General features: G+C 52.6%; 8 protein-coding genes across 8 annotated transcripts; all 8 read right to left on the minus strand.

Annotated features, from left to right (window-relative positions):
- Window positions 1-20,117: 20,117 nt before the first annotated feature.
- LOC142049688 (la-related protein 6-like) lies at window positions 20,118-22,289 on the minus strand. The gene is made up of 3 exons (XM_075077618.1): window positions 22,123-22,289; window positions 21,626-21,836; window positions 20,118-21,101 (listed from the first exon to the last, which is right to left on the minus strand). Exons 1-3 carry the CDS (start codon window positions 22,287-22,289, stop codon window positions 20,118-20,120), a joined length of 1,362 nt encoding a protein of 453 aa, XP_074933719.1.
- Window positions 22,290-24,798: 2,509 nt separating this feature from the next.
- LOC142049689 (DNA-binding protein RFX2-like) lies at window positions 24,799-45,570 on the minus strand. The gene is given in 12 exon segments (XM_075077619.1): window positions 24,799-24,926; window positions 35,240-35,293; window positions 35,448-35,490; window positions 37,615-37,768; window positions 38,095-38,303; window positions 38,689-38,838; window positions 39,496-39,593; window positions 40,072-40,223; window positions 42,295-42,407; window positions 42,731-42,753; window positions 42,756-42,893; window positions 45,552-45,570. Coding segments are annotated over 12 exon segments (1,281 nt in total).
- A 136-nt stretch (window positions 45,571-45,706) lies between these two features.
- On the minus strand, window positions 45,707-47,878 carry LOC142049691 (la-related protein 6-like). The gene is made up of 3 exons (XM_075077620.1): window positions 47,712-47,878; window positions 47,215-47,425; window positions 45,707-46,690 (listed from the first exon to the last, which is right to left on the minus strand). Exons 1-3 carry the CDS (start codon window positions 47,876-47,878, stop codon window positions 45,707-45,709), a joined length of 1,362 nt encoding a protein of 453 aa, XP_074933721.1.
- A 2,509-nt stretch (window positions 47,879-50,387) lies between these two features.
- LOC142049692 (DNA-binding protein RFX2-like) lies at window positions 50,388-69,035 on the minus strand. Its single transcript, XM_075077621.1, is given in 12 exon segments — window positions 50,388-50,515; window positions 60,829-60,882; window positions 61,037-61,079; window positions 63,204-63,357; window positions 63,684-63,892; window positions 64,278-64,427; window positions 65,085-65,182; window positions 65,661-65,812; window positions 67,884-67,996; window positions 68,320-68,342; window positions 68,345-68,482; window positions 68,951-69,035. Coding segments are annotated over 12 exon segments (1,347 nt in total).
- A 2,260-nt stretch (window positions 69,036-71,295) lies between these two features.
- Window positions 71,296-73,467, minus strand: LOC142049693 (la-related protein 6-like). Its single transcript, XM_075077622.1, has 3 exons — window positions 73,301-73,467; window positions 72,804-73,014; window positions 71,296-72,279 (listed from the first exon to the last, which is right to left on the minus strand). Exons 1-3 carry the CDS (start codon window positions 73,465-73,467, stop codon window positions 71,296-71,298), a joined length of 1,362 nt encoding a protein of 453 aa, XP_074933723.1.
- A 2,509-nt stretch (window positions 73,468-75,976) lies between these two features.
- Window positions 75,977-94,596, minus strand: LOC142049694 (DNA-binding protein RFX2-like). The gene is given in 12 exon segments (XM_075077623.1): window positions 75,977-76,104; window positions 86,419-86,472; window positions 86,627-86,669; window positions 88,794-88,947; window positions 89,274-89,482; window positions 89,868-90,017; window positions 90,675-90,772; window positions 91,251-91,402; window positions 93,474-93,586; window positions 93,910-93,932; window positions 93,935-94,072; window positions 94,512-94,596. Coding segments are annotated over 12 exon segments (1,347 nt in total).
- A 2,260-nt stretch (window positions 94,597-96,856) lies between these two features.
- On the minus strand, window positions 96,857-99,028 carry LOC142049695 (la-related protein 6-like). The gene is made up of 3 exons (XM_075077624.1): window positions 98,862-99,028; window positions 98,365-98,575; window positions 96,857-97,840 (listed from the first exon to the last, which is right to left on the minus strand). Exons 1-3 carry the CDS (start codon window positions 99,026-99,028, stop codon window positions 96,857-96,859), a joined length of 1,362 nt encoding a protein of 453 aa, XP_074933725.1.
- An 18,844-nt stretch (window positions 99,029-117,872) lies between these two features.
- LOC142049235 (la-related protein 6-like) lies at window positions 117,873-120,248 on the minus strand. Its single transcript, XM_075076719.1, has 3 exons — window positions 120,082-120,248; window positions 119,585-119,795; window positions 117,873-119,060 (listed from the first exon to the last, which is right to left on the minus strand). The coding sequence occupies exons 1-3, from the start codon at window positions 120,246-120,248 to the stop codon at window positions 118,077-118,079; spliced, it is 1,362 nt and encodes a 453-aa protein (XP_074932820.1). The 3' UTR covers window positions 117,873-118,076.
- Between the last annotated feature and the right edge of the window lie 19,444 nt (window positions 120,249-139,692).

The raw sequence follows: 139,692 nt of genomic DNA on the forward strand, positions 1-139,692 counted from the left end.
GTCATATCCAAGCAGGACCTCACAGTGGGCTTCTGCTATCGACCTCCTAACCATGGTGACGAAGCCGACAAAGTGATACTTGGGGCACTAAAGCAAGCTTCTGGCCAACAGAGCCTGGTCCTGACGGGTGACTTCAACTACCCAGACATCTCCTGGAAGAACAATACGGCAGCTTGCATGCCATCTACCAAGTTCCTGGCGTGTATAGAGGACTCTTTCCTGATACAAATGATAGACGTGCCAACCAGGAAGGAGGCGCTGCCGGACTTGCTATTCACAAACCGGGAAAGCCTGCTTTGTAATATCTTGGTTAGTGACAGCCTTGGCTGCAGCGACCACAATATTGTGGAGTTTGGGATCCTGCTGAGTGTGCTGAAGGTCACCTCTAAGACAAGGGTTCTAGGTTTTAGAAGAGCAAACTTCAGTGCGCTCAGGGCTCAACTCGGAGGGATTCGATGGGAGGCTTCCATGGAATACAAAGGAGGTAGTGAGAGCTGGGAATTCTTCAAGAACTCCCTATTGGAAGCACAAAACCAGTTTATCCTCTACAAAGGAAGAGGAAGTAGGCAGAGCAAGAGGCCCCCATGGCTCAACCATGACCTCCTGGGTCTACTCAAATCCAGAAGGGAAGCACACCAGAAATGGAGAAGCGGAGGATTGTCCACAGAGAACTACAAGGGCATAGCCAGAGAGTGCAGAGACGCAGTCAGAAAAGCAAAAGCCCAGTTTGAATTGAAACTGGCTGTAGACATAAAAAATAACAAGAAAGGGTTCTTCAGATGTGTCAACCGCAAGCAGAAAAAGAAGGAAAACATAGGCCCATTGTTAAACGGAAAAGGAGAATCAATCACCAATGATGCAGAAAAGGCAGAGGTCCTCAACACCTTCTTCACCTCGGTCTTTACCAGCACTGCAGGGTCCCAGGCTTTGGGAACAAAATTGCCAATTGAACCAAACACCGACCCACCGTCGGTGAAGGAAGAGTTAGTATATGAACTACTAGAGGAGCTTGACCCCCACAAACTAATGGGCCCTGACAACATCCACCCGAGGGTGTTGAGAGAGCTTGCTGACATCATCGTAAAGCCGCTCTCCATAAGCTTTGAAGAAGTCAGGGAGAACGGTGGACGTCCCTGAGGACTGGAGGAAGGCAAATGTTACCCCTGTCTACAAGAAGGGCTCGAGGGAGGATCCGGGTAACTGTAGGCCCATCCGCCTTACTTCAGTCCCTGGGAAAGTTATGGAACGAATCCTCCTGGGGGCCATCACAAGTCAATTGAAGCACGTGATTGGGAAAAGCCAACATGGCTTCACTAAAGGCAGATCGTGCTTGACTAACCTGGTGGCCTTCTATGACAAAGTGACTTGCCGGGTGGACATGGGACGGGCGGTGGACATTGTCTACCTGGACTTCTCCAAGGCCTTTGATACGGTCCCCCATAGTCTCCTCCTGGAGAAATGGATGTGTTATGGGCTAGAGAAGCGGCCTGTGCAGTGGGTGGGGAACTGGCTGACAGGCCGCACCCAAAGGGTGGTGGTAAATAGCTCTTTCTCAAACTGGCAACCTGTCACTAGTGGAGTCCCCCAGGGATCGATATTGGGCCCAGTGTTATTCAACATCTTTATAAGTGATCTGGATACTGGCATCAAGAGTAGCCTGATGGAGTTTGCTGATGACACCAAGTTGAGTGGGGAAGCAGACATGCCAGAAGGGAGAGCTGCTCTGCAGGGAGATCTGGATAGGTGGGAGGAGTGGGCCAGCAAGAAGCTTACAAAGTTCAACAAGGAGAAGTGTAAGGTCATGCACCTGGGAAGACATAATCCGGGAGTGCAGCACAGACTGGGATCCACCTGGCTGGAGAGCAGCTCTGTGGAAAGGGACCTGGGGGTCCTGGTGGACAGAAAGCTCAACATGAGCCAACAGTGGCTGCTGTGGCCAAGAAGGCCAACAGGCTGCTGGGTTGCATCAAAAAGGGCATCGCCAGCAGAGATAAAGAAGTCATTATCCCACTCTACTCAGCGCTTGTCAGGCCACACCTGCGTACACACCTGTGTACAGTTCTGGTCCCCTCTATACAAAAAGGATGTGGACAGGCTGGAAGGGGTCCAGGGAAGGGCCACCAAGATGATCAGAGGACTGGGAAGCTGCCGTATGAGGATAGGCTGGGAGAACTGGGTTTGTTCAGCCTTGAGAAAAGGAGGCTCAGAGGGGATCTCATCCCCATGTACCAGTACTTAAGGGGTAGTTACAAAGAAGATGGAGACTCCCTTTTTACACGGAGTCCCATGGAGAGGACAAGGGGCAATGGACACAAATTGCTCTTGGGGAGATTCCGATTGGACACCAGAGGGAAATTTTTCACACTGAGGAGAGTCAACCATTGGAATAATCTCCCCAGGAAAGTGGTTGACTCGGCCACGTTGGACACTTCAAGAGTCGTCTGGACAGGGTGCTGGGCCGTCTTGTTTAGACTCTGCTCTTCCTAGAAAGGTTGGACTAGATGACCTCTGAGGTCCCTCCCAACCCCTGATTCTGTGATTCTGTGATTCTGTGATCATTAGAAATAATAATAAAAATAATAATAATAAAAGCTATTTATGACGCGGCCTTTATTCACAGAAAGATTTGCCCCAGGGCTTTGTTTTTGCAGTTTGGCTTGATGACAGATTCCCCCACCCACCTCTGCCCTGTAGTCCGCATCAGCCCAGACCCCCAGGACACAGAAAGGGAGAATAAAACCCTGCTGGGGCAGAAGCTCCACCAGCTCAGCCCCGCCGGAGCCACCATCACAATGTTTCACAAGCGCACCCCCCGTGCTCCGGGGGGCTGTGTCCACCTCGCTGCCCAGGTCACTCATGTCCTCTGTAAAGGACAGCTCTTGGCATGAGAACGGCGACCGGAGGGGAAGAGGTCCTTTCTCCTAACAGAGCAGGGTGGAGGAGCCAGCACGAGGTTCCCCCTCCCACAGTGATTCAACCTTGACCCAGCAGGATTCCCCTTGAGGGAGAGGAGGCACCTTTGTCCAGCGGTGTTGGAGACAGAGGTGTGAGGTCACCAAACTGAAAGACAAAGGCATTACAAGGTGAGTGAGGCTTATGGAGACCAGACCTGAAGTTGGCATCCGTTTCCAAGCAATTTTAACAAGCAGCCTAAGTGCTCCAGAGGAAGCACGAGCATCAGCAGTGCCGGCGGTGAAAAGCAGAAAGCAAAACCAACCACATATTTTGGGGAAAAGTCTGCCGCTGGCATTGAAGCCTCTGGGCAAACACCACACGCAACAATCCAAGGCAGGATGGAGCTGTGGAACGAAGGGAGAAATGTTTCTGTCTGCCATGTCAGGGCCAAGTGCTGCCACAGACTGAAGGATGGTGCCTTTTCTCCAGCCCTCTGCATCTCTCGGGCAGCTGCTCAGGCATGCCAGCTATTCCCCTCTCCTGGGGCTCTGCCATCACTCCACCCTGTGCAACTCTGTGCAAAGCCTTCGCATTCGCGTCACGGAAGTGCTTTGCCTTGCAAGGCCGCCGTGTCAAGTGTAACCAGAGAGCTGGGGATATATTGGGTTCTGGAGACGTGTTGTCTCCCTCTGTGACGAGGTCTGAAACACTAAATTGCTATAACAGTAGTGTTGAAAAGTCATGCAAAGTTGGGCAGCGGAAGGCACTGAGGAGAGCAGGAGTTTAAAAGTGAGCGATGGAAATGGAAGGACACGATTCATCCTCTTTTGCTGGGAAGAATCAGCCTCCTCCTGGACAACAGAAATATTGCACGGGTTTAAAGAAGGCAAAACCTGATGGATGAAAGCCTGCCACAGCTAGGTCTTGCTGGAAGCCACTCTCTGCCTTGCATGTTCCTTGAATATCAATAAAGACAGAGGTTTTGCAGGGAATAGTGGGAACTTGCAGCACTGCTGACTTGGGGCAACAGCATGGGCCTAAAGGGGGTGGGGGTCAAGCGACAGGCATTTGTTTTGCCTGGCTCCCCTACATGAGCTCCAGGGAAGGAAGAAAACAGGTATGAGCTTCAAGGAGCAAATGAGATCAGTTTTAAACTAAGAGTAGTTGCTATATTGCTATCACAAGTTGATGAGGGCCTTTTAAATCTAGGCATTTTTCAGAGGGAAAGAGTAGAAGTGACCTCAGCTAGGCAGGACAGGACCTGCCTGCAAGCCAGGTGTGGGAAACTATAGGATTGAATCAACATGTGGGTCCCATGGTAAGTTGTTTGAGATAGAAAGCGGGCTGGAGGACTATGGGCATGCGATGGAATTAGCTTGACTACAGACCCGGCATCAGACCCGCTGATGGAAAATTACAGAGAATCTGCAAGTCACCAGGAGGAGGAAGAAAGGCGAGGGATATCTCGGCCTTGAGAGCAAACAATAAACAAGAAAGGCGAGGGACATTTCGACCTTGAGAGCAAACGATAAACAAGAACAAGGAATTTTGGCACGAAGTGCAGAAATAGACTGTTTGTTAAGGAAGTGTCGCAACCCGTGAAGCTTGTTTACAAGAGCATATAAAAGCACTGCGACTTAAAAATAAAGCTGAAGCTTGCTCTATCACTCACATTGAGTTGGCTGCTTGCTTTCCTCGCTCGCTGCAATTGGCGCCCGAACAGGGACCTGAAAAGGACTATTTCTGATACGGCAGCGAGAGACGGAGACGCACTGGCAGACGGCAGCCAGGGGGCAAAAGAGGAGTCGTTTTATGCATCATTCCTGATACGTTCCGACCCTCCGGCCTGGACCCAACCTCGGAATTCAAGAGGGGATCCGCTTTCCGCAGTTGAAGCTAACCCGGGAGCGAGAGCCGTACAAACGACGCTGATTATCCTCACATCGGGCGATGGAGGTCGAGGTAGCTTTTGAATTATTAAAGCGCTTTTTAGAAAAGCAGGGAGTAAGTCAGTTAAAAGACTTGTCAGGGCTAGTTGCAGTGGGCAAAGCGAAAGGGTTTTTTAAAGAACCGGAGTCGATTTTTGAAGTAGAGGAGTGGAGAGCTTATGGTGATTGCTTGTGGGACTTGGTGATAGATGACGATAAGACAGCGAAAAAGCTAATGAAACCTTGGTGGGAAGTGATTAACTCTATGAAAAAATATAAAACTGAAAAAAGATTAGCAACAGCCGCCTCTGATCGGCTAGACAACTGTGACCCCAATGCTGGAAAGATTGGAATTGGCTTAGACAATCCCTCGCCTCCCTTCTCGGGGATCCCAGTTACTGTACCTCGAAGACCCCTTGCTCCTCCTCCTCCCCCTCCTGGTAGATCTACATCATAGAAAGATGAGAAGCAAAAGGAGCACTCATAAGTTTGAGGACAACTGTGACTCTACAGCTGCATTTTGGAATCCGACAAAGATCATAGCTGCTTCCTTCTTGGCTCCTGGAGTTGGTGTTGCTCAAAGCCTCGCGACATTAAACAAGCTAGGGTGTTGGCTAGCTAAGCAAACAAATGCCACATCAGAGGCATTATCTGACTTATTACTAGATGTAGACTCCGTAAGACACGCTACGTTGCAAAACCGCGCAGCCATAGAGTTTTTGCTTTTAGCCCAAGGACATGGGTGTGCTGAATTTGAAGGGATGTGTTGCATGAATCTATCAGATCCCTCGGAATCAATACATGCAAGTCTTGAGAGCTTAAGAAGGAGGGTCTCAGAACTTAGGGAGGATGATCCATGGCGTTGGTTTAACAGCTTGTTTAATGGATGGGGCATTGGCAATTGGATCAAGAGTATTTTGCAGATGGGACTAATGATATTTATAATGTTTATCATTATATTAATGTGTGTCCCTTGTATATCGCAATGTATGCAACGAATGATGGAAAGAAGTATGAATGCCGTGTTCCTTTCTCAAGGAACAAAAGAAAAAGGGGGAAATGTGGGAAACTATAGGACTGAATCAACATGTGGGTCCCATGGTAAGTTGTTTGAGATAGAAAGCGGGCTGGAGGACTATGGGCATGCGATGGAATTAGCTTGACTACAGACCCGGCATCAGACCCGCTGATGGAAAATTACAGAGAATCTGCAAGTCACCAGGAGGAGGAAGAAAGGCGAGGGATATCTCGGCCTTGAGAGCAAACGATAAACAAGAAAGGCGAGGGACATTTCGACCTTGAGAGCAAACGATAAACAAGAACAAGGAATTTTGGCACGAAGTGCAGAAATAGACTGTTCGTTAAGGAAGTGTCGCAACCCGTGAAGCTTGTTTACAAGAGCATATAAAAGCACTGCGACTTAAAAATAAAGCTGAAGCTTGCTCTATCACTCACATTGAGTTGGCTGCTTGCTTTCCTCGCTCGCCGCAATTGGCGCCCGAACAGGGACCTGAAAAGGACTATTTCTGATACGGCAGCGAGAGACGGAGACGCACTGGCAGACGGCAGCCAGGGGGCAAAAGAGGAGTCGTTTTATGCATCATTCCTGATACATTCCGACCCTCCGGCCTGGACCCAACCTCGGAATTCAAGAGGGGATCCGCTTTCCGCAGTTGAAGCTAACCCGGGAGCGAAAGCCGTACAAACGACGCTGATTATCCTCACATCGGGCGATGGAGGTCGAGGTAGCTTTTGAATTATTAAAGCGCTTTTTAGAAAAGCAGGGAGTAAGTCAGTTAAAAGACTTGTCAGGGCTAGTTGCAGTGGGCAAAGCGAAAGGGTTTTTTAAAGAACCGGAGTCGATTTTTGAAGTAGAGGAGTGGAGAGCTTATGGTGATTGCTTGTGGGACTTGGTGATAGATGACGATAAGACAGCGAAAAAGCTAATGAAACCTTGGTGGGAAGTGATTAACTCTATGAAAAAATATAAAACTGAAAAAAGATTAGCAACAGCCGCCTCTGATCGGCTAGACAACTGTGACCCCAATGCTGGAAAGATTGGAATTGGCTTAGACAATCCCTCGCCTCCCTTCTCGGGGATCCCAGTTACTGTACCTCGAAGACCCCTTGCTCCTCCTCCTCCCCCTCCTGGTAGATCTACATCATAGAAAGATGAGAAGCAAAAGGAGCACTCATAAGTTTGAGGACAACTGTGACTCTACAGCTGCATTTTGGAATCCGACAAAGATCATAGCTGCTTCCTTCTTGGCTCCTGGAGTTGGTGTTGCTCAAAGCCTCGCGACATTAAACAAGCTAGGGTGTTGGCTAGCTAAGCAAACAAATGCCACATCAGAGGCATTATCTGACTTATTACTAGATGTAGACTCCGTAAGACACGCTACGTTGCAAAACCGCGCAGCCATAGAGTTTTTGTTTTTAGCCCAAGGACATGGGTGTGCTGAATTTGAAGGGATGCGTTGCATGAATCTATCAGATCACTCGGAATCAATACATGCAAGTCTTGAGAGCTTAAGAAGGAGGGTCTCAGAACTTAGGGAGGATGATCCATGGCGTTGGTTTAACAGCTTGTTTAATGGATGGGGCATTGGCAATTGGATCAAGAGTATTTTGCAGATGGGACTAATGATATTTATAATGTTTATCATTATATTAATGTGTGTCCCTTGTATATCGCAATGTATGCAACGAATGATGGAAAGAAGTATGAATGCCGTGTTCCTTTCTCAAGGAACAAAAGAAAAAGGGGGAAATGTGGGAAACTATAGGATTGAATCAACATGTGGGTCCCATGGTAAGTTGTTTGAGATAGAAAGCGGGCTGGAGGACTATGGACATGCGATGGAATTAGCTTGACTACAGACCCGGCATCAGACCCGCTGATGGAAAATCACAGAGAATCTGCAAGTCACCAGGAGGAGGAAGAAAGGCGAGGGATATCTCGGCCTTGAGAGCAAACGATAAACAAGAAAGGCGAGGGACATTTCGACCTTGAGAGCAAACGATAAACAAGAACAAGGAATTTTGGCACGAAGTGCAGAAATAGACTGTTCGTTAGGGAAGTGTCGCAACCCATGAAGCTTGTTTACAAGAGCACATAAAAGCACTGCGACTTAAAAATAAAGCTGAAGCTTGCTCTATCACTCACATTGAGCTGGCTGCTTGCTTTCCTCGCTCGCCGCAATTGGCGCCCGAACAGGGACCTGAAAAGGACTATTTCTGATACGGCAGCGAGAGACGGAGACGCACTGGCAGACGGCAGCCAGGGGGCAAAAGAGGAGTCGTTTTATGCATCATTCCTGATACGTTCCGACCCTCCGGCCTGGACCCAACCTCGGAATTCAAGAGGGGATCCGCTTTCCGCAGCTGAAGCTAACCCGGGAGCGAAAGCCGTACAAACGACGCTGATTATCCTCACATCGGGCGATGGAGGTCGAGGTAGCTTTTGAATTATTAAAGCGCTTTTTAGAAAAGCAGGGAGTAAGTCAGTTAAAAGACTTGTCAGGGCTAGTTGCAGTGGGCAAAGCGAAAGGGTTTTTTAAAGAACCGGAGTCGATTTTTGAAGTAGAGGAGTGGAGAGCTTATGGTGATTGCTTGTGGGACTTGGTGATAGATGACGATAAGACAGCGAAAAAGCTAATGAAACCTTGGTGGGAAGTGATTAACTGTATGAAAAAATATAAAACTGAAAAAAGATTAGCAACAGCCGCCTCTGATCGGCTAGACAACTGTGACCCCAATGCTGGAAAGATTGGAATTGGCTTAGACAATCCCTCGCCTCCCTTCTCGGGGATCCCAGTTACTGTACCTCGAAGACCCCTTGCTCCTCCTCCTCCCCCTCCTGGTAGATCTACATCATAGAAAGATGAGAAGCAAAAGGAGCACTCATAAGTTTGAGGACAACTGTGACTCTACAGCTGCATTTTGGAATCCGACAAAGATCATAGCTGCTTCCTTCTTGGCTCCTGGAGTTGGTGTTGCTCAAAGCCTCACGACGTTAAACAAGCTAGGGTGTTGGCTAGCTAAGCAAACAAATGCCACATCAGAGGCATTATCTGACTTATTACTAGATGTAGACTCCGTAAGACACGCTACGTTGCAAAACCGCGCAGCCATAGAGTTTTTGCTTTTAGCCCAAGGACATGGGTGTGCTGAATTTGAAGGGATGTGTTGCATGAATCTATCAGATCACTCGGAATCAATACATGCAAGTCTTGAGAGCTTAAGAAGGAGGGTCTCAGAACTTAGGGAGGATGATCCATGGCGTTGGTTTAACAGCTTGTTTAATGGATGGGGCATTGGCAATTGGATCAAGAGCATTTTGCAGATGGGACTAATGATATTTATAATGTTTATCATTATATTAATGTGTGTCCCTTGTATATCGCAATGTATGCAACGAATGATGGAAAGAAGTATGAATGCCGTGTTCCTTTCTCAAGGAACAAAAGAAAAAGGGGGAAATGTGGGAAACTATAGGATTGAATCAACATGTGGGTCCCATGGTAAGTTGTTTGAGATAGAAAGCGGGCTGGAGGACTATGGACATGCGATGGAATTAGCTTGACTACAGACCCGGCATCAGACCCGCTGATGGAAAATCACAGAGAATCTGCAAGTCACCAGGAGGAGGAAGAAAGGCGAGGGATATCTCGGCCTTGAGAGCAAACGATAAACAAGAAAGGCGAGGGACATTTCGACCTTGAGAGCAAACGATAAACAAGAACAAGGAATTTTGGCACGAAGTGCAGAAATAGACTGTTCGTTAGGGAAGTGTCGCAACCCGTGAAGCTTGTTTACAAGAGCATATAAAAGCACTGCGACTTAAAAATAAAGCTGAAGCTTGCTCTATCACTCACATTGAGTTGGCTGCTTGCTTTCCTCGCTCACCGCAATTGGCGCCCGAACAGGGACCTGAAAAGCACTATTTCTGATACGGCAGCGAGAGACGGAGACGCACTGGCAGACGGCAGCCAGGGGGCAAAAGAGGAGTCGTTTTATGCATCATTCCTGATACGTTCCGACCCTCCGGCCTGGACCCAACCTTGGAATTCAAGAGGGGATCCGCTTTCCGCAGCTGAAGCTAACCCGGGAGCGAGAGCCGTACAAACGACGCTGATTATCCTCACATCGGGCGATGGAGGTCGAGGTAGCTTTTGAATTATTAAAGCGCTTTTTAGAAAAGCAGGGAGTAAGTCAGTTAAAAGACTTGTCAGGGCTAGTTGCAGTGGGCAAAGCGAAAGGGTTTTTTAAAGAACCGGAGTCGATTTTTGAAGTAGAGGAGTGGAGAGCTTATGGTGATTGCTTGTGGGACTTGGTGATAGATGACGATAAGACAGCGAAAAAGCTAATGAAACCTTGGTGGGAAGTGATTAACTCTATGAAAAAATATAAAACTGAAAAAAGATTAGCAACAGCCGCCTCTGATCGGCTAGACAACTGTGACCCCAATGCTGGAAAGATTGGAATTGGCTTAGACAATCCCTCGCCTCCCTTCTCGGGGATCCCAGTTACTGTACCTCGAAGACCCCTTGCTCCTCCTCCTCCCCCTCCTGGTAGATCTACATCATAGAAAGATGAGAAGCAAAAGGAGCACTCATAAGTTTGAGGACAACTGTGACTCTACAGCTGCATTTTGGAATCCGACAAAGATCATAGCTGCTTCCTTCTTGGCTCCTGGAGTTGGTGTTGCTCAAAGCCTCACGACATTAAACAAGCTAGGGTGTTGGCTAGCTAAGCAAACAAATGCCACATCAGAGGCATTATCTGACTTATTACTAGATGTAGACTCCGTAAGACACGCTACGTTGCAAAACCGCGCAGCCATAGAGTTTTTGCTTTTAGCCCAAGGACGTGGGTGTGCTGAATTTGAAGGTATGTGTTGCATGAATCTATCAGATCACTCGGAATCAATACATGCAAGTCTTGAGAGCTTAAGAAGGAGGGTCTCAGAACTTAGGGAGGATGATCCATGGCATTGGTTTACCAGCTTGTTTAATGGATGGGGCATTGGCAATTGGATCAAGAGTATTTTGCAGATGGGACTAATGATATTTATAATGTTTATCATTATATTAATGTGTGTCCCTTGTATATCGCAATGTATGCAACGAGTGATGGAAAGAAGTATGAATGCCGTGTTCCTTTCTCAAGGAACAAAAGAAAAAGGGGGAAATGTGGGAAACTATAGGATTGAATCAACATGTGGGTCCCATGGTAAGTTGTTTGAGATAGAAAGCAGGCTGGAGGACTATGGACATGCGATGGAATTAGCTTGACTACAGACCCGGCATCAGACCCGCTGATGGAAAATCACAGAGAATCTGCAAGTCACCAGGAGGAGGAAGAAAGGTGAGGGATATCTCGGCCTTGAGAGCAAACGATAAACAAGAAAGGCGAGGGACATTTCGACCTTGAGAGCAAACGATAAACAAGAACAAGGAATTTTGGCACGAAGTGCAGAAATAGACTGTTCGTTAAGGAAGTGTCGCAACCCGTGAAGCTTGTTTACAAGAGCATATAAAAGCACTGCGACTTAAAAATAAAGCTGAAGCTTGCTCTATCACTCACATTGAGTTGGCTGCTTGCTTTCCTCGCTCGCCGTAAGCCAGGCACTGGATTTAGTGTCTGATTGGTTAAAAGAAATCTCCAGTCCATGCCCCACACACCCCCCAACACAAACAACCCGCTGTTTCTCTTCTTCAAGTCAAAGACAGAGAGAGGGGCTGACTGTGCATGTAACTGGAGCTTGCAGAGGCCTGAGCAAGTTCCGTGAACAGTACCACCGAAAACTGCAGGGAAAGGAACTTTTGGACCTTTCTTTGCTTGGTTTAGTTTTTTTGATGGGTCTTTGCCCTGGCAGGAATCCCGCCATCAGGGTTGGTGCCCACAGGTAATGGAGAGAAGTAGGGAGATCCTTTTCCTCCCTCCTCCAGGCCGCCAAAGGCCAGCTGATGCTCAACTGCCCCCAAACCCACCAGCTCAGCTATTAGCAAGCCAGGATGGAAGGGGCTCAAGGAGCTGGATTCTTGTGCCAGGCACGCAGAAAGCTCAGTACCTGCTTCGGCTATGATGGCTACAAAAACACGTTCAGGGCACAGCGCTGTTTGTGAAACACACGAGTTCCAACCTCTTAAAGAGCTGCTTAGTGTGGGTTTGTTTCTAGGGAATTAACAATTCTCACCTCTCCCATTCCAGCAGTCGGCCTCTCCCCTGTTGCCTGGGCAACACGGTGCTCTACCAGATAAACCACGGATTCATCGCAGAGCAGGAAAATCAGGTGGAAGGAACCAAAGCTGGCAGCACTGCGCAAGGGGAGGTCCCGGATCGCCATGGAGCTGGAACACGGCCGGGAAACAAAATATTTGGGATGCGTTTTATACGTGCGTCACGGCTGATGTGAATTCTTGACCCTGAAGGCACTGTGGGACACAGTGCTCTGTTCCTACCTCGAACCCAAGAGTATCAAAGCACTTTCAGAAATTAGTCCTATCCCCATCCTGAAAGGATACAGGAGACACAACGCTCCCTTCTGTACCAGGGCAGAGCAACAGTTAACCAGAGTTGCACGGGAGTAAAGAACTTGGCCTTGGCTTTCCAAGGAGCTATTGACGTGCCCTGAGCCCGATGCAGAAATATCTCCAAAGTGAGAAAGAAAATGTACCTATAGAAAGACCATTTCAGCAAGACCTGTCTGGCTGCCTTGGGGAAGCTGGGAGTGCCCTCGTGATGCTTCAGGACTTGAGTAACAACATTATCCAGCCAGCTAGCCCACTGGTGCAGAGAACTCTGCTGCTGCAGAGTGAGCTTGAAATCCCGCTCCAGCTTCTGTACCATGCCTTCCTCGCACTGGCACACCCACGAGGCTTGCTCCTGCTCGGGAAGAAGGGCTGACAGTTACTCACGCCAAGCCTGCACGGTTGGTCCATCCCAACCTAGGAATTCAGCTGCATTTCTAGTAGACAAGGACCCCAGACCAGCTCTGAGCCATGTCTCCTCCGAGCTGCCCTGACCACAATATTATTATGAGAACTATATTTTTGTTGGTAGCACTGCTTCTTACAGAAGCTCCTTAGTACCTTCCCCACTACTCACAGTGAGATGGCAGACTTACCCGGGAAAGTAACACCCAAACCGTTTAATTGTCCATTTAATTGCCTTTTAGTTCTGGCAATAAGATGCTGGTTACCAGCAGACAACCTCATTAGAGACTCCCAGTTCTAGACAACACGACCGAGGAGCAGATACCGTAAATTACCTGCACGTTGGTGAAGTCGACCCGATTGAGATCGCCGAGCATCTGGTTTATCTGGGAAGTGTTCTGCAGCACCGCACGGGCGGCCTGAGCCAGGCGGTTCAGCGATGCGTAGCTCCGTAACGTCTGCGCAAAGGCACTCACTACCCCCACCTGCAACACAGCAACGCAGGGCTCCGCGAGCAGGAGGCCACGGGGCTGGACGGCAAACTCTTCTCAATGCTGAGCTCAAGCACACGGTGCGCATCAGCTGGGATCACCTGCACAGTCCCACCCACGCTGCTGCCCAAAGCATAGCCGAGTGCTCCAGAGCACCACTTTTGCACCACCTATCGTGTCTTGCAAACCAGCCTCTGCATTTCTTTTCTTTAAACTAAGAGGTTTCCTCACTCTGCCTCTAGCAGTGACTGGCAAGGTGAGAAGCGCCTGCAAGAATCCATGGCTTCAGGAGAGGGGCAGTAGGAGCCTGAGGTTCAATCTCTGCAACGCCATTCAGTCCAGGGGGTGTCCTGCAATTTTTAGTAGGACAGCTTCATGCCATGCAGAGATTTTCTTCCAGAAAGCTTATCTGCAATCCCGGGACATGGGAACGGCTCAATGGACAGAGCACCATCAGCCTCTGGTACAAAGGGATTGCCCTGCCTGTCCTCCCACTCCTTGCCGATTTGCGTTGATAGATATTCATTATATGGTGCTAGTCTGGAGTACATGTGGCCAAACCCCAGCAGTGATTTCCAGTCCCTGCGGAAAACTGCAACGCGCACACACTCAGTTCCTACCCCTGACCTGCCCCGTGCTCCCTCTGCTTACCTTGGCCTGGACAACCTCGGGGGGAAGTTCACTCATTGCGTTCATCAGCCACCCTTCCAAACTCTTGGCAAAATTACCAATTGCTTGTGTAAGCGTGCCTGCAAAGAAGTCTGCAGAGTTAGAAAAGCTGCTCCATGTCATCTTGGGACACCACTTTCTAGCTGAGAGCTGCTGTGGAAAGCACAGCCGCTGATCTGGGTAGCTGTGAGCTCAACTTAGCGTCAGGGAAACCAGCTGGGTCCTTGACTCCGAGCCAACGTCAGGAGAAGTGATACGCAATCAACCAAACTTTAAAAAGCATGGGGATTTCCAGGGGCCACAAAGTACCATCGACGTAGAGCAACACGGCAGGAGAACTTCTGCTGTTGCCATCGTATTTTAGCCTGCATTCAACCCAAAACCCTCTACTTCAGCTTTTACAATGGAAACCCTTGTGGCAAGCGGTAGCCAGACCGAGTGAGTCACGGATCGCTGCTTCTCACACGCAACATCCCGTGACTCAGCCCAGCGAGGAGCAGGAGCCGAGCTGGAGTTGGGACCACCCGTGTCCTCCCAGCCACGCCGCAGGATACTCACTGGGCTCCGGCCTGAGCACGTCTGGGATGAGAATCTCCACCAGGGCCTGGTACAGGATGTGATCACAGTCCCTCATCCGTTTGAGGATGGGTTCGTATTTGCACAGAGTGATCAGCTGATCTCCTGGGAGGGTCCCTTCGTGTTCTTTGTCGCTGTGGGAGGATGAGGAGGGAGGCAGCCTTAGCAGCAAGTTTGCCTTCAGGGCATTCACCCTTCCTCTTGATTTCTAACCCCGGTTTTCAACAGAAAAAAAAATCTATTCATGTTTCTTTCAAAGGGAAACGTTTGATCGTTTGTACAAGTCTTTGCTGACTCTGCACGCGCCTCTCTGTCCACGGGGTCAGAGCCCTGACCACAGCTTTCCCTCAAATCCCTAGCAACCAGTGCTTGGCCTTCGCTCCTTCCAGCTTTAGCTTGAGTTGCCTTTCACACACTCACGTTCATGTGCACCTGGGCATTGTACTTCACTACAGTCGTTTCGGCAAGCAAAGGCTTAGCTGGTTCTTCCTCACGGACCCAGCTCTTTCCAAAACCTTCACACTCTCTCCTCTGCCCTCAACCTCCACACCTGTAGCAGCGGGGACAAAATGTATGCGGCGAATGGTTTTTGAGCAGTTTAGGTGGTGTTGACAGATCCTACAAATGGTTTTGAGGTGTTTAACACCTTCAAATGCTGAAAGATTTCAGAAGGAAAAGGATTTTCTGTTTTGATGAGAACAGAGCATATTGTCTCTTAACTGAATGCGGTCAAACAAGCTGGTGTTATTTTCACTTTATAGGGGTACGGAAACTTGTTCTGCACGATTAAGGCGTAAGCTATTTGGTTAAACTGCAAGCAGAGAAAATGTAAGCCTTAAGCACTGCCAGAGCATCGAAGCAGAGCTGCTAAGACACTATGGTGGGAACTGGGAATTTGCCCTGGACTTTCCCCTTGCGTTACATCAAAACCATTAAAGCCAAGCCTTGGACACAGTATAAAGCGGCACTTACAGCCTCTGCCCGAGTGGTTTTTGTAAATGAACCCCACAAGCATACTCCTCGGACACTCACACAGAGAAACCAGCCACCAAGTACCTAAACTTTCTCTTAAGTGGAACCATATTCTGCACTTTATCATGCTTTCAGTTTGCCACTTGCATAATACTTTGGGTTTATATTTGTAGATAAATAAATCAGGGGGAGGGAGTGCTTTGTTTACCTGTTGCGATTATTGGCAGTGGTATGGAGAGGAATTAGAGTGCACAGCCTTAGCAAGAGAGGCTAGTTCAGACAGAGCCCTGCAGAAATGCTGCCTCCAGTATCCAGCGAGCCTCTCAGTACCTAGCACGGCTCTCTCTGTGGTGTTCAAATTTGCTTTGGAGATCTGCCCGTAAGTAAAAGAGATTTTGAAACAATTAAACCAAGGTACAGTGATTCGTTGTGGGAAGACATCCATTGGGTAACATCTACTGAGGACAACAGGGCCATATTCTACAGATTATTACGGGGTATTTGCTTATTACTCAAATTGTTCCCATTTTGCTTCTGAAAATGTCAGTATCAGAAGCCCTTATATAATCTGTAGAAGTGGACCGTTCAGACTTTTAATACGCATTTTAACAAGAAACCTTCACCTTTCCAATCTTCTCTGTTTGCACTTGTTTCCATCCCCGTCTCTCGGCAGCAGATTCCCAACGTGCAAACGATGACCAAAAGGCAGGAACAACAAGCCAGGCAGGAGTACCAAGATCAGAGCAGCTTCGCCTGCCATTACCTGCCTCAAAACATGGGGCACTTGAAAGATTTGGATAGCCATCCAAAGAAGTGAGTCGGTCGAGGTGTCACTAAAGCCTCCGAGTCCGAGATGTCACGGAGACCGAGACCTAATGACATGGGACCGTTACTGTCGGCTCCTGCTGGCCATTTACGAAAGCATCATCCCGTTCTCATCCGTCCAAACGCTCTCTGCGTTTCTGATCAGCACTTGTTACAGGAGGTATAAGGCACAGAGAGGTACCTAATCGGAGCAGATGCTTTCCTCAGAGGTCTGAGCTTTGGGCGGTCAGTACAATATTGAACACTTCTGACACTCCTTGTAACGCCTCTGCAGGGAAGTGAATACTTTCGACTCCTACAAAGCACTCAGAATGCCTAACGGGGCAGAAAAGGCTTCAGGCACTTTTAACAGATAAATTACCACCAAAAAAAGGATCATTCAAAAATAATCAAAGCACAGCAGTGTACCTGGATGGCAGGGCGGTGGAGCCATCGCTAGATGGTGTTTTAGGACTCCAGAAGGTTTGCCACAGTTTCTCAAGATAATGAAATTGAAGAGTCATTACAACATCCCAAGTCGCCTAACAACAAAGAACGCAACTCATTAGCTGCCCTCCTAGCACCTTGACACACAGTGTAGGCATAAATTTCATGTGCTGTCGTTTAGATTTTATAATTTACAAGAAGACTAACAGAAAGGGCATTGTTTTAATAATCAACATAACATAAAACAGGTCCCACAATGAAAAAATAAGATAAAGCGCAATATTTCAGCTGTAATACCTAGCAAATCAAGCATTCCCTATTATATTCTAGCTTTTCCCAAGAGCAGGATACGAGATGAGCACATGAATTATCTCCCACATCAATTAATAAGGCAATTAAAATAATTCCATAGAATCACCTCACAGTGTCGACTGTAAAGAGCAGGATTCTCACATCATTCACGGTGACCCCTTCTTGTAAGAGGGTCTTACCTAGATCAGGGGCCGGGAACTCAGGAAAGACATGGGTTACATCCAGGGGAAAAAAAAATGGTGGGGAAAGATGGTGAGAGTTAGGCAGGACTCAGTGACGCCGGACTACTGGTGAGTGCAAGGCGCTGCTGTCTTTCCTGCTTCAGCTGGGGATGAAAAAGGAGAAATGAGGCCAATAATCTAGTGCTTTCCCCATTCACGCTGCTATGCTGGGCAAAAAGCAAACAATCGCAGCCTGCTTTATTTACTGTTGAAAGGAAAATGTTTTCTTTCCCTTTGTAATGAAAGAAACAAGAATACGTTGCCCTCATCTACTGCGCCTCCCATTACGTTTTCTCTGGAGCCTGAAAAATGTCTCTGTGGTAATTGGAGGGTACAATGGAAAATATAATTGGACAGAGACGTATCAGCAGCAGTTGTACTGCAGAGGAGGCCCAGAGCTGGCCAGGGTTTGGTATCTCTGCTGGAGAGGACGGAGACACGTAGATCCACACAGCAAAGCCAGAGAGCCTGTCTCCTAAGAGAAGGTCCGTAGGGATCGTCTGCATCTGATACATACTGCAGCCTTTGCAATGCAGAGACTCGCTCTTCTCCCTCCGGCTGCCTGCCTTAGCAAGGCTCTTCAGGACCTCCACGCCTTCCATCCAACTGGGACAAAACCCCATGGATTAAAACCATACTTAGAGGGAACCAACAGACCTGAGGGTACAAGGAAAAAGCCTTCCTGTGGGTGTGGGAGTCAGCAAATACACTTAGCAAGTGTGATGTTACAAGAGCGTGGCTTGGGATTTACAGAGGCACAGGCAAACACATAGACGTTGTTTGCAACACAGTCATGCAGAGTTTTGTGTTTCTCATGTCATACAGGAGGTTAACATTCTAGGGCAGCATTTGAGGGTTGACTCTTTCTAGCATCTAGTCAAGTGGAGGGGCAAAATGAGAACTTCCTTTTGAAAAGCACTCCTCAAGACAGAATGAAAGGCAAGTCTGCCCAACGTGACACCAATAAAAGAAGAAACTGAGAAGCAGAGCTGGAGCGGGTGCCGGAGCGCAGGCTCTCCGTCTCGGGAGCTGACTTTTGCATTTACTTTCTGTTTGGGAGCTGAAGAAATAAGTTCTTCTGCTCCTTCTTCACTCCAGCAAGAGCCAGAAGTGTCTGTGCTTCCAGGAGACAATTCCAAATTCCTTTGCACGTTGTGTTTTTATATTCAGAATTACTCAGACGTAAGACAAACCACAGCACTATTTAACTTGCACTGTGGCACAAAAGAAAAAAATTCCAATACCCCAAACAAAACCCCAAAGCCACCCAAGCACAACACAAGCCCCCAAGTTCTTCACACTGATTTGGCAGAACAAGTCCATAGCCGAGGTCCTAGGACAGTTTGGTCAGAGGGAGGCAGTGAAAAGCACCACATACGGTGGCATTCTCTCTAGCAGCGGGCTGGATCAAGCCGCTGGCAAACAGAACAGGCAGATAAACGCTGTTTCATAGAATCATGGAATAGTTTGGCTTGGAAAGGAGTTTTAGGGGCCATCTAGTCATAGGGGTTATTGGGAGGTGGCAAGATGGTATTGGGGAGCCAAGGGAGTTTTGGTGGGGTGGCAGGGATATGGAGGAGATGGAGGGAGTGGGTGGTGGTTGAGTAGGGGTGGTGTACTTTGGGGGTAGGTTGGGGCAGGAGGGGATGTCGTAGGTTTGCTGGTATCTGTTGTGTTGGTTTCTGTTTCCATGAAAAGCTGTTTGTGCAAATGGCTGTGTGCCCGCATGGGAGGGGGAGGGAGCACAGGGGCCACCGGGAAAGGGCACCCAAGGGGTACAGAAGCCCTGCTGAGCCCCAAATCACAGCCAGCGAGCCCCAAAGGGCACCAAGACACAGCCAGGGCCGACTCAGTGCCCACAGGGCAGGCAATGGCAGGGGGGACAGCACGGACACAGGCTTCCCCGGGCAAAGAAGCCCTTTGGTGGGGGAGCCACGACAGACAGCTCCTTGCAGGACTCACGGACACAGCCCCACGCAGAAAGCAGCACGGGGCCCCTGGGACAGGGACACAGCTCGGGGCCTGGGGAGGGCACAGACACGCCCCAACAAGGCCTGCAAGGCCTCCGTCTTGAGCACGACCAGCGTCCCCTCCAGCAGGGACAGGGCTCGCTGCAAAGGCCCTCAAAGCCAATCAAGACAATCACACCCTTCCTCAGGCCCACCTCACTCAGCCCCAGAGACCGGCTTTGCCTCCCTCACCCCCCAAAATAACCCAAATCACCCCCAGAATGGCGAGGGAGGGAGCTGCAGGCCAGCCAGGGACCCCCCTCCCCTTCTCTGCCTCCACTGTGGGCAGCCGCAACACTAAATAGGATGGGGAGTGGGGGTGAGAGGGGTTGGAAATAATTAAAAAGAAAAAACTCACTGCAGCAGCCAGAAAGTGCCTGGAAGTTTCACCCCTCTTTATTGCCTATTTCCCATCCGAGAGCCACAACGTGGGCCAGGGCAGCCAACGACGACTTCGGGGAGCCACCTCAGCTTTGCGGGTGGGGCTTGCAGAAGGTGCGGGGTGAGGTCCCGTCAGAGCAGCCCCCAGCACCGGCGGTCGTAGGGGATAAGCCCCTTCCTTTGAGCAGTCTCAGTGACGCCGCTGGGGTGCTGGGAGACCCTCTGGAGCCTGCACAGGCGCGCTCTCGGTGCCACCAGCATGTTATGTCGGAGTTCCTGGGGTCGCTGCTGCTCAGCATCTCGTCTCACATGCTGACCTGCTCCGAGCATCGTCATCAACCGATAACTACCGTCCCCTGCACCAGCTGCACCACCACTGCCCGCAGCTCTCAGGGCCCACACAGAGTTATTGTGCTCGAGTGAAGTGGAAAAGAAAAAAAGAAAAATCCCCAAACGCAAAGGTCAAAGAGCCTCAGTGCTGGAGGGTGAGCTTTCCTCTCCCCATGCTGCTGCTGAAGCCCTTGGTGCCATCAGGGCCATTGGGCAGGCGAAGCACCCCACCCCGCAGGCCAAGGGGCTCAGGCACCCGATTTCCTGCCAGGGAATTTCTGGGAGGAGGTGTGGCATGCAGAGCAGGCCTGCTGCCCCTGGGTGCCCAGGTATCCACCCCGCTCCCCCAGCCGCAGCCGTGGGGCCACTCCGTGCTGGAGCGGAAGCCGTGGCAGCCACCGGTGCCCAAGCCCATCCCGAGTGGGGGGAACACTTTCCTGGTGAGGAGCGATCTTGTAAAGGTGTTGCTAAAGTCCCTGGGCTGGAAGGTGCTGCATGGGCAGGTGGGTGCTGAGGGTTCCGTGTTCAGGAGCAGGGACGGTGACACTGGAGCATTGCCTGACTCCGGAGAGCGGTAGAGCAGGGAGCCCCCAATGCCATCGGGGAAGGTCGTGGCCGCCGCCTGCGCCTTCCAATCCCACTGGTGGCCCAGCTTCTTTGCCACCTCCCTCCTGTTCTGAGGTTCCTTCTTGGAGACCTTCCAGCAGAGCCAGACCACCCTGATGCTCTCACCGCACTGGTGGCTTTGGCAGCCGAGGTGCTCAAAGGCCCTGCGGGCGCTCCCCAGCCTATCGTACTCCACCAGGGCACAGCGCTTTCTCAGCAGCTCGGGGAAGAGCGACGTGTATTTCCACACATCCGAGGGCAGCTTGCGGCCCGGCTGCAGGATGCGGATGGATACAATGGCACCATAGGGGCTGAACATACTCACGATGGTCTCGATGAAGTTATTCTGGATCGGCAGCAGCTCCCAGGCCAGCAGCAGTTTGCTGGGGGAGAAGCTCCGCAGGGACTCGGAAAGGGGGACCCGCCGCCTCACTTTGGTGCCCTCCTTGTTCACTTCCAGCAGCTCCGAGAACTGCAGGGCGTAGAGTGTGAGCCGCCAGTCACGCGTCAGGTATTTCATCTGTGGGAGAAAGGGAGCCACTGCGTCCCCATGAGTGTCCCCAGGCAGGGACCACCCTCAATCCATCATCCAGGCAGGCTGAAGTCACGGCAAGGCACCATCCCCCTTTCACATGAGCAGATGCGGGTCTGCAGCAGGTGGTCTCCAGTGCCCCCTGGATTGCAGCAACAAGCTGCTGCTTCCCAGTACCTCACACCAGCAGCACTTCACTGCGCTTTTTCGGTTAAGGGATGGTCTCTCCCAAAGCAGCGCGGGGGGACAACGGGCAGAAGAGGCAAATCCAGCACTGAGGAGTGTTCACTGCTTCCCCAGCCACCCTCCCTGGTTGCAGAACTGCTGCAGCACATCGAGGGCAGGGAGCAGAGCCCAGCTCTGCACCACCAGCACTTCCCTGGGACACAGACAGCCTGAGGGGAGCCTGGACCTCCCCACACACCCCACCAGAGACACACAGAGCACACCCAGACACCCTCCACCCAAAGGCCCTTTCCCACCCCGGCTGGCAGGTGCCATGGGCTGCCTACCTCCTTGAAGGACGTCAGCAGTTTGATGCTGACGAAGCCCATCTTGTTGTTTTGGACACGTTTCAGAAGGAAAACATCCTTGGACAGGTTCTCATCAGAAAAGTAGAACTCCACCTGGGACACAATTCTCCGGACCAGCTGCGGGTCGGGGGCGGAGGAGCTGCAGTCCAACAGATCAGCCCCACAGACATCGCTTTCATCAGAGAAGCTCCTGGCAGAGCAGCAGAGACAGGGGTGTGAGCTGGTGGCCTTTGGGACGCACAGCACTGCCTGGTCTCAGCTACAACAGTGCAGATGGCAGAGACACCGCAGAGACCCAGGGCCATCAGCTACAGGGGAGCAACGCCAGCCTGCACCCCGTGTGCCTCCCGATGCTGGGAGCACCAATGCCAGACCGTGAACCCCAATCCATCCCCGACAATGGACGCATTCCCCTGGGGACAAACACGAGGCAAGAGCAGGGCTCAGCCCCCGCACGCGTCCCAGCGGACACATACCCATTGAAGCTATTTAAGAAGTCCTCCTCTCTGATCAGGGCGAGCGAGCGGCTCTGCGGTGGAAGGAGATGCCGCGCCGGGAAGGAACTCCTTTGTTCCAGCTGAGGGGTGCTGCAGCTGGGCTGGGAAGCGAGCCCTGAGGCCACCCCGGAACTACCTGATGACATTGTCCTTCACCTGGGACATTACAAAGGAGAAGCACAGTGGTAGGAGGCTTTCCAGCTGCAGCCAGCCCCAGGGCAGAGCCCTGCTCTGGGCTGCAGCCCCCAGCCCAGGGATGGGGGAGCAGAGGCAGCTCATTGCTGTGCCCTTACCTGCTTAGCAGTGCTGAGAAAGGCAGAAAGAGCTGGCTTTACCTCCTAGAGACCTGCAAGCAGCAGGCCCCAAACCTCCCCTCCTCCAAACTAAGGCTCCTAAAAGACAAAGTGAACTGAAGAAAGGTAAAGCCCTTAGAGCACCCAAGCTGCTGGCTTATAAAGGCAGCCACTCAGAATGAGCTGCAGCAGGCAGTTATGGGCCTGCCCCCTCTGAGACCCAGCAGGCTCCAGGTGAAACCTGTCTGCTGGTTAAACAGCCCCAGCTCAGCCCCGGGAGCAGCCATGATTGCTAAGCCAGGCCAGGTGGGCAGGGGAGGGGCAGAGCCACTGGCACTGGTGCCGGTACCCAGTGGTGCCTGGTGGTGCCCAGCAGGGTGGTGAACTGCTGCCATGAGGCATCTTGATCTGTGCCTCAGTTTCTGTGTCTTGTGCAGAGGCAGTAAGAGTGACCTGGAGGTGGAAGGAGGGTTGAGTCCAGGGCACTCTTTGGGCTCCTGGTGCTGCCAGAGTGACAGGCAAAGGTCTTTCTTCCTGCAGCGCTATTCCTCATCCCAAGGAGAGGGAGCAGAAGAGCCCCAAGAATGGGCTGAAGCCCAGGGAAGGGCACAGGCCCCCTGGGAGGGGGTGACACTGTGGGGCAGGACGGCCCATAGCTTCAGTATGAGATGGGGAAGGAGGTGCGGGATGAAGCTCATCCTTGATGCTTGACCTGCCACCATGGGCAGCGTGGAGATGGGGACATGGCTGTCAGAGCAGCGGGGGCTTGGGCAGGCAGGGCAGACGTGCCAGGGTACGGTGGGCTGCCCAGGCGGCCGAGAACGGGAGCTGCCCATCTGTGCAGGCATGGGGTTTAGCCGATGTTACTCTGTGCCCTGTGGCCACAAGGACCAGCCAAGGGCTCGCCACGCGTCCACCCTGAGCTCTCAGAACAACCTGTCACCAGACTGGCAGCACCTCCCATGCGGGCAGCCTGGTCCGCGGCTGCAGCACTGCAGTCTCCCCTGCCCAAACACCCTGCCCCAGCCATGCAGGGCTGCTGCCGATGAATCCCCGGGCTGTGCCGCACTCTCCAGCTCAAAGCTCGTCCTTCTGGGTTGAGTCCCGGGGACCGGCAATGCCAAACCTCTTCTGGGGTGTCACAAGCCCCCCGTTTTCCCTGGGGGCGGTGCACTTGCTGTCACCCCCGTACCACCTCCTGCCACTCTCTGCTGGTTGGGAAGCGTGTGTCGGTGAGATGGTGGGTGGAAGAGAATGTCCTGGGGTGAGAGGTGGCCTGCCTGGCAGGGGAGCTGCCAACAGCCACGGTCCCTGAAGGGTGGTGGCACTTGGTGGCAGGGGACAACGAGGGCACACCTCACCTGAACTTGCAAAGGGTGGCAGGACACTACAGGGCCGAACTCCACCCCCCCCATCTACGTTGCCTCTAGACTGGAAGTACCTGCTGCTGCCAACCAGCCTTTGCCCACGCGCGGGCACGGCCTGTCCCTGGCAGGCAGCAAGGGGCCGCGCAGGCAGCCCCGCTTCCCCCGCCCTTCGCTGGGGTCCCATTGCCGAGCCCGGCAGCTCCCCGGCCTGCCAGCCCAGCCCCGCAGCAACGCTCGCGCCGGAGTCTCTGCAGGGATTTGCCCCCCGGGGAGGGGCGATGGAGCCAGCAGCGAGCCGAACGGGGCCGTGGGCGCCTTCTAACGGCAGCATTCTGAGCTGCGCTTCGCTTTCCACCTGCAGCCGGGTACGCTCGGGGTCAGGAGGGGCTGCTCTGCTCCCCAGGGGGAAATAAGGCCCTCGTTCCCACCCTGAGAGCTGGTATCCGAAGGAAGGTTCAGGCTGGTCCAGCCGTCCCCGCAAGACGGGATAATCCAGAGGGGGAGTGAAGCGAGCAAGGACACAGAGGGAGAGGCTGACGGTAAAGCTTCCCCTTCCCAAGGGGAGAGAGCAGGAATGACCTGTCAGCCGGCACACCCCTGTCTCGCTTCTCCCATCCTCCACACCTAGTCTGGAAGCATAATTAGAAAATGCTTCTTGTGGCCCCGTGCAGAGCAGCAGCCTGACCTTTCAGACGCTTCTCCCCTCCGCGAACTTTGGTGTAACGGGCATATTACCCCTGCAAACCGGCCGCTCTGCTGTGGTGACTCTGCCTCCCTGCAGACACCGGATCCCTGGCCAAAAGTGCTTTAACTGGACTGCAGTGGGCAGATCCTGCACCTCCCCCGGACACTGTAAGGCTGCAGCATCTGCCTGACACCTCCTTTCAGTGACTAAAGAAGAAATGGGACCACAACAATTCTTGTACAGGCCTGAGCATTTGATACGTGTTTATTGCTCTTCCCAGCTAAAGCTGGGAATTTTGTGCATGTCGGGTTTAGGTGGTTATCCAAGCTCCTTGCACGGTGCTGCAGAGCTCCAGAGCATCTCGTTTGCCCGTCCGTGGTAAGCAGAAGGTCACCGGGTTTGGTCGGTAGCGGCTGCAAGGAAGAGCCAATGCGCCAGCTGAAGTTAAGATCACGCTCAGTGGGAGCAGGGGAGTTTAAGACTTGATTGCTCCGTTGTTTTTTTAGACCATCTGATCTCATTGGCAGGATCTGAAGTGCAGACTCTGACCCAGGGCGTATTCCTAGTCGTTATTTACAAATATATCCAGCTTTCTCACTTGTCTCCTGCTGCTTCGATATGAGACATTTACAGACAAACATCACCCCGACAGACAACAGCACGGGACAGTAAGAGGGAAAGATGTGCCACTACACACACCTTCTTTTCCCTTTCCACTAGCAATATTTTTCCAAGTGCCACAGCTACCTTAGTACCATTCCGAACGAGCAAATAATATATTTGGATAGAATATGCTCTGCTATGAAAATGTACATGGGACCCCTGGAAAAGCTCACATCAAACACTTCATCACGCTCACAACGTCACCTCCAACGGGAGAGTAAGTCAGGCCAAGCAGTGTGGTGACAAAGGCTCCTTAGCTGTCTCCCAAGAGGTGAGACAAGAGAGTAAACACCTTGTAGCTGTACGCTTCTACGGGAGAACTTGTCTTGGGCCACATATCTCCGGGACACAGGGCTCTACCCACCCTGGGGACAGTGATGCACAGACATCAATATGATGGATACAAAATGTCTGTTTATTTGGCTGCGTCACACGCTTATATAGCTCTTGCGCTTCCTGTTCCTGCCACTCCTATGGGGAGGAGTCTATCTTTCCGTCACATCCCGTGATCTTCCGGTCGCCGATCCCTGTCTATTCCCCTACATCTCCCCCTACCCATGCTATGAAAAATTCTACAAATCTACTTGCGTAAGCGGATACATATTGTGGTCAGGTCTATCTATATTCATGTAACTCTCGCAGGCGCTCTCTGATTTGTCTTATAACACAGCATAACAATGACAGCCCACAAGTAACCATGGTTACTACACACAACAAGATCCCCCCAATTATTACTATCCAATCCCAGTTCATATCTCTCTTTTGCTGCCCTTTCCCAGTGTCGCTCTCTTTGCAATAGTGCTTGCAGTCTCGTCAAGGAGCTCATTTCTTTTCCCAATGGTACGGCTAGCATGAGGATCCATGTCAGCAGACCCTGCAAAGAGACAACTCAGAGAGGGATTATTCATTGTACATCCTTGCACAGTTCTGCTTTCACACACTTTGCAGGCACCCACTCTATGCACCCTTCATTCTCAACCGCAGCGTAGCCCCTCCCCAGGCATCTCAGTTTCCATCCTCTCTCCCATTGCTCACTGCCCGGGAACCTTACTCGTACCTGCGGATAGCGCTCGCCTGCTTGAGCTTTGCCAAAGTGCTTCTCCACTGCTGTAACTTGCTCCTGCCCGCGTATAAAATGATTAAGCGAATATAATGCACGCATTAAAATAGTTTGCTGAGCTGCTACGGGTATAGCTCCCTTATACCCCTCCCCAAGCTCTATTATTTTTGCTTTCAAGGTGTGATGAGCGCGTTCTACTATTGCCTGCCCTGTGCTATTGTAAGCAATGCCGTGTTTTAATACAATATTCCAAGCTTTACACCATTCTTGGGTACTTCGAGCCCGAAAGCATGGTCCATTATCTGTTTTTATCTCGGTGGGCTTTCCAAGCCACGCCATTACCGTGGTCCAATGCGCAGCCAACTGCGTTGCGGTCTGCTTCCGATGTCGAGTAGCCATGATGACTCCACTATATGTATCAATTGTAATTGCCAGGTGCCGTCCGGGGGCCAACTGTGGACATTCAGTAAAGTCAGTCTGCCAGATAGCATTTGCTTCCAGTCCTCGAGGGTTGACTCCTGCCTCCCACAATGGCGAGTGCTGACAGTAAGGACAGGTGGCTACTACTTCTCTTGCTGCTCTTATTGAGATGCCACACTCCTTTGCCAAGGCTTTAGCACCCAGGTGCAGTTGGTCATGCAGTTTCTTTGCCTCCGTCAATGTCCAGACTCCCGCGGCTGCCTCATCAGCCATGCGATTCCCCTCAATCAGTGGTCCAGGCCCCGTCTGATGACTGCGAATGTGAATTACTGTCACAGTTGCTCCTCGCTGCGATAAAGCAACCTCTAGCATCAAGGCAATTTCCGTGTGTGGTACACCCTCTCGTTTCATGGACATGACTAATTTATACACGTATAAGGAGTCCATGCACACATTTATATGCCGATCTATATCCTTTCGCAGGGCCATCCCTAGCGCTTTCACCTCCAGCCACTGCACACTTTTACCCCGCTCCTCATACGTCTGGCGCATCCACTATTCCCTTCTTTCCACACTACCGCCGCTCTGTTCGTCTTCGAGGAAGCGTCTGTGAAATATGTTGGTCCTGGGTGAGGGGTATCCAAAACTCTACTATCCACACTTAAATCCACCACTTTGGCTGTGTCGGCCCACCTCTGTACCGTGCCTGTGACGATTTTCCCTGGGTATGAGTATACTGCCAATTGTATATCCTCTTCACTCTCTACCACCTTCCGCCATTTGTCCCCATTCCACGGCACTGTGAGCTTATCTGGCTCCTTCCCAAAGATTCCCTTGCTTTCCCGTCACAGACGCCAAATCATTCCCCCAGCTACCTTGACTTTTGTGGAGAATGCATCCTTGGGAACCTTCTGATATATCCATCGCAGTGGTTTTTCTTCCCCTGCCCGTATTTGATATAGCAATCCTAATCCTCCACCGGCGGTCAGAATCCAACCTGTGATTAATTCCTCCTGGGGGTCCCACCGCCATACTCCTTCCTTTTGCATTCGACGTTCTATCATCTGCAACTGCTGGACTGCCTCAGTGTCTAAACTCCTGGGCTCCCATGGGTCGGTCCCTTTCAGCAACGCATAGAAAGGTTGCATCTCCTCACCGGTGACGCGCACGAATGTCCGCAACCACTGCAGTGCTCCTACCAGCTTCTGTACATCGTGTAAATTTTTAACCCTAGGTGTAAGTTTAATAGGCTGAGCTTGTATGCAATCCCCTTGTATTCTAGCACCCAGAAATCCACACACTGGTCCTCGCTGTACCTTTGCCTCAGCTGCCTTGAGGCCCTGTCTCTCAAGGCCCCTTTGGGTGTCTGAAAAGACTTGTTCACACAACGCCTCGGTGGGTGCAGCTATGAGGACGTCATCCATGTAGTGGATCATGTAGATTCTCTCCTGATACTGTTGCCTTACTTGCTGCAATGCAGAAGCCACATACCTCTGGCAGATCGCTGGAGAATTTTTCATCCCCTGCGGAAGTACTGTCCACTGCCATCTACTACCTGGTTCTGCGCGGTTCACCGCAGGCAGAGTAAAGGCAAATCTCTTTCTATCATCTGGATGTAGCGGAATGCTGAAGAAGCAGCCTTTGATATCTAAAACAATGACTCGCCATCCTTTTGGGACAGCACTCAAATCTGGTAGGCCAGGTTGGAGAGGCCCCATGTCCTCCATTTGCTGATTTACTGCTCTAAAGTCATGCAGCATCCTCCATTGGTTTTTATCTTTCTTTTTTACAGCAAATATAGGGGTGTTCCACGGGCTCATCGAGGGCTCTAGGTGCCCTGCTTCGTGCTCTCATTTTACTATAGCTCTTACAGCCTCTATTTTCTCTGTTGTCAGGGGCCACTGCTCCACCCAGACGGGCTGTTCGGTTTTCCACACTAACTTGTGCTGACAAAGCCCCTCTGAGGCAGTGGCCCTTATGCTAAATTTTTCAACCCGATCCCCATCTGGGCAAGGGCGTCTCGCCCTAACAAGGGGCTTGCTACCCCATCTGCTCCTAGTATGGTCACTACGGCCGTGAGGAGCTTCCCTGCCTCCTCGTCCATGACTTCGAGTTTCACAGGGCAAGTACTAGTCCTCGTTTGTTGTTCTCCTCCTACCCCTATTATACGCTTTCCCATGGCAAGGGGCCAAGTTGGTGGCCACCGTTCGAGTGGCATCACTCTGACATCTGCCCCGGTATCCACTAACATTCCCGGGCATATCCGTGCCGGGCAACTCGGCTCTTGCGGGGTAATCATCACTGCTGCCATGGGTCTCTCGTCACAGCCTATGACCAAGGCCACGCGGGGGCTGTAACCTGCAAATCTTGCTGGTTCTGCTCCCCTGCCTGAAGGGTCACTCCCCCTTGGCCCGCTATGGTGGGCCAAGCTCCTGGCACTGGCACCATGATGGGGGCCATTTGACTCACAGGAGGCGTGAATCCCCCTCGCTTCGCCCTCCTTTGGCCGTTTCCCGGCTTTGTGGTTGGACAATCTCTTGCCAGGTGTCCTGGCTTCCCACACGCCCAGCACCTCCCTACTGGGCGCGCTCCTCCTCCATTATGTCCTCCCCTTTCCGCTAGCGGGCACCCAGCTTTAAAGTGCCCTTGCCGTCCACACAAGTGACATCTGGGCCCCACCCCGGCCGCTTGCACCAGCACCCTTTCTTCGCTTCCACAGTCAGGGTTCTGGCAGATGTGCGCTCCCGCACCGCCATGCTGATTCAACGCCTCCTGGCATAAGACATGCCTGATGGTTTGACCCAATGAAGCCCCCACTGCCAGGGTGCGGAGGACATCTTGTGTCTACAGATTCGCTTGACTTGGGAGGCAATCCATAACGACTGCCTCCTTGGCTGCTGGTGGCAATTCTGATTCTATAATAGCCTTCTGCAACCTGTCACAAAACGTTGTAAATGGCTCTGCTAGTCCTTGCTGTATCTTTTGCCAAGGTTCTGCTTTTTTCTCATACCTGCCCACTTCGCTATACGCTCTGCGGGAACTCTCCGTTACCGCTTGCAGCTCCCTGCCCCTTAATTCTGCTGCTTGCAACTGCGGGGTTTCCAGTCCTTGACTTCTGCCAGTGAGCCGGTCAAGGGTGGTCCTTCTCAGCGGGTGGCCCGGAACTGCCGCCACTTGCTGTATGAGGGCATGGCAGGCACTGTGCATTGCCTCCTTCCAAAGTATGTACATTGTGGGAGCCAATATTGCTTTCGCCAACTGCTTAGCATCAGAGGGGGTCAACGGCGCTGCATGCGCAGCGTCCAGCAGCAATCCTACTCCTTCGTCTTTCACCCCTTTTCTCTAATTTCTCGCCATAAACTTCGCACTAGCTTGGCATCTATCGGCGTCCACTCCACCCCTCCTCCTGGAGCTAGTCGGACAGGGAAGATCCCGGGCATCTCTATCCTTACTCCATCGAGGCTACAATCTCTGGCTATCAGCCGCCAGTTAGGTAACTCGACTGACTGTCGCTGGGGTGCCCCCTTCATTAAGAGTCCTGTCTGCCGCCGAGTTACTTCCCCTAGTGCGCGCATAGCCTGCTGCAGCTGCCGCAGCACGTCCTCCGCGGACCCCTCCGGAGCTGCAGCACTCCGGACCTCCCCTTTTGGCGGTCCCTCTCCTCCCTCCTTCTGACTGGTCCTCCGAGTCCCTGCTGCCTTATGCCTCTTTTTTGCGCGCTGCAGGCAAGCTGCCCCCTCTTCCCACATGTGGGCATCGGTTTCTCCCCCAATTTCTGATTCGCTGCTACTCGAGGTTGATCTATACCCCCCACTGTCCTCCCCTCCAGGCACCCCAATCCCCCTCCTCGTCCGACTCCCATCTCAAGGGTTGCCCCGGGAGCCAGTCTCGAGGGTTGGGCAGAGGGCGGTGCCGCTGCCGGCGCTGCTGCCAGTGATGATCATCTTTCTCCTTCCGCTCCGTCACTCCCGCTGCGTCCGCTGCCACGTCACCCTCCCCGCGCCTGTGCCAAATCGTACCAGGGGTATGCGGGGGGGGAGGCATTCCAAGGGTCCTGCTGGCTCAACAGGGAACACCGCCGCTTCCCGATCCACCTCTTTGGGAGCCTCAGACTGAGTCGCTGGCCAGGCTACTCCATCCAAACTCTCCTCTTCTTCCCCATCCCCCGCGATGCTTGCCCCTGTCTGCGTCCCCACTGCCCCTCCTGGGTCTATTTCCGGGCTACTGTCGCCTGTAGCACCGTGCAGGCACCGCCGCGCCTGCCGCCACGTCTCCTGATCATCCCGAGCTTTCAAGAGTAATCGGTGTATCTTTCCCCAGAGCTGTATGTACTGGGGTTTTCCCATCATAGCCCTTTCGGCTAACTCCTCTTTAATTCTCGCACAATTATCTTTATTAAATATGTCTGTGGGACTTCGTATGAGCCCCTGCGTAATCATCCATTGGATGGCCTTTGAGGTAGGCGCCTTCGATATCGAAGTACCATATTCCTTCCCCAATCCCTTCAGTACCTTTACGACTGTACCTATTACGTGCCCGCCATCCTGCGGCTACCTGTCCCACCCCTGCGTGCCTCAAGTTGTCATTTCCCCCCAGCGAACTTGCCATGCCGCCCCGCCGATCGCGTCGGGGTCACCACTTGTAGATGTACGCTTCTGTGGAAGAACTTATCTTGGGCCGCATATCTCCGGGACACAGGGCTCTACCCACCCTGGGGGCAGTGATGCACAGACATCAATATGATGGATACAAAATGTCCGTTTATTTGGCTGCGTCACACGCTTATATAGCTCTTGCGCTTCCTGTTCCTGCCACTCCTATGGGGAGGAGTCTATCTTTCCGTCACATCCCGTGATCTTCCGGTCGCCGATCCCTGTCTATTCCCCTACAACACCTCAAGTGTATGTACACGGATGCACGCAGTCTAGGTAACAACAGGAGGAACTGGAGCTCCGTGCCCACTCAGAAGGGTACGACATCGTAGGAGTAAATGAAACATGGTGGGACACCTCAGACGACTGGGGCATCACAATGGACGGTTACAAGCTCTTTTGTAAAGATAGGCAAGGTAGACTAGGTGGAGGAGTTGCACTCTTGTCATGGTTTTAGGTGGGGTAGAGTTAATTTTCTTCACTCCAGCTGGTATAGTGCTGTGCTTTGGACTTAGCATGGAAAAAAAATGTTGAGACAACACGCAGATGTTTTGGGCTGTTGCTGGGTAGCGCTTGTACTAGTCAAGGACTTTTCTAGCCTCCCATGCTCTGCTGGGTGCACAAGAAGCCGGGAGGGGAGGGGGCACAGCTAAGAGAGCGGATTCAAACTGACCAAAGGGATATTCCATATCCTGTAACGTCATGCCCAGTATGTTAACTGGGAGGGGCTGGCCGGGGGAGGGAGGAAGCAATCGCGGCTCGGGGACGGGCAGCGTCGGTCGGCGGGTGGTGAGCGGTTGTATCGTTCGTGTTTCTGTGTTTTTTTTCCCTTTATTTTCCCTTTCCTTTCCTTTTCCATTTTATTATCTTAACATTATTGTCATTACTATCATAATCATTATAATTATTATTATTTTATTGTAATCCTTAAACTGTGCTTATCTCAACCCACAAGTTCTTTTGCTTGTCCAATTCTCTTCCCCATGCCACAGGGGTGGGGGGCAGTGAGCAAGCGGCTGGGTGGTGCTCAGTTGCCAGCTGAGGCTGAACCACGACAACTCTACATCAAGGAACACCTGGAATGTATCGAAGCCAACTATGGTGATAGTGGCTGCTCTATCGAATGCCTCTGGGTTAAAGCCAAAGGGGTCATATCCAAGCAGGACCTCACAGTGGGCTTCTGCTATCGACCTCCTAACCATGGTGACGAAGCCGACAAAGTGATACTTGGGGCACTAAAGCAAGCTTCTGGCCCACAGAGCCTGGTCCTGATGGGTGACTTCAACCACCCAGACATCTCCTGGAAGAACAATACGGCAGCTTGCATGCCATCTACCAAGTTCCTGGAGTGTATAGAGGACTCTTTCCTGATACAAATGATAGACGTGCCAACCAGGAAGGAGGCGCTGCCGGACTTGCTATTCACAAACCGGGAAAGCCTGCTTTGTAATATCTTGGTTAGTGACAGCCTTGGCTGCAGCGACCACAATATTGTGGAGTTTGGGATCCTGCTGAGTGTGCTGAAGGTCACCTCTAAGACAAGGGTTCTAGATTTTAGAAGAGCAAACTTCAGTGCGCTCAGGGCTCAACTCGGAGGGGTTCGATGGGAGGCTTCCATGGAATACAAAGGAGGTAGTGAGAGCTGGGAATTCTTCAAGAACTCCCTATTGGAAGCACAAAACCAGTTTATCCTCTACAAAGGAAGAGGAAGTAGGCAGAGCAAGAGGCCCCCATGGCTCAACCATGACCTCCTGGGTCTACTCAAATCCAGAAGGGAAGCACACCAGAAATGGAGAAGCGGAGGATTGTCCACAGAGAACTACAAGGGCATAGCCAGAGAGTGCAGAGACGCAGTCAGAAAAGCAAAAGCCCAGTTTGAATTGAAACTGGCTGTAGACATAAAAAATAACAAGAAAGGGTTCTTCAGACGTGTCAACCGCAAGCAGAAAAAGAAGGAAAACATAGGCCCATTGTTAAACGGAAAAGGAGAATCAATCACCAATGATGCAGAAAAGGCAGAGGTCCTCAACACCTTCTTCACCTCGGTCTTTACCAGCACTGCAGGGTCCCAGGCTTTGGGAACAAAATTGCCAATTGAACCAAACACCGACCCACCGTCGGTGAAGGAAGAGTTAGTATATGAACTACCAGAGGAGCTTGACCCCCACAAACCAATGGGCCCTGACAACATCCACCCGAGGGTGTTGAGAGAGCTTGCTGACATCATCGTAAAGCCGCTCTCCATAAGCTTTGAAGAAGTCAGGGAGAACGGTGGACGTCCCTGAGGACTGGAGGAAGGCAAATGTTACCCCTGTCTACAAGAAGGGCTCGAGGGAGGATCCGGGTAACTGTAGGCCCATCCGCCTTACTTCAGTCCCTGGGAAAGTTATGGAACGAATCCTCCTGGGGGTCATCACAAGTCAATTGAAGCACGTGATTGGGAAAAGCCAACATGGCTTCACTAAAGGCAGATCGTGCTTGACTAACCTGGTGGCCTTCTATGACAAAGTGACTTGCCTGGTGGACATGGGGCGGGCGGTGGACATTGTCTACCTGGACTTCTCCAAGGCCTTTGATACGGTCCCCCATAGTCTCCTCCTGGAGAAATGGATGTGTTATGGGCTAGAGAAGCGGTCTGTGCAGTGGGTGGGGAACTGGCTGACAGGCCGCACCCAAAGGGTGGTGGTAAATAGCTCTTTCTCAAACTGGCAACCTGTCACTAGTGGAGTCCCCAGGGATCGATATTGGGCCCAGTGTTATTCAACATCTTTATAAGTGATCTGGATACTGGCATCAAGAGTAGCCTGATGGAGTTTGCTGATGACACCAAGTTGAGTGGGGAAGCAGACATGCCAGAAGGGAGAGCTGCTCTGCAGGGAGATCTGGATAGGTGGGAGGAGTGGGCCAGCAAGAAGCTTACAAAGTTCAACAAGGAGAAGTGTAAGGTCATGCACCTGGGAAGACATAATCCGGGAGTGCAGCACAGACTGGGATCCACCTGGCTGGAGAGCAGCTCTGTGGAAAGGGACCTGGGGGTCCTGGTGGACAGAAAGCTCAACATGAGCCAACAGTGGCTGCTGTGGCCAAGAAGGCCAACAGGCTGCTGGGTTGCATCAAAAAGGGCATCGCCAGCAGAGATAAAGAAGTCATTATCCCACTCTACTCAGCGCTTGTCAGGCCACACCTGCGTACACACCTGTGTACAGTTCTGGTCCCCTCTATACAAAAAGGATGTGGACAGGCTGGAAGGGGTCCAGAGAAGGGCCACCAAGATGATCAGAGGACTGGGAAGCTGCCGTACGAGGATAGGCTGGGAGAACTGGGTTTGTTCAGCCTTGAGAAAAGGAGGCTCAGAGGGGATCTCATCCCCATGTACCAGTACTTAAGGGGTAGTTACAAAGAAGATGGAGACTCCCTTTTTACACGGAGTCCCATGGAGAGGACAAGGGGCAATGGACACAAATTGCTCTTGGGGAGATTCCGATTGGACACCAGAGGGAAATTTTTCACACTGAGGAGAGTCAACCATTGGAATAATCTCCCCAGGAAAGTGGTTGACTCGGCCACGTTGGACACTTCAAGAGTCGTCTGGACAGGGTGCTGGGCCGTCTTGTTTAGACTCTGCTCTTCCTAGAAAGGTTGGACTAGATGACCTCTGAGGTCTCTCCCAACCCCTGATTCTGTGATTCTGTGAATCTGTGATCATTAGAAATAATAATAAAAATAATAATAATAAAAGCTATTTATGACGCGGCCTTTATTCACAGAAAGATTTGCCCCAGGGCTTTGTTTTTGCAGTTTGGCTCGATGACAGATTCCCCCACCCACCTCTGCCCCGTAGTCCGCATCAGCCCAGACCCCCAGGACACAGAAAGGGAGAATAAAACCCTGCTGGGGCAGAAGCTCCACCAGCTCAGCCCCGCCGGAGCCACCATCACAATGTTTCACAAGCGCACCCCCCGTGCTCCGGGGGGCTGTGTCCACCTCGCTGCCCAGGTCACTCATGTCCTCTGTAAAGGACAGCTCTTGGCATGAGAACGGCGACCGGAGGGGAAGAGCTCCTTTCTCCTAACAGAGCAGGGTGGAGGAGCCAGCACGAGGTTCCCCCTCCCACAGTGATTCAACCTTGACCCAGCAGGATTCCCCTTGAGGGAGAGGAGGCACCTTTGTCCAGCGGTGTTGGAGACAGAGGTGTGAGGTCACCAAACTGAAAGACAAAGGCATTACAAGGTGAGTGAGGCTTATGGAGACCAGACCTGAAGTTGGCATCCATTTCCAAGCAATTTTAACAAGCAGCCTAAGTGCTCCAGAGGAAGCACGAGCATCAGCAGTGCCGGCGGTGAAAAGCAGAAAGCAAAACCAACCACATATTTTGGGGAAAAGTCTGCCGCTGGCATTGAAGCCTCTGGGCAAACACCACACGCAACAATCCAAGGCAGGATGGAGCTGTGGAACGAAGGGAGAAATGTTTCTGTCTGCCATGTCAGGGCCAAGTGCTGCCACAGACTGAAGGATGGTGCCTTTTCTCCAGCCCTCTGCATCTCTCGGGCAGCTGCTCAGGCATGCCAGCTATTCCCCTCTCCTGGGGCTCTACCATCACTCCACCCTGTGCAACTCTGTGCAAAGCCTTCGCATTCGCGTCACGGAAGTGCTTTGCCTTGCAAGGCCGCCGTGTCAAGTGTAACCAGAGAGCTGGGCATATATTGGGTTCTGGAGACATGTTGTCTCCCTCTGTGACGAGGTCTGAAACACTAAATTGCTATAACAGTAGTGTTGAAAAGTCATGCAAAGTTGGGCAGCGGAAGGCACTGAGGAGAGCAGGAGTTTAAAAGTGAGCGATGGAAATGGAAGGACACGATTCATCCTCTTTTGCTGGGAAGAATCAGCCTCGTCCTGGACAACAGAAATATTGCACGGGTTTAAAGAAGGCAAAACCTGATGGATGAAAGCCTGCCACAGCTAGGTCTTGCTGGAAGCCACTCTCTGCCTTGCATGTTCCTTGAATATCAATAAAGACAGAGGTTTTGCAGGGAATAGTGGGAACTTGCAGCACTGCTGACTTGGGGCAACAGCATGGGCCTAAAGGGGGTGGGGGTCAAGTGACAGGCAGGCAGTTGATTTGCCTGGCTCCCCTACATGAGCTCCAGGGAAGGAAGAAAACAGGTATGAGCTTCAAGGAGCAAATGAGATCAGTTTTAAACTAAGAGTAGTTGCTATATTGCTATCACAAGTTGATGAGGGCCTTTTAAATCTAGGCATTTTTCAGAGGGAAAGAGTAGAAGTGACCTCAACTAGGCAGGACAGGACCTGCCTGCAAGCCAGGTGTGGGAAACTATAGGATTGAATCAACATGTGGGTCCCATGGTAAGTTGTTTGAGATAGAAAGCGGGCTGGAGGACTATGGGCATGCGATGGAATTAGCTTGACTACAGACCCGGCATCAGACCCGCTGATGGAAAATTACAGAGAATCTGCAAGTCACCAGGAGGAGGAAGAAAGGCGAGGGATATCTCGGCCTTGAGAGCAAACGATAAACAAGAAAGGCGAGGGACATTTCGACCTTGAGAGCAAACGATAAACAAGAACAAGGAATTTTGGCACGAAGTGCAGAAATAGACTGTTCGTTAAGGAAGTGTCGCAACCCGTGAAGCTTGTTTACAAGAGCATATAAAAGCACTGCGACTTAAAAATAAAGCTGAAGCTTGCTCTATCACTCACATTGAGTTGGCTGCTTGCTTTCCTCGCTCGCCGTAAGCCAGGCACTGGTTTTAGTGTCTGATTGGTTAAAAGAAATCTCCAGTCCATGCCCCACACACCCCCCAACACAAACAACCCGCTGTTTCTCTTCTTCAAGTCAAAGACAGAGAGAGGGGCTGACTGTGCATGTAACTGGAGCTTGCAGAGGCCTGAGCAAGTTCCGTGAACAGTACCACCGAAAACTGCAGGGAAAGGAACTTTTGGACCTTTCTTTGCTTGGTTTAGTTTTTTTGATGGGTCTTTGCCCTGGCAGGAATCCCGCCATCAGGGTTGGTGCCCACAGGTAATGGAGAGAAGTAGGGAGATCCTTTTCCTCCCTCCTCCAGGCCGCCAAAGGCCAGCTGATGCTCAACTGCCCCCAAACCCACCAGCTCAGCTATTAGCAAGCCAGGATGGAAGGGGCTCAAGGAGCTGGATTCTTGTGCCAGGCACTCAGAAAGCTCAGTACCTGCTTCGGCTATGATGGCTACAAAAACACGTTCAGGGCACAGCGCTGTTTGTGAAACACACGAGTTCCAACCTCTTAAAGAGCTGCTTAGTGTGGGTTTGTTTCTAGGGAATTAACAATTCTCACCTCTCCCATTCCAGCAGTCGGCCTCTCCCCTGCTGCCTGGGCAACACGGTGCTCTACCAGATAAACCACGGATTCATCGCAGAGCAGGCAAATCAGGTGGAAGGAACCAAAGCTGGCAGCACTGCGCAAGGGCGGGTCCCGGATCGCCATGGAGCTGAAACACGGCCAGGAAACAAAATATTTGGGATGCGTTTTATACGTGCGTCACGGCTGATGTGAATTCTTGACCCTGAAGGCACTGTGGGACACAGTGCTCTGTTCCTACCTCGAACCCAAGAGTATCAAAGCACTTTCAGAAATTAGTCCTATCCCCATCCTGAAAGGATACAGGAGACACAACGCTCCCTTCTGTACCAGGGCAGAGCAACAGTTAACCAGAGTTGCACGGGAGTAAAGAACTTGGCCTTGGCTTTCCAAGGAGCTATTGACGTGCCCTGAGCCCAATGCAGAAATATCTCCAAAGTGAGAAAGAAAATGTACCTATAGAAAGACCATTTCAGCAAGACCTGTCTGGCTGCCTTGGGGAAGCTGGGAGTGCCCTCGTGATGCTTCAGGACTTGAGTAACAACATTATCCAGCCAGCTAGCCCACTGGTGCAGAGAACTCTGCTGCTGCAGAGTGAGCTTGAAATCCCGCTCCAGCTTCTGTACCATGCCTTCCTCGCACTGGCACACCCACGAGGCTTGCTCCTGCTCGGGAAGAAGGGCTGACAGTTACTCACGCCAAGCCTGCACGGTTGGTCCATCCCAACCTAGGAATTCAGCTGCATTTCTAGTAGACAAGGACCCCAGACCAGCTCTGAGCCATGTCTCCTCCGAGCTGCCCTGACCACAATATTATTATGAGAACTATATTTTTGTTGGTAGCACTGCTTCTTACAGAAGCTCCTTAGAACCTTCCCCACTACTCACAGTGAGATGGCAGACTTACCCGGGAAAGTAACACCCAAACCGTTTAATTGTCCATTTAATTGCCTTTTAGTACTGGCAATAAGATGCTGGTTACCAGCAGACAACCTCATTAGAGACTCCCAGTTCTAGACAACACGACCGAGGAGCAGATACCGTAAGTTACCTGCGCGTTGGTGAAGTCGACCCGATTGAGATCGCCGAGCATCTGGTTTATCTGGGAAGTGTTCTGCAGCACCGCACGGGCGGCCTGAGCCAGGCGGTTCAGCGATGCGTAGCTCCGTAACGTCTGCGCAAAGGCACTCACTACCCCCACCTGCGACACAGCAACGCAGGGCTCCGCGAGCAGGAGGCCACGGGGCTGGACGGCAAACTCTTCTCAATGCTGAGCTCAAGCACACGGTGCGCATCAGCTGGGATCACCTGCACAGTCCCACCCACGCTGCTGCCCAAAGCATAGCCGAGTGCTCCAGAGCACCACTTTTGCACCACCTATCGTGTCTTGCAAACCAGCCTCTGCATTTCTTTTCTTTAAACTAAGAGGTTTCCTCACTCTGCCTCTAGCAGTGACTGGCAAGGTGAGAAGCGCCTGCAAGAATCCATGGCTTCAGGAGAGGGGCAGTAGGAGCCTGAGGTTCAATCTCTGCAACGCCATTCAGTCCAGGGGGTGTCCTGCAATTTTTAGTAGGACAGCTTCATGCCATGCAGAGATTTTCTTCCAGAAAGCTTATCTGCAATCCCGGGACATGGGAACAGCTCAATGGACAGAGCACCATCAGCCTCTGGTACAAAGGGATTGCCCTGCCTGTCCTCCCACTCCTTGCCGATTTGCGTTGATAGATATTCATTATATGGTGCTAGTCTGGAGTACATGTGGCCAAACCCCAGCAGTGATTTCCAGTCCCTGCGGAAAACTGCAACGCGCACACACTCAGTTCCTACCCCGGACCTGCCGCGTGCTCCCTCTGCTTACCTTGGCCTGGACAAGCTCGGGGGGAAGTTCACTCATTGCGTTCATCAGCCACCCTTCCAAACTCTTGGCAAAATTACCAATTGCTTGTGTAAGCGTGCCTGCAAAGAAGTCTGCAGAGTTAGAAAAGCTGCTCCATGTCATCTTGGGACACCACTTGCTAGCTGAGAGCTGCTGTGGAAAGCACAGCCGCTGATCTGGGTAGCTGTGAGCTCAACTTAGCGTCAGGGAAACCAGCTGGGTCCTTGACTCCGAGCCAACGTCAGGAGAAGTGATACGCAATCAACCAAACTTTAAAAAGCATGGGGATTTCCAGGGGCCACAAAGTACCATCGACGTAGAGCAACGCGGCAGGAGAACTTCTGCTGTTGCCATCGTATTTTAGCCTGCATTCAACCCAAAACCCTCTACTTCAGCTTTTACAATGGAAACCCTTGTGGCAAGTGGTAGCCAGACCGAGTGAGTCACGGATCGCTGCTTCTCACACGCAACATCCCGTGACTCAGCCCAGCGAGGAGCAGGAGCCGAGCTGGAGTTGGGACCACCCGTGTCCTCCCAGCCACGCCGCAGGATACTCACTGGGCTCCGGCCTGAGCACGTCTGGGATGAGAATCTCCACCAGGGCCTGGTACAGGATGTGATCACAGTCTCTCATCCGTTTGAGGATGGGTTCGTATTTGCACAGAGTGATCAGCTGATCTCCTGGGAGGGTCCCTTCGTGTTCTTTGTCGCTGTGGGAGGATGAGGAGGGAGGCAGCCTTAGCAGCAAGTTTGCCTTCAGGGCATTCACCCTTCCTCTTGATTTCTAACCCCGGTTTTCAACAGAAAAAAAAATCTATTCATGTTTCTTTCAAAGGGAAACATTTGATCGTTTGTACAAGTCTTTGCTGACTCTGCACGCGCCTCTCTGTCCACGGGGTCAGAGCCCTGGCCACAGCTTTCCCTCAAATCCCTAGCAACCAGTGCTTGGCCTTCGCTCCTTCCAGCTTTAGCTTGAGTTGCCTTTCACACACTCACGTTCATGTGCACCTGGGCATTGTACTTCACTACAGTCGTTTCGGCAAGCAAAGGCTTAGCTGGTTCTTCCTCATGGACCCAGCTCTTTCCAAAACCTTCACACTCTCTCCTCTGCCCTCAACCTCCACACCTGTAGCAGCGGGGACAAAATGTATGCGGCGAATGGTTTTTGAGCAGTTTAGGTGGTGTTGACAGATCCTACAAATGGTTTTGAGGTGTTTAACACCTTCAAATGCTGAAAGATTTCAGAAGGAAAAGGATTTTTTGTTTTGATGAGAACAGAGCGTATTGTCTCTTAACTGAATGCGGTCAAACAAGCTGGCGTTATTTTCACTTTATTGGGGTACGGAAACTTGTTCTGCACGATTAAGGCGTAAGCTATTTGGTGAAACTGCAAGCAGAGAAAATGTAAGCCTTAAGCACTGCCAGAGCATCAAAGCAGAGCTGCTAAGACACTATGGCAGGAACTGGGAATTTGCCCTGGACTTTCCCCTTGCGTTACATCAAAACCATTAAAGCCAAGCCTTGGACACAGTATAAAGCAGCACTTACAGCCTCTGCCCGAGTGGTTTTTGTAAATGAACCCCACAAGCATACTCCTCGGACACTCACACAGAGAAACCAGCCACCAAGTACCTAAACTTTCTCTTAAGTGGAACCATATTCTGCACTTTATCATGCTTTCAGTTTGCCACTTGCATAATACTTTGGGTTTATATTTGTAGATAAATAAATCAGGGGGAGGGAGTGCTTTGTTTACCTGTCGCGATTATTGGCAGTGGTATGGAGAGGAATTAGAGTGCACAGCCTTAGCAAGAGAGGCTAGTTCAGACAGAGCCCTGCAGAAATGCTGCCTCCAGTATCCAGCGAGCCTCTCAGTACCTAGCACGGCTCTCTCTGTGGTGTTCAAATTTGCTTTGGAGATCTGCCCATAAGTAAAAGAGATTTTGAAACAATTAAACCAAGGTACAGTGATTCGTTGTGGGAAGACATCCATTGGGTAACATCTACTGAGGACAACAGGGCCATATTCTACAGATTATTACGGGGTATTTGCTTATTACTCAAATTGTTCCCATTTTGCTTCTGAAAATGTCAGTATCAGAAGCCCTTATATAATCTGTAGAAGTGGACCGTTCAGACTTTTAATACGCATTTTAACAAGAAACCTTCACCTTTCCAATCTTCTCTGTTTGCACTTGTTTCCATCCCCGTCTCTCGGCAGCAGATTCCCAACGTGCAAACGATGACCAAAAGGCAGGAACAACAAGCCAGGCAGGAGTACCAAGATCAGAGCAGCTTCGCCTGCCATTACCTGCCTCAAAACATGGGGCACTTGAAAGATTTGGATAGCCATCCAAAGAAGTGAGTCAGTTGAGGTGTCACTAAAGCCTCCGAGTCCGAGATGTCACGGAGACCGAGACCTAATGACATGGGACCGTTACTGTCGGCTCCTGCTGGCCATTTACGAAAGCATCATCCCGTTCTCATCCGTCCAAACGCTCTCTGCGTTTCTGATCAGCACTTGTTACAGGAGGTATAAGGCACAGAGAGGTACCTAATCGGAGCAGATGCTTTCCTCAGAGGTCTGAGCTTTGGGCGGTCAGTACAATATTGAACACTTCTGACACTCCTTGTAACGCCTCTGCAGGGAAGTGAATACTTTCGACTCCTACAAAGCACTCAGAATGCCTAACGGGGCAGAAAAGGCTTCAGGCACTTTTAACAGATAAATTACCACCAAAAAAAGGATCATTCAAAAATAATCAAAGCACAGCAGTGTACCTGGATGGCAGGGCGGTGGAGCCATCGCTAGATGGTGTTTTAGGACTCCAGAAGGTTTGCCACAGTTTCTCAAGATAATGAAATTGAAGAGTCATTACAACATCCCAAGTCGCCTAACAACAAAGAACGCAGCTCATTAGCTGCCCTCCTAGCACCTTGACACACAGTGTAGGCATAAATTTCATGTGCTGTCGTTTAGATTTTATAATTTACAAGAAGACTAACAGAAAGGGCATTGTTTTAATAATCAACATAACATAAAACAGGTCCCACAATGAAAAAATAAGATAAAGCGCAATATTTCAGCTGTAATACCTAGCAAATCAAGCATTCCCTATTATATTCTAGCTTTTCCCAAGAGCAGGATACGAGATGAGCACATGAATTATCTCCCACATCAATTAATAAGGCAATTAAAATAATTCCATAGAATCACCTCACAGTGTCGACTGTAAAGAGCAGGATTCTCACATCATTCACGGTGACCCCTTCTTGTAAGAGGCTGTTACCTAGATCAGGGGCCGGGAACTCAGGAAAGACATGGGTTACATCCAGGGGAAAAAAAAATGGTGGGGAAAGATGGTGAGAGTTAGGCAGGACTCAATGAGCCGGACTACTGGTGAGTGCAAGGCGCTGCTGTCTTTCATGCTTCAGCTGGGGATGAAAAAGGAGAAATGAGGCCAATAATCTAGTGCTTTCCCCATTCACGCTGCTATGCTGGGCAAAAAGCAAACAATCGCAGCCTGCTTTATTTACTGTTGAAAGGAAAATGTTTTCTTTCCCTTTGTAATGAAAGAAACAAGAATACGTTGCCCTCATCTACTGCGCCTCCCATTACGTTTTCTCTGGAGCCTGAAAAATGTCTCTGTGGTAATTGGAGGGTACAATGGAAAATATAATTGGACAGAGACGTATCAGCAGCAGTTGTACTGCAGAGGAGGCTCAGAGCTGGCCAGGGTTTGGTGTCTCTGCTGGAGAGGACGGAGACACGTAGATCCACACAGCAAAGCCAGAGAGCCTGTCTCCTAAGAGAAGGTCCGTAGGGATCGTCTGCATCTGATACATACTGCAGCCTTTGCAATGCAGAGACTTGCTCTTCTCCCTCCGGCTGCCTGCCTTAGCAAGGCTCTTCAGGACCTCCACGCCTTCCATCCAACTGGGACAAAACCCCATGGATTAAAACCATACTTAGAGGGAACCAACAGACCTGAGGGTACAAGGAAAAAGCCTTCCTGTGGGTGTGGGAGTCAGCAAATAAACTTAGCAAGTGTGATGTTACAAGAGCGTGGCTTGGGATTTACAGAGGCACAGGCAAACACATAGACGTTGTTTGCAACACAGTCATGCAGAGTTTTGTGTTTCTCATGTCATACAGGAGGTTAACATTCTAGGGCAGCATTTGAGGGTTGACTCTTTCTAGCATCTAGTCAAGTGGAGGGGCAAAATGAGAACTTCCTTTTGAAAAGCACTCCTCAAGACAGAATGAAAGGCAAGTCTGCCCAACGTGACACCAATAAAAGAAGAAACTGAGAAGCAGAGCTGGAGCGGGTGCCGGAGCGCAGGCTCTCCGTCTCGGGAGCTGACTTTTGCATTTACTTTCTGTTTGGGAGCTGAAGAAATAAGTTCTTCTGCTCCTTCTTCACTCCAGCAAGAACCAGAAGTGTCTGTGCTTCCAGGAGACAATTCCAAATTCCTTTGCAAGTTGTGTTTTTATATTCAGAATTGCTCAGACGTAAGACAAACCACAGCACTATTTAACTTGCACTGTGGCACAAAAGAAAAAAATTCCAATAGCCCAAACAAAACCCCAAAGCCACCCAAGCACAACACAAGCCCCCAAGTTCTTCACACTGATTTGGCAGAACAAGTCCATAGCCGAGGTCCTAGGACAGTTTAGTCAGAGGGAGGCAGTGAAAAGCACCACATACGGTGGCATTCTCTCTAGCAGCGGGCTGGATCAAGCTGCTGGCAAACAGAACAGGCAGATAAAAGCTGTTTCATAGAATCATAGAATAGTTTGGCTTGGAAAGGAGTTTTAGGGGCCATCTAGTCATAGGGGTTATTGGGAGGTGGCAAGATGGTATTGGGGAGCCAAGGGAGTTTTGGTGGGGTGGCAGGGATATGGAGGAGATGGAGGGAGTGGGTGGTGGTTGAGTAGGGGTGGTGTACTTTGGGGGTAGGTTGGGGCAGGAGGGGATGTCGTAGGTTTGCTGGTATCTGTTGTGTTGGTTTCTGTTTCCATGAAAAGCTGTTTGTGCAAATGGCTGTGTGCCCGCATGGGAGGGGGAGGGAGCACAGGGGCCACCGGGAAAGGGCACCCAAGGGGTACAGAAGCCCTGCTGAGCCCCAAATCACAGCCAGCGAGCCCCAAAGGGCACCAAGACACAGCCAGGGCCGACTCAGTGCCCACAGGGCAGGCAATGGCAGGGGGGACAGCACGGACACAGGCTTCCCCGGGCAAAGAAGCCCTTTGGTGGGGGAGCCACGACAGACAGCTCCTTGCAGGACTCACGGACACAGCCCCACGCAGAAAGCAGCACGGGGCCCCTGGGACAGGGACACAGCTCGGGGCCTGGGGAGGGCACAGACACGCCCCAACAAGGCCTGCAAGGCCTCCGTCTTGAGCACGACCAGCGTCCCCTCCAGCAGGGACAGGGCTCGCTGCAAAGGCCCTCAAAGCCAATCAAGACAATCACACCCTTCCTCAGGCCCACCTCACTCAGCCCCAGAGACCGGCTTTGCCTCCCTCACCCCCCAAAATAACCCAAATCACCCCCAGAATGGCGAGGGAGGGAGCTGCAGGCCAGCCAGGGACCCCCCTCCCCTTCTCTGCCTCCACTGTGGGCAGCCGCAACACTAAATAGGATGGGGGGTGGGGGTGAGAGGGGTTGGAAATAATTAAAAAGAAAAAACTCACTGCAGCAGCCAGAAAGTGCCTGGAAGTTTCACCCCTCTTTATTGCCTATTTCCCATCCGAGAGCCACAACGTGGGCCAGGGCAGCCAACGACGACTTCGGGGAGCCACCTCAGCTTTGCGGGTGGGGCTTGCAGAAGGTGCGGGGTGAGGTCCCGTCAGAGCAGCCCCCAGCACCGGCGGTCGTAGGGGATAAGCCCCTTCCTTTGAGCAGTCTCAGTGACGCCGCTGGGGTGCTGGGAGACCCTCTGGAGCCTGCACAGGCGCGCTCTCGGTGCCACCAGCATGTTATGTCGGAGTTCCTGGGGTCGCTGCTGCTCAGCATCTCGTCTCACATGCTGACCTGCTCCGAGCATCGTCATCAACCGATAACTACCGTCCCCTGCACCAGCTGCACCACCACTGCCCGCAGCTCTCAGGGCCCACACAGAGTTATTGTGCTCGAGTGAAGTGGAAAAGAAAAAAAGAAAAATCCCCAAACGCAAAGGTCAAAGAGCCTCAGTGCTGGAGGGTGAGCTTTCCTCTCCCCATGCTGCTGCTGAAGCCCTTGGTGCCATCAGGGCCATTGGGCAGGCGAAGCACCCCACCCCGCAGGCCAAGGGGCTCAGGCACCCGATTTCCTGCCAGGGAATTTCTGGGAGGAGGTGTGGCATGCAGAGCAGGCCTGCTGCCCCTGGGTGCCCAGGTATCCACCCCGCTCCCCCAGCCGCAGCCGTGGGGCCACTCCGTGCTGGAGCGGAAGCCGTGGCAGCCACCGGTGCCCAAGCCCATCCCGAGTGGGGGGAACACTTTCCTGGTGAGGAGCGATCTTGTAAAGGTGTTGCTAAAGTCCCTGGGCTGGAAGGTGCTGCATGGGCAGGTGGGTGCTGAGGGTTCCGTGTTCAGGAGCAGGGACGGTGACACTGGAGCATTGCCTGACTCCGGAGAGCGGTAGAGCAGGGAGCCCCCAATGCCATCGGGGAAGGTCGTGGCCGCCGCCTGCGCCTTCCAATCCCACTGGTGGCCCAGCTTCTTCGCCACCTCCCTCCTGTTCTGAGGTTCCTTCTTGGAGACCTTCCAGCAGAGCCAGACCACCCTGATGCTCTCACCGCACTGGTGGCTTTGGCAGCCGAGGTGCTCAAAGGCCCTGCGGGCGCTCCCCAGCCTATCGTACTCCACCAGGGCACAGCGCTTTCTCAGCAGCTCGGGGAAGAGCGACGTGTATTTCCACACATCCGAGGGCAGCTTGCGGCCCGGCTGCAGGATGCGGATGGATACAATGGCACCATAGGGGCTGAACATACTCACGATGGTCTCGATGAAGTTATTCTGGATCGGCAGCAGCTCCCAGGCCAGCAGCAGTTTGCTGGGGGAGAAGCTCCGCAGGGACTCGGAAAGGGGGACCCGCCGCCTCACTTTGGTGCCCTCCTTGTTCACTTCCAGCAGCTCCGAGAACTGCAGGGCGTAGAGTGTGAGCCGCCAGTCACGCGTCAGGTATTTCATCTGTGGGAGAAAGGGAGCCACTGCGTCCCCATGAGTGTCCCCAGGCAGGGACCACCCTCAATCCATCATCCAGGCAGGCTGAAGTCATGGCAAGGCACCATCCCCCTTTCACATGAGCAGATGCGGGTCTGCAGCAGGTGGTCTCCAGTGCCCCCTGGATTGCAGCAACAAGCTGCTGCTTCCCAGTACCTCACACCAGCAGCACTTCACTGCGCTTTTTCGGTTAAGGGATGGTCTCTCCCAAAGCAGCGCGGGGGGACAACGGGCAGAAGAGGCAAATCCAGCACTGAGGAGTGTTCACTGCTTCCCCAGCCACCCTCCCTGGTTGCAGAACTGCTGCAGCACATCGAGGGCAGGGAGCAGAGCCCAGCTCTGCACCACCAGCACTTCCCTGGGACACAGACAGCCTGAGGGGAGCCTGGACCTCCCCACACACCCCACCAGAGACACACAGAGCACACCCAGACACCCTCCACCCAAAGGCCCTTTCCCACCCCGGCTGGCAGGTGCCATGGGCTGCCTACCTCCTTGAAGGACGTCAGCAGTTTGATGCTGACGAAGCCCATCTTGTTGTTTTGGACACGTTTCAGAAGGAAAGCATCCTTGGACAGGTTCTCATCAGAAAAGTAGAACTCCACCTGGGACACAATTCTCCGGACCAGCTGCGGGTCGGGGGCGGAGGAGCTGCAGTCCAACAGATCAGCCCCACAGACATCGCTTTCATCAGAGAAGCTCCTGGCAGAGCAGCAGAGACAGGGGTGTGAGCTGGTGGCCTTTGGGACGCACAGCACTGCCTGGTCTCAGCTACAACAGTGCAGATGGCAGAGACACCGCAGAGACCCAGGGCCATCAGCTACAGGGGAGCAACGCCAGCCTGCACCCCGTGTGCCTCCCGATGCTGGGAGCACCAATGCCAGACCGTGAACCCCAATCCATCCCCGACAATGGACGCATTCCCCTGGGGACAAACACGAGGCAAGAGCAGGGCTCAGCCCCCGCACGCGTCCCAGCGGACACATACCCATTGAAGCTATTTAAGAAGTCCTCCTCTCTGATCAGGGCGAGCGAGCGGCTCTGCGGTGGAAGGAGATGCCGCGCCGGGAAGGAACTCCTTTGTTCCAGCTGAGGGGTGCTGCAGCTGGGCTGGGAAGCGAGCCCTGAGGCCACCCCGGAACTACCTGATGACATTGTCCTTCACCTGGGACATTACAAAGGAGAAGCACAGTGGTAGGAGGCTTTCCAGCTGCAGCCAGCCCCAGGGCAGAGCCCTGCTCTGGGCTGCAGCCCCCAGCCCAGGGATGGGGGAGCAGAGGCAGCTCATTGCTGTGCCCTTACCTGCTTAGCAGTGCTGAGAAAGGCAGAAAGAGCTGGCTTTACCTCCTAGAGACCTGCAAGCAGCAGGCCCCAAACCTCCCCTCCTCCAAACTAAGGCTCCTAAAAGACAAAGTGAACTGAAGAAAGGTAAAGCCCTTAGAGCACCCAAGCTGCTGGCTTATAAAGGCAGCCACTCAGAATGAGCTGCAGCAGGCAGTTATGGGCCTGCCCCCTCTGAGACCCAGCAGGCTCCAGGTGAAACCTGTCTGCTGGTTAAACAGCCCCAGCTCAGCCCCGGGAGCAGCCATGATTGCTAAGCCAGGCCAGGTGGGCAGGGGAGGGGCAGAGCCACTGGCACTGGTGCCGGTACCCAGTGGTGCCTGGTGGTGCCCAGCAGGGTGGTGAACTGCTGCCATGAGGCATCTTGATCTGTGCCTCAGTTTCTGTGTCTTGTGCAGAGGCAGTAAGAGTGACCTGGAGGTGGAAGGAGGGTTGAGTCCAGGGCACTCTTTGGGCTCCTGGTGCTGCCAGAGTGACAGGCAAAGGTCTTTCTTCCTGCAGCGCTATTCCTCATCCCAAGGAGAGGGAGCAGAAGAGCCCCAAGAATGGGCTGAAGCCCAGGGAAGGGCACAGGCCCCCTGGGAGGGGGTGACACTGTGGGGCAGGACGGCCCATAGCTTCAGTATGAGATGGGGAAGGAGGTGCGGGATGAAGCTCATCCTTGATGCTTGACCTGCCACCATGGGCAGCGTGGAGATGGGGACATGGCTGTCAGAGCAGCGGGGGCTTGGGCAGGCAGGGCAGACGTGCCAGGGTACGGTGGGCTGCCCAGGCGGCCGAGAACGGGAGCTGCCCATCTGTGCAGGCATGGGGTTTAGCCGATGTTACTCTGTGCCCTGTGGCCACAAGGACCAGCCAAGGGCTCGCCATGCGTCCACCCTGAGCTCTCAGAACAACCTGTCACCAGACTGGCAGCACCTCCCATGCGGGCAGCCTGGTCCGCGGCTGCAGCACTGCAGTCTCCCCTGCCCAAACACCCTGCCCCAGCCATGCAGGGCTGCTGCCGATGAATCCCCGGGCTGTGCCGCACTCTCCAGCTCAAAGCTCGTCCTTCTGGGTTGAGTCCCGGGGACCGGCAATGCCAAACCTCTTCTGGGGTGTCACAAGCCCCCCGTTTTCCCTGGGGGCGGTGCACTTGCTGTCACCCCCGTACCACCTCCTGCCACTCTCTGCTGGTTGGGAAGCGTGTGTCGGTGAGATGGTGGGTGGAAGAGAATGTCCTGGGGTGAGAGGTGGCCTGCCTGGCAGGGGAGCTGCCAACAGCCACGGTCCCTGAAGGGTGGTGGCACTTGGTGGCAGGGGACAACGAGGGCACACCTCACCTGAACTTGCAAAGGGTGGCAGGACACTACAGGGCCGAACTCCACCCCCCCCATCTACGTTGCCTCTAGACTGGAAGTACCTGCTGCTGCCAACCAGCCTTTGCCCACGCGCGGGCACGGCCTGTCCCTGGCAGGCAGCAAGGGGCCGCGCAGGCAGCCCCGCTTCCCCCGCCCTTCGCTGGGGTCCCATTGCCGAGCCCGGCAGCTCCCCGGCCTGCCAGCCCAGCCCCGCAGCAACGCTCGCGCCGGAGTCTCTGCAGGGATTTGCCCCCCGGGGAGGGGCGATGGAGCCAGCAGCGAGCCGAACGGGGCCGTGGGCGCCTTCTAACGGCAGCATTCTGAGCTGCGCTTCGCTTTCCACCTGCAGCCGGGTACGCTCGGGGTCAGGAGGGGCTGCTCTGCTCCCCAGGGGGAAATAAGGCCCTCGTTCCCACCCTGAGAGCTGGTATCCGAAGGAAGGTTCAGGCTGGTCCAGCCGTCCCCGCAAGACGGGATAATCCAGAGGGGGAGTGAAGCGAGCAAGGACACAGAGGGAGAGGCTGACGGTAAAGCTTCCCCTTCCCAAGGGGAGAGAGCAGGAATGACCTGTCAGCCGGCACACCCCTGTCTCGCTTCTCCCATCCTCCACACCTAGTCTGGAAGCATAATTAGAAAATGCTTCTTGTGGCCCCGTGCAGAGCAGCAGCCTGACCTTTCAGACGCTTCTCCCCTCCGCGAACTTTGGTGTAACGGGCATATTACCCCTGCAAACCGGCCGCTCTGCTGTGGTGACTCTGCCTCCCTGCAGACACCGGATCCCTGGCCAAAAGTGCTTTAACTGGACTGCAGTGGGCAGATCCTGCACCTCCCCCGGACACTGTAAGGCTGCAGCATCTGCCTGACACCTCCTTTCAGTGACTAAAGAAGAAATGGGACCACAACAATTCTTGTACAGGCCTGAGCATTTGATACGTGTTTATTGCTCTTCCCAGCTAAAGCTGGGAATTTTGTGCATGTCGGGTTTAGGTGGTTATCCAAGCTCCTTGCACGGTGCTGCAGAGCTCCAGAGCATCTCGTTTGCCCGTCCGTGGTAAGCAGAAGGTCACCGGGTTTGGTCGGTAGCGGCTGCAAGGAAGAGCCAATGCGCCAGCTGAAGTTAAGATCACGCTCAGTGGGAGCAGGGGAGTTTAAGACTTGATTGCTCCGTTGTTTTTTTAGACCATCTGATCTCATTGGCAGGATCTGAAGTGCAGACTCTGACCCAGGGCGTATTCCTAGTCGTTATTTACAAATATATCCAGCTTTCTCACTTGTCTCCTGCTGCTTCGATATGAGACATTTACAGACAAACATCACCCCGACAGACAACAGCACGGGACAGTAAGAGGGAAAGATGTGCCACTACACACACCTTCTTTTCCCTTTCCACTAGCAATATTTTTCCAAGTGCCACAGCTACCTTAGTACCATTCCGAACGAGCAAATAATATATTTGGATAGAATATGCTCTGCTATGAAAATGTACATGGGACCCCTGGAAAAGCTCACATCAAACACTTCATCACGCTCACAACGTCACCTCCAACGGGAGAGTAAGTCAGGCCAAGCAGTGTGGTGACAAAGGCTCCTTAGCTGTCTCCCAAGAGGTGAGACAAGAGAGTAAACACCTTGTAGCTGTACGCTTCTACGGGAGAACTTGTCTTGGGCCACATATCTCCGGGACACAGGGCTCTACCCACCCTGGGGACAGTGATGCACAGACATCAATATGATGGATACAAAATGTCTGTTTATTTGGCTGCGTCACACGCTTATATAGCTCTTGCGCTTCCTGTTCCTGCCACTCCTATGGGGAGGAGTCTATCTTTCCGTCACATCCCGTGATCTTCCGGTCGCCGATCCCTGTCTATTCCCCTACATCTCCCCCTACCCATGCTATGAAAAATTCTACAAATCTACTTGCGTAAGCGGATACATATTGTGGTCAGGTCTATCTATATTCATGTAACTCTCGCAGGCGCTCTCTGATTTGTCTTATAACACAGCATAACAATGACAGCCCACAAGTAACCATGGTTACTACACACAACAAGATCCCCCCAATTATTACTATCCAATCCCAGTTCATATCTCTCTTTTGCTGCCCTTTCCCAGTGTCGCTCTCTTTGCAATAGTGCTTGCAGTCTCGTCAAGGAGCTCATTTCTTTTCCCAATGGTACGGCTAGCATGAGGATCCATGTCAGCAGACCCTGCAAAGAGACAACTCAGAGAGGGATTATTCATTGTACATCCTTGCACAGTTCTGCTTTCACACACTTTGCAGGCACCCACTCTATGCACCCTTCATTCTCAACCGCAGCGTAGCCCCTCCCCAGGCATCTCAGTTTCCATCCTCTCTCCCATTGCTCACTGCCCGGGAACCTTACTCGTACCTGCGGATAGCGCTCGCCTGCTTGAGCTTTGCCAAAGTGCTTCTCCACTGCTGTAACTTGCTCCTGCCCGCGTATAAAATGATTAAGCGAATATAATGCACGCATTAAAATAGTTTGCTGAGCTGCTACGGGTATAGCTCCCTTATACCCCTCCCCAAGCTGTATTATTTTTGCTTTCAAGGTGTGATGAGCGCGTTCTACTATTGCCTGCCCTGTGCTATTGTAAGCAATGCCGTGTTTTAATACAATATTCCAAGCTTTACACCATTCTTGGGTACTTCGAGCCCGAAAGCATGGTCCATTATCTGTTTTTATCTCGGTGGGCTTTCCAAGCCACGCCATTACCGTGGTCCAATGCGCAGCCAACTGCGTTGCGGTCTGCTTCCGATGTCGAGTAGCCATGATGACTCCACTATATGTATCAATTGTAATTGCCAGGTGCCGTCCGGGGGCCAACTGTGGACATTCAGTAAAGTCAGTCTGCCAGATAGCATTTGCTTCCAGTCCTCGAGGGTTGACTCCTGCCTCCCACAATGGCGAGTGCTGACAGTAAGGACAGGTGGCTACTACTTCTCTTGCTGCTCTTATTGAGATGCCACACTCCTTTGCCAAGGCTTTAGCACCCAGGTGCAGTTGGTCATGCAGTTTCTTTGCCTCCGTCAATGTCCAGACTCCCGCGGCTGCCTCATCAGCCATGCGATTCCCCTCAATCAGTGGTCCAGGCCCCGTCTGATGACTGCGAATGTGAATTACTGTCACAGTTGCTCCTCGCTGCGATAAAGCAACCTCTAGCATCAAGGCAATTTCCGTGTGTGGTACACCCTCTCGTTTCATGGACATGACTAATTTATACACGTATAAGGAGTCCATGCACACATTTATATGCCGATCTATATCCTTTCGCAGGGCCATCCCTAGCGCTTTCACCTCCAGCCACTGCACACTTTTACCCCGCTCCTCATACGTCTGGCGCATCCACTATTCCCTTCTTTCCACACTACCGCCGCTCTGTTCGTCTTCGAGGAAGCGTCTGTGAAATATGTTGGTCCTGGGTGAGGGGTATCCAAAACTCTACTATCCACACTTAAATCCACCACTTTGGCTGTGTCGGCCCACCTCTGTACCGTGCCTGTGACGATTTTCCCTGGGTATGAGTATACTGCCAATTGTATATCCTCTTCACTCTCTACCACCTTCCGCCATTTGTCCCCATTCCACGGCACTGTGAGCTTATCTGGCTCCTTCCCAAAGATTCCCTTGCTTTCCCGTCACAGACGCCAAATCATTCCCCCAGCTACCTTGACTTTTGTGGAGAATGCATCCTTGGGAACCTTCTGATATATCCATCGCAGTGGTTTTTCTTCCCCTGCCCGTATTTGATATAGCAATCCTAATCCTCCACCGGCGGTCAGAATCCAACCTGTGATTAATTCCTCCTGGGGGTCCCACCGCCATACTCCTTCCTTTTGCATTCGACGTTCTATCATCTGCAACTGCTGGACTGCCTCAGTGTCTAAACTCCTGGGCTCCCATGGGTCGGTCCCTTTCAGCAACGCATAGAAAGGTTGCATCTCCTCACCGGTGACGCGCACGAATGTCCGCAACCACTGCAGTGCTCCTACCAGCTTCTGTACATCGTGTAAATTTTTAACCCTAGGTGTAAGTTTAATAGGCTGAGCTTGTATGCAATCCCCTTGTATTCTAGCACCCAGAAATCCACACACTGGTCCTCGCTGTACCTTTGCCTCAGCTGCCTTGAGGCCCTGTCTCTCAAGGCCCCTTTGGGTGTCTGAAAAGACTTGTTCACACAACGCCTCGGTGGGTGCAGCTATGAGGACGTCATCCATGTAGTGGATCATGTAGATTCTCTCCTGATACTGTTGCCTTACTTGCTGCAATGCAGAAGCCACATACCTCTGGCAGATCGCTGGAGAATTTTTCATCCCCTGCGGAAGTACTGTCCACTGCCATCTACTACCTGGTTCTGCGCGGTTCACCGCAGGCAGAGTAAAGGCAAATCTCTTTCTATCATCTGGATGTAGCGGAATGCTGAAGAAGCAGCCTTTGATATCTAAAACAATGACTCGCCATCCTTTTGGGACAGCACTCAAATCTGGTAGGCCAGGTTGGAGAGGCCCCATGTCCTCCATTTGCTGATTTACTGCTCTAAAGTCATGCAGCATCCTCCATTGGTTTTTATCTTTCTTTTTTACAGCAAATATAGGGGTGTTCCACGGGCTCATCGAGGGCTCTAGGTGCCCTGCTTCGTGCTCTCATTTTACTATAGCTCTTACAGCCTCTATTTTCTCTGTTGTCAGGGGCCACTGCTCCACCCAGACGGGCTGTTCGGTTTTCCACACTAACTTGTGCTGACAAAGCCCCTCTGAGGCAGTGGCCCTTATGCTAAATTTTTCAACCCGATCCCCATCTGGGCAAGGGCGTCTCGCCCTAACAAGGGGCTTGCTACCCCATCTGCTCCTAGTATGGTCACTACGGCCGTGAGGAGCTTCCCTGCCTCCTCGTCCATGACTTCGAGTTTCACAGGGCAAGTACTAGTCCTCGTTTGTTGTTCTCCTCCTACCCCTATTATACGCTTTCCCATGGCAAGGGGCCAAGTTGGTGGCCACCGTTCGAGTGGCATCACTGTGACATCTGCCCCGGTATCCACTAACATTCCCGGGCATATCCGTGCCGGGCAACTCGGCTCTTGCGGGGTAATCATCACTGCTGCCATGGGTCTCTCGTCACAGCCTATGACCAAGGCCACGCGGGGGCTGTAACCTGCAAATCTTGCTGGTTCTGCTCCCCTGCCTGAAGGGTCACTCCCCCTTGGCCCGCTATGGTGGGCCAAGCTCCTGGCACTGGCACCATGATGGGGGCCATTTGACTCACAGGAGGCGTGAATCCCCCTCGCTTCGCCCTCCTTTGGCCGTTTCCCGGCTTTGTGGTTGGACAATCTCTTGCCAGGTGTCCTGGCTTCCCACACGCCCAGCACCTCCCTACTGGGCGCGCTCCTCCTCCATTATGTCCTCCCCTTTCCGCTAGCGGGCACCCAGCTTTAAAGTGCCCTTGCCGTCCACACAAGTGACATCTGGGCCCCACCCCGGCCGCTTGCACCAGCACCCTTTCTTCGCTTCCACAGTCAGGGTTCTGGCAGATGTGCGCTCCCGCACCGCCATGCTGATTCAACGCCTCCTGGCATAAGACATGCCTGATGGTTTGACCCAATGAAGCCCCCACTGCCAGGGTGCGGAGGACATCTTGTGTCTACAGATTCGCTTGACTTGGGAGGCAATCCATAACGACTGCCTCCTTGGCTGCTGGTGGCAATTCTGATTCTATAATAGCCTTCTGCAACCTGTCACAAAACGTTGTAAATGGCTCTGCTAGTCCTTGCTGTATCTTTTGCCAAGGTTCTGCTTTTTTCTCATACCTGCCCACTTCGCTATACGCTCTGCGGGAACTCTCCGTTACCGCTTGCAGCTCCCTGCCCCTTAATTCTGCTGCTTGCAACTGCGGGGTTTCCAGTCCTTGACTTCTGCCAGTGAGCCGGTCAAGGGTGGTCCTTCTCAGCGGGTGGCCCGGAACTGCCGCCACTTGCTGTATGAGGGCATGGCAGGCACTGTGCATTGCCTCCTTCCAAAGTATGTACATTGTGGGAGCCAATATTGCTTTCGCCAACTGCTTAGCATCAGAGGGGGTCAACGGCGCTGCATGCGCAGCGTCCAGCAGCAATCCTACTCCTTCGTCTTTCACCCCTTTTCTCTAATTTCTCGCCATAAACTTCGCACTAGCTTGGCATCTATCGGCGTCCACTCCACCCCTCCTCCTGGAGCTAGTCGGACAGGGAAGATCCCGGGCATCTCTATCCTTACTCCATCGAGGCTACAATCTCTGGCTATCAGCCGCCAGTTAGGTAACTCGACTGACTGTCGCTGGGGTGCCCCCTTCATTAAGAGTCCTGTCTGCCGCCGAGTTACTTCCCCTAGTGCGCGCATAGCCTGCTGCAGCTGCCGCAGCACGTCCTCCGCGGACCCCTCCGGAGCTGCAGCACTCCGGACCTCCCCTTTTGGCGGTCCCTCTCCTCCCTCCTTCTGACTGGTCCTCCGAGTCCCTGCTGCCTTATGCCTCTTTTTTGCGCGCTGCAGGCAAGCTGCCCCCTCTTCCCACATGTGGGCATCGGTTTCTCCCCCAATTTCTGATTCGCTGCTACTCGAGGTTGATCTATACCCCCCACTGTCCTCCCCTCCAGGCACCCCAATCCCCCTCCTCGTCCGACTCCCATCTCAAGGGTTGCCCCGGGAGCCAGTCTCGAGGGTTGGGCAGAGGGCGGTGCCGCTGCCGGCGCTGCTGCCAGTGATGATCATCTTTCTCCTTCCGCTCCGTCACTCCCGCTGCGTCCGCTGCCACGTCACCCTCCCCGCGCCTGTGCCAAATCGTACCAGGGGTATGCGGGGGGGGAGGCATTCCAAGGGTCCTGCTGGCTCAACAGGGAACACCGCCGCTTCCCGATCCACCTCTTTGGGAGCCTCAGACTGAGTCGCTGGCCAGGCTACTCCATCCAAACTCTCCTCTTCTTCCCCATCCCCCGCGATGCTTGCCCCTGTCTGCGTCCCCACTGCCCCTCCTGGGTCTATTTCCGGGCTACTGTCGCCTGTAGCACCGTGCAGGCACCGCCGCGCCTGCCGCCACGTCTCCTGATCATCCCGAGCTTTCAAGAGTAATCGGTGTATCTTTCCCCAGAGCTGTATGTACTGGGGTTTTCCCATCATAGCCCTTTCGGCTAACTCCTCTTTAATTCTCGCACAATTATCTTTATTAAATATGTCTGTGGGACTTCGTATGAGCCCCTGCGTAATCATCCATTGGATGGCCTTTGAGGTAGGCGCCTTCGATATCGAAGTACCATATTCCTTCCCCAATCCCTTCAGTACCTTTACGACTGTACCTATTACGTGCCCGCCATCCTGCGGCTACCTGTCCCACCCCTGCGTGCCTCAAGTTGTCATTTCCCCCCAGCGAACTTGCCATGCCGCCCCGCCGATCGCGTCGGGGTCACCACTTGTAGATGTACGCTTCTGTGGAAGAACTTATCTTGGGCCGCATATCTCCGGGACACAGGGCTCTACCCACCCTGGGGGCAGTGATGCACAGACATCAATATGATGGATACAAAATGTCCGTTTATTTGGCTGCGTCACACGCTTATATAGCTCTTGCGCTTCCTGTTCCTGCCACTCCTATGGGGAGGAGTCTATCTTTCCGTCACATCCCGTGATCTTCCGGTCGCCGATCCCTGTCTATTCCCCTACAACACCTCAAGTGTATGTACACGGATGCACGCAGTCTAGGTAACAACAGGAGGAACTGGAGCTCCGTGCCCACTCAGAAGGGTACGACATCGTAGGAGTAAATGAAACATGGTGGGACACCTCAGACGACTGGGGCATCACAATGGACGGTTACAAGCTCTTTTGTAAAGATAGGCAAGGTAGACTAGGTGGAGGAGTTGCACTCTTGTCATGGTTTTAGGTGGGGTAGAGTTAATTTTCTTCACTCCAGCTGGTATAGTGCTGTGCTTTGGACTTAGCATGGAAAAAAAATGTTGAGACAACACGCAGATGTTTTGGGCTGTTGCTGGGTAGCGCTTGTACTAGTCAAGGACTTTTCTAGCCTCCCATGCTCTGCTGGGTGCACAAGAAGCCGGGAGGGGAGGGGGCACAGCTAAGAGAGCGGATTCAAACTGACCAAAGGGATATTCCATATCCTGTAACGTCATGCCCAGTATGTTAACTGGGAGGGGCTGGCCGGGGGAGGGAGGAAGCAATCGCGGCTCGGGGACGGGCAGCGTCGGTCGGCGGGTGGTGAGCGGTTGTATCGTTCGTGTTTCTGTGTTTTTTTTCCCTTTATTTTCCCTTTCCTTTCCTTTTCCATTTTATTATCTTAACATTATTGTCATTACTATCATAATCATTATAATTATTATTATTTTATTGTAATCCTTAAACTGTGCTTATCTCAACCCACAAGTTCTTTTGCTTGTCCAATTCTCTTCCCCATGCCACAGGGGTGGGGGGCAGTGAGCAAGCGGCTGGGTGGTGCTCAGTTGCCAGCTGAGGCTGAACCACGACAACTCTACATCAAGGAACACCTGGAATGTATCGAAGCCAACTATGGTGATAGTGGCTGCTCTATCGAATGCCTCTGGGTTAAAGCCAAAGGGGTCATATCCAAGCAGGACCTCACAGTGGGCTTCTGCTATCGACCTCCTAACCATGGTGACGAAGCCGACAAAGTGATACTTGGGGCACTAAAGCAAGCTTCTGGCCAACAGAGCCTGGTCCTGATGGGTGACTTCAACCACCCAGACATCTCCTGGAAGAACAATACGGCAGCTTGCATGCCATCTACCAAGTTCCTGGAGTGTATAGAGGACTCTTTCCTGATACAAATGATAGACGTGCCAACCAGGAAGGAGGCGCTGCCGGACTTGCTATTCACAAACCGGGAAAGCCTGCTTTGTAATATCTTGGTTAGTGACAGCCTTGGCTGCAGCGACCACAATATTGTGGAGTTTGGGATCCTGCTGAGTGTGCTGAAGGTCACCTCTAAGACAAGGGTTCTAGATTTTAGAAGAGCAAACTTCAGTGCGCTCAGGGCTCAACTCGGAGGGGTTCGATGGGAGGCTTCCATGGAATACAAAGGAGGTAGTGAGAGCTGGGAATTCTTCAAGAACTCCCTATTGGAAGCACAAAACCAGTTTATCCTCTACAAAGGAAGAGGAAGTAGGCAGAGCAAGAGGCCCCCATGGCTCAACCATGACCTCCTGGGTCTACTCAAATCCAGAAGGGAAGCACACCAGAAATGGAGAAGCGGAGGATTGTCCACAGAGAACTACAAGGGCATAGCCAGAGAGTGCAGAGACGCAGTCAGAAAAGCAAAAGCCCAGTTTGAATTGAAACTGGCTGTAGACATAAAAAATAACAAGAAAGGGTTCTTCAGACGTGTCAACCGCAAGCAGAAAAAGAAGGAAAACATAGGCCCATTGTTAAACGGAAAAGGAGAATCAATCACCAATGATGCAGAAAAGGCAGAGGTCCTCAACACCTTCTTCACCTCGGTCTTTACCAGCACTGCAGGGTCCCAGGCTTTGGGAACAAAATTGCCAATTGAACCAAACACCGACCCACCGTCGGTGAAGGAAGAGTTAGTATATGAACTACCAGAGGAGCTTGACCCCCACAAACCAATGGGCCCTGACAACATCCACCCGAGGGTGTTGAGAGAGCTTGCTGACATCATCGTAAAGCCGCTCTCCATAAGCTTTGAAGAAGTCAGGGAGAACGGTGGACGTCCCTGAGGACTGGAGGAAGGCAAATGTTACCCCTGTCTACAAGAAGGGCTCGAGGGAGGATCCGGGTAACTGTAGGCCCATCCGCCTTACTTCAGTCCCTGGGAAAGTTATGGAACGAATCCTCCTGGGGGTCATCACAAGTCAATTGAAGCACGTGATTGGGAAAAGCCAACATGGCTTCACTAAAGGCAGATCGTGCTTGACTAACCTGGTGGCCTTCTATGACAAAGTGACTTGCCTGGTGGACATGGGGCGGGCGGTGGACATTGTCTACCTGGACTTCTCCAAGGCCTTTGATACGGTCCCCCATAGTCTCCTCCTGGAGAAATGGATGTGTTATGGGCTAGAGAAGCGGTCTGTGCAGTGGGTGGGGAACTGGCTGACAGGCCGCACCCAAAGGGTGGTGGTAAATAGCTCTTTCTCAAACTGGCAACCTGTCACTAGTGGAGTCCCCAGGGATCGATATTGGGCCCAGTGTTATTCAACATCTTTATAAGTGATCTGGATACTGGCATCAAGAGTAGCCTGATGGAGTTTGCTGATGACACCAAGTTGAGTGGGGAAGCAGACATGCCAGAAGGGAGAGCTGCTCTGCAGGGAGATCTGGATAGGTGGGAGGAGTGGGCCAGCAAGAAGCTTACAAAGTTCAACAAGGAGAAGTGTAAGGTCATGCACCTGGGAAGACATAATCCGGGAGTGCAGCACAGACTGGGATCCACCTGGCTGGAGAGCAGCTCTGTGGAAAGGGACCTGGGGGTCCTGGTGGACAGAAAGCTCAACATGAGCCAACAGTGGCTGCTGTGGCCAAGAAGGCCAACAGGCTGCTGGGTTGCATCAAAAAGGGCATCGCCAGCAGAGATAAAGAAGTCATTATCCCACTCTACTCAGCGCTTGTCAGGCCACACCTGCGTACACACCTGTGTACAGTTCTGGTCCCCTCTATACAAAAAGGATGTGGACAGGCTGGAAGGGGTCCAGAGAAGGGCCACCAAGATGATCAGAGGACTGGGAAGCTGCCGTACGAGGATAGGCTGGGAGAACTGGGTTTGTTCAGCCTTGAGAAAAGGAGGCTCAGAGGGGATCTCATCCCCATGTACCAGTACTTAAGGGGTAGTTACAAAGAAGATGGAGACTCCCTTTTTACACGGAGTCCCATGGAGAGGACAAGGGGCAATGGACACAAATTGCTCTTGGGGAGATTCCGATTGGACACCAGAGGGAAATTTTTCACACTGAGGAGAGTCAACCATTGGAATAATCTCCCCAGGAAAGTGGTTGACTCGGTCACGTTGGACACTTCAAGAGTCGTCTGGACAGGGTGCTGGGCCGTCTTGTTTAGACTCTGCTCTTCCTAGAAAGGTTGGACTAGATGACCTCTGAGGTCTCTCCCAACCCCTGATTCTGTGATTCTGTGAATCTGTGATCATTAGAAATAATAATAAAAATAATAATAATAAAAGCTATTTATGACGCGGCCTTTATTCACAGAAAGATTTGCCCCAGGGCTTTGTTTTTGCAGTTTGGCTCGATGACAGATTCCCCCACCCACCTCTGCCCCGTAGTCCGCATCAGCCCAGACCCCCAGGACACAGAAAGGGAGAATAAAACCCTGCTGGGGCAGAAGCTCCACCAGCTCAGCCCCGCCGGAGCCACCATCACAATGTTTCACAAGCGCACCCCCCGTGCTCCGGGGGGCTGTGTCCACCTCGCTGCCCAGGTCACTCATGTCCTCTGTAAAGGACAGCTCTTGGCATGAGAACGGCGACCGGAGGGGAAGAGCTCCTTTCTCCTAACAGAGCAGGGTGGAGGAGCCAGCACGAGGTTCCCCCTCCCACAGTGATTCAACCTTGACCCAGCAGGATTCCCCTTGAGGGAGAGGAGGCACCTTTGTCCAGCGGTGTTGGAGACAGAGGTGTGAGGTCACCAAACTGAAAGACAAAGGCATTACAAGGTGAGTGAGGCTTATGGAGACCAGACCTGAAGTTGGCATCCATTTCCAAGCAATTTTAACAAGCAGCCTAAGTGCTCCAGAGGAAGCACGAGCATCAGCAGTGCCGGCGGTGAAAAGCAGAAAGCAAAACCAACCACATATTTTGGGGAAAAGTCTGCCGCTGGCATTGAAGCCTCTGGGCAAACACCACACGCAACAATCCAAGGCAGGATGGAGCTGTGGAACGAAGGGAGAAATGTTTCTGTCTGCCATGTCAGGGCCAAGTGCTGCCACAGACTGAAGGATGGTGCCTTTTCTCCAGCCCTCTGCATCTCTCGGGCAGCTGCTCAGGCATGCCAGCTATTCCCCTCTCCTGGGGCTCTACCATCACTCCACCCTGTGCAACTCTGTGCAAAGCCTTCGCATTCGCGTCACGGAAGTGCTTTGCCTTGCAAGGCCGCCGTGTCAAGTGTAACCAGAGAGCTGGGCATATATTGGGTTCTGGAGACATGTTGTCTCCCTCTGTGACGAGGTCTGAAACACTAAATTGCTATAACAGTAGTGTTGAAAAGTCATGCAAAGTTGGGCAGCGGAAGGCACTGAGGAGAGCAGGAGTTTAAAAGTGAGCGATGGAAATGGAAGGACACGATTCATCCTCTTTTGCTGGGAAGAATCAGCCTCGTCCTGGACAACAGAAATATTGCACGGGTTTAAAGAAGGCAAAACCTGATGGATGAAAGCCTGCCACAGCTAGGTCTTGCTGGAAGCCACTCTCTGCCTTGCATGTTCCTTGAATATCAATAAAGACAGAGGTTTTGCAGGGAATAGTGGGAACTTGCAGCACTGCTGACTTGGGGCAACAGCATGGGCCTAAAGGGGGTGGGGGTCAAGTGACAGGCAGGCAGTTGATTTGCCTGGCTCCCCTACATGAGCTCCAGGGAAGGAAGAAAACAGGTATGAGCTTCAAGGAGCAAATGAGATCAGTTTTAAACTAAGAGTAGTTGCTATATTGCTATCACAAGTTGATGAGGGCCTTTTAAATCTAGGCATTTTTCAGAGGGAAAGAGTAGAAGTGACCTCAACTAGGCAGGACAGGACCTGCCTGCAAGCCAGGTGTGGGAAACTATAGGATTGAATCAACATGTGGGTCCCATGGTAAGTTGTTTGAGATAGAAAGCGGGCTGGAGGACTATGGGCATGCGATGGAATTAGCTTGACTACAGACCCGGCATCAGACCCGCTGATGGAAAATTACAGAGAATCTGCAAGTCACCAGGAGGAGGAAGAAAGGCGAGGGATATCTCGGCCTTGAGAGCAAACGATAAACAAGAAAGGCGAGGGACATTTCGACCTTGAGAGCAAACGATAAACAAGAACAAGGAATTTTGGCACGAAGTGCAGAAATAGACTGTTCGTTAAGGAAGTGTCGCAACCCGTGAAGCTTGTTTACAAGAGCATATAAAAGCACTGCGACTTAAAAATAAAGCTGAAGCTTGCTCTATCACTCACATTGAGTTGGCTGCTTGCTTTCCTCGCTCGCCGTAAGCCAGGCACTGGTTTTAGTGTCTGATTGGTTAAAAGAAATCTCCAGTCCATGCCCCACACACCCCCCAACACAAACAACCCGCTGTTTCTCTTCTTCAAGTCAAAGACAGGGAGAGGGGCTGACTGTGCATGTAACTGGAGCTTGCAGAGGCCTGAGCAAGTTCCGTGAACAGTACCACCGAAAACTGCAGGGAAAGGAACTTTTGGACCTTTCTTTGCTTGGTTTAGTTTTTTTGATGGGTCTTTGCCCTGGCAGGAATCCCGCCATCAGGGTTGGTGCCCACAGGTAATGGAGAGAAGTAGGGAGATCCTTTTCCTCCCTCCTCCAGGCCGCCAAAGGCCAGCTGATGCTCAACTGCCCCCAAACCCACCAGCTCAGCTATTAGCAAGCCAGGATGGAAGGGGCTCAAGGAGCTGGATTCTTGTGCCAGGCACTCAGAAAGCTCAGTACCTGCTTCGGCTATGATGGCTACAAAAACACGTTCAGGGCACAGCGCTGTTTGTGAAACACACGAGTTCCAACCTCTTAAAGAGCTGCTTAGTGTGGGTTTGTTTCTAGGGAATTAACAATTCTCACCTCTCCCATTCCAGCAGTCGGCCTCTCCCCTGCTGCCTGGGCAACACGGTGCTCTACCAGATAAACCACGGATTCATCGCAGAGCAGGCAAATCAGGTGGAAGGAACCAAAGCTGGCAGCACTGCGCAAGGGCGGGTCCCGGATCGCCATGGAGCTGAAACACGGCCAGGAAACAAAATATTTGGGATGCGTTTTATACGTGCGTCACGGCTGATGTGAATTCTTGACCCTGAAGGCACTGTGGGACACAGTGCTCTGTTCCTACCTCGAACCCAAGAGTATCAAAGCACTTTCAGAAATTAGTCCTATCCCCATCCTGAAAGGATACAGGAGACACAACGCTCCCTTCTGTACCAGGGCAGAGCAACAGTTAACCAGAGTTGCACGGGAGTAAAGAACTTGGCCTTGGCTTTCCAAGGAGCTATTGACGTGCCCTGAGCCCAATGCAGAAATATCTCCAAAGTGAGAAAGAAAATGTACCTATAGAAAGACCATTTCAGCAAGAACTGTCTGGCTGCCTTGGGGAAGCTGGGAGTGCCCTCGTGATGCTTCAGGACTTGAGTAACAACATTATCCAGCCAGCTAGCCCACTGGTGCAGAGAACTCTGCTGCTGCAGAGTGAGCTTGAAATCCCGCTCCAGCTTCTGTACCATGCCTTCCTCGCACTGGCACACCCACGAGGCTTGCTCCTGCTCGGGAAGAAGGGCTGACAGTTACTCACGCCAAGCCTGCACGGTTGGTCCATCCCAACCTAGGAATTCAGCTGCATTTCTAGTAGACAAGGACCCCAGACCAGCTCTGAGCCATGTCTCCTCCGAGCTGCCCTGACCACAATATTATTATGAGAACTATATTTTTGTTGGTAGCACTGCTTCTTACAGAAGCTCCTTAGAACCTTCCCCACTACTCACAGTGAGATGGCAGACTTACCCGGGAAAGTAACACCCAAACCGTTTAATTGTCCATTTAATTGCCTTTTAGTACTGGCAATAAGATGCTGGTTACCAGCAGACAACCTCATTAGAGACTCCCAGTTCTAGACAACACGACCGAGGAGCAGATACCGTAAGTTACCTGCGCGTTGGTGAAGTCGACCCGATTGAGATCGCCGAGCATCTGGTTTATCTGGGAAGTGTTCTGCAGCACCGCACGGGCGGCCTGAGCCAGGCGGTTCAGCGATGCGTAGCTCCGTAACGTCTGCGCAAAGGCACTCACTACCCCCACCTGCGACACAGCAACGCAGGGCTCCGCGAGCAGGAGGCCACGGGGCTGGACGGCAAACTCTTCTCAATGCTGAGCTCAAGCACACGGTGCGCATCAGCTGGGATCACCTGCACAGTCCCACCCACGCTGCTGCCCAAAGCATAGCCGAGTGCTCCAGAGCACCACTTTTGCACCACCTATCGTGTCTTGCAAACCAGCCTCTGCATTTCTTTTCTTTAAACTAAGAGGTTTCCTCACTCTGCCTCTAGCAGTGACTGGCAAGGTGAGAAGCGCCTGCAAGAATCCATGGCTTCAGGAGAGGGGCAGTAGGAGCCTGAGGTTCAATCTCTGCAACGCCATTCAGTCCAGGGGGTGTCCTGCAATTTTTAGTAGGACAGCTTCATGCCATGCAGAGATTTTCTTCCAGAAAGCTTATCTGCAATCCCGGGACATGGGAACAGCTCAATGGACAGAGCACCATCAGCCTCTGGTACAAAGGGATTGCCCTGCCTGTCCTCCCACTCCTTGCCGATTTGCGTTGATAGATATTCATTATATGGTGCTAGTCTGGAGTACATGTGGCCAAACCCCAGCAGTGATTTCCAGTCCCTGCGGAAAACTGCAACGCGCACACACTCAGTTCCTACCCCGGACCTGCCGCGTGCTCCCTCTGCTTACCTTGGCCTGGACAAGCTCGGGGGGAAGTTCACTCATTGCGTTCATCAGCCACCCTTCCAAACTCTTGGCAAAATTACCAATTGCTTGTGTAAGCGTGCCTGCAAAGAAGTCTGCAGAGTTAGAAAAGCTGCTCCATGTCATCTTGGGACACCACTTGCTAGCTGAGAGCTGCTGTGGAAAGCACAGCCGCTGATCTGGGTAGCTGTGAGCTCAACTTAGCGTCAGGGAAACCAGCTGGGTCCTTGACTCCGAGCCAACGTCAGGAGAAGTGATACGCAATCAACCAAACTTTAAAAAGCATGGGGATTTCCAGGGGCCACAAAGTACCATCGACGTAGAGCAACGCGGCAGGAGAACTTCTGCTGTTGCCATCGTATTTTAGCCTGCATTCAAACCAAAACCCTCTACTTCAGCTTTTACAATGGAAACCCTTGTGGCAAGTGGTAGCCAGACCGAGTGAGTCACGGATCGCTGCTTCTCACACGCAACATCCCGTGACTCAGCCCAGCGAGGAGCAGGAGCCGAGCTGGAGTTGGGACCACCCGTGTCCTCCCAGCCACGCCGCAGGATACTCACTGGGCTCCGGCCTGAGCACGTCTGGGATGAGAATCTCCACCAGGGCCTGGTACAGGATGTGATCACAGTCTCTCATCCGTTTGAGGATGGGTTCGTATTTGCACAGAGTGATCAGCTGATCTCCTGGGAGGGTCCCTTCGTGTTCTTTGTCGCTGTGGGAGGATGAGGAGGGAGGCAGCCTTAGCAGCAAGTTTGCCTTCAGGGCATTCACCCTTCCTCTTGATTTCTAACCCCGGTTTTCAACAGAAAAAAAAATCTATTCATGTTTCTTTCAAAGGGAAACATTTGATCGTTTGTACAAGTCTTTGCTGACTCTGCACGCGCCTCTCTGTCCACGGGGTCAGAGCCCTGGCCACAGCTTTCCCTCAAATCCCTAGCAACCAGTGCTTGGCCTTCGCTCCTTCCAGCTTTATCTTGAGTTGCCTTTCACACACTCACGTTCATGTGCACCTGGGCATTGTACTTCACTACAGTCGTTTCGGCAAGCAAAGGCTTAGCTGGTTCTTCCTCATGGACCCAGCTCTTTCCAAAACCTTCACACTCTCTCCTCTGCCCTCAACCTCCACACCTGTAGCAGCGGGGACAAAATGTATGCGGCGAATGGTTTTTGAGCAGTTTAGGTGGTGTTGACAGATCCTACAAATGGTTTTGAGGTGTTTAACACCTTCAAATGCTGAAAGATTTCAGAAGGAAAAGGATTTTTTGTTTTGATGAGAACAGAGCGTATTGTCTCTTAACTGAATGCGGTCAAACAAGCTGGCGTTATTTTCACTTTATTGGGGTACGGAAACTTGTTCTGCACGATTAAGGCGTAAGCTATTTGGTGAAACTGCAAGCAGAGAAAATGTAAGCCTTAAGCACTGCCAGAGCATCAAAGCAGAGCTGCTAAGACACTATGGCAGGAACTGGGAATTTGCCCTGGACTTTCCCCTTGCGTTACATCAAAACCATTAAAGCCAAGCCTTGGACACAGTATAAAGCAGCACTTACAGCCTCTGCCCGAGTGGTTTTTGTAAATGAACCCCACAAGCATACTCCTCGGACACTCACACAGAGAAACCAGCCACCAAGTACCTAAACTTTCTCTTAAGTGGAACCATATTCTGCACTTTATCATGCTTTCAGTTTGCCACTTGCATAATACTTTGGGTTTATATTTGTAGATAAATAAATCAGGGGGAGGGAGTGCTTTGTTTACCTGTCGCGATTATTGGCAGTGGTATGGAGAGGAATTAGAGTGCACAGCCTTAGCAAGAGAGGCTAGTTCAGACAGAGCCCTGCAGAAATGCTGCCTCCAGTATCCAGCGAGCCTCTCAGTACCTAGCACGGCTCTCTCTGTGGTGTTCAAATTTGCTTTGGAGATCTGCCCATAAGTAAAAGAGATTTTGAAACAATTAAACCAAGGTACAGTGATTCGTTGTGGGAAGACATCCATTGGGTAACATCTACTGAGGACAACAGGGCCATATTCTACAGATTATTACGGGGTATTTGCTTATTACTCAAATTGTTCCCATTTTGCTTCTGAAAATGTCAGTATCAGAAGCCCTTATATAATCTGTAGAAGTGGACCGTTCAGACTTTTAATACGCATTTTAACAAGAAACCTTCACCTTTCCAATCTTCTCTGTTTGCACTTGTTTCCATCCCCGTCTCTCGGCAGCAGATTCCCAACGTGCAAACGATGACCAAAAGGCAGGAACAACAAGCCAGGCAGGAGTACCAAGATCAGAGCAGCTTCGCCTGCCATTACCTGCCTCAAAACATGGGGCACTTGAAAGATTTGGATAGCCATCCAAAGAAGTGAGTCAGTTGAGGTGTCACTAAAGCCTCCGAGTCCGAGATGTCACGGAGACCGAGACCTAATGACACAGGACCGTTACTGTCGGCTCCTGCTGGCCATTTACGAAAGCATCATCCCGTTCTCATCCGTCCAAACGCTCTCTGCGTTTCTGATCAGCACTTGTTACAGGAGGTATAAGGCACAGAGAGGTACCTAATCGGAGCAGATGCTTTCCTCAGAGGTCTGAGCTTTGGGCGGTCAGTACAATATTGAACACTTCTGACACTCCTTGTAACGCCTCTGCAGGGAAGTGAATACTTTCGACTCCTACAAAGCACTCAGAATGCCTAACGGGGCAGAAAAGGCTTCAGGCACTTTTAACAGATAAATTACCACCAAAAAAAGGATCATTCAAAAATAATCAAAGCACAGCAGTGTACCTGGATGGCAGGGCGGTGGAGCCATCGCTAGATGGTGTTTTAGGACTCCAGAAGGTTTGCCACAGTTTCTCAAGATAATGAAATTGAAGAGTCATTACAACATCCCAAGTCGCCTAACAACAAAGAACGCAGCTCATTAGCTGCCCTCCTAGCACCTTGACACACAGTGTAGGCATAAATTTCATGTGCTGTCGTTTAGATTTTATAATTTACAAGAAGACTAACAGAAAGGGCATTGTTTTAATAATCAACATAACATAAAACAGGTCCCACAATGAAAAAATAAGATAAAGCGCAATATTTCAGCTGTAATACCTAGCAAATCAAGCATTCCCTATTATATTCTAGCTTTTCCCAAGAGCAGGATACGAGATGAGCACATGAATTATCTCCCACATCAATTAATAAGGCAATTAAAATAATTCCATAGAATCACCTCACAGTGTCGACTGTAAAGAGCAGGATTCTCACATCATTCACGGTGACCCCTTCTTGTAAGAGGCTGTTACCTAGATCAGGGGCCGGGAACTCAGGAAAGACATGGGTTACATCCAGGGGAAAAAAAAATGGTGGGGAAAGATGGTGAGAGTTAGGCAGGACTCAATGAGCCGGACTACTGGTGAGTGCAAGGCGCTGCTGTCTTTCATGCTTCAGCTGGGGATGAAAAAGGAGAAATGAGGCCAATAATCTAGTGCTTTCCCCATTCACGCTGCTATGCTGGGCAAAAAGCAAACAATCGCAGCCTGCTTTATTTACTGTTGAAAGGAAAATGTTTTCTTTCCCTTTGTAATGAAAGAAACAAGAATACGTTGCCCTCATCTACTGCGCCTCCCATTACGTTTTCTCTGGAGCCTGAAAAATGTCTCTGTGGTAATTGGAGGGTACAATGGAAAATATAATTGGACAGAGACGTATCAGCAGCAGTTGTACTGCAGAGGAGGCTCAGAGCTGGCCAGGGTTTGGTGTCTCTGCTGGAGAGGACGGAGACACGTAGATCCACACAGCAAAGCCAGAGAGCCTGTCTCCTAAGAGAAGGTCCGTAGGGATCGTCTGCATCTGATACATACTGCAGCCTTTGCAATGCAGAGACTTGCTCTTCTCCCTCCGGCTGCCTGCCTTAGCAAGGCTCTTCAGGACCTCCACGCCTTCCATCCAACTGGGACAAAACCCCATGGATTAAAACCATACTTAGAGGGAACCAACAGACCTGAGGGTACAAGGAAAAAGCCTTCCTGTGGGTGTGGGAGTCAGCAAATACACTTAGCAAGTGTGATGTTACAAGAGCGTGGCTTGGGATTTACAGAGGCACAGGCAAACACATAGACGTTGTTTGCAACACAGTCATGCAGAGTTTTGTGTTTCTCATGTCATACAGGAGGTTAACATTCTAGGGCAGCATTTGAGGGTTGACTCTTTCTAGCATCTAGTCAAGTGGAGGGGCAAAATGAGAACTTCCTTTTGAAAAGCACTCCTCAAGACAGAATGAAAGGCAAGTCTGCCCAACGTGACACCAATAAAAGAAGAAACTGAGAAGCAGAGCTGGAGCGGGTGCCGGAGCGCAGGCTCTCCGTCTCGGGAGCTGACTTTTGCATTTACTTTCTGTTTGGGAGCTGAAGAAATAAGTTCTTCTGCTCCTTCTTCACTCCAGCAAGAACCAGAAGTGTCTGTGCTTCCAGGAGACAATTCCAAATTCCTTTGCAAGTTGTGTTTTTATATTCAGAATTGCTCAGACGTAAGACAAACCACAGCACTATTTAACTTGCACTGTGGCACAAAAGAAAAAAATTCCAATAGCCCAAACAAAACCCCAAAGCCACCCAAGCACAACACAAGCCCCCAAGTTCTTCACACTGATTTGGCAGAACAAGTCCATAGCCGAGGTCCTAGGACAGTTTAGTCAGAGGGAGGCAGTGAAAAGCACCACATACGGTGGCATTCTCTCTAGCAGCGGGCTGGATCAAGCTGCTGGCAAACAGAACAGGCAGATAAAAGCTGTTTCATAGAATCATAGAATAGTTTGGCTTGGAAAGGAGTTTTAGGGGCCATCTAGTCATAGGGGTTATTGGGAGGTGGCAAGATGGTATTGGGGAGCCAAGGGAGTTTTGGTGGGGTGGCAGGGATGTGGAGAAGATGGAGGGAGTGGGTGGTGGTTGAGTAGGGGTGGTGTACTTTGGGGGTAGGTTGGGGCAGGAGGGGATGTCGTAGGTTTGCTGGTATCTGTTGTGTTGGTTTCTGTTTCCATGAAAAGCTATTTGTGCAAATGGCTGTGTGCCCGCGTGGGAGGGGGAGGGAGCACAGGGGCCACCGTGAAAGGGCACCCAAGGGGTACAGAAGCCCTGCTGAGCCCCAAATCACAGCCAGCCAGCCCCAAAGGGCACCAAGACACAGCCAGGGCCGACTCAGTGCCCACAGGGCAGGCAATGGCAGGGGGGACAGCACGGACACAGGCTTCCCCGGGCAAAGCAGTCCTTTGGTGGCGGAGCCACGACAGACAGCTCCTTGCAGGACTCACGGACACAGCCCCACGCAGAAAGCAGCACGGGGCCCCTGGGACAGGGACACAGCTCGGGGGCTGGGGAGGGCACAGACATGCCCCAACAAGGCCTGCAAGGCCTCTGTCTTGAGCACGACCAGCGTCCCCTCCAGCAGGGACAGGGCTCACTGCAAAGGCCCTCAAAGCCAATCAAGACAATCACACCCTTCCTCAGGCCCACCTCACTCAGCCCCAGAGACCGGCTTTGCCTCCCTCACCCCCCAAAATAACCCAAATCACCCCCAGAATGGCGAGGGAGGGAGCTGCAGGCCAGCCAGGGAACCCCCTCCCCTTCTCTGCCTCCACTGTGGGCAGCCGCAACACTAAATAGGATGGGGGGTGGGGGTGAGAGGGGTTGGAAATAATTAAAAAAAAATAACTCACTGCAGCAGCCAGAAAGTGCCTGGAAGTTTCACCCCTCTTTATTGCCTATTTCCCATCCGAGATCCACAACGTGGGCCAGGGCAGCCAACGACGACTTCGGGGAGCCACCTCAGCTTTGCGGGTGGGGCTTGCAGAAGGTGCGGGGTGAGGTCCCGTCAGAGCAGCCCCCAGCACCGGCGGTCGTAGGGGATAAGCCCCTTCCTTTGAGCAGTCTCAGTGACGCCGCTGGGGTGCTGGGAGACCCTCTGGAGCCTGCACAGGCGCGCTCTCGGTGCCACCAGCATGGTATGGTGCAGCTCCCGGGGTCGCTGCTGCTCAGCATCTCGTCTCACATGCTGACCTGCTCCGAGCATTGTCATCAACCGATAACTACCGTCCCCTGCACCAGCTGCACCACCACTGCCCGCAGCTCTCAGGGCCCACACAGAGTTATTGTGCTCGAGTGAAGTGGAAAAGAAAAAAAGAAAAATCCCCAAACGCAAAGGTCAAAGAGCCTCAGTGCTGGAGGGTGAGCTTTCCTCTCCCCATGCTGCTGCTGAAGCCCTTGGTGCCATCAGGGCCATTGGGCAGGCGAAGCACCCCACCCCGCAGGCCAAGGGGCTCAGGCACCCGATTTCCTGCCAGGGAATTTCTGGGAGGAGGTGTGGCATGCAGAGCAGGCCTGCTGCCCCTGGGTGCCCAGGTATCCACCCCGCTCCCCCAGCCGCAGCCGTGGGGCCACTCCGTGCTGGAGCAGAAGCCGTGGCAGCCACCGGTGCCCAAGCCCATCCCGAGTGGGGGGAACACTTTCCTGGTGAGGAGCGATCTTGTAAAGGTGTTGCTAAAGTCCCTGGGCTGGAAGGTGCTGCATAGGCAGGTGGGTGCTGAGGGTTCCGTGTTCAGGAGCAGGGACGGTGACACTGGAGCATTGCCTGACTCCGGAGAGCGGTAGAGCAGGGAGCCCCCAATGCCATCGGGGAAGGTCGTGGCCGCCGCCTGCGCCTTCCAATCCCACTGGTGGCCCAGCTTCTTCGCCACCTCCCTCTTGTTCTGAGGTTCCTTCTTGGAGACCTTCCAGCAGAGCCAGACCACCCTGATGCTCTCACCGCACTGGTGGCTTCGGCAGCCGAGGTGCTCAAAGGCCCTGCGGGCGCTCCCCAGCCTATCGTACTCCACCAGGGCACAGCGCTTTCTCAGCAGCTCGGGGAAGAGCGACGTGTATTTCCGCACATCCGAGGGCAGCTTGCGGCCCGGCTGCAGGATGCGGATGGATACAATGGCACCATAGGGGCTGAACATACTCACGATGGTCTCGATGAAGTTATTCTGGATCGGCAGCAGCTCCCAGGCCAGCAGCAGTTTGCTGGGGGAGAAGCTCCGCAGGGACTCGGAAAGGGGGACCCGCCGCCTCACTTTGGTGCCCTCCTTGTTCACTTCCAGCAGCTCCGAGAACTGCAGGGCGTAGAGTGTGAGCCGCCAGTCACGCGTCAGGTATTTCACCTGTGGGAGAAAGGGAGCCACTGCGTCCCCATGAGCGTCCCCAGGCAGGGACCACCCTCAATCCATCATCCAGGCACGCTGAAGTCACGGCAAGGCACCATCCCCCTTTCACATGAGCAGATGCGGGTCTGCAGCGGGTGGTCTCCAGTGCCCCCTGGATTGCAGCAACAAGCTGCTGCTTCCCAGTACCTCACACCAGCAGCACTTCACTGCGCTTTTTCGGTTAAGGGATGGTCTCTCCCAAAGCAGCGCGGGGGGACAACGGGCAGAAGAGGCAAATCCAGCACTGAGGAGTGTTCACTGCTTCCCCAGCCACCCTCCCTGGTTGCAGAACTGCTGCAGCACATCGAGGGCAGGGAGCAGAGCCCAGCTCTGCACCACCAGCACTTCCCTGGGACACAGACAGCCTGAGGGGAGCCTGGACCTCCCCACACACCCCACCAGAGACACACAGAGCACACCCAGACACCCTCCACCCAAAGGCCCTTTCCCACCCCGGCTGGCAGGTGCCATGGGCTGCCTACCTCCTTGAAGGACGTCAGCAGTTTGATGCTGACGAAGCCCATCTTGTTGTTTTGGACACGTTTCAGAAGGAAAGCATCCTTGGACAGGTTCTCATCAGAAAAGTAGAACTCCACCTGGGACACAATTCTCCGGACCAGCTGCGGGTCGGGGGCGGAGGAGCTGCAGTCCAACAGATCAGCCCCACAGACATCGCTTTCATCAGAGAAGCTCCTGGCAGAGCAGCAGAGACAGGGGTGTGAGCTGGTGGCCTTTGGGACGCACAGCACTGCCTGGTCTCAGCTACAACAGTGCAGATGGCAGAGACACCGCAGAGACCCAGGGCCATCAGCTACAGGGGAGCGACGCCAGCCTGCACCCCGCGTGCCTCCCGATGCTGGGAGCACCAATGCCAGACCGTGAACCCCAATCCATCCCCGACAATGGACGCATTCCCCTGGGGACAAACACGAGGCAAGAGCAGGGCTCAGCCCCCGCACGCGTCCCAGCGGACACATACCCATTGAAGCTATTTAAGAAGTCCTCCTCTCTGATCAGGGCGAGCGAGCGGCTCTGCGGTGGAAGGAGATGCCGCGCCGGGAAGGAACTCCTTTGTTCCAGCTGAGGGGTGCTGCAGCTGGGCTGGGAAGCGAGCCCTGAGGCCACCCCGGAACTACCTGATGACATTGTCCTTCACCTGGGACATTACAAAGGAGAAGCACAGTGGTAGGAGGCTTCCCAACTGCAGCCAGCCCCAGGGCAGAGCCCTGCTCTGGGCTGCAGCCCCCAGCCCAGGGATGGGGGAGCAGAGGCAGCTCGTTGCTGTGCCCTTACCTGCTTAGCAGTGCTGAGAAAGGCAGAAAGAGCTGGCTTTACCTCCTAGAGACCTGCAAGCAGCAGGCCCCAAACCTCCCCTCCTCCAAACTAAGGCTCCTAAAAGACAAAGTGAACTGAAGAAAGGTAAAGCCCTTAGAGCACCCAAGCTGCTGGCTTATAAAGGCAGCCACTCAGAATGAGCTGCAGCAGGCAGTTATGGGCCTGCCCCCTCTGAGACCCAGCAGGCTCCAGGTGAAACCTGTCTGCTGGTTAAACAGCCCCAGCTCAGCCCCGGGAGCAGCCATGATTGCTAAGCCAGGCCAGGTAGGCAGGGGAGGGGCAGAGCCACTGGCACTGGTACCGGTACCCAGTGGTGCCCGGTGGTGCCCAGCAGGGTGGTGAACTGCTGCCATGAGGCATCTTGATCTGTGCCTCAGTTTCTGTGTCTTGTGCAGAGGCAGTAAGAGTGACCTGGAGGTGGAAGGAGGGTTGAGTCCAGGGCACTCTTTGGGCTCCTGGTGCTGCCAGAGTGACAGGCAAAGGTCTTTCTTCCTGCAGCGCTATTCCTCATCCCAAGGAGAGGGAGCAGAAGAGCCCCAAGAATGGGCTGAAGCCCAGGGAAGGGCACAGGCCCCCTGGGAGGGGGTGACACTGTGGGGCAGGACGGCCCATAGCTTCAGTATGAGATGGGGAAGGAGGTGCGGGATGAAGCTCATCCTTGATGCTTGACCTGCCACCATGGGCAGCGTGGAGATGGGGACATGGCTGTCAGAGCAGCGGGGGCTTGGGCAGGCAGGGCAGACGTGCCAGGGCATGGTGGGCTGCCCAGGCGGCCGAGAACGGGAGCTGCCCATCTGTGCAGGCATGGGGTTTAGCCGATGTTGCTCTGTGCGCTGTGGCCACAAGGACCAGCCAAGGGCTCGCCACGCGTCCACCCTGAGCTCTCAGAACCACCTGTCACCAGACTGTCAGCACCTCCCATGCGGGCAGCCTGGTCCCCGGCTGCAGCACTGCAGTCTCCCCTGCCCAAACACCCTGCCCCAGCCATGCAGGGCTGCTGCCGATGAATCCCTGGGCTGTGCCGCACTCTCCAGCTCAAAGCTCGTCCTTCTGGGATGAGTCCCGGGGACCGGCAATGCCGAACCTCTTCTGGGGTGTCACAAGCCCCCCGTTTTCCCTGGGGGCGGTGCACTTGCTGTCACCCCCGTACCACCTCCTGCCACTCTCTGCTGGTTGGGAAGCGTGTGTCGGTGAGATGGTGGGTGGAAGAGAATGTCCTGGGGTGAGAGGTGGCCTGCCTGGCAGGGGAGCTGCCAACAGCCACGGTCCCTGAAGGGTGGTGGCACTTGGTGGCAGGGGACAACGAGGGCACACCTCACCTGAACTTGCAAAGGGTGGCAGGACACTACAGGGCCGAACTCCACCCCCCCCATCTACGTTGCCTCTAGACTGGAAGTACCTGCTGCTGCCAACCAGCCTTTGCCCACGCGCGGGCACGGCCTGTCCCCGGCAGGCAGCAAGGGGCCGCGCAGGCAGCCCCGCTTCCCCCGCCCTTCGCTGGGGTCCCATTGCCGAGCCCGGCAGCTCCCCGGCCTGCCAGCCCAGCCCCGCAGCAACGCTCGCGCCGGAGTCTCTGCAGGGATTTGCCCCCCGGGGAGGGGCGATGGAGCCAGCAGCGAGCCGAACGGGGCCGTGGGCGCCTTCTAACGGCAGCATTCTGAGCTGCGCTTCGCTTTCCACCTGCAGCCGGGTACGCTCGGGGTCAGGAGGGGCTGCTCTGCTCCCCAGGGGGAAATAAGGCCCTCGTTCCCGCCCTGAGAGCTGGTATCCGAAGGAAGGTTCAGGCTGGTCCAGCCGTCCCCGCAAGACGGGATAATCCAGAGGGGGAGTGAAGCGAGCAAGGACACAGAGGGAGAGGCTGACGGTAAAGCTTCCCCTTCCCAAGGGGAGAGAGCAGGAATGACCTGTCAGCCGGCACACCCCTGTCTCGCTTCTCCCATCCTCCACACCTAGTCTGGAAGCATAATTAGAAAATGCTTCTTGTGGCCCCGTGCAGAGCAGCAGCCTGACCTTTCAGACGCTTCTCCCCTCCGTGAACTTTGGTGTAACGGGCATATTACCCCTGCAAACCGGCCGCTCTGCTGTGGTGACTCTGCCTCCCTGCAGACACCGGATCCCTGGCCAAAAGTGCTTTAACTGGACTGCAGTGGGCAGATCCTGCACCTCCCCCGGACACTGTAAGGCTGCAGCATCTGCCTGACACCTCCTTTCAGTGACTAAAGAAGAAATGGGACCACAACAATTCTTGTACAGGCCTGAGCATTTGATACGTGTTTATTGCTCTTCCCAGCTAAAGCTGGGAATTTTGTGCATGTCGGGTTTAGGTGGTTATCCAAGCTCCTTGCACGGTGCTGCAGAGCTCCAGAGCATCTCGTTTGCCCGTCCGTGGTAAGCAGAAGGTCACCGGGTTTGGTCGGTAGCGGCTGCAAGGAAGAGCCAATGCGCCAGCTGAAGTTAAGATCACGCTCAGTGGGAGCAGGGGAGTTTAAGACTTGATTGCTCCGTTGTTTTTTTAGACCATCTGATCTCATTGGCAGGATCTGAAGTGCAGACTCTGACCCAGGGCGTATTCCTAGTCGTTATTTACAAATATATCCAGCTTTCTCACTTGTCTCCTGCTGCTTCGATATGAGACATTTACAGACAAACATCACCCCGACAGACAACAGCACGGGACAGTAAGAGGGAAAGATGTGCCACTACACACACCTTCTTTTCCCTTTCCACTAGCAATATTTTTCCAAGTGCCACAGCTACCTTAGTACCATTCCGAACGAGCAAATAATATATTTGGATAGAATATGCTCTGCTATGAAAATGTACATGGGACCCCTGGAAAAGCTCACATCAAACACTTCATCACGCTCACAACGTCACCTCCAACGGGAGAGTAAGTCAGGCCAAGCAGTGTGGTGACAAAGGCTCCTTAGCTGTCTCCCAAGAGGTGAGACAAGAGAGTAAACACCTTGTAGCTGTACGCTTCTACGGGAGAACTTGTCTTGGGCCACATATCTCCGGGACACAGGGCTCTACCCACCCTGGGGGCAGTGATGCACAGACATCAATATGATGGATACAAAATGTCCGTTTATTTGGCTGCGTCACACGCTTATATAGCTCTTGCGCTTCCTGTTCCTGCCACTCCTATGGGGAGGAGTCTATCTTTCCGTCACATCCCGTGATCTTCCGGTCGCCGATCCCTGTCTATTCCCCTACATCTCCCCCTACCCATGCTATGAAAAATTCTACAAATCTACTTGCGTAAGCGGATACATATTGTGGTCAGGTCTATCTATATTCATGTAACTCTCGCAGGCGCTCTCTGATTTGTCTTATAACACAGCATAACAATGACAGCCCACAAGTAACCATGGTTACTACACACAACAAGATCCCCCCAATTATTACTATCCAATCCCAGTTCATATCTCTCTTTTGCCGCCCTTTCCCAGTGTCGCTCTCTTTGCAATAGTGCTTGCAGTCTCGTCAAGGAGCTCATTTCTTTTCCCAATGGTACGGCTAGCATGAGGATCCATGTCAGCAGACCCTGCAAAGAGACAACTCAGAGAGGGATTATTCATTGTACATCCTTGCACAGTTCTGCTTTCACACACTTTGCAGGCACCCACTCTATGCACCCTTCATTCTCAACCGCAGCGTAGCCCCTCCCCAGGCATCTCAGTTTCCATCCTCTCTCCCATTGCTCACTGCCCGGGAACCTTACTCGTACCTGCGGATAGCGCTCGCCTGCTTGAGCTTTGCCAAAGTGCTTCTCCACTGCTGTAACTTGCTCCTGCCCGCGTATAAAATGATTAAGCGAATATAATGCACGCATTAAAATAGTTTGCTGAGCTGCTACGGGTATAGCTCCCTTATACCCCTCCCCAAGCTGTATTATTTTTGCTTTCAAGGTGTGATGAGCGCGTTCTACTATTGCCTGCCCTGTGCTATTGTAAGCAATGCCGTGTTTTAATACAATATTCCAAGCTTTACACCATTCTTGGGTACTTCGAGCCCGAAAGCATGGTCCATTATCTGTTTTTATCTCGGTGGGCTTTCCAAGCCACGCCATTACCGTGGTCCAATGCGCAGCCAACTGCGTTGCGGTCTGCTTCCGATGTCGAGTAGCCATGATGACTCCACTATATGTATCAATTGTAATTGCCAGGTGCCGTCCGGGGGCCAACTGTGGACATTCAGTAAAGTCAGTCTGCCAGATAGCATTTGCTTCCAGTCCTCGAGGGTTGACTCCTGCCTCCCACAATGGCGAGTGCTGACAGTAAGGACAGGTGGCTACTACTTCTCTTGCTGCTCTTATTGAGATGCCACACTCCTTTGCCAAGGCTTTAGCACCCAGGTGCAGTTGGTCATGCAGTTTCTTTGCCTCCGTCAATGTCCAGGCTCCCGCGGCTGCCTCATCAGCCATGCGATTCCCCTCAATCAGTGGTCCAGGCCCCGTCTGATGACTGCGAATGTGAATTACTGTCACAGTTGCTCCTCGCTGCGATAAAGCAACCTCTAGCATCAAGGCAATTTCCGTGTGTGGTACACCCTCTCGTTTCATGGACATGACTAATTTATACACGTATAAGGAGTCCATGCACACATTTATATGCCGATCTATATCCTTTCGCAGGGCCATCCCTAGCGCTTTCACCTCCAGCCACTGCACACTTTTACCCCGCTCCTCATATGTCTGGCGCATCCACTATTCCCTTCTTTCCACACTACCGCCGCTCTGTTCGTCTTCGAGGAAGCGTCTGTGAAATATGTTGGTCCTGGGTGAGGGGTATCCAAAACTCTACTATCCACACTTAAATCCACCACTTTGGCTGTGTCGGCTCACCTCTGTACCGTGCCTGTGACGATTTTCCCTGGGTACGAGTATACTGCCAATTGTATATCCTCTTCACTCTCTACCACCTTCCGCCATTTGTCCCCATTCCACGGCACTGTGAGCTTATCTGGCTCCTTCCCAAAGATTCCCTTGCTTTCCCGTCACAGACGCCAAATCATTCCCCCAGCTACCTTGACTTTTGTGGAGAATGCATCCTTGGGAACCTTCTGATATATCCATCGCAGTGGTTTTTCTTCCCCTGCCCGTATTTGATATAGCAATCCTAATCCTCCACCGGCGGTCAGAATCCAACCTGTGATTAATTCCTCCTGGGGGTCCCACCGCCATACTCCTTCCTTTTGCATTCGACGTTCTATCATCTGCAACTGCTGGACTGCCTCAGTGTCTAAACTCCTGGGCTCCCATGGGTCGGTCCCTTTCAGCAACGCATAGAAAGGTTGCATCTCCTCACCGGTGACGCGCACGAATGTCCGCAACCACTGCAGTGCTCCTACCAGCTTCTGTACATCGTGTAAATTTTTAACCCTAGGTGTAAGTTTAATAGGCTGAGCTTGTATGCAATCCCCTTGTATTCTAGCACCCAGAAATCCACACACTGGTCCTCGCTGTACCTTTGCCTCAGCTGCCTTGAGGCCCTGTCTCTCAAGGCCCCTTTGGGTGTCTGAAAAGACTTGTTCACACAACGCCTCGGTGGGTGCAGCTATGAGGACGTCATCCATGTAGTGGATCATGTAGATTCTCTCCTGATACTGTTGCCTTACTTGCTGCAATGCAGAAGCCACATACCTCTGGCAGATCGCTGGAGAATTTTTCATCCCCTGCGGAAGTACTGTCCACTGCCATCTACTACCTGGTTCTGCGCGGTTCACCGCAGGCAGAGTAAAGGCAAATCTCTTTCTATCATCTGGATGTAGCGGAATGCTGAAGAAGCAGCCTTTGATATCTAAAACAATGACTCGCCATCCTTTTGGGACAGCACTCAAATCTGGTAGGCCAGGTTGGAGAGGCCCCATGTCCTCCATTTGCTGATTTACTGCTCTAAAGTCATGCAGCATCCTCCATTGGTTTTTATCTTTCTTTTTTACAGCAAATATAGGGGTGTTCCACGGGCTCATCGAGGGCTCTAGGTGCCCTGCTTCGTGCTCTCGTTTTACTATAGCTCTTACAGCCTCTATTTTCTCTGTTGTCAGGGGCCACTGCTCCACCCAGACGGGCTGTTCGGTTTTCCACACTAACTTGTGCTGACAAAGCCCCTCTGAGGCAGTGGCCCTTATGCTAAATTTTTCAACCCGATCCCCATCTGGGCAAGGGCGTCTCGCCCTAACAAGGGGCTTGCTACCCCATCTGCTCCTAGTATGGTCACTACGGCCGTGAGGAGCTTCCCTGCCTCCTCGTCCATGACTTCGAGTTTCACAGGGCAAGTACTAGTCCTCGTTTGTTGTTCTCCTCCTACCCCTATTATACGCTTTCCCATGGCAAGGGGCCAAGTTGGTGGCCACCGTTCGAGTGGCATCACTGTGACATCTGCCCCGGTATCCACTAACATTCCCGGGCATATCCGTGCCGGGCAACTCGGCTCTTGCGGGGTAATCATCACTGCTGCCATGGGTCTCTCGTCACAGCCTATGACCAAGGCCACGCGGGGGCTGTAACCTGCAAATCTTGCTGGTTCTGCTCCCCTGCCTGAAGGGTCACTCCCCCTTGGCCCGCTATGGTGGGCCAAGCTCCTGGCACTGGCACCATGATGGGGGCCATTTGACTCACAGGAGGCGTGAATCCCCCTCGCTTCGCCCTCCTTTGGCCGTTTCCCGGCTTTGTGGTTGGACAATCTCTTGCCAGGTGTCCTGGCTTCCCACACGCCCAGCACCTCCCTACTGGGCGCGCTCCTCCTCCATTATGTCCTCCCCTTTCCGCTAGCGGGCACCCAGCTTTAAAGTGCCCTTGCCGTCCACACAAGTGACATCTGGGCCCCACCCCGGCCGCTTGCACCAGCACCCTTTCTTCGCTTCCACAGTCAGGGTTCTGGCAGATGTGCGCTCCCACACCGCCATGCTGATTCAACGCCTCCTGGCATAAGACATGCCTGATGGTTTGACCCAATGAAGCCCCCACTGCCAGGGTGCGGAGGACATCTTGTGTCTACAGATTCGCTTGACTTGGGAGGCAATCCATAACGACTGCCTCCTTGGCTGCTGGTGGCAATTCTGATTCTATAATAGCCTTCTGCAACCTGTCACAAAACGTTGTAAATGGCTCTGCTAGTCCTTGCTGTATCTTTTGCCAAGGTTCTGCTTTTTTCTCATACCTGCCCACTTCGCTATACGCTCTGCGGGAACTCTCCGTTACCGCTTGCAGCTCCCTGCCCCTTAATTCTGCTGCTTGCAACTGCGGGGTTTCCAGTCCTTGACTTCTGCCAGTGAGCCGGTCAAGGGTGGTCCTTCTCAGCGGGTGGCCCGGAACTGCCGCCACTTGCTGTACGAGGGCATGGCAGGCACTGTGCATTGCCTCCTTCCAAAGTATGTACATTGTGGGAGCCAATATTGCTTTCGCCAACTGCTTAGCATCAGAGGGGGTCAACGGCGCTGCATGCGCAGCGTCCAGCAGCAATCCTACTCCTTCGTCTTTCACCCCTTTTCTCTAATTTCTCGCCATAAACTTCGCACTAGCTTGGCATCTATCGGCGTCCACTCCACCCCTCCTCCTGGAGCTAGTCGGACAGGGAAGATCCCGGGCATCTCTATCCTTACTCCATCGAGGCTACAATCTCTGGCTATCAGCCGCCAGTTAGGTAACTCGACTGACTGTCGCTGGGGCGCCCCCTTCATTAAGAGTCCTGTCTGCCGCCGAGTTACTTCCCCTAGTGCGCGCATAGCCTGCTGCAGCTGCCGCAGCACGTCCTCCGTGGACCCCTCCGGAGCTGCAGCACTCCGGACCTCCCCTTTTGGCGGTCCCTCTCCTCCCTCCTTCTGACTGGTCCTCCGAGTCCCTGCTGCCTTATGCCTCTTTTTTGCGCGCTGCAGGCAAGCTGCCCCCTCTTCCCACATGTGGGCATCGGTTTCTCCCCCAGTTTCTGATTCGCTGCTACTCGAGGTTGATCTATACCCCCCACTGTCCTCCCCTCCAGGCACCCCAATCCCCCTCCTCGTCCGACTCCCATCTCAAGGGTTGCCCCGGGAGCCAGTCTCGAGGGTTGGGCAGAGGGCGGTGCCGCTGCCGGCGCTGCTGCCGGTGATGATCATCTTTCTCCTTCCGCTCCGTCACTCCCGCTGCGTCCGCTGCCACGTCACCCTCCCCGCGCCTGTGCCAAATCGTACCAGGGGTATGCGGGGGGGGAGGCATTCCAAGGGTCCTGCTGGCTCAACAGGGAACACCGCCGCTTCCCGATCCACCTCTTTGGGAGCCTCAGACTGAGTCGCTGGCCAGGCTACTCCATCCAAACTCTCCCCTTCTTCCCCATCCCCCGCGATGCTTGCCCCTGTCTGCGTCCCCACTGCCCCTCCTGGGTCTATTTCCGGGCTACTGTCGCCTGTAGCACCGTGCAGGCACCGCCGCGCCTGCCGCCACGTCTCCTGATCATCCCGAGCTTTCAAGAGTAATCGGTGTATCTTTCCCCAGAGCTGTATGTACTGGGGTTTTCCCATCATAGCCCTTTCGGCTAACTCCTCTTTAATTCTCGCACAATTATCTTTATTAAATATGTCTGTGGGACTTCGTATGAGCCCCTGCGTAATCATCCATTGGATGGCCTTTGAGGTAGGCGCCTTCGATATCGAAGTACCATATTCCTTCCCCAATCCCTTCAGTACCTTTACGACTGTACCTATTACGTGCCCGCCATCCTGCGGCTACCTGTCCCACCCCTGCGTGCCTCAAGTTGTCATTTCCCCCCAGCGAACTTGCCATGCCGCCCCGCCGATCGCGTCGGGGTCACCACTTGTAGATGTACGCTTCTGTGGAAGAACTTATCTTGGGCCGCATATCTCCGGGACACAGGGCTCTACCCACCCTGGGGACAGTGATGCACAGACATCAATATGATGGATACAAAATGTCCGTTTATTTAGCTGCGTCACACGCTTATATAGCTCTTGCGCTTCCTGTTCCTGCCACTCCTATGGGGAGGAGTCTATCTTTCCGTCACATCCCGTGATCTTCCGGTCGCCGATCCCTGTCTATTCCCCTACAACACCTCAAGTGTATGTACACGGATGCACGCAGTCTAGGTAACAACAGGAGGAACTGGAGCTCCGTGCCCACTCAGAAGGGTACGACATCGTAGGAGTAAATGAAACATGGTGGGACACCTCAGACGACTGGGGCATCACAATGGACGGTTACAAGCTCTTTTGTAAAGATAGGCAAGGTAGACTAGGTGGAGGAGTTGCACTCTTGTCATGGTTTTAGGTGGGGTAGAGTTAATTTTCTTCACTCCAGCTGGTATAGTGCTGTGCTTTGGACTTAGCATGGAAAAAAAATGTTGAGACAACACGCAGATGTTTTGGGCTGTTGCTGGGTAGCGCTTGTACTAGTCAAGGACTTTTCTAGCCTCCCATGCTCTGCTGGGTGCACAAGAAGCCGGGAGGGGAGGGGGCACAGCTAAGAGAGCGGATTCAAACTGACCAAAGGGATATTCCATATCCTGTAACGTCATGCCCAGTATGTTAACTGGGAGGGGCTGGCCGGGGGAGGGAGGAAGCAATCGCGGCTCGGGGACGGGCAGCGTCGGTCGGCGGGTGGTGAGCGGTTGTATCGTTCGTGTTTCTGTGTTTTTTTTCCCTTTATTTTCCCTTTCCTTTCCTTTTCCATTTTATTATCTTAACATTATTGTCATTACTATCATAATCATTATAATTATTATTATTTTATTGTAATCCTTAAACTGTGCTTATCTCAACCCACAAGTGCTTTTGCTTGTCCAATTCTCTTCCCCATGCCACAGGGGTGGGGGGCAGTGAGCAAGCGGCTGGGTGGTGCTCAGTTGCCAGCTGAGGCTGAACCACGACAACTCTACATCAAGGAACACCTGGAATGTATCGAAGCCAACTATGGTGATAGTGGCTGCTCTATCGAATGCCTCTGGGTTAAAGTCAAAGGGGTCATATCCAAGCAGGACCTCACAGTGGGCTTCTGCTATCGACCTCCTAACCATGGTGACGAAGCCGACAAAGTGATACTTGGGGCACTAAAGCAAGCTTCTGGCCAACAGAGCCTGGTCCTGATGGGTGACTTCAACTACCCAGACATCTCCTGGAAGAACAATACGGCAGCTTGCATGCCATCTACCAAGTTCCTGGAGTGTATAGAGGACTCTTTCCTGATACAAATGATAGACGTGCCAACCAGGAAGGAGGCGCTGCCGGACTTGCTATTCACAAACCGGGAAAGCCTGCTTTGTAATATCTTGGTTAGTGACAGCCTTGGCTGCAGTGACCACAATATTGTGGAGTTTGGGATCCTGCTGAGTGTGCTGAAGGTCACCTCTAAGACAAGGGTTCTAGATTTTAGAAGAGCAAACTTCAGTGCGCTCAGGGCTCAACTCGGAGGGGTTCGATGGGAGGCTTCCATGGAATACAAAGGAGGTAGTGAGAGCTGGGAATTCTTCAAGAACTCCCTATTGGAAGCACAAAACCAGTTTATCCTCTACAAAGGAAGAGGAAGTAGGCAGAGCAAGAGGCCCCCATGGCTCAACCATGACCTCCTGGGTCTACTCAAATCCAGAAGGGAAGCACACCAGAAATGGAGAAGCGGAGGATTGTCCACAGAGAACTACAAGGGCATAGCCAGAGAGTGCAGAGACGCAGTCAGAAAAGCAAAAGCCCAGTTTGAATTGAAACTGGCTGTAGACATAAAAAATAACAAGAAAGGGTTCTTCAGACGTGTCAACCGCAAGCAGAAAAAGAAGGAAAACATAGGCCCATTGTTAAACGGAAAAGGAGAATCAATCACCAATGATGCAGAAAAGGCAGAGGTCCTCAACACCTTCTTCACCTCGGTCTTTACCAGCACTGCAGGGTCCCAGGCTTTGGGAACAAAATTGCCAATTGAACCAAACACCGACCCACCGTCGGTGAAGGAAGAGTTAGTATATGAACTACTAGAGGAGCTTGACCCCCACAAACCAATGGGCCCTGACAACATCCACCCGAGGGTGTTGAGAGAGCTTGCTGACATCATCGTAAAGCCGCTCTCCATAAGCTTTGAAGAAGTCAGGGAGAACGGTGGACGTCCCTGAGGACTGGAGGAAGGCAAATGTTACCCCTATCTACAAGAAGGGCTCGAGGGAGGATCCGGGTAACTGTAGGCCCATCCGCCTTACTTCAGTCCCTGGGAAAGTTATGGAACGAATCCTCCTGGGGGCCATCACAAGTCAATTGAAGCACGTGATTGGGAAAAGCCAACATGGCTTCACTAAAGGCAGATCGTGCTTGACTAACCTGGTGGCCTTCTATGACAAAGTGACTTGCCTGGTGGACATGGGGCGGGCGGTGGACATTGTCTACCTGGACTTCTCCAAGGCCTTTGATACGGTCCCCCATAGTCTCCTCCTGGAGAAATGGATGTGTTATGGGCTAGAGAAGCGGTCTGTGCAGTGGGTGGGGAACTGGCTGACAGGCCGCACCCAAAGGGTGGTGGTAAATAGCTCTTTCTCAAACTGGCAACCTGTCACTAGTGGAGTCCCCCAGGGATCGATATTGGGCCCAGTGTTATTCAACATCTTTATAAGTGATCTGGATACTGGCATCAAGAGTAGCCTGATGGAGTTTGCTGATGACACCAAGTTGAGTGGGGAAGCAGACATGCCAGAAGGGAGAGCTGCTCTGCAGGGAGATCTGGATAGGTGGGAGGAGTGGGCCAGCAAGAAGCTTACAAAGTTCAACAAGGAGAAGTGTAAGGTCATGCACCTGGGAAGACATAATCCGGGAGTGCAGCACAGACTGGGATCCACCTGGCTGGAGAGCAGCTCTGTGGAAAGGGACCTGGGGGTCCTGGTGGACAGAAAGCTCAACATGAGCCAACAGTGGCTGCTGTGGCCAAGAAGGCCAACAGGCTGCTGGGTTGCATCAAAAAGGGCATCGCCAGCAGAGATAAAGAAGTCATTATCCCACTCTACTCAGCGCTTGTCAGGCCACACCTGCGTACACACCTGTGTACAGTTCTGGTCCCCTCTATACAAAAAGGATGTGGACAGGCTGGAAGGGGTCCAGAGAAGGGCCACCAAGATGATCAGAGGACTGGGAAGCTGCCGTACGAGGATAGGCTGGGAGAACTGGGTTTGTTCAGCCTTGAGAAAAGGAGGCTCAGAGGGGATCTCATCCCCATGTACCAGTACTTAAGGGGTAGTTACAAAGAAGATGGAGACTCCCTTTTTACACGGAGTCCCATGGAGAGGACAAGGGGCAATGGACACAAATTGCTCTTGGGGAGATTCCGATTGGACACCAGAGGGAAATTTTTCACACTGAGGAGAGTCAACCATTGGAATAATCTCCCCAGGAAAGTGGTTGACTCGGCCACGTTGGACACTTCAAGAGTCGTCTGGACAGGGTGCTGGGCCGTCTTGTTTAGACTCTGCTCTTCCTAGAAAGGTTGGACTAGATGACCTCTGAGGTCTCTCCCAACCCCTGATTCTGTGATTCTGTGAATCTGTGATCATTAGAAATAATAATAAAAATAATAATAATAAAAGCTATTTATGACGCGGCCTTTATTCACAGAAAGATTTGGCCCAGGGCTTTGTTTTTGCAGTTTGGCTCGATGACAGATTCCCCCACCCACCTCTGCCCTGTAGTCCGCACCAGCCCAGACCCCCAGGACACAGAAAGGGAGAATAAAACCCTGCTGGGGCAGAAGCTCCACCAGCTCAGCCCCGCCGGAGCCACCATCACAATGTTTCACAAGCGCACCCCCCGTGCTCCGGGGGGCTGTGTCCACCTCGCTGCCCAGGTCACTCATGTCCTCTGTAAAGGACAGGTCTTGGCATGAGAATGGCGACCGGAGGGGAAGAGGTCCTTTCTCCTAACAGAGCAGGGTGGAGGAGCCAGCACGAGGTTCCCCCTCCCACAGTGATTCAACCTTGACCCAGCAGGATTCCCCTTGAGGGAGAGGAGGCACCTTTGTCCAGCGGTGTTGGAGACAGAGGTGTGAGGTCACCAAACTGAAAGACAAAGGCATTACAAGGTGAGTGAGGCTTATGGAGACCAGACCTGAAGCTGGCATCTGTTTCCAAGCAATTTTAACAAGCAGCCTAAGTGCTCCAGAGGAAGCACGAGCATCAGCAGTGCCGGCGGTGAAAAGCAGAAAGCAAAACCAACCACATATTTTGGGGAAAAGTCTGCCGCTGGCATTGAAGCCTCTGGGCAAACACCACACGCAACAATCCAAGGCAGGATGGAGCTGTGGAATGAAGGGAGAAATGTTTCTGTCTGCCATGTCAGGGCCAAGTGCTGCCACAGACTGAAGGATGGTGCCTTTTCTCCAGCCCTCTGCATCTCTCGGGCAGCTGCTCAGGCATGCCAGCTATTCCCCTCTCCTGGGGCTCTACCATCACTCCACCCTGTGCAACTCTGTGCAAAGCCTTCGCATTCGCGTCACGGAAGTGCTTTGCCTTGCAAGGCCGCCGTGTCAAGTGTAACCAGAGAGCTGGGGATATATTGGGTTCTGGAGACGTGTTGTCTCCCTCTGTGACGAGGTCTGAAACACTAAATTGCTATAACAGTAGTGTTGAAAAGTCATGCAAAGTTGGGCAGCGGAAGGCACTGAGGAGAGCAGGAGTTTAAAAGTGAGCGATGGAAATGGAAGGACACGATTCATCCTCTTTTGCTGGGAAGAATCAGCCTCGTCCTGGACAACAGAAATATTGCACGGGTTTAAAGAAGGCAAAACCTGATGGATGAAAGCCTGCCACAGCTAGGTCTTGCTGGAAGCCACTCTCTGCCTTTCATGTTCCTTGAATATCAATAAAGACAGAGGTTTTGCAGGGAATAGTGGGAACTTGCAGCACTGCTGACTTGGGGCAACAGCATGGGCCTAAAGGGGGTGGGGCTCAAGTGACAGGCAGGCAGTTGATTTGCCTGGCTCCCCTACATGAGCTCCAGGGAAGGAAGAAAACAGGTATGAGCTTCAAGGAGCAAATGAGATCAGTTTTAAACTAAGAGTAGTTGCTATATTGCTATCACAAGTTGATGAGGGCCTTTTAAATCTAGGCATTTTTCAGAGGGAAAGAGTAGAAGTGACCTCAGCTAGGCAGGACAGGACCTGCCTGCAAGCCAGGTGTGGGAAACTATAGGATTGAATCAACATGTGGGTCCCATGGTAAGTTGTTTGAGATAGAAAGCGGGCTGGAGGCTTATGGGCATGCGATGGAATTAGCTTGACTACAGACCCGGCATCAGACCCGCTGATGGAAAATTACAGAGAATCTGCAAGTCACCAGGAGGAGGAAGAAAGGCGAGGGATATCTCGGCCTTGAGAGCAAACGATAAACAAGAAAGGCGAGGGACATTTCGACCTTGAGAGCAAACGATAAACAAGAACAAGGAATTTTGGCACGAAGTGCAGAAATAGACTGTTCGTTAAGGAAGTGTCGCAACCCGTGAAGCTTGTTTACAAGAGCATATAAAAGCACTGCGACTTAAAAATAAAGCTGAAGCTTGCTCTATCACTCACATTGAGTTGGCTGCTTGCTTTCCTCGCTCGCCGTAAGCCAGGCACTGGATTTAGTGTCTGATTGGTTAAAAGAAATCTCCAGTCCATGCCCCACACACCCCCCAACACAAACAACCCACCGTTTCTCTTCTTCAAGTCAAAGACAGGGAGAGGGGCTGACTGTGCATGTAACTGGAGCTTGCAGAGGCCTGAGCAAGTTCCGTGAACGGTACCACCAAAAGCTGCAGGGAAAGGAACTTTTGGACCTTTCTTTGCTTGGTTTAGTTTTTTTGATGGGTCTTTGCCCTGGCAGGAATCCCGCCATCAGGGTTGGTGCCCACAGGTAATGGAGAGAAGTAGGGAGATCCTTTTCCTCCCTCCTCCAGGCCGCCAAAGGCCAGCTGATGCTCAACTGCCCCCAAACCCACCAGCTCAGCTATTAGCAAGCCAGGATGGAAGGGGCTCAAGGAGCTGGATTCTTGTGCCAGGCACGCAGAAAGCTCAGTACCTGCTTCGGCTATGATGGCTACAAAAACACGTTCAGGGCACAGCGCTGTTTGTGAAACACACGAGTTCCAACCTCTTAAAGAGCTGCTTAGTGTGGGTTTGTTTCTAGGGAATTAACAATTCTCACCTCTCCCATTCCAGCAGTCGGCCTCTCCCCTGTTGCCTGGGCAACACGGTGCTCTACCAGATAAACCACGGATTCATCGCAGAGCAGGCAAATCAGGTGGAAGGAACCAAAGCTGGCAGCACTGCGCAAGGGCAGGTCCCGGATCGCCATGGAGCTGGAACACGGCCGGGAAACAAAATATTTGGGATGCGTTTTATACGTGCGTCACGGCTGATGTGAATTCTTGACCCTGAAGGCACTGTGGGACACAGTGCTCTGTTCCTACCTCGAACCCAAGAGTATCAAAGCACTTTCAGAAATTAGTCCTATCCCCATCCTGAAAGGATACAGGAGACACAACGCTCCCTTCTGTACCAGGGCAGAGCAACAGTTAACCAGAGTTGCACGGGAGTAAAGAACTTGGCCTTGGCTTTCCAAGGAGCTATTGACGTGCCCTGAGCCCAATGCAGAAATATCTCCAAAGTGAGAAAGAAAATGTACCTATAGAAAGACCATTTCAGCAAGACCTGTCTGGCTGCCTTGGGGAAGCTGGGAGTACCCTCGTGATGCTTCAGGACTTGAGTAACAACATTATCCAGCCAGCTAGCCCACTGGTGCAGAGAACTCTGCTGCTGCAGAGTGAGCTTGAAATCCTGCTCCAGCTTCTGTACCATGCCTTCCTCGCACTGGCACACCCACGAGGCTTGCTCCTGCTCGGGAAGAAGGGCTGACAGTTACTCACGCCAAGCCTGCACGGTTGGTCCATCCCAACCTAGGAATTCAGCTGCATTTCTAGTAGACAAGGACCCCAGACCAGCTCTGAGCCATGTCTCCTCCGAGCTGCCCTGACCACAATATTATTATGAGAACTATATTTTTGTTGGTAGCACTGCTTCTTACAGAAGCTCCTTAGAACCTTCCCCACTACTCACAGTGAGATGGCAGACTTACCTGGGAAAGTAACACCCAAACCATTTAATTGTCCATTTAATTGCCTTTTAGTACTGGCAATAAGATGCTGGTTACCAGCAGACAACCTCATTAGAGACTCCCAGTTCTAGACAACACGACCGAGGAGCAGATACCGTAAGTTACCTGCACGTTGGTGAAGTCGACCCGATTGAGCTCGCCGAGCATCTGGTTTATCTGGGAAGTGTTCTGCAGCACCGCACGGGCGGCCTGAGCCAGGCGGTTCAGTGATGCGTAGCTCCGTAACGTCTGCGCAAAGGCACTCACTACCCCCACCTGCGACACAGCAACGCAGGGCTCCGCGAGCAGGAGGCCACGGGGCTGGACGGCAAACTCTTCTCAATGCTGAGCTCAAGCACACGGTGCGCATCAGCTGGGATCACCTGCACAGTCCCACCCACGCTGCTGCCCAAAGCATAGCCGAGTGCTCCAGAGCACCACTTTTGCACCACCTATCGTGTCTCGCAAACCAGCCTCTGCATTTCTTTTCTTTAAACTAAGAGGTTTCCTCACTCTGCCTCTAGCAGTGACTGGCAAGGTGAGAAGCGGCTGCAAGAATCCATGGCTTCAGGAGAGGGGCAGTAGGAGCCTGAGGTTCAATCTCTGCAACGCCATTCAGTCCAGGGGGTGTCCTGCAATTTTTAGTAGGACAGCTTCATGCCATGCAGAGATTTTCTTCCAGAAAGCTTATCTGCAATCCCGGGACATGGGAACAGCTCAATGGACAGAGCACCATCAGCCTCTGGTACAAAGGGATTGCCCTGCCTGTCCTCCCACTCCTTGCCGATTTGCGTTGATAGATATTCATTATATGGTGCTAGTCTGGAGTACATGTGGCCAAACCCCAGCAGTGATTTCCAGTCCCTGCGGAAAACTGCAACGCGCACACACTCAGTTCCTACCCCGGACCTGCCGCGTGCTCCCTCTGCTTACCTTGGCCTGGACAAGCTCGGGGGGAAGTTCACTCATTGCGTTCATCAGCCACCCTTCCAAACTCTTGGCAAAATTACCAATTGCTTGTGTAAGCGTGCCTGCAAAGAAGTCTGCAGAGTTAGAAAAGCTGCTCCATGTCATCTTGGGACACCACTTGCTAGCTGAGAGCTGCTGTGGAAAGCACAGCCGCTGATCTGGGTAGCTGTGAGCTCAACTTAGCGTCAGGGAAACCAGCTGGGTCCTTGACTCCGAGCCAACGTCAGGAGAAGTGATACGCAATCAACCAAACTTTAAAAAGCATGGGGATTTCCAGGGGCCACAAAGTACCATCGACGTAGAGCAACGCGGCAGGAGAACTTCTGCTGTTGCCATCGTATTTTAGCCTGCATTCAACCCAAAACCCTCTACTTCAGCTTTTACAATGGAAACCCTTGTGGCAAGCGGTAGCCAGACCGAGTGAGTCACGGATCGCTGCTTCTCACACGCAACATCCCGTGACTCAGCCCAGCGAGGAGCAGGAGCCGAGCTGGAGTTGGGACCACCCGTGTCCTCCCAGCCACGCCGCAGGATACTCACTGGGCTCCGGCCTGAGCACGTCTGGGATGAGAATCTCCACCAGGGCCTGGTACAGGATGTGATCACAGTCTCTCATCCGTTTGAGGATGGGTTCGTATTTGCACAGAGTGATCAGCTGATCTCCTGGGAGGGTCCCTTCGTGTTCTTTGTCGCTGTGGGAGGATGAGGAGGGAGGCAGCCTTAGCAGCAAGTTTGCCTTCAGGGCATTCACCCTTCCTCTTGATTTCTAACCCCGGTTTTCAACAGAAAAAAAAATCTATTCATGTTTCTTTCAAAGGGAAACATTTGATCGTTTGTACAAGTCTTTGCTGACTCTGCACGCGCCTCTCTGTCCACGGGGTCAGAGCCCTGGCCACAGCTTTCCCTCAAATCCCTAGCAACCAGTGCTTGGCCTTCGCTCCTTCCAGCTTTAGCTTGAGTTGCCTTTCACACACTCACGTTCATGTGCACCTGGGCATTGTACTTCACTACAGTCGTTTCGGCAAGCAAAGGCTTAGCTGGTTCTTCCTCATGGACCCAGCTCTTTCCAAAACCTTCACACTCTCTCCTCTGCCCTCAACCTCCACACCTGTAGCAGCGGGGACAAAATGTATGCGGCGAATGGTTTTTGAGCAGTTTAGGTGGTGTTGACAGATCCTACAAATGGTTTTGAGGTGTTTAACACCTTCAAATGCTGAAAGATTTCAGAAGGAAAAGGATTTTCTGTTTTGATGAGAACAGAGCATATTGTCTCTTAACTGAATGCGGTCAAACAAGCTGGCGTTATTTTCACTTTATTGGGGTACGGAAACTTGTTCTGCACGATTAAGGCGTAAGCTATTTGGTGAAACTGCAAGCAGAGAAAATGTAAGCCTTAAGCACTGCCAGAGCATCAAAGCAGAGCTGCTAAGACACTATGGCAGGAACTGGGAATTTGCCCTGGACTTTCCCCTTGCGTTACATCAAAACCATTAAAGCCAAGCCTTGGACACAGTATAAAGCGGCACTTACAGCCTCTGCCCGAGTGGTTTTTGTAAATGAACCCCACAAGCATACTCCTCGGACACTCACACAGAGAAACCAGCCACCAAGTACCTAAACTTTCTCTTAAGTGGAACCATATTCTGCACTTTATCATGCTTTCAGTTTGCCACTTGCATAATACTTTGGGTTTATATTTGTAGATAAATAAATCAGGGGGAGGGAGTGCTTTGTTTACCTGTCGCGATTATTGGCAGTGGTATGGAGAGGAATTAGAGTGCACAGCCTTAGCAAGAGAGGCTAGTTCAGACAGAGCCCTGCAGAAATGCTGCCTCCAGTATCCAGCGAGCCTCTCAGTACCTAGCACGGCTCTCTCTGTGGTGTTCAAATTTGCTTTGGAGATCTGCCCGTAAGTAAAAGAGATTTTGAAACAATTAAACCAAGGTACAGTGATTCGTTGTGGGAAGACATCCATTGGGTAACATCTACTGAGGACAACAGGGCCATATTCTACAGATTATTACGGGGTATTTGCTTATTACTCAAATTGTTCCCATTTTGCTTCTGAAAATGTCAGTATCAGAAGCCCTTATATAATCTGTAGAAGTGGACCGTTCAGACTTTTAATACGCATTTTAACAAGAAACCTTCACCTTTCCAATCTTCTCTGTTTGCACTTGTTTCCATCCCCGTCTCTCGGCAGCAGATTCCCAACGTGCAAACGATGACCAAAAGGCAGGAACAACAAGCCAGGCAGGAGTACCAAGATCAGAGCAGCTTCGCCTGCCATTACCTGCCTCAAAACATGGGGCACTTGAAAGATTTGGATAGCCATCCAAAGAAGTGAGTCGGTTGAGGTGTCACTAAAGCCTCCGAGTCCGAGATGTCACGGAGACCGAGACCTAATGACATGGGACCGTTACTGTCGGCTCCTGCTGGCCATTTACAAAAGCATCATCCCGTTCTCATCCGTCCAAACGCTCTCTGCGTTTCTGATCAGCACTTGTTACAGGAGGTATAAGGCACAGAGAGGTACCTAATCGGAGCAGATGCTTTCCTCAGAGGTCTGAGCTTTGGGCGGTCAGTACAATATTGAACACTTCTGACACTCCTTGTAACGCCTCTGCAGGGAAGTGAATACTTTCGACTCCTACAAAGCACTCAGAATGCCTAACGGGGCAGAAAAGGCTTCAGGCACTTTTAACAGATAAATTACCACCAAAAAAAGGATCATTCAAAAATAATCAAAGCACAGCAGTGTACCTGGATGGCAGGGCGGTGGAGCCATCGCTAGATGGTGTTTTAGGACTCCAGAAGGTTTGCCACAGTTTCTCAAGATAATGAAATTGAAGAGTCATTACAACATCCCAAGTCACCTAACAACAAAGAACGCAGCTCATTAGCTGCCCTCCTAGCACCTTGACACACAGTGTAGGCATAAATTTCATGTGCTGTCATTTAGATTTTATAATTTACAAGAAGACTAACAGAAAGGGCATTGTTTTAATAATCAACATAACATAAAACAGGTCCCACAATGAAAAAATAAGATAAAGCGCAATATTTCAGCTGTAATACCTAGCAAATCAAGCATTCCCTATTATATTCTAGCTTTTCCCAAGAGCAGGATACGAGATGAGCACATGAATTATCTCCCACATCAATTAATAAGGCAATTAAAATAATTCCATAGAATCACCTCACAGTGTCGACTGTAAAGAGCAGGATTCTCACATCATTCACGGTGACCCCTTCTTGTAAGAGGGTGTTACCTAGATCAGGGGCCGGGAACTCAGGAAAGACATGGGTTACATCCAGGGGAAAAAAAAATGGTGGGGAAAGATGGTGAGAGTTAGGCAGGACTCAGTGACGCCAGACTACTGGTGAGTGCAAGGCGCTGCTGTCTTTCCTGCTTCAGCTGGGGATGAAAAAGGAGAAATGAGGCCAATAATCTAGTGCTTTCCCCATTCACGCTGCTATGCTGGGCAAAAAGCAAACAATCGCAGCCTGCTTTATTTACTGTTGAAAGGAAACAAGAATACGTTGCCCTCATCTACTGCGCCTCCCATTACGTTTTCTCTGGAGCCTGAAAAATGTCTCTGTGGTAATTGGAGGGTACAATGGAAAATATAATTGGACAGAGACGTATCAGCAGCAGTTGTACTGCAGAGGAGGCTCAGAGCTGGCCAGGGTTTGGTGTCTCTGCTGGAGAGGACGGAGACACGTAGATCCACACAGCAAAGCCAGAGAGCCTGTCTCCTAAGAGAAGGTCCGTAGGGATCGTCTGCATCTGATACATACTGCAGCCTTTGCAATGCAGAGACTCGCTCTTCTCCCTCCGGCTGCCTGCCTTAGCAAGGCTCTTCAGGACCTCCACACCTTCCATCCAACTGGGACAAAACCCCATGGATTAAAACCATACTTAGAGGGAACCAACAGACCTGAGGGTACAAGGAAAAAGCCTTCCTGTGGGTGTGGGAGTCAGCAAATAAACTTAGCAAGTGTGATGTTACAAGAGCGTGGCTTGGGATTTACAGAGGCACAGGCAAACACATAGACGTTGTTTGCAACACAGTCATGCAGAGTTTTGTGTTTCTCATGTCATACAGGAGGTTAACATTCTAGGGCAGCATTTGAGGGTTGACTCTTTCTAGCATCTAGTCAAGTGGAGGGGCAAAATGAGAACTTCCTTTTGAAAAGCACTCCTCAAGACAGAATGAAAGGCAAGTTTGCCCAACGTGACACCAATAAAAGAAGAAACTGAGAAGCAGAGCTGGAGCGGGTGCCGGAGCGCAGGCTCTCCGTCTCGGGAGCTGACTTTTGCATTTACTTTCTGTTTGGGAGCTGAAGAAATAAGTTCTTCTGCTCCTTCTTCACTCCAGCAAGAACCAGAAGTGTCTGTGCTTCCAGGAGACAATTCCAAATTCCTTTGCACATGGTGTTTTTATATTCAGAATTGCTCAGACGTAAGACAAACCACAGCACTATTTAACTTGCACTGTGGCACAAAAGAAAAAAATTCCAATAGCCCAAACAAAACCCCAAAGCCACCCAAGCACAACACAAGCCCCCAAGTTCTTCACACTGATTTGGCAGAACAAGTCCATAGCCGAGGTCCTAGGACAGTTTAGTCAGAGGGAGGCAGTGAAAAGCACCACATACGGTGGCATTCTCTCTAGCAGCGGGCTGGATCAAGCCGCTGGCAAAAAGAACAGGCAGATAAAAGCTGTTTCATAGAATCATAGAATAGTTTGGCTTGGAAAGGAGTTTTAGGGGCCATCTAGTCATAGGGGTTATTGGGAGGTGGCAAGACGGTATTGGGGAGCCAAGGGAGTTTTGGTGGGGTGGCAGGGATGTGGAGAAGATGGAGGGAGTGGGTGGTGGTTGAGTAGGGGTGGTGTACTTTGGGGGTAGGTTGGGGCAGGAGGGGATGTCGTAGGTTTGCTGGTATCTGTTGTGTTGGTTTCTGTTTCCATGAAAAGCTATTTGTGCAAATGGCTGTGTGCCCGCGTGAGAGGGGGAGGGAGCACAGGGGCCACCGGGAAAGGGCACCCAAGGGGTACAGAAGCCCTGCTGAGCCCCAAATCACAGCCAGCGAGCCCCAAAGGGCACCAAGACACAGCCAGGGCTGACTCAGTGCCCACAGGGCAGGCAATGGCAGGGGGGACAGCACGGACACAGGCTTCCCCGGGCAAAGCAGTCCTTTGGTGGCGGAGCCACGACAGACGGCTCCTTGCAGGACTCACGGACACAGCCCCACGCAGAAAGCAGCACGGGGCCCCTGGGACAGGGACACAGCTCGGGGGCTGGGGAGGGCACAGACATGCCCCAACAAGGCCTGCAAGGCCTCTGTCTTGAGCACGACCAGCGTCCCCTCCAGCAGGGACAGGGCTCGCTGCAAAGGCCCTCAAAGCCAATCAAGACAATCACACCCTTCCTCAGGCCCACCTCACTCAGCCCCAGAGACCGGCTTTGCCTCCCTCACCCCCCAAAATAACCCAAATCACCCCCAGAATGGCGAGGGAGGGAGCTGCAGGCCAGCCAGGGAACCCCCTCCCCTTCTCTGCCTCCACTGTGGGCAGCCGCAACACTAAATAGGATGGGGGGTGGGGGTGAGAGGGGTTGGAAATAATTAAAAAGAAAAAACTCACTGCAGCAGCCAGAAAGTGCCTGGAAGTTTCACCCCTCTTTATTGCCTATTTCCCATCTGAGATCCACAACGTGGGCCAGTGCAGCCAACGACGACTTCGGGGAGCCACCTCAGCTTTGCGGGTGGGGCTTGCAGAAGGTGCGGGGTGAGGTCCTGTCAGAGCAGCCCCCAGCACCGGCGGTCGTAGGGGATAAGCCCCTTCCTTTGAGCAGTCTCAGTGACGCCGCTGGGGTGCTGGGAGCCCCTCTGGAGCCTGCACAGGCGCGCTCTCGGTGCCACCAGCATGGTATGGTGCAGCTCCCGGGGTCGCTGCTGCTCAGCATCTCGTCTCACATGCTGACCTGCTCCGAGCATTGTCATCAACCGATAACTACCGTCCCCTGCACCAGCTGCACCACCACTGCCCGCAGATCTCAGGGCCCACACAGAGTTATTGTGCTCGAGTGAAGTGGAAAAGAAAAAAAGAAAAATCCCCAAACGCAAAGGTCAAAGAGCCTCAGTGCTGGAGGGTGAGCTTTCCTCTCCCCATGCTGCTGCTGAAGCCCTTGGTGCCATCAGGGCCATTGGGCAGGCGAAGCACCCCACCCCGCAGGCCAAGGGGCTCAGGCACCCGATTTCCTGCCAGGGAATTTCTGGGAGGAGGTGTGGCATGCAGAGCAGGCCTGCTGCCCCTGGGTGCCCAGGTATCCACCCCGCTCCCCCAGCCGCAGCCGTGGGGCCACTCCGTGCTGGAGCAGAAGCCGTGGCAGCCACCGGTGCCCAAGCCCATCCCGAGTGGGGGGAAGACTTTCCTGGTGAGGAGCGATCTTGTAAAGGTGTTGCTAAAGTCCCTGGGCTGGAAGGTGCTGCATAGGCAGGTGGGTGCCGAGGGTTCCATGTTCAGGAGCAGGGACGGTGACACTGGAGCATTGCCTGACTCCGGAGAGCGGTAGAGCAGGGAGCCCCCTATGCCATCGGGGAAGGTCGTGGCCGCCGCCTGCGCCTTCCAATCCCACTGGTGGCCCAGCTTCTTCGCCACCTCCCTCCTGTTCTGAGGTTCCTTCTTGGAGACCTTCCAGCAGAGCCAGACCACCCTGATGCTCTCACCGCACTGGTGGCTTCGGCAGCCGAGGTGCTCAAAGGCCCTGCGGGCGCTCCCCAGCCTATCGTACTCCACCAGGGCACAGCGCTTTCTCAGCAGCTCGGGGAAGAGCGACGTGTATTTCCGCACATCCGAGGGCAGCTTGCGGCCCGGCTGCAGGATGCGGATGGATACAATGGCACCATAGGGGCTGAACATACTCACGATGGTCTCGATGAAGTTATTCTGGATCGGCAGCAGCTCCCAGGCCAGCAGCAGTTTGCTGGGGGAGAAGCTCCGCAGGGACTCGGAAAGGGGGACCCGCCGCCTCACTTTGGTGCCCTCCTTGTTCACTTCCAGCAGCTCCGAGAACTGCAGGGCGTAGAGTGTGAGCCGCCAGTCACGCGTCAGGTATTTCATCTGTGGGAGAAAGGGAGCCACTGCGTCCCCATGAGTGTCCCCAGGCAGGGACCACCCTCAATCCATCATCCAGGCAGGCTGAAGTCATGGCAAGGCACCATCCCCCTTTCACATGAGCAGATGCGGGTCTGCAGCAGGTGGTCTCCAGTGCCCCCTGGATTGCAGCAACAAGCTGCTGCTTCCCAGTACCTCACACCAGCAGCACTTCACTGCGCTTTTTCGGTTAAGGGATGGTCTCTCCCAAAGCAGCGCGGGGGGACAACGGGCAGAAGAGGCAAATCCAGCACTGAGGACTGTTCACTGCTTCCCCAGCCACCCTCCCTGGTTGCAGAACTGCTGCAGCACATCGAGGGCAGGGAGCAGAGCCCAGCTCTGCACCACCCGCACTTCCCTGGGACACAGACAGCCTGAGGGGAGCCTGGACCTCCCCACACACCCCACCAGAGACAGACAGAGCACACCCAGACACCCTCCACCCAAAGGCCCTTTCCCACCCCGGCTGGCAGGTGCCATGGGCTGCCTACCTCCTTGAAGGACGTCAGCAGTTTGATGCTGACGAAGCCCATCTTGTTGTTTTGGACATGTTTCAGAAGGAAAGCATCCTTGGACAGGTTCTCATCAGAAAAGTAGAACTCCACCTGGGACACAATTCTCCGGACCAGCTGCGGGTCGGGGCTGGAGGAGCTGCAGTCCAACAGATCAGCCCCACAGACATCGCTTTCATCAGAGAAGCTCCTGGCAGAGCAGCAGAGACAGGGGTGTGAGCTTGTGGCCTTTGGGACGCACAGCACTGCCTGGTCTCAGCTACAACAGTGCAGATGGCAGAGACACCGCAGAGATCCAGGGCCATCAGCTACAGGGGAGCAACGCCAGCCTGCACCCCGTGTGCCTCCCGATGCTGGGAGCACCAATGCCAGACCGTGAACCCCAATCCATCCCCGACAATGGACACATTCCCCTGGGGACAAACACGAGGCAAGAGCAGGGCTCAGCCCCCGCACGCATCCCAGCGGACACATACCCTTTGAAGCTATTTAAGAAGTCCTCCTCTCTGATCAGGGTGAGCGAGCGGCTCTGCGGTGGAAGGAGATGCCGCTCCGGGAAGGAACTCCTTTGTTCCAGCTGAGGGGTGCTGCAGCTGGGCTGGGAAGCGAGCCCTGAGGCCACCCCGGAACTACCTGATGACATTGTCCTTCACCTGGGACATTACAAAGGAGAAGCACAGTGGTAGGAGGCTTCCCAACTGCAGCCAGCCCCAGGGCAGAGCCCTGCTCTGGGCTGCAGCCCCCAGCCCAGGGATGGGGGAGCAGAGGCAGCTCGTTGCTGTGCCCTTACCTGCTTAGCAGTGCTGAGAAAGGCAGAAAGAGCTGGCTTTACCTCCTAGAGACCTGCAAGCAGCAGGCCCCAAACCTCCCCTCCTCCAAACTAAGGCTCCTAAAAGACAAAGTGAACTGAAGAAAGGTAAAGCCCTTAGAGCACCCAAGCTGCTGGCTTATAAAGGCAGCCACTCAGAATGAGCTGCAGCAGGCAGTTATGGGCCTGCCCCCTCTGAGACCCAGCAGGCTCCAGGTGAAACCTGTCTGCTGGTTAAACAGCCCCAGCTCAGCCCCGGGAGCAGCCATGATTGCTAAGCCAGGCCAGGTAGGCAGGGGAGGGGCAGAGCCACTGGCACTGGTACCGGTACCCAGTGGTGCCCGGTGGTGCCCAGCAGGGTGGTGAACTGCTGCCATGAGGCATCTTGATCTGTGCCTCAGTTTCTGTGTCTTGTGCAGAGGCAGTAAGAGTGACCTGGAGGTGGAAGGAGGGTTGAGTCCAGGGCACTCTTTGGGCTCCTGGTGCTGCCAGAGTGACAGGCAAAGGTCTTTCTTCCTGCAGCGCTATTCCTCATCCCAAGGAGAGGGAGCAGAAGAGCCCCAAGAATGGGCTGAAGCCCAGGGAAGGGCACAGGCCCCCTGGGAGGGGGTGACACTGTGGGGCAGGACGGCCCATAGCTTCAGTATGAGATGGGGAAGGAGGTCCGGGATGAAGCTCATCCTTGATGCTTGACCTGCCACCATGGGCAGCGTGGAGATGGGGACATGGCTGTCAGAGCAGCGGGGGCTTGGGCAGGCAGGGCGGCCTTGCCAGGGTACGGTGGGCTGCCCAGGCGGCCGAGAACGGGAGCTGCCCATCTGTGCAGGCATGGGGTTTAGCCGATGTTGCTCTGTGCGCTGTGGCCACAAGGACCAGCCAAGGGCTCGCCACGCGTCCACCCTGAGCTCTCAGAACCACCTGTCACCAGACTGTCAGCACCTCCCATGCGGGCAGCCTGGTCCCCGGCTGCAGCACTGCAGTCTCCCCTGCCCAAACACCCTGCCCCAGCCATGCAGGGCTGCTGCCGATGAATCCCCGGGCTGTGCCGCACTCTCCAGCTCAAAGCTCGTCCTTCTGGGATGAGTCCCGGGGACCGGCAATGCCGAACCTCTTCTGGGGTGTCACAAGCCCCCCGTTTTCCCTGGGAGCGGTGCACTTGCTGTCACTCCCGTACCACCTCCTGCCACTCTCTGCTGGTTGGGAAGCGTGTGTCGGTGAGATGGTGGGTGGAAGAGAATGTCCTGGGGTGAGAGGTGGCCTGCCTGGCAGGGGAGCTGCCAACAGCCACGGTCCCTGAAGGGTGGTGGCACTTGGTGGCAGGGGACAACGAGGGCACACCTCACCTGAACTTGCAAAGGGTGGCAGGACACTACAGGGCCGAACTCCACCCCCCCCCATCTACGTTGCCTCTAGACTGGAAGTACCTGCTGCTGCCAACCAGCCTTTGCCCACGCGCGGGCACGGCCTGTCCCTGGCAGGCAGCAAGGGGCCGCGCAGGCAGCCCCGCTTCCCCCGCCCTTCGCTGGGGTCCCATTGCCGAGCCCGGCAGCTCCCCGGCCTGCCAGCCCAGCCCCGCAGCAACGCTCGCGCCGGAGTCTCTGCAGGGATTTGCCCCCCGGGGAGGGGCGATGGAGCCAGCAGCGAGCCGAACGGGGCCGTGGGCGCCTTCTAACGGCAGCATTCTGAGCTGCGCTTCGCTTTCCACCTGCAGCCGGGTACGCTCGGGGTCAGGAGGGGCTGCTCTGCTCCCCAGGGGGAAATAAGGCCCTCGTTCCCGCCCTGAGAGCTGGTATCCGAAGGAAGGTTCAGGCTGGTCCAGCCGTCCCCGCAAGATGGGATAATCCAGAGGGGGAGTGAAGCGAGCAAGGACACAGAGGGAGAGGCTGATGGTAAAGCTTCCCCTTCCCAAGGGGAGAGAGCAGGAATGACCTGTCAGCCGGCACACCCCTGTCTCGCTGCTCCCATCCTCCACACCTAGTCTGGAAGCATAATTAGAAAATGCTTCTTGTGGCCCCGTGCAGAGCAGCAGCCTGACCTTTCAGACGCTTCTCCCCTCCGTGAACTTTGGTGTAACGGGCATATTACCCCTGCAAACCGGCCGCTCTGCTGTGGTGACTCTGCCTCCCTGCAGACACCGGATCCCTGGCCAAAAGTGCTTTAACTGGACTGCAGTGGGCAGATCCTGCACCTCCCCCGGACACTGTAAGGCTGCAGCATCTGCCTGACACCTCCTTTCAGTGACTAAAGAAGAAATGGGACCACAACAATTCTTGTACAGGCCTGAGCATTTGATACGTGTTTATTGCTCTTCCCAGCTAAAGCTGGGAATTTTGTGCATGTCGGGTTTAGGTGGTTATCCAAGCTCCTTGCACGGTGCTGCAGAGCTCCAGAGCATCTCGTTTGCCCGTCCGTGGTAAGCAGAAGGTGGCCGGGTTTGGTCGGTAGCGGCTGCAAGGAAGAGCCAATGCGCCAGCTGAAGTTAAGATCACGCTCAGTGGGAGCAGGGGAGTTTAAGACTTGATTGCTCCGTTGTTTTTTTAGACCATCTGATCTCATTGGCAGGATCTGAAGTGCAGACTCTGACCCAGGGCGTATTCCTAGTCGCTATTTACAAATATATCCAGCTTTCTCACTTGTCTCCTGCTGCTTCGATATGAGACATTTACAGACAAACATCACCCCGACAGACAACAGCACGGGACAGTAAGAGGGAAAGATGTGCCACTACACACACCTTCTTTTCCCTTTCCACTAGCAATATGTTTCCAAGTGCCACAGCTACCTTAGTACCATTCCGAACGAGCAAATAATATATTTGGATAGAATATGCTCTGCTATGAAAATGTACATGGGACCCCTGGAAAAGCTCACATCAAACACTTCATCACGCTCACAACGTCACATCCAACGGGAGAGTAAGTCAGGCCAAGCAGTGTGGTGACAAAGGCTCCTTAGCTGTCTCCCAAGAGGTGAGACAAGAGAGGAAACACCTCAAGTGTATGTACACGGATGCACGCAGCCTAGGTAACAACAGGAGGAACTGGAGCTCCGTGCCCACTCAGAAGGGTACGACATCGTAGGAGTAAATGAAACATGGTGGGACACCTCAGACGACTGGGGCATCACAATGGACGGTTACAAGCTCTTTTGTAAAGATAGGCAAGGTAGACTAGGTGGAGGAGTTGCACTCTTGTCATGGTTTTAGGTGGGGTAGAGTTAATTTTCTTCACTCCAGCTGGTATAGTGCTGTGCTTTGGACTTAGCATGGAAAAAAAATGTTGAGACAACACGCAGATGTTTTGGGCTGTTGCTGGGTAGCGCTTGTACTAGTCAAGGACTTTTCTAGCCTCCCATGCTCTGCTGGGTGCACAAGAAGCCGGGAGGGGAGGGGGCACAGCTAAGAGAGCGGATTCAAACTGACCAAAGGGATATTCCATATCCTGTAACGTCATGCCCAGTATGTTAACTGGGAGGGGCTGGCCGGGGGAGGGAGGAAGCAATCGCGGCTCGGGGACGGGCAGCGTCGGTCGGCGGGTGGTGAGCGGTTGTATCGTTCGTGTTTCTGTGGTTTTTTTCCCTTTATTTTCCCTTTCCTTTCCTTTTCCATTTTATTATCTTAACATTATTGTCATTACTATCATAATCATTATAATTATTATTATTTTATTGTAATCCTTAAACTGTGCTTATCTCAACCCACAAGTTCTTTTGCTTGTCCAATTCTCTTCCCCATGCCACAGGGGTGGGGGGCAGTGAGCAAGCGGCTGGGTGGTGCTCAGTTGCCAGCTGAGGCTGAACCACGACAACTCTACATCAAGGAACACCTGGAATGTATCGAAGCCAACTATGGTGATAGTGGCTGCTCTATCGAATGCCTCTGGGATAAAGTCAAAGGGGTCATATCCAAGCAGGACCTCACAGTGGGCTTCTGCTATCGACCTCCTAACCATGGTGACGAAGCCGACAAAGTGATACTTGGGGCACTAAAGCAAGCTTCTGGCCAACAGAGCCTGGTCCTGATGGGTGACTTCAACTACCCAGACCTCTCCTGGAAGAACAATACGGCAGCTTGCATGCCATCTACCAAGTTCCTGGAGTGTATAGAGGACTCTTTCCTGATACAAATGATAGACGTGCCAACCAGGAAGGAGGCGCTGCCGCACTTGCTATTCACAAACCGGGAAAGCCCGCTTTGTAATATCTTGGTTAGTGACAGCCTTGGCTGCAGCGACCACAATATTGTGGAGTTTGGGATCCTGCTGAGTGTGCTGAAGGTCACCTCTAAGACAAGGGTTCTAGATTTTAGAAGAGCAAACTTCAGTGCGCTCAGGGCTCAACTCGGAGGGATTCGATGGGAGGCTTCCATGGAATACAAAGGAGGTAGTGAGAGCTGGGAATTCTTCAAGAACTCCCTATTGGAAGCACAAAACCAGTTTATCCTCTACAAAGGAAGAGGAAGTAGGCAGAGCAAGAGGCCCCCATGGCTCAACCATGACCTCCTGGGTCTACTCAAATCCAGAAGGGAAGCACACCAGAAATGGAGAAGCGGAGGATTGTCCACAGAGAACTACAAGGGCATAGCCAGAGAGTGCAGAGACGCAGTCAGAAAAGCAAAAGCCCAATTTGAATTGAAACTGGCTGTAGACATAAAAAATAACAAGAAAGGGTTCTTCAGACGTGTCAACCACAAGCAGAAAAAGAAGGAAAACATAGGCCCATTGTTAAACGGAAAAGGAGAATCAATCACCAATGATGCAGAAAAGGCAGAGGTCCTCAACACCTTCTTCACCTCGGTCTTTACCAGCACTGCAGGGTCCCAGGCTTTGGGAACAAAATTGCCAATTGAATCAAACACCGACCCACCGTCAGCGAAGGAAGAGTTAGTATATGAACTACTAGAGGAGCTTGACCCCCACAAACCAATGGGCCCTGACGACATCCACCCGAGGGTGTTGAGAGAGCTTGCTGACATCATCGTAAAGCCGCTCTCCATAAGCTTTGAAGAAGTCAGGGAGAACGGTGGACGTCCCTGAGGACTGGAGGAAGGCAAATGTTACCCCTATCTACAAGAAGGGCTCGAGGGAGGATCCGGGTAACTGTAGGCCCATCCGCCTTACTTCAGTCCCTGGGAAAGTTATGGAACGAATCCTCCTGGGGGCCATCACAAGTCAATTGAAGCACGTGATTGGGAAAAGCCAACATGGCTTCACTAAAGGCAGATCGTGCTTGACTAACCTGGTGGCCTTCTATGACAAAGTGACTTGCCTGGTGGACATGGGGCGGGCGGTGGACATTGTCTACCTGGACTTCTCCAAGGCCTTTGATACGGTCCCCCATAGTCTCCTCCTGGAGAAATGGATGTGTTATGGGCTAGAGAAGCGGTCTGTGCAGTGGGTGGGGAACTGGCTGACAGGCCGCACCCAAAGGGTGGTGGTAAATAGCTCTTTCTCAAACTGGCAACCTGTCACTAGTGGAGTCCCCCAGGGATCGATATTGGGCCCAGTGTTATTCAACATCTTTATAAGTGATCTGGATACTGGCATCAAGAGTAGCCTGATGGAGTTTGCTGATGACACCAAGTTGAGTGGGGAAGCAGACATGCCAGAAGGGAGAGCTGCTCTGCAGGGAGATCTGGATAGGTGGGAGGAGTGGGCCAGCAAGAAGCTTACAAAGTTCAACAAGGAGAAGTGTAAGGTCATGCACCTGGGAAGACATAATCCGGGAGTGCAGCACAGACTGGGATCCACCTGGCTGGAGAGCAGCTCTGTGGAAAGGGACCTGGGGGTCCTGGTGGACAGAAAGCTCAACATGAGCCAACAGTGGCTGCTGTGGCCAAGAAGGCCAACAGGCTGCTGGGTTGCATCAAAAAGGGCATCGCCAGCAGAGATAAAGAAGTCATTATCCCACTCTACTCAGCGCTTGTCAGGCCACACCTGCGTACACACCTGTGTACAGTTCTGGTCCCCTCTATACAAAAAGGATGTGGACAGGCTGGAAGGGGTCCAGAGAAGGGCCACCAAGATGATCAGAGGACTGGGAAGCTGCCGTACGAGGATAGGCTGGGAGAACTGGGTTTGTTCAGCCTTGAGAAAAGGAGGCTCAGAGGGGATCTCATCCCCATGTACCAGTACTTAAGGGGCAGCTGCAAAGAAGATGGAGACTCCCTTTTTACACGGAGTCCCATGGAGAGGACAAGGGGCAATGGACACAAATTGCTCTTGGGGAGATTCCGATTGGACACCAGAGGGAAATTTTTCACACTGAGGAGAGTCAACCATTGGAATAATCTCCCCAGGAAAGTGGTTGACTCGGCCACGTTGGACACTTCAAGAGTCGTCTGGACAGGGTGCTGGGCCGTCTTGTTTAGACTCTGCTCTTCCTAGAAAGGTTGGACTAGATGACCTCTGAGGTCCCTCCCAACCCCTGATTCTGTGATTCTGTGATTCTGTGATCATTAGAAATAATAATAAAAATAATCATAATAAAAGCTATTTATGACACGGCCTTTATTCACAGAAAGATTTGCCCCAGGGCTTTGTTTTTGCAGTTTGGCTCGATGACAGATTCCCCCACCCACCTCTGCCCTGTAGTCCGCACCAGCCCAGACCCCCAGGACACAGAAAGGGAGAATAAAACCCTGCTGGGGCAGAAGCTCCACCAGCTCAGCCCCGCCGGAGCCACCATCACAATGTTTCACAAGCGCACCCCCCGTGCTCCGGGGGGCTGTGTCCACCTCGCTGCCCAGGTCAGTCACTCATGTCCTCTGTAAAGGATAGCTCTTGGCATGAGAACGGCGACCGGAGGGGAAGAGGTCCTTTCTCCTAACAGAGCAGGGTGGAGGAGCCAGCACGAGGTTCCCCCTCGCACAGTAATTCAACCCTGACCCAGCAGGATTCCCCTTGAGGGAGAGGAGGCACCTTTGTCCAGCGGTGTTGGAGACAGAGGTGTGAGGTCACCAAACTGAAAGACAAAGGCATTACAAGGTGAGTGAGGCTTATGGAGACCAGACCTGAAGCTGGCATCCGTTTCCAAGCAATTTTAACAAGCAGCCTAAGTGCTCCAGAGGAAGCACGAGCATCAGCAGTGCCGGCGGTGAAAAGCAGAAAGCAAAACCAACCACATATTTTGGGGAAAAGTCTGCCGCTGGCATTGAAGCCTCTGGGCAAACACCACACGCAACAATCCAAGGCAGGATGGAGCTGTGGAACGAAGGGAGAAATGTTTCTGTCTGCCATGTCAGGGCCAAGTGCTGCCACAGACTGAAGGATGGTGCCTTTTCTCCAGCCCTCTGCGTCTCTCGGGCATCTACTCAGGCATGCCAGCTATTCCCCTCTCCTGGGGCTCTACCATCACTCCACCCTGTGCAACTCTGTGCAAAGCCTTCGCATTCGTGTCACAGAAGTGCTTTGCCTTGCAAGGCCGCCGTGTCAAGTGTAACCAGAGAGCTGGGGATATATTGGGTTCTGGAGACGTGTTGTCTCCCTCTGTGACGAGGTCTGAAACACTAAATTGCTATAACAGTAGTGTTGAAAAGTCATGCAAAGTTGGGCAGCGGAAGGCACTGAGGAGAGCAGGAGTTTAAAAGTGAGCGATGGAAATGGAAGGACACGATTCATCCTCTTTTGCTGGGAAGAATCAGCCTCGTCCTGGACAACAGAAATATTGCATGGGTTTAAAGAAGGCAAAACCTGATGGATGAAAGCCTGCCACAGCTAGGTCTTGCTGGAAGCCACTCTCTGCCTTTCATGTTCCTTGAATATCAATAAAGACAGAGGTTTTGCAGGGAATAGTGGGAACTTGCGGCACTGCTGACTTGGGGCAACAGCATGGGCCTAAAGGGGGTGGGGGGGAAGCGACAGGCATTTGTTTTGCCTGGCTCCCCTACATGAGCTCGAGGGAAGGAAGAAAACAGGTATGAGCTTCAAGGAGCAAATGAGATCAGTTTTAAACTAAGAGTAGTTGCTATATTGCTATCACAAGTTGATGAGGGCCTTTTAAATCTAGGCATTTTTCAGAGGGAAAGAGTAGAAGTGACCTCAGCTAGGCAGGACAGGACCTGCCTGCAAGCCAGGTGTGGGAAACTATAGGATTGAATCAACATGTGGGTCCCATGGTAAGTTGTTTGAGATAGAAAGCGGGCTGGAGGACTATGGGCATGCGATGGAATTAGCTTGACTACAGACCCGGCATCAGACCCGCTGATGGAAAATTACAGAGAATCTGCAAGTCACCAGGAGGAGGAAGAAAGGCGAGGGATATCTCGGCCTTGAGAGCAAACGATAAACAAGAAAGGCGAGGGACATTTCGACCTTGAGAGCAAACGATAAACAAGAACAAGGAATTTTGGCACGAAGTGTAGAAATAGACTGTTCGTTAAGGAAGTGTCGCAACCCGTGAAGCTTGTTTACAAGAGCATATAAAAGCACTGCGACTTAAAAATAAAGCTGAAGCTTGCTCTATCACTCACATTGAGTTGGCTGCTTGCTTTCCTCACTCGCCGCAATTGGCGCCCGAACAGGGACCTGAAAAGGACTATTTCTGATACGGCAGCGAGAGACGGAGACGCACTGGCAGATGGCAGCCAGGGGGCAAAAGAGGAGTCGTTTTATGCATCATTCCTGATACGTTCCGACCCTCCAGCCTGGACCCAACCTCGGAATTCAAGAGGGGATCCGCTTTCCGCAGTTGAAGCTAAGCCGGGAGCGAGAGCCGTACAAACGACGCTGATTATCCTCACATCGGGCGATGGAGGTCGAGGTAGCTTTTGAATTATTAAAGCGCTTTTTAGAAAAGCAGGGAGTAAGTCAGTTAAAAGACTTGTCAGGGCTAGTTGCAGTGGGCAAAGCGAAAGGGTTTTTTAAAGAACCGGAGTCGATTTTTGAAGTAGAGGAGTGGAGAGCTTATGGTGATTGCTTGTGGGACTTGGTGATAGATGACGATAAGACAGCGAAAAAGCTAATGAAACCTTGGTGGGAAGTGATTAACTCTATGAAAAAATGTAAAACTGAAAAAAGATTAGCAACAGCCGCCTCTGATCGGCTAGACAACTGTGACCCCAATGCTGGAAAGATTGGAATTGGCTTAGACAATCCCTCGCCTCCCTTCTCGGGGATCCCAGTTACTGTACCTCAAAGACCCCTTGCTCCTCCTCCTCCCCCTCCTGGTAGATCTACATCATAGAAAGATGAGAAGCAAAAGGAGCACTCATAAGTTTGAGGACAACTGTGACTCTACAGCTGAATTTTGGAATCCGACAAAGATCATAGCTGCTTCCTTCTTGGCTGCTGGAGTTGGTGTTGCTCAAAGCCTCACGACATTAAACAAGCTAGGGTGTTGGCTAGCTAAGCAAACAAATGCCACATCAGAGGCATTATCTGACTTATTACTAGATGTAGACTCCGTAAGACACGCTACGTTGCAAAACCGCACAGCCATAGAGTTTTTGCTTTTAGCCCAAGGACATGGGTGTGCTGAATTTGAAGGGATGTGTTGCATGAATCTATCAGATCACTCGGAATCAATACATGCAAGTCTTGAGAGCTTAAGAAGGAGGGTCTCAGAACTTAGGGAGGATGATCCATGGCATTGGTTTAACAGCTTGTTTAATGGATGGGGCATTGGCAATTGGATCAAGAGTATTTTGCAGATGGGACTAATGATATTTATAATGTTTATCATTATATTAATGTGTGTCCCTTGTATATCGCAATGTATGCAACGAATGATGGAAAGAAGTATGAATGCCGTGTTCCTTTCTCAAGGAACAAAAGAAAAAGGGGGAAATGTGGGAAACTGTAGGATTGAATCAACATGTGGGTCCCATGATAAGTTGTTTGAGATAGAAAGCGGGCTGGAGGACTATGGGCATGCGATGGAATTAGCTTGACTACAGACCCGGCATCAGACCCGCTGATGGAAAATTACAGAGAATCTGCAAGTCACCAGGAGGAGGAAGAAAGGCGAGGGATATCTCGGCCTTGAGAGCAAACGATAAACAAGAAAGGCGAGGGACATTTCGACCTTGAGAGCAAACGATAAACAAGAACAAGGAATTTTGGCACGAAGTGTAGAAATAGACTGTTCGTTAAGGAAGTGTCGCAACCCGTGAAGCTTGTTTACAAGAGCATATAAAAGCACTGCGACTTAAAAATAAAGCTGAAGCTTGCTCTATCACTCACATTGAGTTGGCTGCTTGCTTTCCTCGCTCGCCGCAAGCCAGGCACTGGATTTAGTGTCTGATTGGTTAAAAGAAATCTCCAGTCCATGCCCCACACACCCCCCAACACAAACAACCCGCCGTTTCTCTTCTTCAAGTCAAAGACAGAGAGAGGGGCTGACTGTGCATGTAACTGGAGCTTGCAGAGGCCTGAGCAAGTTCCGTGAACAGTACCACCAAAAGCTGCAGGGAAAGGAACTTTTGGACCTTTCTTTGCTTGGTTTAGTTTTTTTGATGGGTCTTTGCCCTGGCAGGAATCCCGCCATCAGGGTTGGTGCCCACAGGTAATGGAGAGAAGTAGGGAGATCCTTTTCCTCCCTCCTCCAGGCTGCCAAAGGCCAGCTGATGCTCAGCTGCCCCCAAACCCACCAGCTCAGCTATTAGCAAGCCAGGATGGAAGGGGCTCAAGGAGCTGGATTCTTGTGCCAGGCACTCAGAAAGCTCAGTACCTGCTTCGGCTATGATGGCTACAAAAACACGTTCAGGGCACAGCGCTGTTTGTGAAACACACGAGTTCCAACCTCTTAAAGAGCTGCTTAGTGTGGGTTTGTTTCTAGGGAATTAACAATTCTCACCTCTCCCATTCCAGCAGTCGGCCTCTCCCCTGTTGCCTGGGCAACACGGTGCTCTACCAGATAAACCACGGATTCATCACAGAGCAGGCAAATCAGGTGGAAGGAACCAAAGCTGGCAGCACTGCGCAAGGGGAGGTCCTGGATCGCCATGGAGCTGGAACACGGCCAGGAAACAAAATATTTGGGATGCGTTTTATACGTGCGTCACGGCTGATGTGAATTCTTGACCCTGAAGGCACTGTGGGACACAGTGCTCTGTTCCTACCTCGAACCCAAGAGTATCAAAGCACTTTCAGAAATTAGTCCTATCCCCATCCTGAAAGGATACAGGAGACACAACGCTCCCTTCTGTACCAGGGCAGAGCAACAGTTAACCAGAGTTGCACGGGAGTAAAGAACTTGGCCTTGGCTTTCCAAGGAGCTATTGACGTGCCCTGAGCCCGATGCAGAAATATCTCCAAAGTGAGAAAGAAAATGTACCTATAGAAAGACCGTTTCAGCAAGACCTGTCTGGCTGCCTTGGGGAAGCTGGGAGTGCCCTCGTGATGCTTCAGGACTTGAGTAACAACATTATCCAGCCAGCTAGCCCACTGGTGCAGAGAACTCTGCTGCTGCAGAGTGAGCTTGAAATCCCGCTCCAGCTTCTGTACCATGCCTTCCTCGCACTGGCACACCCACGAGGCTTGCTCCTGCTCGGGAAGAAGGGCTGACAGTTACTCACGCCAAGCCTGCACGGTTGGTCCATCCCAACTTAGGAATTCAGCTGCATTTCTAGTAGACAAGGACCCCAGAGCAGCTCTGAGCCATGTCTCCTCCGAGCTGCCCTGACCACAATATTATTATGAGAACTATATTTTTGTTGGTAGCACTGCTTCTTACAGAAGCTCCTTAGTACCTTCCCCACTACTCACAGTGAGATGGCAGACTTACCCGGGAAAGTAACACCCAAACCGTTTAATTGTCCATTTAATTGCCTTTTAGTACTGGCAATAAGATGCTAGTTACCAGCAGACAACCTCATTAGAGACTCCCAGTTCTAGACAACACGACCGAGGAGCAGATACCGTAAGTTACCTGCACGTTGGTGAAGTCGACCCGATTGAGATCGCCGAGCATCTGGTTTATCTGGGAAGTGTTCTGCAGCACCGCACGGGCGGCCTGAGCCAGGCGGTTCAGCGATGCGTAGCTCCGTAACGTCTGCGCAAAGGCACTCACTACCCCCACCTGCGACACAGCAACGCAGGGCTCCGCGAGCAGGAGGCCACGGGGCTGGAAGGCAAACTCTTCTCAATGCTGAGCTCAAGCACACGGTGCGCATCAGCTGGGATCACCTGCACAGTCCCACCCGCGCTGCTGCCCAAAGCATAGCCGAGTGCTCCAGAGCACCACTTTTGCACCACCTATCGTGTCTCGCAAACCAGCCTCTGCATTTCTTTTCTTTAAACTAAGGGGTTTCCCCACTCTGCCTCTAGCAGTGACCGGCAAGGTGAGAAGCGGCTGCAAGAATCCATGGCTTCAGGAGAGGGGCAGTAGGAGCCTGAGGTTCAATCTCTGCAACGCCATTCAGTCCAGGGGGTGTCCTGCAATTTTTAGTAGGACAGCTTCATGCCATGCAGAGATTTTCTTCCAGAAAGCTTATCTGCAGTCCCGGGACATGGGAACGGCTCAATGGACAGAGCACCATCAGCCTCTGGTACAAAGGGATTGCCCTGCCTGTCCTCCCACTCCTTGCCGATTTGCGTTGATAGATATTCATTATATGGTGCTAGTCTGGAGTACATGTGGCCAAACCCCAGCAGTGATTTCCAGTCCCTGCGGAAAACTGCAACGCGCACACACTCAGTTCCTACCCTGGACCTGCCCCGTGCTCCCTCTGCTTACCTTGGCCTGGACAAGCTCGGGGGGAAGTTCACTCATTGCGTTCATCAGCCACCCTTCCAAACTCTTGGCAAAATTACCAATTGCTTGTGTAAGCGTGCCTGCAAAGAAGTCTGCAGAGTTAGAAAAGCTGCTCCATGTCATCTTGGGACACCACTTGCTAGCTGAGAGCTGCTGTGGAAAGCACAGCCGCTGATCTGGGTAGCTGTGAGCTCAACTTAGCGTCAGGGAAACCAGCTGGGTCCTTGACTCCGAGCCAACGTCAGGAGAAGTGATACGCAATCAACCAAACTTTAAAAAGCATGGGGATTTCCAGGGGCCACAAAGTACCATCGACGTAGAGCAACGCGGCAGGAGAACTTCTGCTGTTGCCATCGTATTTTAGCCTGCATTCAACCCAAAACCCTCTACTTCAGCTTTTACAATGGAAACCCTTGTGGCAAGCGGTAGCCAGACCGAGTGAGTCACGGATCGCTGCTTCTCACACGCAACATCCCGTGACTCAGCCCAGCGAGGAGCAGGAGCCGAGCTGGAGTTGGGACCACCCGTGTCCTCCCAGCCACGCCGCAGGATACTCACTGGGCTCCGGCCTGAGCACGTCTGGGATGAGAATCTCCACCAGGGCCTGGTACAGGATGTGATCACAGTCCCTCATCCGTTTGAGGAGGGGTTCGTATTTGCACAGAGTGATCAGCTGATCTCCTGGGAGGGTCCCTTCGTGTTCTTTGTCGCTGTGGGAGGATGAGGAGGGAGGCAGCCTTAGCAGCAAGTTTGCCTTCAGGGCATTCACCCTTCCTCTTGATTTCTAACCCCGGTTTTCAACAGAAAAAAAAATCTATTCATGTTTCTTTCAAAGGGAAACATTTGATCGTTTGTACAAGTCTTTGCTGACTCTGCACGCGCCTCTCTGTCCACGGGGTCAGAGCCCTGGCCACAGCTTTCCCTCAAATCCCTAGCAACCAGTGCTTGGCCTTCGCTCCTTCCAGCTTTAGCTTGAGTTGCCTTTCACACACTCACGTTCATGTGCACCTGGGCATTGTACTTCACTACAGTCGTTTCGGCAAGCAAAGGCTTAGCTGGTTCTTCCTCACGGACCCAGCTCTTTCCAAAACCTTCACACTCTCTCCTCTGCCCTCAACCTCCACACCTGTAGCAGCGGGGACAAAATGTGTGCGGCGAATGGTTTTTGAGCAGATTAGGCGGTGTTGACAGATCCTACAAATGGTTTTGAGGTGTTTAACACCTTCAAATGCTGAAAGTTTTCAGAAGGAAAAGGATTTTCTGTTTTGATGAGAACAGAGCATATTGTCTCTTAACTGAATGCGGTCAAAGAAGCTGGCGTTATTTTCACTTTATAGGGGTACGGAAACTTGTTCTGCACGATTAAGGCGTAAGCTATTTGGTTAAACTGCAAGCAGAGAAAATGTAAGCCTTAAGCACTGCCAGAGCATCAAAGCAGAGCTGCTAAGACACTATGGCAGGAACTGGGAATTTGCCCTGGACTTTCCCCTTGCGTTACATCAAAACCATTAAAGCCAAGCCTTGGACACAGTATAAAGCGGCACTTACAGCCTCTGCCCGAGTGGTTTTTGTAAATGAACCCCACAAGCATACTCCTCAGACACTCACACAGAGAAACCGGCCACCAAGTACCTAAACTTTCTCTTAAGTGGAACCATATTCTGCACTTTATCATGCTTTCAGTTTGCCACTTGCATAATACTTTGGGTTTATATTTGTAGATAAATAAATCAGGGGGAGGGAGTGCTTTGTTTACCTGTCGCGATTATTGGCAGTGGTATGGAGAGGAATTAGAGTGCACAGCCTTAGCAAGAGAGGCTAGTTCAGACAGAGCCCTGCAGAAATGCTGCCTCCAGTATCCAGCGAGCCTCTCAGTACCTAGCACGGCTCTCTCTGTGGTGTTCAAATTTGCTTTGGAGATCTGCCCATAAGTAAAAGAGATTTTGAAACAATTAAACCAAGGTACAGTGATTCGTTGTGGGAAGACATCCATTGGGTAACATCTACTGAGGACAACAGGGCCATATTCTACAGATTATTACGGGGTATTTGCTTATTACTCAAATTGTTCCCATTTTGCTTCTGAAAATGTCAGTATCAGAAGCCCTTATATAATCTGTAGAAGTGGACCGTTCAGACTTTTAATACGCATTTTAACAAGAAACCTTCACCTTTCCAATCTTCTCTGTTTGCACTTGTTTCCATCCCCGTCTCTCGGCAGCAGATTCCCAACGTGCAAACGATGACCAAAAGGCAGGAACAACAAGCCAGGCAGGAGTACCAAGATCAGAGCAGCTTCGCCTGCCATTACCTGCCTCAAAACATGGGGCACTTGAAAGATTTGGATAGCCATCCAAAGAAGTGAGTCAGTTGAGGTGTCACTAAAGCCTCCGAGTCCGAGATGTCACGGAGACCGATACCTAATGACATGGGACCGTTACTGTCGGCTCCTGCTGGCCATTTACGAAAGCATCATCCCGTTCTCATCCGTCCAAACGCTCTCTGCGTTTCTGATCAGCACTTGTTACAGGAGGTATAAGGCACAGAGAGGTACCTAATCGGAGCAGATGCTTTCCTCAGAGGTCTGAGCTTTGGGCGGTCAGTACAATATTGAACACTTCTGACACTCCTTGTAACGCCTCTGCAGGGAAGTGAATACTTTCGACTCCTACAAAGCACTCAGAATGCCTAACGGGGCAGAAAAGGCTTCAGGCACTTTTAACAGATAAATTACCACCAAAAAAAGGATCATTCAAAAATAATCAAAGCACAGCAGTGTACCTGGATGGCAGGGCGGTGGAGCCATCGCTAGATGGTGTTTTAGGACTCCAGAAGGTTTGCCACAGTTTCTCAAGATAATGAAATTGAAGAGTCATTACAACATCCCAAGTCGCCTAACAACAAAGAACGCAGCTCATTAGCTGCCCTCCTAGCACCTTGACACACAGTGTAGGCATAAATTTCATGTGCTGTCGTTTAGATTTTATAATTTACAAGAAGACTAACAGAAAGGGCATTGTTTTAATAATCAACATAACATAAAACAGGTCCCACAATGAAAAAATAAGATAAAGCGCAATATTTCAGCTGTAATACCTAGCAAATCAAGCATTCCCTATTATATTCTAGCTTTTCCCAAGAGCAGGATACGAGATGAGCACATGAATTATCTCCCACATCAATTAATAAGGCAATTAAAATAATTCCATAGAATCACCTCACAGTGTCGACTGTAAAGAGCAGGATTCTCACATCATTCACGGTGACCCCTTCTTGTAAGAGGCTGTTACCTAGATCAGGGGCCGGGAACTCAGGAAAGACATGGGTTACATCCAGGGGAAAAAAAAATGGTGGGGAAAGATGGTGAGAGTTAGGCAGGACTCAATGAGCCGGACTACTGGTGAGTGCAAGGCGCTGCTGTCTTTCATGCTTCAGCTGGGGATGAAAAAGGAGAAATGAGGCCAATAATCTAGTGCTTTCCCCATTCACGCTGCTATGCTGGGCAAAAAGCAAACAATCGCAGCCTGCTTTATTTACTGTTGAAAGGAAAATGTTTTCTTTCCCTTTGTAATGAAAGAAACAAGAATACGTTGCCCTCATCTACTGCGCCTCCCATTACGTTTTCTCTGGAGCCTGAAAAATGTCTCTGTGGTAATTGGAGGGTACAATGGAAAATATAATTGGACAGAGACGTATCAGCAGCAGTTGTACTGCAGAGGAGGCTCAGAGCTGGCCAGGGTTTGGTGTCTCTGCTGGAGAGGACGGAGACACGTAGATCCACACAGCAAAGCCAGAGAGCCTGTCTCCTAAGAGAAGGTCCGTAGGGATCGTCTGCATCTGATACATACTGCAGCCTTTGCAATGCAGAGACTTGCTCTTCTCCCTCCGGCTGCCTGCCTTAGCAAGGCTCTTCAGGACCTCCACGCCTTCCATCCAACTGGGACAAAACCCCATGGATTAAAACCATACTTAGAGGGAACCAACAGACCTGAGGGTACAAGGAAAAAGCCTTCCTGTGGGTGTGGGAGTCAGCAAATACACTTAGCAAGTGTGATGTTACAAGAGCGTGGCTTGGGATTTACAGAGGCACAGGCAAACACATAGACGTTGTTTGCAACACAGTCATGCAGAGTTTTGTGTTTCTCATGTCATACAGGAGGTTAACATTCTAGGGCAGCATTTGAGGGTTGACTCTTTCTAGCATCTAGTCAAGTGGAGGGGCAAAATGAGAACTTCCTTTTGAAAAGCACTCCTCAAGACAGAATGAAAGGCAAGTCTGCCCAACGTGACACCAATAAAAGAAGAAACTGAGAAGCAGAGCTGGAGCGGGTGCCGGAGCGCAGGCTCTCCGTCTCGGGAGCTGACTTTTGCATTTACTTTCTGTTTGGGAGCTGAAGAAATAAGTTCTTCTGCTCCTTCTTCACTCCAGCAAGAACCAGAAGTGTCTGTGCTTCCAGGAGACAATTCCAAATTCCTTTGCACATGGTGTTTTTATATTCAGAATTGCTCAGACGTAAGACAAACCACAGCACTATTTAACTTGCACTGTGGCACAAAAGAAAAAAATTCCAATACCCCAAACAAAACCCCAAAGCCACCCAAGCACAACACAAGCCCCCAAGTTCTTCACACTGATTTGGCAGAACAAGTCCATAGCCGAGGTCCTAGGACAGTTTAGTCAGAGGGAGGCAGTGAAAAGCACCACATACGGTGGCATTCTCTCTAGCAGCGGGCTGGATCAAGCTGCTGGCAAACAGAACAGGCAGATAAAAGCTGTTTCATAGAATCATAGAATAGTTTGGCTTGGAAAGGAGTTTTAGGGGCCATCTAGTCATAGGGGTTATTGGGAGGTGGCAAGATGGTATTGGGGAGCCAAGGGAGTTTTGGTGGGGTGGCAGGGATGTGGAGAAGATGGAGGGAGTGGGTGGTGGTTGAGTAGGGGTGGTGTACTTTGGGGGTAGGTTGGGGCAGGAGGGGATGTCGTAGGTTTGCTGGTATCTGTTGTGTTGGTTTCTGTTTCCATGAAAAGCTATTTGTGCAAATGGCTGTGTGCCCGCGTGGGAGGGGGAGGGAGCACAGGGGCCACCGTGAAAGGGCACCCAAGGGGTACAGAAGCCCTGCTGAGCCCCAAATCACAGCCAGCCAGCCCCAAAGGGCACCAAGACACAGCCAGGGCCGACTCAGTGCCCACAGGGCAGGCAATGGCAGGGGGGACAGCACGGACACAGGCTTCCCCGGGCAAAGCAGTCCTTTGGTGGCGGAGCCACGACAGACAGCTCCTTGCAGGACTCACGGACACAGCCCCACGCAGAAAGCAGCACGGGGCCCCTGGGACAGGGACACAGCTCGGGGGCTGGGGAGGGCACAGACATGCCCCAACAAGGCCTGCAAGGCCTCTGTCTTGAGCACGACCAGCGTCCCCTCCAGCAGGGACAGGGCTCACTGCAAAGGCCCTCAAAGCCAATCAAGACAATCACACCCTTCCTCAGGCCCACCTCACTCAGCCCCAGAGACCGGCTTTGCCTCCCTCACCCCCCAAAATAACCCAAATCACCCCCAGAATGGCGAGGGAGGGAGCTGCAGGCCAGCCAGGGAACCCCCTCCCCTTCTCTGCCTCCACTGTGGGCAGCCGCAACACTAAATAGGATGGGGGGTGGGGGTGAGAGGGGTTGGAAATAATTAAAAAAAAATAACTCACTGCAGCAGCCAGAAAGTGCCTGGAAGTTTCACCCCTCTTTATTGCCTATTTCCCATCCGAGATCCACAACGTGGGCCAGGGCAGCCAACGACGACTTCGGGGAGCCACCTCAGCTTTGCGGGTGGGGCTTGCAGAAGGTGCGGGGTGAGGTCCCGTCAGAGCAGCCCCCAGCACCGGTGGTCGTAGGGGATAAGCCCCTTCCTTTGAGCAGTCTCAGTGACGCCGCTGGGGTGCTGGGAGACCCTCTGGAGCCTGCACAGGCGCGCTCTCGGTGCCACCAGCATGGTATGGTGCAGCTCCCGGGGTCGCTGCTGCTCAGCATCTCGTCTCACATGCTGACCTGCTCCGAGCATTGTCATCAACCGATAACTACCGTCCCCTGCACCAGCTGCACCACCACTGCCCGCAGATCTCAGGGCCCACACAGAGTTATTGTGCTCGAGTGAAGTGGAAAAGAAAAAAAGAAAAATCCCCAAACGCAAAGGTCAAAGAGCCTCAGTGCTGGAGGGTGAGCTTTCCTCTCCCCATGCTGCTGCTGAAGCCCTTGGTGCCATCAGGGCCATTGGGCAGGCGAAGCACCCCACCCCGCAGGCCAAGGGGCTCAGGCACCCGATTTCCTGCCAGGGAATTTCTGGGAGGAGGTGTGGCATGCAGAGCAGGCCTGCTGCCCCTGGGTGCCCAGGTATCCACCCCGCTCCCCCAGCCGCAGCCGTGGGGCCACTCCGTGCTGGAGCAGAAGCCGTGGCAGCCACCGGTGCCCAAGCCCATCCCGAGTGGGGGGAACACTTTCCTGGTGAGGAGCGATCTTGTAAAGGTGTTGCTAAAGTCCCTGGGCTGGAAGGTGCTGCATAGGCAGGTGGGTGCTGAGGGTTCCGTGTTCAGGAGCAGGGACGGTGACACTGGAGCATTGCCTGACTCCGGAGAGCGGTAGAGCAGGGAGCCCCCAATGCCATCGGGGAAGGTCGTGGCCGCCGCCTGCGCCTTCCAATCCCACTGGTGGCCCAGCTTCTTCGCCACCTCCCTCTTGTTCTGAGGTTCCTTCTTGGAGACCTTCCAGCAGAGCCAGACCACCCTGATGCTCTCACCGCACTGGTGGCTTCGGCAGCCGAGGTGCTCAAAGGCCCTGCGGGCGCTCCCCAGCCTATCGTACTCCACCAGGGCACAGCGCTTTCTCAGCAGCTCGGGGAAGAGCGACGTGTATTTCCGCACATCCGAGGGCAGCTTGCGGCCCGGCTGCAGGATGCGGATGGATACAATGGCACCATAGGGGCTGAACATACTCACGATGGTCTCGATGAAGTTATTCTGGATCGGCAGCAGCTCCCAGGCCAGCAGCAGTTTGCTGGGGGAGAAGCTCCGCAGGGACTCGGAAAGGGGGACCCGCCGCCTCACTTTGGTGCCCTCCTTGTTCACTTCCAGCAGCTCCGAGAACTGCAGGGCGTAGAGTGTGAGCCGCCAGTCACGCGTCAGGTATTTCACCTGTGGGAGAAAGGGAGCCACTGCGTCCCCATGAGCGTCCCCAGGCAGGGACCACCCTCAATCCATCATCCAGGCACGCTGAAGTCACGGCAAGGCACCATCCCCCTTTCACATGAGCAGATGCGGGTCTGCAGCGGGTGGTCTCCAGTGCCCCCTGGATTGCAGCAACAAGCTGCTGCTTCCCAGTACCTCACACCAGCAGCACTTCACTGCGCTTTTTCGGTTAAGGGATGGTCTCTCCCAAAGCAGCGCGGGGGGACAACGGGCAGAAGAGGCAAATCCAGCACTGAGGAGTGTTCACTGCTTCCCCAGCCACCCTCCCTGGTTGCAGAACTGCTGCAGCACATCGAGGGCAGGGAGCAGAGCCCAGCTCTGCACCACCAGCACTTCCCTGGGACACAGACAGCCTGAGGGGAGCCTGGACCTCCCCACACACCCCACCAGAGACACACAGAGCACACCCAGACACCCTCCACCCAAAGGCCCTTTCCCACCCCGGCTGGCAGGTGCCATGGGCTGCCTACCTCCTTGAAGGACGTCAGCAGTTTGATGCTGACGAAGCCCATCTTGTTGTTTTGGACACGTTTCAGAAGGAAAGCATCCTTGGACAGGTTCTCATCAGAAAAGTAGAACTCCACCTGGGACACAATTCTCCGGACCAGCTGCGGGTCGGGGGCGGAGGAGCTGCAGTCCAACAGATCAGCCCCACAGACATCGCTTTCATCAGAGAAGCTCCTGGCAGAGCAGCAGAGACAGGGGTGTGAGCTGGTGGCCTTTGGGACGCACAGCACTGCCTGGTCTCAGCTACAACAGTGCAGATGGCAGAGACACCGCAGAGACCCAGGGCCATCAGCTACAGGGGAGCGACGCCAGCCTGCACCCCGCGTGCCTCCCGATGCTGGGAGCACCAATGCCAGACCGTGAACCCCAATCCATCCCCGACAATGGACGCATTCCCCTGGGGACAAACACGAGGCAAGAGCAGGGCTCAGCCCCCGCACGCGTCCCAGCGGACACATACCCATTGAAGCTATTTAAGAAGTCCTCCTCTCTGATCAGGGCGAGCGAGCGGCTCTGCGGTGGAAGGAGATGCCGCGCCGGGAAGGAACTCCTTTGTTCCAGCTGAGGGGTGCTGCAGCTGGGCTGGGAAGCGAGCCCTGAGGCCACCCCGGAACTACCTGATGACATTGTCCTTCACCTGGGACATTACAAAGGAGAAGCACAGTGGTAGGAGGCTTCCCAACTGCAGCCAGCCCCAGGGCAGAGCCCTGCTCTGGGCTGCAGCCCCCAGCCCAGGGATGGGGGAGCAGAGGCAGCTCGTTGCTGTGCCCTTACCTGCTTAGCAGTGCTGAGAAAGGCAGAAAGAGCTGGCTTTACCTCCTAGAGACCTGCAAGCAGCAGGCCCCAAACCTCCCCTCCTCCAAACTAAGGCTCCTAAAAGACAAAGTGAACTGAAGAAAGGTAAAGCCCTTAGAGCACCCAAGCTGCTGGCTTATAAAGGCAGCCACTCAGAATGAGCTGCAGCAGGCAGTTATGGGCCTGCCCCCTCTGAGACCCAGCAGGCTCCAGGTGAAACCTGTCTGCTGGTTAAACAGCCCCAGCTCAGCCCCGGGAGCAGCCATGATTGCTAAGCCAGGCCAGGTAGGCAGGGGAGGGGCAGAGCCACTGGCACTGGTACCGGTACCCAGTGGTGCCCGGTGGTGCCCAGCAGGGTGGTGAACTGCTGCCATGAGGCATCTTGATCTGTGCCTCAGTTTCTGTGTCTTGTGCAGAGGCAGTAAGAGTGACCTGGAGGTGGAAGGAGGGTTGAGTCCAGGGCACTCTTTGGGCTCCTGGTGCTGCCAGAGTGACAGGCAAAGGTCTTTCTTCCTGCAGCGCTATTCCTCATCCCAAGGAGAGGGAGCAGAAGAGCCCCAAGAATGGGCTGAAGCCCAGGGAAGGGCACAGGCCCCCTGGGAGGGGGTGACACTGTGGGGCAGGACGGCCCATAGCTTCAGTATGAGATGGGGAAGGAGGTGCGGGATGAAGCTCATCCTTGATGCTTGACCTGCCACCATGGGCAGCGTGGAGATGGGGACATGGCTGTCAGAGCAGCGGGGGCTTGGGCAGGCAGGGCAGACGTGCCAGGGTACGGTGGGCTGCCCAGGCGGCCGAGAACGGGAGCTGCCCATCTGTGCAGGCATGGGGTTTAGCCGATGTTGCTCTGTGCGCTGTGGCCACAAGGACCAGCCAAGGGCTCGCCACGCGTCCACCCTGAGCTCTCAGAACCACCTGTCACCAGACTGTCAGCACCTCCCATGCGGGCAGCCTGGTCCCCGGCTGCAGCACTGCAGTCTCCCCTGCCCAAACACCCTGCCCCAGCCATGCAGGGCTGCTGCCGATGAATCCCTGGGCTGTGCCGCACTCTCCAGCTCAAAGCTCGTCCTTCTGGGATGAGTCCCGGGGACCGGCAATGCCGAACCTCTTCTGGGGTGTCACAAGCCCCCCGTTTTCCCTGGGGGCGGTGCACTTGCTGTCACCCCCGTACCACCTCCTGCCACTCTCTGCTGGTTGGGAAGCGTGTGTCGGTGAGATGGTGGGTGGAAGAGAATGTCCTGGGGTGAGAGGTGGCCTGCCTGGCAGGGGAGCTGCCAACAGCCACGGTCCCTGAAGGGTGGTGGCACTTGGTGGCAGGGGACAACGAGGGCACACCTCACCTGAACTTGCAAAGGGTGGCAGGACACTACAGGGCCGAACTCCACCCCCCCCATCTACGTTGCCTCTAGACTGGAAGTACCTGCTGCTGCCAACCAGCCTTTGCCCACGCGCGGGCACGGCCTGTCCCCGGCAGGCAGCAAGGGGCCGCGCAGGCAGCCCCGCTTCCCCCGCCCTTCGCTGGGGTCCCATTGCCGAGCCCGGCAGCTCCCCGGCCTGCCAGCCCAGCCCCGCAGCAACGCTCGCGCCGGAGTCTCTGCAGGGATTTGCCCCCCGGGGAGGGGCGATGGAGCCAGCAGCGAGCCGAACGGGGCCGTGGGCGCCTTCTAACGGCAGCATTCTGAGCTGCGCTTCGCTTTCCACCTGCAGCCGGGTACGCTCGGGGTCAGGAGGGGCTGCTCTGCTCCCCAGGGGGAAATAAGGCCCTCGTTCCCGCCCTGAGAGCTGGTATCCGAAGGAAGGTTCAGGCTGGTCCAGCCGTCCCCGCAAGACGGGATAATCCAGAGGGGGAGTGAAGCGAGCAAGGACACAGAGGGAGAGGCTGACGGTAAAGCTTCCCCTTCCCAAGGGGAGAGAGCAGGAATGACCTGTCAGCCGGCACACCCCTGTCTCGCTTCTCCCATCCTCCACACCTAGTCTGGAAGCATAATTAGAAAATGCTTCTTGTGGCCCCGTGCAGAGCAGCAGCCTGACCTTTCAGACGCTTCTCCCCTCCGTGAACTTTGGTGTAACGGGCATATTACCCCTGCAAACCGGCCGCTCTGCTGTGGTGACTCTGCCTCCCTGCAGACACCGTATCCCTGGCCAAAAGTGCTTTAACTGGACTGCAGTGGGCAGATCCTGCACCTCCCCCGGACACTGTAAGGCTGCAGCATCTGCCTGACACCTCCTTTCAGTGACTAAAGAAGAAATGGGACCACAACAATTCTTGTACAGGCCTGAGCATTTGATACGTGTTTATTGCTCTTCCCAGCTAAAGCTGGGAATTTTGTGCATGTCGGGTTTAGGTGGTTATCCAAGCTCCTTGCACGGTGCTGCAGAGCTCCAGAGCATCTCGTTTGCCCGTCCGTGGTAAGCAGAAGGTCACCGGGTTTGGTCGGTAGCGGCTGCAAGGAAGAGCCAATGCGCCAGCTGAAGTTAAGATCACGCTCAGTGGGAGCAGGGGAGTTTAAGACTTGATTGCTCCGTTGTTTTTTTAGACCATCTGATCTCATTGGCAGGATCTGAAGTGCAGACTCTGACCCAGGGCGTATTCCTAGTCGTTATTTACAAATATATCCAGCTTTCTCACTTGTCTCCTGCTGCTTCGATATGAGACATTTACAGACAAACATCACCCCGACAGACAACAGCACGGGACAGTAAGAGGGAAAGATGTGCCACTACACACACCTTCTTTTCCCTTTCCACTAGCAATATTTTTCCAAGTGCCACAGCTACCTTAGTACCATTCCGAACGAGCAAATAATATATTTGGATAGAATATGCTCTGCTATGAAAATGTACATGGGACCCCTGGAAAAGCTCACATCAAACACTTCATCACGCTCACAACGTCACCTCCAACGGGAGAGTAAGTCAGGCCAAGCAGTGTGGTGACAAAGGCTCCTTAGCTGTCTCCCAAGAGGTGAGACAAGAGAGTAAACACCTTGTAGCTGTACGCTTCTACGGGAGAACTTGTCTTGGGCCACATATCTCCGGGACACAGGGCTCTACCCACCCTGGGGGCAGTGATGCACAGACATCAATATGATGGATACAAAATGTCCGTTTATTTGGCTGCGTCACACGCTTATATAGCTCTTGCGCTTCCTGTTCCTGCCACTCCTATGGGGAGGAGTCTATCTTTCCGTCACATCCCGTGATCTTCCGGTCGCCGATCCCTGTCTATTCCCCTACATCTCCCCCTACCCATGCTATGAAAAATTCTACAAATCTACTTGCGTAAGCGGATACATATTGTGGTCAGGTCTATCTATATTCATGTAACTCTCGCAGGCGCTCTCTGATTTGTCTTATAACACAGCATAACAATGACAGCCCACAAGTAACCATGGTTACTACACACAACAAGATCCCCCCAATTATTACTATCCAATCCCAGTTCATATCTCTCTTTTGCCGCCCTTTCCCAGTGTCGCTCTCTTTGCAATAGTGCTTGCAGTCTCGTCAAGGAGCTCATTTCTTTTCCCAATGGTACGGCTAGCATGAGGATCCATGTCAGCAGACCCTGCAAAGAGACAACTCAGAGAGGGATTATTCATTGTACATCCTTGCACAGTTCTGCTTTCACACACTTTGCAGGCACCCACTCTATGCACCCTTCATTCTCAACCGCAGCGTAGCCCCTCCCCAGGCATCTCAGTTTCCATCCTCTCTCCCATTGCTCACTGCCCGGGAACCTTACTCGTACCTGCGGATAGCGCTCGCCTGCTTGAGCTTTGCCAAAGTGCTTCTCCACTGCTGTAACTTGCTCCTGCCCGCGTATAAAATGATTAAGCGAATATAATGCACGCATTAAAATAGTTTGCTGAGCTGCTACGGGTATAGCTCCCTTATACCCCTCCCCAAGCTGTATTATTTTTGCTTTCAAGGTGTGATGAGCGCGTTCTACTATTGCCTGCCCTGTGCTATTGTAAGCAATGCCGTGTTTTAATACAATATTCCAAGCTTTACACCATTCTTGGGTACTTCGAGCCCGAAAGCATGGTCCATTATCTGTTTTTATCTCGGTGGGCTTTCCAAGCCACGCCATTACCGTGGTCCAATGCGCAGCCAACTGCGTTGCGGTCTGCTTCCGATGTCGAGTAGCCATGATGACTCCACTATATGTATCAATTGTAATTGCCAGGTGCCGTCCGGGGGCCAACTGTGGACATTCAGTAAAGTCAGTCTGCCAGATAGCATTTGCTTCCAGTCCTCGAGGGTTGACTCCTGCCTCCCACAATGGCGAGTGCTGACAGTAAGGACAGGTGGCTACTACTTCTCTTGCTGCTCTTATTGAGATGCCACACTCCTTTGCCAAGGCTTTAGCACCCAGGTGCAGTTGGTCATGCAGTTTCTTTGCCTCCATCAATGTCCAGGCTCCCGCGGCTGCCTCATCAGCCATGCGATTCCCCTCAATCAGTGGTCCAGGCCCCGTCTGATGACTGCGAATGTGAATTACTGTCACAGTTGCTCCTCGCTGCGATAAAGCAACCTCTAGCATCAAGGCAATTTCCGTGTGTGGTACACCCTCTCGTTTCATGGACATGACTAATTTATACACGTATAAGGAGTCCATGCACACATTTATATGCCGATCTATATCCTTTCGCAGGGCCATCCCTAGCGCTTTCACCTCCAGCCACTGCACACTTTTACCCCGCTCCTCATACGTCTGGCGCATCCACTATTCCCTTCTTTCCACACTACCGCCGCTCTGTTCGTCTTCGAGGAAGCGTCTGTGAAATATGTTGGTCCTGGGTGAGGGGTATCCAAAACTCTACTATCCACACTTAAATCCACCACTTTGGCTGTGTCGGCTCACCTCTGTACCGTGCCTGTGACGATTTTCCCTGGGTACGAGTATACTGCCAATTGTATATCCTCTTCACTCTCTACCACCTTCCGCCATTTGTCCCCATTCCACGGCACTGTGAGCTTATCTGGCTCCTTCCCAAAGATTCCCTTGCTTTCCCGTCACAGACGCCAAATCATTCCCCCAGCTACCTTGACTTTTGTGGAGAATGCATCCTTGGGAACCTTCTGATATATCCATCGCAGTGGTTTTTCTTCCCCTGCCCGTATTTGATATAGCAATCCTAATCCTCCACCGGCGGTCAGAATCCAACCTGTGATTAATTCCTCCTGGGGGTCCCACCGCCATACTCCTTCCTTTTGCATTCGACGTTCTATCATCTGCAACTGCTGGACTGCCTCAGTGTCTAAACTCCTGGGCTCCCATGGGTCGGTCCCTTTCAGCAACGCATAGAAAGGTTGCATCTCCTCACCGGTGACGCGCACGAATGTCCGCAACCACTGCAGTGCTCCTACCAGCTTCTGTACATCGTGTAAATTTTTAACCCTAGGTGTAAGTTTAATAGGCTGAGCTTGTATGCAATCCCCTTGTATTCTAGCACCCAGAAATCCACACACTGGTCCTCGCTGTACCTTTGCCTCAGCTGCCTTGAGGCCCTGTCTCTCAAGGCCCCTTTGGGTGTCTGAAAAGACTTGTTCACACAACGCCTCGGTGGGTGCAGCTATGAGGACGTCATCCATGTAGTGGATCATGTAGATTCTCTCCTGATACTGTTGCCTTACTTGCTGCAATGCAGAAGCCACATACCTCTGGCAGATCGCTGGAGAATTTTTCATCCCCTGCGGAAGTACTGTCCACTGCCATCTACTACCTGGTTCTGCGCGGTTCACCGCAGGCAGAGTAAAGGCAAATCTCTTTCTATCATCTGGATGTAGCGGAATGCTGAAGAAGCAGCCTTTGATATCTAAAACAATGACTCGCCATCCTTTTGGGACAGCACTCAAATCTGGTAGGCCAGGTTGGAGAGGCCCCATGTCCTCCATTTGCTGATTTACTGCTCTAAAGTCATGCAGCATCCTCCATTGGTTTTTATCTTTCTTTTTTACAGCAAATATAGGGGTGTTCCACGGGCTCATCGAGGGCTCTAGGTGCCCTGCTTCGTGCTCTCGTTTTACTATAGCTCTTACAGCCTCTATTTTCTCTGTTGTCAGGGGCCACTGCTCCACCCAGACGGGCTGTTCGGTTTTCCACACTAACTTGTGCTGACAAAGCCCCTCTGAGGCAGTGGCCCTTATGCTAAATTTTTCAACCCGATCCCCATCTGGGCAAGGGCGTCTCGCCCTAACAAGGGGCTTGCTACCCCATCTGCTCCTAGTATGGTCACTACGGCCGTGAGGAGCTTCCCTGCCTCCTCGTCCATGACTTCGAGTTTCACAGGGCAAGTACTAGTCCTCGTTTGTTGTTCTCCTCCTACCCCTATTATACGCTTTCCCATGGCAAGGGGCCAAGTTGGTGGCCACCGTTCGAGTGGCATCACTGTGACATCTGCCCCGGTATCCACTAACATTCCCGGGCATATCCGTGCCGGGCAACTCGGCTCTTGCGGGGTAATCATCACTGCTGCCATGGGTCTCTCGTCACAGCCTATGACCAAGGCCACGCGGGGGCTGTAACCTGCAAATCTTGCTGGTTCTGCTCCCCTGCCTGAAGGGTCACTCCCCCTTGGCCCGCTATGGTGGGCCAAGCTCCTGGCACTGGCACCATGATGGGGGCCATTTGACTCACAGGAGGCGTGAATCCCCCTCGCTTCGCCCTCCTTTGGCCGTTTCCCGGCTTTGTGGTTGGACAATCTCTTGCCAGGTGTCCTGGCTTCCCACACGCCCAGCACCTCCCTACTGGGCGCGCTCCTCCTCCATTATGTCCTCCCCTTTCCGCTAGCGGGCACCCAGCTTTAAAGTGCCCTTGCCGTCCACACAAGTGACATCTGGGCCCCACCCCGGCCGCTTGCACCAGCACCCTTTCTTCGCTTCCACAGTCAGGGTTCTGGCAGATGTGCGCTCCCACACCGCCATGCTGATTCAACGCCTCCTGGCATAAGACATGCCTGATGGTTTGACCCAATGAAGCCCCCACTGCCAGGGTGCGGAGGACATCTTGTGTCTACAGATTCGCTTGACTTGGGAGGCAATCCATAACGACTGCCTCCTTGGCTGCTGGTGGCAATTCTGATTCTATAATAGCCTTCTGCAACCTGTCACAAAACGTTGTAAATGGCTCTGCTAGTCCTTGCTGTATCTTTTGCCAAGGTTCTGCTTTTTTCTCATACCTGCCCACTTCGCTATACGCTCTGCGGGAACTCTCCGTTACCGCTTGCAGCTCCCTGCCCCTTAATTCTGCTGCTTGCAACTGCGGGGTTTCCAGTCCTTGACTTCTGCCAGTGAGCCGGTCAAGGGTGGTCCTTCTCAGCGGGTGGCCCGGAACTGCCGCCACTTGCTGTACGAGGGCATGGCAGGCACTGTGCATTGCCTCCTTCCAAAGTATGTACATTGTGGGAGCCAATATTGCTTTCGCCAACTGCTTAGCATCAGAGGGGGTCAACGGCGCTGCATGCGCAGCGTCCAGCAGCAATCCTACTCCTTCGTCTTTCACCCCTTTTCTCTAATTTCTCGCCATAAACTTCGCACTAGCTTGGCATCTATCGGCGTCCACTCCACCCCTCCTCCTGGAGCTAGTCGGACAGGGAAGATCCCGGGCATCTCTATCCTTACTCCATCGAGGCTACAATCTCTGGCTATCAGCCGCCAGTTAGGTAACTCGACTGACTGTCGCTGGGGCGCCCCCTTCATTAAGAGTCCTGTCTGCCGCCGAGTTACTTCCCCTAGTGCGCGCATAGCCTGCTGCAGCTGCCGCAGCACGTCCTTCGTGGACCCCTCCGGAGCTGCAGCACTCCGGACCTCCCCTTTTGGCGGTCCCTCTCCTCCCTCCTTCTGACTGGTCCTCCGAGTCCCTGCTGCCTTATGCCTCTTTTTTGCGCGCTGCAGGCAAGCTGCCCCCTCTTCCCACATGTGGGCATCGGTTTCTCCCCCAATTTCTGATTCGCTGCTACTCGAGGTTGATCTATACCCCCCACTGTCCTCCCCTCCAGGCACCCCAATCCCCCTCCTCGTCCGACTCCCATCTCAAGGGTTGCCCCGGGAGCCAGTCTCGAGGGTTGGGCAGAGGGCGGTGCCGCTGCCGGCGCTGCTGCCGGTGATGATCATCTTTCTCCTTCCGCTCCGTCACTCCCGCTGCGTCCGCTGCCACGTCACCCTCCCCGCGCCTGTGCCAAATCGTACCAGGGGTATGCGGGGGGGGAGGCATTCCAAGGATCCTGCTGGCTCAACAGGGAACACCGCCGCTTCCCGATCCACCTCTTTGGGAGCCTCAGACTGAGTCACTGGCCAGGCTACTCCATCCAAACTCTCCTCTTCTTCCCCATCCCCCGCGATGCTTGCCCCTGTCTGCGTCCCCACTGCCCCTCCTGGGTCTATTTCCGGGCTACTGTCGCCTGTAGCACCGTGCAGGCACCGCCGCGCCTGCCGCCACGTCTCCTGATCATCCCGAGCTTTCAAGAGTAATCGGTGTATCTTTCCCCAGAGCTGTATGTACTGGGGTTTTCCCATCATAGCCCTTTCGGCTAACTCCTCTTTAATTCTCGCACAATTATCTTTATTAAATATGTCTGTGGGACTTCGTATGAGCCCCTGCGTAATCATCCATTGGATGGCCTTTGAGGTAGGCGCCTTCGATATCGAAGTACCATATTCCTTCCCCAATCCCTTCAGTACCTTTACGACTGTACCTATTACGTGCCCGCCATCCTGCGGCTACCTGTCCCACCCCTGCGTGCCTCAAGTTGTCATTTCCCCCCAGCGAACTTGCCATGCCGCCCCGCCGATCGCGTCGGGGTCACCACTTGTAGATGTACGCTTCTGTGGAAGAACTTATCTTGGGCCGCATATCTCCGGGACACAGGGCTCTACCCACCCTGGGGACAGTGATGCACAGACATCAATATGATGGATACAAAATGTCCGTTTATTTAGCTGCGTCACACGCTTATATAGCTCTTGCGCTTCCTGTTCCTGCCACTCCTATGGGGAGGAGTCTATCTTTCCGTCACATCCCGTGATCTTCCGGTCGCCGATCCCTGTCTATTCCCCTACAACACCTCAAGTGTATGTACACGGATGCACGCAGTCTAGGTAACAACAGGAGGAACTGGAGCTCCGTGCCCACTCAGAAGGGTACGACATCGTAGGAGTAAATGAAACATGGTGGGACACCTCAGACGACTGGGGCATCACAATGGACGGTTACAAGCTCTTTTGTAAAGATAGGCAAGGTAGACTAGGTGGAGGAGTTGCACTCTTGTCATGGTTTTAGGTGGGGTAGAGTTAATTTTCTTCACTCCAGCTGGTATAGTGCTGTGCTTTGGACTTAGCATGGAAAAAAAATGTTGAGACAACACGCAGATGTTTTGGGCTGTTGCTGGGTAGCGCTTGTACTAGTCAAGGACTTTTCTAGCCTCCCATGCTCTGCTGGGTGCACAAGAAGCCGGGAGGGGAGGGGGCACAGCTAAGAGAGCGGATTCAAACTGACCAAAGGGATATTCCATATCCTGTAACGTCATGCCCAGTATGTTAACTGGGAGGGGCTGGCCGGGGGAGGGAGGAAGCAATCGCGGCTCGGGGACGGGCAGCGTCGGTCGGCGGGTGGTGAGCGGTTGTATCGTTCGTGTTTCTGTGTTTTTTTTCCCTTTATTTTCCCTTTCCTTTCCTTTTCCATTTTATTATCTTAACATTATTGTCATTACTATCATAATCATTATAATTATTATTATTTTATTGTAATCCTTAAACTGTGCTTATCTCAACCCACAAGTGCTTTTGCTTGTCCAATTCTCTTCCCCATCCCACAGGGGTGGGGGGCAGTGAGCAAGCGGCTGGGTGGTGCTCAGTTGCCAGCTGAGGCTGAACCACGACAACTCTACATCAAGGAACACCTGGAATGTATCGAAGCCAACTATGGTGATAGTGGCTGCTCTATCGAATGCCTCTGGGTTAAAGTCAAAGGGGTCATATCCAAGCAGGACCTCACAGTGGGCTTCTGCTATCGACCTCCTAACCATGGTGACGAAGCCGACAAAGTGATACTTGGGGCACTAAAGCAAGCTTCTGGCCCACAGAGCCTGGTCCTGATGGGTGACTTCAACTACCCAGACATCTCCTGGAAGAACAATACGGCAGCTTGCATGCCATCTACCAAGTTCCTGGAGTGTATAGAGGACTCTTTCCTGATACAAATGATAGACGTGCCAACCAGGAAGGAGGCGCTGCCGCACTTGCTATTCACAAACCGGGAAAGCCTGCTTTGTAATATCTTGGTTAGTGACAGCCTTGGCTGCAGTGACCACAATATTGTGGAGTTTGGGATCCTGCTGAGTGTGCTGAAGGTCACCTCTAAGACAAGGGTTCTAGATTTTAGAAGAGCAAACTTCAGTGCGCTCAGGGCTCAACTCGGAGGGGTTCGATGGGAGGCTTCCATGGAATACAAAGGAGGTAGTGAGAGCTGGGAATTCTTCAAGAACTCCCTATTGGAAGCACAAAACCAGTTTATCCTCTACAAAGGAAGAGGAAGTAGGCAGAGCAAGAGGCCCCCATGGCTCAACCATGACCTCCTGGGTCTACTCAAATCCAGAAGGGAAGCACACCAGAAATGGAGAAGCGGAGGATTGTCCACAGAGAACTACAAGGGCATAGCCAGAGAGTGCAGAGACGCAGTCAGAAAAGCAAAAGCCCAGTTTGAATTGAAACTGGCTGTAGACATAAAAAATAACAAGAAAGGGTTCTTCAGACGTGTCAACCGCAAGCAGAAAAAGAAGGAAAACATAGGCCCATTGTTAAACGGAAAAGGAGAATCAATCACCAATGATGCAGAAAAGGCAGAGGTCCTCAACACCTTCTTCACCTCGGTCTTTACCAGCACTGCAGGGTCCCAGGCTTTGGGAACAAAATTGCCAATTGAACCAAACACCGACCCACCGTCGGTGAAGGAAGAGTTAGTATATGAACTACTAGAGGAGCTTGACCCCCACAAACCAATGGGCCCTGACAACATCCACCCGAGGGTGTTGAGAGAGCTTGCTGACATCATCGTAAAGCCGCTCTCCATAAGCTTTGAAGAAGTCAGGGAGAACGGTGGACGTCCCTGAGGACTGGAGGAAGGCAAATGTTACCCCTATCTACAAGAAGGGCTCGAGGGAGGATCCGGGTAACTGTAGGCCCATCCGCCTTACTTCAGTCCCTGGGAAAGTTATGGAACGAATCCTCCTGGGGGTCATCACAAGTCAATTGAAGCACGTGATTGGGAAAAGCCAACATGGCTTCACTAAAGGCAGATCGTGCTTGACTAACCTGGTGGCCTTCTATGACAAAGTGACTTGCCTGGTGGACATGGGGCGGGCGGTGGACATTGTCTACCTGGACTTCTCCAAGGCCTTTGATACGGTCCCCCATAGTCTCCTCCTGGAGAAATGGATGTGTTATGGGCTAGAGAAGCGGTCTGTGCAGTGGGTGGGGAACTGGCTGACAGGCCGCACCCAAAGGGTGGTGGTAAATAGCTCTTTCTCAAACTGGCAACCTGTCACTAGTGGAGTCCCCCAGGGATCGATATTGGGCCCAGTGTTATTCAACATCTTTATAAGTGATCTGGATACTGGCATCAAGAGTAGCCTGATGGAGTTTGCTGATGACACCAAGTTGAGTGGGGAAGCAGACATGCCAGAAGGGAGAGCTGCTCTGCAGGGAGATCTGGATAGGTGGGAGGAGTGGGCCAGCAAGAAGCTTACAAAGTTCAACAAGGAGAAGTGTAAGGTCATGCACCTGGGAAGACATAATCCGGGAGTGCAGCACAGACTGGGATCCACCTGGCTGGAGAGCAGCTCTGTGGAAAGGGACCTGGGGGTCCTGGTGGACAGAAAGCTCAACATGAGCCAACAGTGGCTGCTGTGGCCAAGAAGGCCAACAGGCTGCTGGGTTGCATCAAAAAGGGCATCGCCAGCAGAGATAAAGAAGTCATTATCCCACTCTACTCAGCGCTTGTCAGGCCACACCTGCGTACACACCTGTGTACAGTTCTGGTCCCCTCTATACAAAAAGGATGTGGACAGGCTGGAAGGGGTCCAGAGAAGGGCCACCAAGATGATCAGAGGACTGGGAAGCTGCCGTACGAGGATAGGCTGGGAGAACTGGGTTTGTTCAGCCTTGAGAAAAGGAGGCTCAGAGGGGATCTCATCCCCATGTACCAGTACTTAAGGGGCAGCTGCAAAGAAGATGGAGACTCCCTTTTTACACGGAGTCCCATGGAGAGGACAAGGGGCAATGGACACAAATTGCTCTTGGGGAGATTCCGATTGGACACCAGAGGGAAATTTTTCACACTGAGGAGAGTCAACCATTGGAATAATCTCCCCAGGAAAGTGGTTGACTCGGCCACGTTGGACACTTCAAGAGTCGTCTGGACAGGGTGCTGGGCCGTCTTGTTTAGACTCTGCTCTTCCTAGAAAGGTTGGACTAGATGACCTCTGAGGTCCCTCCCAACCCCTGATTCTGTGATTCTGTGATTCTGTGATCATTAGAAATAATAATAAAAATAATCATAATAAAAGCTATTTATGACACGGCCTTTATTCACAGAAAGATTTGCCCCAGGGCTTTGTTTTTGCAGTTTGGCTCGATGACAGATTCCCCCACCCACCTCTGCCCTGTAGTCCGCACCAGCCCAGACCCCCAGGACACAGAAAGGGAGAATAAAACCCTGCTGGGGCAGAAGCTCCACCAGCTCAGCCCCGCCGGAGCCACCATCACAATGTTTCACAAGCGCACCCCCCGTGCTCCGGGGGGCTGTGTCCACCTCGCTGCCCAGGTCAGTCACTCATGTCCTCTGTAAAGGATAGCTCTTGGCATGAGAACGGCGACCGGAGGGGAAGAGGTCCTTTCTCCTAACAGAGCAGGGTGGAGGAGCCAGCACGAGGTTCCCCCTCGCACAGTAATTCAACCCTGACCCAGCAGGATTCCCCTTGAGGGAGAGGAGGCACCTTTGTCCAGCGGTGTTGGAGACAGAGGTGTGAGGTCACCAAACTGAAAGACAAAGGCATTACAAGGTGAGTGAGGCTTATGGAGACCAGACCTGAAGCTGGCATCCGTTTCCAAGCAATTTTAACAAGCAGCCTAAGTGCTCCAGAGGAAGCACGAGCATCAGCAGTGCCGGCGGTGAAAAGCAGAAAGCAAAACCAACCACATATTTTGGGGAAAAGTCTGCCGCTGGCATTGAAGCCTCTGGGCAAACACCACACGCAACAATCCAAGGCAGGATGGAGCTGTGGAACGAAGGGAGAAATGTTTCTGTCTGCCATGTCAGGGCCAAGTGCTGCCACAGACTGAAGGATGGTGCCTTTTCTCCAGCCCTCTGCGTCTCTCGGGCATCTACTCAGGCATGCCAGCTATTCCCCTCTCCTGGGGCTCTACCATCACTCCACCCTGTGCAACTCTGTGCAAAGCCTTCGCATTCGTGTCACAGAAGTGCTTTGCCTTGCAAGGCCGCCGTGTCAAGTGTAACCAGAGAGCTGGGGATATATTGGGTTCTGGAGACGTGTTGTCTCCCTCTGTGACGAGGTCTGAAACACTAAATTGCTATAACAGTAGTGTTGAAAAGTCATGCAAAGTTGGGCAGCGGAAGGCACTGAGGAGAGCAGGAGTTTAAAAGTGAGCGATGGAAATGGAAGGACACGATTCATCCTCTTTTGCTGGGAAGAATCAGCCTCGTCCTGGACAACAGAAATATTGCATGGGTTTAAAGAAGGCAAAACCTGATGGATGAAAGCCTGCCACAGCTAGGTCTTGCTGGAAGCCACTCTCTGCCTTTCATGTTCCTTGAATATCAATAAAGACAGAGGTTTTGCAGGGAATAGTGGGAACTTGCGGCACTGCTGACTTGGGGCAACAGCATGGGCCTAAAGGGGGTGGGGGGGAAGCGACAGGCATTTGTTTTGCCTGGCTCCCCTACATGAGCTCGAGGGAAGGAAGAAAACAGGTATGAGCTTCAAGGAGCAAATGAGATCAGTTTTAAACTAAGAGTAGTTGCTATATTGCTATCACAAGTTGATGAGGGCCTTTTAAATCTAGGCATTTTTCAGAGGGAAAGAGTAGAAGTGACCTCAGCTAGGCAGGACAGGACCTGCCTGCAAGCCAGGTGTGGGAAACTATAGGATTGAATCAACATGTGGGTCCCATGGTAAGTTGTTTGAGATAGAAAGCGGGCTGGAGGACTATGGGCATGCGATGGAATTAGCTTGACTACAGACCCGGCATCAGACCCGCTGATGGAAAATTACAGAGAATCTGCAAGTCACCAGGAGGAGGAAGAAAGGCGAGGGATATCTCGGCCTTGAGAGCAAACGATAAACAAGAAAGGCGAGGGACATTTCGACCTTGAGAGCAAACGATAAACAAGAACAAGGAATTTTGGCACGAAGTGTAGAAATAGACTGTTCGTTAAGGAAGTGTCGCAACCCGTGAAGCTTGTTTACAAGAGCATATAAAAGCACTGCGACTTAAAAATAAAGCTGAAGCTTGCTCTATCACTCACATTGAGTTGGCTGCTTGCTTTCCTCACTCGCCGCAATTGGCGCCCGAACAGGGACCTGAAAAGGACTATTTCTGATACGGCAGCGAGAGACGGAGACGCACTGGCAGATGGCAGCCAGGGGGCAAAAGAGGAGTCGTTTTATGCATCATTCCTGATACGTTCCGACCCTCCAGCCTGGACCCAACCTCGGAATTCAAGAGGGGATCCGCTTTCCGCAGTTGAAGCTAAGCCGGGAGCGAGAGCCGTACAAACGACGCTGATTATCCTCACATCGGGCGATGGAGGTCGAGGTAGCTTTTGAATTATTAAAGCGCTTTTTAGAAAAGCAGGGAGTAAGTCAGTTAAAAGACTTGTCAGGGCTAGTTGCAGTGGGCAAAGCGAAAGGGTTTTTTAAAGAACCGGAGTCGATTTTTGAAGTAGAGGAGTGGAGAGCTTATGGTGATTGCTTGTGGGACTTGGTGATAGATGACGATAAGACAGCGAAAAAGCTAATGAAACCTTGGTGGGAAGTGATTAACTCTATGAAAAAATGTAAAACTGAAAAAAGATTAGCAACAGCCGCCTCTGATCGGCTAGACAACTGTGACCCCAATGCTGGAAAGATTGGAATTGGCTTAGACAATCCCTCGCCTCCCTTCTCGGGGATCCCAGTTACTGTACCTCAAAGACCCCTTGCTCCTCCTCCTCCCCCTCCTGGTAGATCTACATCATAGAAAGATGAGAAGCAAAAGGAGCACTCATAAGTTTGAGGACAACTGTGACTCTACAGCTGAATTTTGGAATCCGACAAAGATCATAGCTGCTTCCTTCTTGGCTGCTGGAGTTGGTGTTGCTCAAAGCCTCACGACATTAAACAAGCTAGGGTGTTGGCTAGCTAAGCAAACAAATGCCACATCAGAGGCATTATCTGACTTATTACTAGATGTAGACTCCGTAAGACACGCTACGTTGCAAAACCGCACAGCCATAGAGTTTTTGCTTTTAGCCCAAGGACATGGGTGTGCTGAATTTGAAGGGATGTGTTGCATGAATCTATCAGATCACTCGGAATCAATACATGCAAGTCTTGAGAGCTTAAGAAGGAGGGTCTCAGAACTTAGGGAGGATGATCCATGGCATTGGTTTAACAGCTTGTTTAATGGATGGGGCATTGGCAATTGGACCAAGAGTATTTTGCATATGGGACTAATGATATTTATAATGTTTATCATTATATTAATGTGTGTCCCTTGTATATCGCAATGTATGCAACGAATGATGGAAAGAAGTATGAATGCCGTGTTCCTTTCTCAAGGAACAAAAGAAAAAGGGGGAAATGTGGGAAACTGTAGGATTGAATCAACATGTGGGTCCCATGATAAGTTGTTTGAGATAGAAAGCGGGCTGGAGGACTATGGGCATGCGATGGAATTAGCTTGACTACAGACCCGGCATCAGACCCGCTGATGGAAAATTACAGAGAATCTGCAAGTCACCAGGAGGAGGAAGAAAGGCGAGGGATATCTCGGCCTTGAGAGCAAACGATAAACAAGAAAGGCGAGGGACATTTCGACCTTGAGAGCAAACGATAAACAAGAACAAGGAATTTTGGCACGAAGTGTAGAAATAGACTGTTCGTTAAGGAAGTGTCGCAACCCGTGAAGCTTGTTTACAAGAGCATATAAAAGCACTGCGACTTAAAAATAAAGCTGAAGCTTGCTCTATCACTCACATTGAGTTGGCTGCTTGCTTTCCTCGCTCGCCGCAAGCCAGGCACTGGATTTAGTGTCTGATTGGTTAAAAGAAATCTCCAGTCCATGCCCCACACACCCCCCAACACAAACAACCCGCCGTTTCTCTTCTTCAAGTCAAAGACAGAGAGAGGGGCTGACTGTGCATGTAACTGGAGCTTGCAGAGGCCTGAGCAAGTTCCGTGAACAGTACCACCAAAAGCTGCAGGGAAAGGAACTTTTGGACCTTTCTTTGCTTGGTTTAGTTTTTTTGATGGGTCTTTGCCCTGGCAGGAATCCCGCCATCAGGGTTGGTGCCCACAGGTAATGGAGAGAAGTAGGGAGATCCTTTTCCTCCCTCCTCCAGGCTGCCAAAGGCCAGCTGATGCTCAGCTGCCCCCAAACCCACCAGCTCAGCTATTAGCAAGCCAGGATGGAAGGGGCTCAAGGAGCTGGATTCTTGTGCCAGGCACGCAGAAAGCTCAGTACCTGCTTCGGCTATGATGGCTACAAAAACACGTTCAGGGCACAGCGCTGTTTGTGAAACACACGAGTTCCAACCTCTTAAAGAGCTGCTTAGTGTGGGTTTGTTTCTAGGGAATTAACAATTCTCACCTCTCCCATTCCAGCAGTCGGCCTCTCCCCTGTTGCCTGGGCAACACGGTGCTCTACCAGATAAACCACGGATTCATCGCAGAGCAGGCAAATCAGGTGGAAGGAACCAAAGCTGGCAGCACTGCGCAAGGGGAGGTCCCGGATCGCCATGGAGCTGGAACACGGCCGGGAAACAAAATATTTGGGATGCGTTTTATACGTGCGTCACGGCTGATGTGAATTCTTGACCCTGAAGGCACTGTGGGACACAGTGCTCTGTTCCTACCTCGAACCCAAGAGTATCAAAGCACTTTCAGAAATTAGTCCTATCCCCATCCTGAAAGGATACAGGAGACACAACGCTCCCTTCTGTACCAGGGCAGAGCAACAGTTAACCAGAGTTGCACGGGAGTAAAGAACTTGGCCTTGGCTTTCCAAGGAGCTATTGACGTGCCCTGAGCCCGATGCAGAAATATCTCCAAAGTGAGAAAGAAAATGTACCTATAGAAAGACCGTTTCAGCAAGACCTGTCTGGCTGCCTTGGGGAAGCTGGGAGTGCCCTCGTGATGCTTCAGGACTTGAGTAACAACATTATCCAGCCAGCTAGCCCACTGGTGCAGAGAACTCTGCTGCTGCAGAGTGAGCTTGAAATCCCGCTCCAGCTTCTGTACCATGCCTTCCTCGCACTGGCACACCCACGAGGCTTGCTCCTGCTCGGGAAGAAGGGCTGACAGTTACTCACGCCAAGCCTGCACGGTTGGTCCATCCCAACTTAGGAATTCAGCTGCATTTCTAGTAGACAAGGACCCCAGACCAGCTCTGAGCCATGTCTCCTCCGAGCTGCCCTGACCACAATATTATTATGAGAACTATATTTTTGTTGGTAGCACTGCTTCTTACAGAAGCTCCTTAGTACCTTCCCCACTACTCACAGTGAGATGGCAGACTTACCCGGGAAAGTAACACCCAAACCGTTTAATTGTCCATTTAATTGCCTTTTAGTACTGGCAATAAGATGCTAGTTACCAGCAGACAACCTCATTAGAGACTCCCAGTTCTAGACAACACGACCGAGGAGCAGATACCGTAAGTTACCTGCACGTTGGTGAAGTCGACCCGATTGAGATCGCCGAGCATCTGGTTTATCTGGGAAGTGTTCTGCAGCACCGCACGGGCGGCCTGAGCCAGGCGGTTCAGCGATGCGTAGCTCCGTAACGTCTGCGCAAAGGCACTCACTACCCCCACCTGCAACACAGCAACGCAGGGCTCCGCGAGCAGGAGGCCACGGGGCTGGACGGCAAACTCTTCTCAATGCTGAGCTCAAGCACACGGTGCGCATCAGCTGGGATCACCTGCACAGTCCCACCCGCGCTGCTGCCCAAAGCATAGCCGAGTGCTCCAGAGCACCACTTTTGCACCACCTATCGTGTCTCGCAAACCAGCCTCTGCATTTCTTTTCTTTAAACTAAGGGGTTTCCCCACTCTGCCTCTAGCAGTGACCGGCAAGGTGAGAAGCGGCTGCAAGAATCCATGGCTTCAGGAGAGGGGCAGTAGGAGCCTGAGGTTCAATCTCTGCAACGCCATTCAGTCCAGGGGGTGTCCTGCAATTTTTAGTAGGACAGCTTCATGCCATGCAGAGATTTTCTTCCAGAAAGCTTATCTGCAGTCCCGGGACATGGGAACGGCTCAATGGACAGAGCACCATCAGCCTCTGGTACAAAGGGATTGCCCTGCCTGTCCTCCCACTCCTTGCCGATTTGCGTTGATAGATATTCATTATATGGTGCTAGTCTGGAGTACATGTGGCCAAACCCCAGCAGTGATTTCCAGTCCCTGCGGAAAACTGCAACGCGCACACACTCAGTTCCTACCCTGGACCTGCCGCGTGCTCCCTCTGCTTACCTTGGCCTGGACAAGCTCGGGGGGAAGTTCACTCATTGCGTTCATCAGCCACCCTTCCAAACTCTTGGCAAAATTACCAATTGCTTGTGTAAGCGTGCCTGCAAAGAAGTCTGCAGAGTTAGAAAAGCTGCTCCATGTCATCTTGGGACACCACTTGCTAGCTGAGAGCTGCTGTGGAAAGCACAGCCGCTGATCTGGGTAGCTGTGAGCTCAACTTAGCGTCAGGGAAACCAGCTGGGTCCTTGACTCCGAGCCAACGTCAGGAGAAGTGATACGCAATCAACCAAACTTTAAAAAGCATGGGGATTTCCAGGGGCCACAAAGTACCATCGACGTAGAGCAACGCGGCAGGAGAACTTCTGCTGTTGCCATCGTATTTTAGCCTGCATTCAACCCAAAACCCTCTACTTCAGCTTTTACAATGGAAACCCTTGTGGCAAGCGGTAGCCAGACCGAGTGAGTCACGGATCGCTGCTTCTCACACGCAACATCCCGTGACTCAGCCCAGCGAGGAGCAGGAGCCGAG

This window comes from Phalacrocorax aristotelis, chromosome W, assembly GCF_949628215.1.
Source record: "Phalacrocorax aristotelis chromosome W, bGulAri2.1, whole genome shotgun sequence".
NCBI lineage: Eukaryota > Metazoa > Chordata > Aves > Suliformes > Phalacrocoracidae > Phalacrocorax > Phalacrocorax aristotelis.

Excerpts from the sequence above, each read along its gene's own strand:
- LOC142049688 (XM_075077618.1), bottom strand. The coding sequence starts at position 22,289 with ATGTCATCAGGTAGTTCCGGGGTGGCCTCAGGGCTCGCTTCCCAGCCC. Across the intron at positions 21,837-22,122 it reads TTCTTAAATAGCTTCAATGG|GAGCTTCTCTGATGAAAGCG; the intron begins GTATGTGTCCGC and ends CTGCTCTGCCAG. Across the intron at positions 21,102-21,625 it reads TGCTGACGTCCTTCAAGGAG|ATGAAATACCTGACGCGTGA; the intron begins GTAGGCAGCCCA and ends TTTCTCCCACAG.
- LOC142049691 (XM_075077620.1), bottom strand. The coding sequence starts at position 47,878 with ATGTCATCAGGTAGTTCCGGGGTGGCCTCAGGGCTCGCTTCCCAGCCC. Across the intron at positions 47,426-47,711 it reads TTCTTAAATAGCTTCAATGG|GAGCTTCTCTGATGAAAGCG; the intron begins GTATGTGTCCGC and ends CTGCTCTGCCAG. Across the intron at positions 46,691-47,214 it reads TGCTGACGTCCTTCAAGGAG|ATGAAATACCTGACGCGTGA; the intron begins GTAGGCAGCCCA and ends TTTCTCCCACAG.
- LOC142049693 (XM_075077622.1), bottom strand. The coding sequence starts at position 73,467 with ATGTCATCAGGTAGTTCCGGGGTGGCCTCAGGGCTCGCTTCCCAGCCC. Across the intron at positions 73,015-73,300 it reads TTCTTAAATAGCTTCAATGG|GAGCTTCTCTGATGAAAGCG; the intron begins GTATGTGTCCGC and ends CTGCTCTGCCAG. Across the intron at positions 72,280-72,803 it reads TGCTGACGTCCTTCAAGGAG|GTGAAATACCTGACGCGTGA; the intron begins GTAGGCAGCCCA and ends TTTCTCCCACAG.
- LOC142049695 (XM_075077624.1), bottom strand. The coding sequence starts at position 99,028 with ATGTCATCAGGTAGTTCCGGGGTGGCCTCAGGGCTCGCTTCCCAGCCC. Across the intron at positions 98,576-98,861 it reads TTCTTAAATAGCTTCAAAGG|GAGCTTCTCTGATGAAAGCG; the intron begins GTATGTGTCCGC and ends CTGCTCTGCCAG. Across the intron at positions 97,841-98,364 it reads TGCTGACGTCCTTCAAGGAG|ATGAAATACCTGACGCGTGA; the intron begins GTAGGCAGCCCA and ends TTTCTCCCACAG.
- LOC142049235 (XM_075076719.1), bottom strand. The coding sequence starts at position 120,248 with ATGTCATCAGGTAGTTCCGGGGTGGCCTCAGGGCTCGCTTCCCAGCCC. Across the intron at positions 119,796-120,081 it reads TTCTTAAATAGCTTCAATGG|GAGCTTCTCTGATGAAAGCG; the intron begins GTATGTGTCCGC and ends CTGCTCTGCCAG. Across the intron at positions 119,061-119,584 it reads TGCTGACGTCCTTCAAGGAG|GTGAAATACCTGACGCGTGA; the intron begins GTAGGCAGCCCA and ends TTTCTCCCACAG.